General features: G+C 44.0%; 1 protein-coding gene and 1 pseudogene across 1 annotated transcript; one reads left to right on the top strand and one right to left on the bottom strand.

Moving 5' to 3' along the window:
- Nucleotides 1–7,267: 7,267 nt before the first annotated feature.
- On the bottom strand, nucleotides 7,268–77,183 carry LOC132576005 (tRNA-dihydrouridine(16/17) synthase [NAD(P)(+)]-like; annotated as a pseudogene).
- Nucleotides 77,184–77,511: 328 nt separating this feature from the next.
- Nucleotides 77,512–100,888, top strand: CBLL1 (Cbl proto-oncogene like 1). The gene is made up of 6 exons (XM_060244737.1): nucleotides 77,512–77,580; nucleotides 91,415–91,579; nucleotides 92,301–92,401; nucleotides 92,780–92,863; nucleotides 96,776–96,849; nucleotides 98,902–100,888. Exons 1-6 carry the CDS (start codon nucleotides 77,568–77,570, stop codon nucleotides 99,944–99,946), a joined length of 1,482 nt encoding a protein of 493 aa, XP_060100720.1. The 5' UTR covers nucleotides 77,512–77,567; the 3' UTR covers nucleotides 99,947–100,888.
- The last annotated feature ends 43,291 nt before the right edge of the window (nucleotides 100,889–144,179 follow it).

Raw genomic sequence — 144,179 nt, forward strand, 5'->3', positions numbered from 1 at the left:
AATCTTTCATTGAAATCTGCCTCCGTTCCTGAGGACTGGAAGGTAGCAAATGTCACCCCCATCTTTAAAAAGGGTTCCAGAGGAGATCCGGGAAACTACAGGCCAGACAGTCTGACTTCAATTGGTAGAAACTATTGGTTGGTAGAAACTATTATCAAGGACAGAATGAGTAGGCACATTGATGAACGCGAGCTACTGAGGAAGACTCAGCATGGCTTCTGTAAAGGAATATCTTGCCTCACTAACCTGTTACATTTCTTTGAGGGGGTGAACAAACTCGTGGACAAAGGAGACCCGATAGATATTGTATACCTTGACTTCCAGAAAGCTTTTGATAAAGTTCCCCATCAAAGGCTCCTTAGTAAGCTCGAGAGTCATGGAGTAAAAGGACAGGTCCTCTTGTGGATCAAAAACTGGCTAATTAATAGGAAGCAGAGAGTGAGTATAAATGGGCAGTCTTCGCAGTGGAGGACGGTAAGCAGTGGAGTGCTGCAGGGCTCAGTACTGGGTCCCATGCTCTTTAACTTGTTCATAAATGATTTGGAGTTGAGAGTAAGCAGTGAAGTGGCCAAGTTTGCAGATGACACTAAATTGCTCAGGGTGGTGAGAACCAGAGACGATTGTGAGGAACTCCAAAGGGATCTGTTGAGGCTGGGTGAGTGGGCGTCAACGTGGCAGATGAGGTTCAATGTGGCCAAATGCAAAGTAATGCACATTGGGGCCAACAATCCCAGCTACAAATACAAGTTGATGGGGAGTGAACTGGCAGAGACTGACCAAGAGAGAGATCTTGGGGTCGTGGTAGGTAACTCACTGAAAATGTCAAGACAGTGTGTGATTGCAATAAAAAAGGCCAACACCATGCTGGGAATTATTAGGAAGGGAATTGAAAACAAATCAGCCAGTATCATAATGCCCCTATATAAATCAATGGTGCGGTCTCATTTGGAATACTGTGTGCAATTCTGGTCACCGCACCTCAAAAAGGATAATATAGCATTGGAAAAAGTGCAGAAAAGGACAACTAGAATGATTAAAGGTTTGGAACACTTTCCCTATGAAGAAAGGTTAAAACGCTTGGGGAGAAACGCTTTAGCTTGGAGAAACCTTGACTGCAGGGTGACATGATAGAGGTTTACAAGATTATGCATGGGATGGAGAAGGTAGAGAAAGAAGTACTTTTCTCCCTTTCTCACAATACAAGAACTCGTGGGCATTCAATGAAACTGCTGAGCAGTCGGGTTAGAATGGATAAAAGGAGGTAGTTCTTCACCCAAAGGGTGATTAACATGTGGAATTCACTGCCATAGGAGGTGGCGGCGGCTACAAGCATAGCCAGCTTCAAGAGGGGGTTAGATAAAAATATGGAGCAGAGGTCCATCAGTGGCTATTAGCCACAGTGTGTGTGTGTATCTCTCTATCTCTCTCTCTATCTATCTATCTATCTATCTATCTATCTATCTATCTATCTATCTATCTATCTATCTATCTATCTATCTCTCTCTCTCTCTCTCTCTCTCTCTCTCTCTCTATCTATCTATCTATCTATCTATCTATCTATCTATCTATCTATCTATCTATCTATAAAAATTATTGGCCACTGTGTGATACAGAGTGTTGGACTGGATGGGCTGTTGGCCTGATCCAACATGGCTTCTCTTATGTTCTTATGTTCCATCAGTGCTTTTTTTGTAGGAAAAAAACCCAACAGGAGCTCATTTGCATATTAGGCCACACCACCTGGGGACATGTGGCTGCCACATGGTGGGTCAGGCCAGCTGGAGTCCTGGCCTGCCCAGGTGGAGCTCCACTCCTGTAAGCTTCAGCAGAAAAAAAGCTCTGGTTCTTGTGGCCCCTTCTTACACACCCAGGGAAATGCTGATCACCTAGGGTTGCCAAGTCCAAGTCAAGAAATATCTGGGGACTTTGGGGGTGGAGCCAGGAGACGTTAGGGGTGGAGCCAAGATCAAGGGTGTGACAAGCATAATTGAACTCCAAAGGGAGTTCTGGCCATCACATTGAAAGGGACCGCACACCTTTTCAATTCCTTCCTTCCATAGGAAATAATGAAGGATAGGGGCACCTTTTGGGGCTCATAGAATTGGACCCCCTGGTCCAATCTTTTCGAAATGTGGGGGGTAATTTGGGGAGAGGCACTAGATGCTATACTGAAAATTTGGTGCCTCTACCCCAAAAAACAGCCCCCCCAGAGCCCCAGATACCCGTGGATCAATTCTCCATGATTTTCTATGGGAATACATCTCCATAGGGAATAACAGAGTTCCCAGGAGACATTTCCCTCCCCTCCCCCCACTTTCTGACGACCCTGAAGCGGGGGGAGGGTCTCCAAACCGGGGGATCCCCTGCCCCCACCTGGGGATTGGCAACCCTACGATCACCACTTTCGGGTCAGGAAGCCATTTTCTCCAGGCCAGTTTGGCCAGGAATCCTTTAGGATTTTTTGGGGGGCCATTTTCTGGGTATGGAGCATGGGTCATTGGGTGTGTGTGTAGGGTGGGGGGGAGATAGTTATAAATTTTCTGTAGGATCAATTGTCAATCCTGCGCCTCTTTGCTTTGAAAGAACATAAGAGAAGCCCTGTTGGATCAGGCCAATGGCCCATCCAGTCCAACACTCTGTGTCACATAAGAACATAAGAGAAGCCATGTTGGATCAGGCCAATGGCCCATCCAGTCCAACACCCTGTGTCACATAAGAACATAAGAGAAGCCATGTTGGATCAGGCCAATGGCCCATCCAGTCCAACACTCTGTGTCACATAAGAACATAAGAGAAGCCATGTTGGATCAGGCCAATGGCCCATCCTTTCCAACACTCTGAGTCACATAACAACATAAGAGAAGCCCTGTTGGATCAGGCCAATGGCCCATCCAGTCCAACACTCTGTGTCATACAGTGGCCAAAAAATTTATATATATATATATACACACACACACACACACACACACACACAAACTGTGGCAGTCTGTTTGGAATAATTTCTTATCTATTAGTGAAATTAATGGATTTTTGATATACTCCAACAAGGACACTTGATTCATTATTGTTTGGAAACAACTTGGAATGAATATTGTTATTTTACTACTTCAATTATATGTCTGTAATTTGTACACAAAAAGAAGGGAGGAAGCTGCAACAAAATCCTACAAAAGCATAAAAACTCACAGCCAAAATTACTAACAATTTTTGTAATAAAGATTATTTAAAATGAAATGGAAATCAACATGTGTTCTTCTCTAGAATTACAATTCATACACAATTTACATAACAGGCATACAACGCTTGTACAGCTCAAAAAAGTTCATATCCAAATTTCTTGACTCAAAGCATAAAGCTCCATTAAACTGGGGAAATATATACACGTGGAGTTCCGATAATACTAAATGATTCAACGTTTGATTCTCTTTAAAGATTCCACAACGAGGGTAATTTTTTATGTTGCATCCTGTGGATGCAAAAGTTGTCTCTGGTGTTCCCAACCAATTCTGACAATGGGGCCACTCTGGGGCCGTTTCAGAGAAAGCTTCTTCAGGCTCTGGAAGAAGAACCCATGGCAATGACACCATCTATGTGTAATAAAAATTCGATGATGTACCTCTAACCATTAAAGGAACTCAATCATATATTATCTTCCATAAAAAGAACTTACCAATTCAATGCAACTCTCACATACATCGAGTCAAAGACAATATGCTGGCTTCTCTTGGACACACAGAAAGAATGCCAGGAGATCTCACAGTCTAAATTCACTGAATTGTCCACAGCTGTGACGCGCACACTCTTGCTTAAAGATGCAGACACTTTCCATACTGCTGACATTATAAAAAGCAAGAATAATTCAAATTTATATTGACACCTAGAGGCCACGGAGTCCAATTTAAACGTCCAGAATGCTTCTTCTTAAAGTGAAGTCTGATGACTATTTGCTCCCTGACCTTGGTCTCCCTCAGACTTGTACAAAATGAAGAACTTAAAATCCTCAGCTCCATGCCCCATTTCTGCAAAATGGTTGACTAAAGGAGCATCTGGAACTGAATGACAAGTCCTGGACCTATGTTCCAAAAAAAATCCCCAAAACATTCAGACCCCATGACTGCCAGCATGGAAAGCAACCAACAGCCAACAAAGGGTGCGTTGGCCCCAGACTGAGTCACTCATGTTCCCTGTTTGGAGGGGCATCTCATTTTCCCCTCCCCACTATTTCATCTTTCCCTTTCTAGAGAGCCCCAATGGCCCTTCCTCTTTTCTTGCATCCATCTCACTTTCCCATTCACCAGCGAGCCTACTTTTATCTCCTCCCTTGTCTTCAGCTTTCTCTTTCCTTTCCCCTGACAGCTTTTCCCTGAGAAAACTCTGGCTAGTTGTGTGGTGCTAGTTGCTTGGCCAAGCTCAGCTGTTCAGTTCTAGCCGAGATAGGTGAGCCCAGTTACATAGCTCCAGCTGGGTCAGGTGGGGTCCAGCTACACAGTGAGAATCTGCAAGAATTTGTGTGGGCACCTCACTTTCCCCTATACACCCCTCTCTACACCATTTCCTCTTTCTCTCCTCCTGGCAGCCCCCACATCCCCAAGTTTCATTGCTTCCTTCTCTGCTTCCCTAACAAACCTACCTTTTATCTGCCCCATCTTTATTATTTATTTACTTCATTTATACCGACTTCCTCTACAATGGGATCCAAAAGAGCTTGACACCATTCTCTCTTCTCCATTTGATCATCACAACAACCCTGTGAGGTAAGACTGGCAACAAGGCCTGGGTGCGTCATGCAAGTCCTGTGATATCAAGCTGCTTGGTGGTTGTGGCCAGGCCACAATATTTCCTCCTTCAAAGTCTAAGATGGTCCTGGAATGGGCCTTTCCCCTTCCTCCTTCCTTTTACTGACAAGACTTAAAGGCTGACAATGCTATTATGGTTGCCTGGCAACAGTCACTGAGGGCATGTCCCTCAGGTTGTTGAATGATCCATCTTGTCTGTCCATGATCCCCCTAGTACCAGATTTAAGTATCCACAGTTGGGGTCATGTTGAGAATTAGATATGTTGGTGATGTATGAATCGGCCACAAATGCTATACATGCAGGCTTTGGTTTCTCCTTTTCTACAGTTCCTGTTAGCTTGGTCATTGTAGTTTTGTGAAGTGCTAATACAAGTCAGAGTTGTACATACAATAGATGCACATATTTAGTAGAAACCAGAGATGAAGAATGAGAAGAAACCCATCTTTTTGACAGGAGCAGCTGAATGCAAAAATACTATACAGTACATTATTCCACAGGATGCAATAACAAGCAATTTCTCCTAAACCTTTCCCATTTTAGCTAATAGGAATGGCTTACTAACAAATAAGTTTGCCATGGATTCTGTTTCCTAGCAGATTATGCTTATTTCATATACAAGTGGCTGAAAAAGGCAAGTTGTGCTGAGGGGCTACATTATCTGTCTAGAACAAGCCACCTCCTTTTGCCGTCTTTAGAAAACGTGCTGACCTTATGCCATACCCAACCATTGGTGCATTTTAGTCTGTACTGACCACTCTGACTGGCAGAAGCTCTCACGGATCCCAGGCAGACAATGGTCTTTTCCAACTTGTTACTCAAGATTCTGCAACTGGAGATACTGGGATTGAGCCTGAAATTCTGCCAGCAAACCAGGCGGAGTCAGATTATGCACCTTTCTGGTTTTTTCTTGGCTTTACTGACTGTTGCTGGCACCTGATGTCTATGTTCCCAAAACAGGGCTTTTTCAGGGGAAAAGCAGGGGTGGCACAATTAAAATAAGGAAGGTTCCCAGAAAATGCAAGTTAAAAATTTATGCAGTCACTAGGATTTCTTTTCTTTACCTGAGGACTTCTTCCTGCATCTCGAGCTTATCACTAAACTATATTACAAGCACTATATAACGCCTAGCAATAAATTAATCCCGATGAAAAAAAAATCAGTGGAGCTTGTAAATAAATGTTTCTGGAATCAAGGGTAGGCAGCAGAGTATAGATAGGATCTGTTTCCTCATAAATATTATTAATTAGGAGCAGAGCTGGAGTTCCATTTTAATAAGCAAATACAAGTAATCTCTTCAGCAATTACTCTGACATGTTCTTGATGCAGCCCTTGATTTACTTATTTTATCCTATGGAATTATTGTGTTATGGCTGCTGAATAGTGTAGGTCAGGCAGAACATTTGTGTGGACTCTTGGAAAACTTATACTTCCAGTACCAATGGCTTAAACTCAAGTTGGCAGAGAGTTATGTGACTCTTTTTAGAGCGATAGCAGGGCATTCTACCAGCTTTAATTCATATTTATTTTTCATTATGACAATATTGCTTGAAATCCAGACCTATCCTCAAATCTTATCTTTAGACCATCGTGAGCTGGCTTCAGGAACATGTGCAGGAGAGGCTTTCTGAAATAAATGCTTAGGTAGGGCAATCAGAAATGAGGTTTCCTGGAGGGTAATGAAAGGGTGGTAATGGCTTTCTGTATCTCTACAGTCTGCCTCATGACTTCACTTTACTTCAGCCTGTAGGGGATCACTCCTACCAAGACTTTCAGGCTATCCCTCTCCATCTGTCCAGTAAGTTATTGAGAACAAAGCAACATAATAATTATTACAGGTCCTTAGTCTACCGCAAAAATATAAAATTTAAAAACTCAAAAGCTATATTGGATTGACATCTTATATTGGATTGGCACCCAAGAGTAAAAAACCGTTATTGGGATACATAACAACTGGGATATGTTTTCATCAGAAGGAACACAATAGGAATACTGTCCCATCACCCTTCATGGTGACACCATATAATTTAGTATGTTCATTTTTCAGGGCTGTGGGCTGGATCCAACTAGCTTTTCTGCTGGTGAAAAAGCAAGGATAGAGTCATCTTTGATCATCAAAAATGCTATACTGGTGCTTATGGATTCTGTATGGACAAAAGCCATGGGAGACAGGTAAAGGGGGGGGGGAACTGGATGAGACTGAGTGAACAAGCTAGCTAGATCCAACCTTGTAAATTTACTATTATCACAGTACAATCCTAAACAAAGCTATGCTCTTCTAAACCCACTGAAAGCCATTGGTTTAGAAGGGTGTAATTCTTATGTCCATTGAAATCCATTGGCTTAGAAGGGTATATATGATTAGTTTCTAAATATTGTCAAACAACTGAGACATAAAATACATCCCTCCCTCCCCCCCCCCCCCCCCAATTGCTAGTTTCTTTACTGGACATGACAAAAATGAACAGTGCAGTTGTGAGAAGGTTAGGTCCATGTAGGATCAGTTTATTTGTTACACGACGCTGGAAAAAAAATTAAACATTTGGTTGCAGGGTTTCAAGTGAATTAACAGTTTTAGTTGCATCCAATTCTTCATTATTTTTAGAAAAGAACAAAACAAAAAGATGAAACCTGAAAACTGGTGGCACAATGTGCGTCTTTAAAAAAAAAATTCAGATAAATATGAACATAAAGATACTCAAGGCACTTTTGGCATTTGTATTCAGTAGCTGTTCAAAATCCATTGTAAAAATGAATTTTTATAAAAAGTATCAGATCCTTTTCATACAATTTCCTAGAGGTTAGCAAACTGTCTTTAGCTTTTTATACAAATAGTTTTTGTAACGTTTTGGATGTAATTATTTTTATTCTACATGAACATCATTTGAATGGAAACCTCTGGCCAAAGTAGATACTGTTGGTTTTGTTGATCATTAATCCCAGCTTTATATAAACTAGATGTATCAGTTGCACATTTAGAAGGACAAAGCAGGCAATCCTTTTATTAACAATTCAACAGTTCATAAAAACTGGAACCAAAACACACATACAAAGTTAACCTTTCAACTGGAAGCAATGAAGATTTGTGAAGGACACCTAGTATGAGGTACTATGCAATCGACTTCCACAAAATAGGACTTTTGTAAGTTAAACATTTTTCAAAAGTACAATCCACAAAAGAAAATATGATGGTACACAATGTATACAAGTTCTTGTGTATATATATGAACTACATAACATATTGCCAATCGAAAGAAACATTACAGAGTGGAAGAGAAAAATACAAACCACGCAGTGATATGACTTTTAAAGCATCCTGATCTATGTAATGAAATGCAAAGCATGTTTAAGTCTATTTTGATGCTTCTTACCGATTGCCTCACACAGATAAAATCCATGTGCTTGTTTTCCTAGTAACCAATTTAATGGCATTTTAATGGCACGGTGGACTAATTTAAGAGATTTTCTTGCATATTACAAGCAACAGATGATAAACGTGTGATCTCTGACTTTTGCGTCAGCGAAAAATACAAAAAGAAACTGCCTCTTCAAATGGAAATTTCCATTATATTTTCCAGACAAGATTACAAAAATACACTTATACAGGGTGTTTCTGATAGACAGCTTACTATTTACATTGCACTAGAAGATATATTTGGCAACTAGGCTATAGAGCTCATCTGTAAAAGCAGTGCATTTCTCGCTTTAAAAAAAAATAAGCCTTGTTTTATATTGCAGTAGCATGTAAGGAAAGAACAAGAGAAGAATTATGCTTATACTAAAATATGTATGCCCCTCATGTCCTCCTTCTGTAGTTTACAGGGTTTTCTTATCATGTTTTTCATCAGCATGTTCCTGAGTAAAGATAGAGACAGACATGTGAAAAGAAAATCAGCAAGCTAGTTTAAACACACTAACGCACTTCAACTCTGACCATAGTTTCAATGTCTGCAAAAAAATGCCAGGAGAACCATAATGGATGCACATCCGGAAGAAACTGTTAAGAAACAGTTATCCATCTAATATCTCCTTTAAATGCTATAAGGTCAGAGCCTTGGTCTTTAAATTGTGTGATGGAGCTATATTATAGGACCTTCGGACTGAATAAGAATATCATCATCTCTAGTTCTGAACTGGGCTGCAGAGTGTGGAAATCCCAAGCTTGCAGAGAAATAGGAAGTATAAAAACAAAAACACACAAAACATTGGACGTTAGAAAAACTCAAAAATCATAAGAGCAATGTCTGCTTCTTTAAGAAAAGTATGCCACTAAGATCTTGCAAGAGTACACTGTGGGATGTCAATGACCATTTTGGGGGGTTGCTAGGCAGTCAAACCTCCAGGCAACAAGAAGAAGAAGAAGATGAAGATATTGGATTTATATCCCGCCCTCCACTCCGAAGAGTCTCAGAGCGGCTCACAATCTCCTTTACCTTCCTCCCCCACAACAGACACCCTGTGAGGTGGGTGGGGCTGGAGAGGGCTCTCACAGCAGCTGCCCTTTCAAGGACAACCTCTGCCAGAGCTATGGCTGACCCAAGGCCATTTCAGCAGGTGCAAGTGGAGGAGTGGGGAATCAAACCCGGTTCTCCCAGATAAGAGTCCGCACACTTAACCACTACACCAAACTGGCTCTCCAAAAGAAAGCAAAAAGTTCCAGTTGGGCCAATACAGGAAGGCTGTGGTTTTAGCCTCATACAGGAAGGCTGAGGGAAGATTTCTTTCCTTCACAGTTCCTATGTTTACACAAGAAACTGACTTCACAAGCTGAAACAAGCACATCTTACACTTCAGCCTTTAAGTGTATCTGACTCTTGCTTTTTTGGGGAAGGGAGCTCAAGAACTTGCTCAGCTATCAAATCATCAAAGAGAAGCTTTACCTACCTACGTGCCAAAGAGACCTGGCTCCTACACTGTCCTGCAGGAGCGGGAATTTCAGCAAATGCAGTTTTCTCATGACAAACTGCACCTGCCAAAACCCCTTCCTGTACCCAAGCCACTGGCTAGTGGTAAAGTTAATGTGTCTCCTCTACATTTTCCCTTACATTTCTAAAGACAACTTCAAAATGCAAGGTGAAAACAGACACAAAGTACTATGTAGCAAATGCCTAAAGCACGAAATGAAATACAAGTACAGTATTACTAATTCCTGTTACTGGCCATGAGGTTGCCAGCACAAACAACTTCAGTAGTTATAGCTCTGTGTATAGATACTTTAATCTATGAGGATAGGTTGTAAAAAGTGTACCCAAGTCTTCCAAGGAATGCTGCTGCTTCCCTTAATATTCTTTGAACTCATTGTACGATGAAAACGAGCAGCAATCTGTTTGAAACAACACTCTGAGCAATTCATTTCTTGTAACATTCATGCATGATCTATGCTTAATATAAAATCACTCCTATGGTTTCACCAAAGAATCTTTGTTTAAAAAGATTTCAAAGCCCATTTTGCTGGCAGTTACTAGAAATAGTCAATGTATTTAGACTAGTATCTTTGAAGTCTGCAGTGCTTCTTCATTATTAGAGAGCCAGTTTGGTGTAGTGGTTAAGTGTGCGGACTCTTATCTGGGAGAACCGGGTTTGATTCCCCACTCCTCCCCTTGCACCTGCTAGCATGGCCTTGGGTCAGCCATAGCTCTGGTAGAGGTTGTCCTTGAAAGGGCAGCTGCTGTGAGAGCCCTCTCCAGCCCCACCCACCTCACAGGGTGTCTGTTGTGGGGGAGGAAGGGAAAGGAGATTGTGAGCCGCTCTGAGACTCTTCGGAGTGGAGGGCGGGATATAAATCCAATATCTTCTTCAATCCCATAACCATAAAGTGAAAATGAATTTGAAAAAAAGCTAAGCTTCACACACAATAGTCCAAAAAGGTAATGTATTTATCAGCTGAATGATCTTGTCAGAATTAACTATGAAATGAAAGCCTGACCATGAATTCTGAACTCTTCTCTCACCTGACAGAACACCACTCAACCAAATTGAACTAGCTATGTTTCCAAATACTTTTGGAAAAGAAAGCACAGCATAAAGACAAAGGTCAGTGACCGAACCAGCCATACTGTGAGACGGAGTGAGGCACCCATCTCAGAAACAAAATTAGGAGTATTACAAGTGGTACCCAAGATGCTTGTGGTGATGGTGGGGAATCCCTCTTCCCTAGCACCTCTCCCAACCACCACCACCCCATGATTGCCACTCTCTCATTGCCAGGTCAGCAGGGCGGTGGTGAGGACTGCCACAGTTCCCCTGACTCAGCAGAGCAAGGATTCCCCTGCCTGATTCCTTTGTTGCTGGCTCCGCAGGAAGGCGGTGAACACTTTTTTGCCCCTCCCCCAACTCCCTGGCTCCTGCTTTAGTGAATAGGATTACTGGCTCTGACTCCAGCACCCGTGACTCCTTCATTACTGGCTTGGGGGTGAGTGGCAACCTCCACCTAACTCCCTAATTGCTAGTTCAGCAGGTGAGCAGATGGGCTTGCAGCTGAACCCCCACTCCCTAGTTAAGGGGAGGGCGGCAAGACTTTCTTCCCCCCTCTTCACCATCGGCAAACTCTACTGAGGCTCCCCACTCCTAGCCCTGAGCCTGATACCGGAGGAAGACACAGGTGTCTTGCGCAGGCGACACCATTTTATTTTGGGGGGAGTTTTAAACCCCCCAATATATATCTATATTTTTAAAGATTTCAGATTTTTCTGCAAACCGGGGAAGGGGGGTGTCCCCCAAATTTGTAGGAAAATTTGTTTAGTATCAGTGTGGTCCCAATGCATGGATTTAGATATCCGCAGATGGAAGCCACACTTCACTATACAGATTTAAAGGAAATAATCAATGGTTATTATTACATTTTTTATCATCATGGCTTGAGGCCCTATGTGGATTTTCTGTCACATCCTTTTTAAAAAAATACATTTTATTTTATTAAATCTAATCTAATACCAAGGGAGCATAGAGAAAATAAATAATAAAAATAAAAATCTAACATACAAGGTTCCAATTTAGACCACTGGATGCATATCACAAACAATTTACAAAAACAGTACATAATATGCTGGATATTAAGAATTGAGAAAGAGTCTATAATTCATTCTATAAGGCAAAAAAGAAAATTTCCCAAAGAATTCCAAAACCAGGTCCCAAAGCAAATTGTAATCTATAGCCAAATCAGAATCATTATTGAAGAAAGGGTTATCAATTGTCTTTCCCATTACATCCTGGTCCCATAACTTATCGTAACATATTTCAATTGTGGAGATATGTGGGGGGGTTTCTAATTTTTAGCAATCGTCATATGAGCTATCACAAACACTGTAAAGATTAAAGATTTCTGATCTTTACTCGCCAACTTCTCAAGCCAAATGTCAAATAAAAGAAGTTTTAAATCTACTGGAATGGTTAGATAGAATATAAGTTTTATTTGCTCTACCACTTTCTTCCAAAAATTTGCCACTGTTGGACATTCCCACCACATATGCTACGGGGAGCCTTTAGTTTTACAATTCCTCCAACACTCTGGACTTGTGATCCTAGAGATTTTACTCACCGTGACAGGGTTTAAATACCAAAGTGAATACATTTTTAAAAATTGGGGTTGGACACCAATGCTTTTAGCCTTAATGGAAAGGGAGTTCCAGATAATTTCCCAATCGCTTTCATCTAGCCTCTGCGGTAGCATCAAATTCCAATGTTTAATATAAGAGGGTGGATTTGAGTGAAGAGAGTCAATTAAATAATGATATATTTTAGAAAGCAGACCTTTCTTGCCTTTGCCCTCTTCTTTAAGAAGGACCTCAAATGGCATCACTTCATATCTAAAAGTTTCCTCCCTCTGAAGAGAGTGGACCATATTCTGAGCTTGCAGGTCTCACATCCTGAAATTTCTTACGCCATCTCTGGGCATTAAGTTCAAAAGCAAATCAATACTGGCATTAGAAGAGGAAGGTTTTCTAGTACTGTTACACAGCCCAAGCTGCGAATATGATTCTTCTGAAACTCCAAACTGGAGTGGTCTGTCATCTCCCACACAAAGTTGTATATTGTTTTACAATGCATTAAAACAAAAAATCTCTCTAAAAGTTTTAGGAGAACATGCACTCAAAATAGATGTAAACTAGACATCCCTGCTAGTCTTCTCAAGTTCAGGAAGTTCTACTCAAGCAAATCAGCTGCCTCTGTCACCTACCTTCAGTTTTTTATGTTCTTGTACAAGATGGTGATATTCTTTTTTAAGACTTTCAGCCTGATTCTTAACTGCAGTCACTTCATCTGCCTTCTTGCCAAGAACTGTAAAACACAGAAATAGTATTATTCAACACATGGCTGACTGCATTTGGACCAAGCCCATAGGATGGTTTTTAAGAGTATGCATGCAACCTGAACCTCTACTTTCAAGCCAATTCTCTTACACTTAGTCAAACAGAGCAGGCCTGTAAATAATGAGAGTTTAATAAAGTTTAGATAATTGTCTGCCGCCTGACACATACCTTTGAGTCCCTGCCATTGGGCCAACTGCTCTGATGTCACAGAATGCTCAAACATTGTAACTTCTCAGAAGCAAGGTATTAACAAAAGAATACTGACAGACAAGCTTATGTGAAAATAGTAAAATGTCTGATGAGACAGCGGAGAGAAAGAGAAAATATTTGTTGACTATTGGATAGAAGTAGGCGTGCAAGAAAGTTACAGAGGTGAAGGGGACTGTGGAGAAGAAAGCACTTGGGACAGTAAATATATATCTGTTTACGATAAAATATAAATTGTATAAAATTGGAGGTAGAAAAGTATGATAACGTGATTTAATGCTCTGAAGCCAGCTTAGTTTGGAATACATTTTAATGTAGGGAATTTTTCCTACTTTCCTGCTATATCAAAGTGTGTCTTATGAATAATCTAACAATAACTAATTTAAGGAACAGTTAAAGAGATCCAGTATGCCATACTGGATTACAGTCTGGGAAGCCCAGGTTCAGATTCTCATGCTGGTTTGTATCCCGTCTAAATTCCTTCCCCCTCAACAGCCCTAAATTTCCCCTAAAATGCTTCTCCAAGGAAAGAGGGATTCCCAGAAGTCATGTCAGGAGGCAGGTGAAAGGCTTTCTCAGGAGAAGGGAACTGCCCCCCCCCGAAAACCTTTTTGAGGGGATCCAGCTCTCCACTATGAAGTCCCTGGATGACCTTGAGCCAATCTTTCCCTCTCTCTCAACTCATTATACCTCACTGAGTGGTTGTAAGGATAAAATATAGAGGAGGGGACCTTGTACACCAACTTGAGTTCCTTGGAGGAGGTCAGGATAACAATGTAATAAATAAAGTATTCTACAGGATTTTGTTAAGCTAAAGAAGGTGCCCATATATGAGTCTGCAATATTCTTTTTTTTTTGGTAACTTGATCCAACAGTAACTTCCTACTGTCTATTTTATGGAGGCTGGCAAATACCTCGGTTGCAACTAAAAACAATCCTATCTTCAAACATAACGAAGGTAGCTAAAGATAGTTGTAGGTGACCAAAGAAAAAACATGCACTGCGCTGTAACTATGTTTTGGCCAAAATACTCTTTTACCAGAAGGCCTCACCCTTATTTAGAAGAATGTCAAGGTCCTGCATATGAGAAATCTTACTGAGCTTTGGCTTGGAGCTAGAAAATGGGGCCAAAGGATCTGAAGAAATGTGTGAGAATTGGATTCATATCCACATACATCAGGCATACAGAACCTTTCCAAGGCTGCCAAAAATAAGACCAAACAGTGCCTCTTTCTGCACTGAGACATAGCTTAGCTTCACAGTGTCCTAACATTCTAACAAAGCACAGCAATAAATACATACAGAGTTGATGTACAGACACTAACTTGGATCCAGCAGCAATTTTCACAGATGGAAGGGCAACCTGTTAGCACAGTGCAAGTTTCTCCTGCTACAGCCCCAAACGTCAGTGTCCCTAACTGTGAAATCCAGGTTTTTAGATCACTGTTCTCTGTGAGATCCAGTTTATGCAACGTGTTATACTGTTGCTATTTCATTGTTCTTTAATTTGTGGGATTCAGTTTAATACATGTATCATGCTGTATTTTGCATTGTCTTCAATCTGCCTTGAGTCTCGATAAGAAAGACAGATGGATAAATGAAGTAAATAATAAACAAAGTAAATAAACAAACGATCATTTCTGCCTCAAAAAGTCCTACAATCGGAACATTTTAAAATGACTTTTCAGGGAGAGGGGTGTCAAGCGATATTGTTGAATGTTGGGGGACGTATTAGTTTGCTGTAGTTGAATGAGATACGTGAACAGAGTGTTACATATTACTAGACAGATGGTTACGTGTCACAAGGTTTCGGGATAGGACATACTATATTAGACAATGTCCATTTCAGCAGATCATGAACTAAGCTTCGTCGGAAGTGACAGGGCATTGTAGAGAAGGAAATACTTGGCAGGTAGAACAATGTGCGTGTTCCCTGGGGTTTGGAAGGGAAAAGTTATCTGTGCCAGAATGCTTGCCAAAGCAATTCATGATACAATGCACAGAAGTTGTATAATTAGTATCAACACAGAGGTAGCCAAACTTGTTTAATGTAAGTCACATAGAAGAAACGTCATGACATGAACAAATATTACACACGTGTCTTTATTAAGAACTCTAAATACCTTCTTTGCAGAGAAAGATAAAATACATATGTATGCACTTTACAAGATGACCATGCTAGAAGGAGACTTTTTAAAAAGCAAAAGCTAGGAGCAGGGAAAGGTTAGGGAATTATTTTTGGTACCAGTGGGAGAAGGAAACACATGCGTACCATATAAATCACTGGCCACTGTTTGGATCAATATGCATCTCTCTTTGCCTTGACACCAAGGTTAGTAAATACAGCTCCTACAAGAACAATGAAACTAAGGAGGAACCCCACACCACCCTTTTTAATTCCACCCCTCCTTCCGGTGTCTCCCTCAGCTTTTTCCCCACTCTAGGTCTCTTGGTGATCTCTGTGATGGAGCTTGCAAGCCTGCCTATTTCCCCCTCCTTTCCTGCTTCACAAATGGCAGAAATAGTCGCCTACTTATGGGTCAGCATTCAGAGGCTGACTGAGGTGCTGATGCGAGGCCCGCATTAAGTTCCTCCTCGACCTCTGAGAGCTGCACAATGTGTGTGAAAGAGCCACACGTGGCTTCCAAGCTGCAGCTTGGCCACCCCTAGTATTACAAAATCACAAAGAATTTTAAAGGGCTATAACTAGCAAAGGTAAAACAAGCTCCAGCTAGAGCAGACCACTGGTCCAACTAGTTCAACATCCTGTATCACACAATGGCCAAAAAGAAAGGGGGGGGGGGAGTATGAATACCTACTGAAGAATTAATAGCTGAATATATCAAATGAGTTGTTGGCAGAAATACTGGCACAGACCAAGTTGCTAGACCAGATGTATAATATATGCTACAAAGTGATGATTACATACACTGACAAAACCAGAATTTTACATGCAGTGCTAGTTTTCATAAAACACACCTGTGCAAAACTGAAATAACATTTTTCTATAACACAACTAGTTTTAGAGTAACTAGTGAGAAATCTTTGACCAACCATTGACCTGTATTTATCTGTATTTAGGGTTCCTCATTACTATAGTAAAACAACACATGTTGGTGCCATAAAACAGTTTTGCACCTACCTGTAACTGTTATTAATCTAGTTTTCTCTGTGCAGGTACACATGGGTAGTGCGCAACCCTGTGTAGAGTGCATTACAAAAGTCTTACTTGGAACTTAGGTAGGTAGTCCCCTGTGCAAGCACCGAGTTGTTGACGACCCATGGGGGTCACATCATGATGTTTTCTTGGCAGACTTTTTACGGGGTGGTTTGCCATAGCAAAAATTCATTGTTGTTTTTCTATGCAGTCCCATATGGGTACACACTTCTGTCTCTTACCCAAGAAGTAAAGCATTTCCACTTGTGAAAACAGGAAAATCTGGACAATAGTCTTGAACAGTGACCAACACTAATTTTACAGACTCTGAAATGGGCTGTTTACTGGGCTTAGCAGCCAAGCAGTCAGGTGTAGCTTTTTCACCTCTGGGTGCAAAACACCTTGAACACTTGATAAGTCTGGAACCTGAGGTAGATGGGCAAATACACCCCTTGACCTATGTAGTATGGCCTAGAACCAAATATATCTTGGTCAGAATGGTGACCAGCATGCAATGGGAACTGTCCCTTATTAACTTGGCTACAAATCTTTAACAGAGGTACTGGGGGAAATACGTAGAAGAAGATCAGATTACAAATTAGCTGAAAAGCATCCCCTATGGAGAGTAGGTCTTGGCTGTCTCATGAACAGAAAAGGGGGGCCTTGGTGTTGAGCCTTGTGGCAAACAGGTCCAGTGTCTGGGATCCCCATACGGCAAAAAAGGGTGAGATGTACTCCTGTTTTATGGACCACTAATGTGTGGGTTCCCCCATCCTGCTCAGGAGGTCTCCTATATTTTCTGACCCTGCAATGTGAATAGCCTGAAGGGAAGTCAGGTTCATAATTGCCCAGTCCCAAACAGCAGTAGTTTTGTGGCATAAAGGGAGGGAGAATGTGCCCCCTCTGTTGATATAGATAGAATATAACTGTATTGTCTGTTTGAATTTGTATCAGCTTCCCTAACAGCAGATCTGCAGAGGAGGAGAACAAACTGAACAGCTCTCAATTTCAACAGGTTAATATGCAAACCTATTTCAGCTTCTGACCAAGACTCCCTAACAAAGGAAGGTGTCAGCTGCTACAGTAACCTGTGGAGAACAGAACCCAAGCAGAATACCAGGTAGTAGGTTAGTCTAATTGGTCTACCACTATAAGCTCCTTAGCACTACTTTGGGAATAGAAAAACATGGGTTCTGAAGGTGAACTCCATGACTGAAACATCATATGAACCAGTTCTGCAGAGGTCTTATCCTAAACCAGGCGTATGGGACTACAGAAGTGGCGGAAGCCATTAAAGTCCAACAGCCTGTTGAATGTCAATGGCTCTTTAAAATCTATTTGTGATAAAATAGGTAGCTAGAGCCTTGTCTCTTGGTAAGAACGCACAACTTGCAGTCGAGTCTAAGCAGGCACCAATAAAGTATGTTTTCTGGAAGAAAATCAATTTGGATTTTTTTGAATTCACTCTTAAACCTAAGCTATGATACACCTCCAGCACTAGTAACAGCTATATGTTTAGTTCAAACTCTGAGGGGACAGTAAATAACCAGTTGTCCAAATAAGGGAAAACAGAACATCCCTGTGACCTTAAGTGAGCTACTGCTGTTGCCATACATTTTGTGAACACCTGAGGTGCAGTGGCTAGATCATGAGAGAGAATCCGTATGGAACTTCCTGAAATTTGAACTATAGGCATCTTCTGTGCTCCGGGTTATGGAAATATGAAAATTATGCATCTTAAGAGATTTAAGGACTGCAAACCAGTCTCCAGGGCAGGACCGTAGCTAAAATTTTACAAGTTGGGGGGCTTTTTAAAAAGTCAGGGGGCACCCTTTTCCGTCCTCTGCTGGGCTTGCCACTTCTGAGAAGCTTTCTGGGGTAGGGGCAAAAGCTGGAGGCTCGGAATGTGGCCAGATTGAGGCAGCCAACCTTAAACTTTGGAGTGAAGAAGGAACTGCACCTTGCAGAGGAGGTTTCTTCCACTTCCCTCTCTCCCACCCTGGCACTTTGCAGCCAGGAGCTGCATCCGTTCCCCCCTCCCCAGTCCATTCCACACGGCTTCCTCTGCTTCCCTCGTCTCCACCTGTTGCTTTTGCTGCTGCTCAGCTCTCCTGACTCTGGCTTCACTGACTCAGCCATGGCAAAAAGAAAATGAAGAAAAAAGCAGACTGCACGCCGGAGACCCCCGGAAGTTGGGGGCCCTGCCTGGATGTGAGGGTCAGTGCCCCCACAGGCCCCCCTGTGGCTACAGGCCTGCTCCAGGATTGAGTAATTGTGAGGTTGAGGCCAGGAAGACCATCCTGAATTTATGCACCCTTAGGAAGCCGCTGAGAACTCTTAAAGTGATTAAGAAAAACCTGGAATAATAACTCAAAATGGAATAATTGGAGGACACAACTTGAACTGCCCCCTTTTCTAATCTCAGGAACAACATTATCAACAGCTTTGATGAGGATATACTGATATGCTTGTTGCTGATAAGGGCACTGAAAAGCTTGGTAAAATGGTTGGAATCTCTGCTGAAACCTCGGTTTGTAGGATGAGGTCTCTGTGTGAGTAATGCCAAAAGAATGTGCTGTGCTGTCTGACAGTTCTTTTTTATTTGTTGCACAAACTCTTCATTTTTTGTGGAGAAGAGGGATGATCCTTCAAAAGATAAGTCCTCTACTCATGCCTGGATCTCTGATGGGAGAGCTGTAGCTCTAAGCCATACATGTCTCCTATGGAGGAGGCCACAGTGCGAATTGATGCATCGGCTGCATATCTGCTGGCATTCAACTGCTGAGAGCCTCAGTCTGGATCACCTTTGCCAAAGATTTTTTTGCCCTTGGGAAGTTGTTCTAGGTATGGTGTGATCTTCTCCCATAAGAAGAGTTGACAGGCTAGCACAATGGTTTGGTAATTATCAGTTCTCAAGTTTAAAGATGATGAAGAATAAGCCTTGCAACTCAAGATGTCTATCTTTCCACCCTCTTTGTCTGCTATGGTTGAATGCGCATCTAGATTTTGTTTGGCTTGCATCTCTTCTCTTATAAGAGATGATGGTCTAGGATGTTTGCACAGAAAAGGGTATCTCTCCTGTTGCACCCTGTACATGTTTTCTGTCTTGCAAGAAGAGGAGGGAATGGATTATGGCTTATCTCAAACAGATCCTGCAGTTTCTAAGAGCCTTTCTAGAAGAGCAAAGGTCATGGTTCTTGGTGTTTCAAGGTAGAATCTTCCTAGTATTTTGTCTTTGGGTTTAGCATCTATTGCTGTGACTTAAATGTCTAAGGACTACACTATTCTCATCATCTGTTCAGATTAGAGATGTAAGTCTTTACTGGGTGACATAAGATCTTGGTCCCCTACAGTATCATCTGGGGATAGTTCTGAAGCCAGGCCAAAACTCACAACAGATCCACAGTCCTCTTCCATGGGATCATATGTTGCTGGAATCAAGCGAGGATTCCAATATGTAGGTGTTTGTGGTCTTTCTATCAACCACATATTACAATTTCTCGGTTCCATCTGGAGTTCTGGATGCTCTGGCCATTCACTATAGCATTGTAGAGGGCAGAAACATGAGTGATGATGTTCTGGACTTGGAGGCATCCATGAAGATGGAACGGGGGATCTAGTGACATATTCTGACAGAGTGTTGTCCTGAGTTACCAGGTCACATACAAATGCTGATATTGCTGGAGAAGGAGTATGCGGGTCATCTGTTTGCGGCCCTCCATAGTAGCTCTGTGAACCATTTGTTTAGGTTCCTTGGGTGGTGCTGTCTTCAACGCCAAGGGAGTCAGATCTGTAGATATGGAACGTTGGCTCTTGGGCTTCTATTTAGCTTTCTGCTTTTTTGGAGGTGGTTCTGAAGAAGACCAAGATGGAGCCCATTCGAGAGAGACTGAACATCTTTGGTTCAGATCTGCCCTTGGAACCAATGAAACTGAAGCTACAGAAGGAGGGCAGGAGACTCGGTTGGCTACTTGTTTTGAGGCCAAAAATTCCGATTGCTCAACCGGAGCAGATGATTTTGCTCCTGATTTTGAGGCTGATGATTTTGAGGCTGATGAATCCTTCTCCCAGAAGGCTGCCTTGAGCCAGGAGGCGCAGTCTGCGTGGGTCTTCAGGGTGAATTGTTGACAGATCTTGCATGCTATAACACTGTGACCTTCCTCCAAGCAGAGAAGGAAGACAGAATGTCTGCCTGAGTCATCTCTGTTGAACTCATCAACCATTTTTTGAACAAAGACATTTTTTATGAAGAGAGGCACAGCTAACAAAGAAGGTTGTTCTCAATGTGGCGGCAAACAACGAACTGAGGGAGAGAGAGAAGCCCCTTTCCTGAGCATGTGACAATTAGGTGAGAAAATGGCTTCAACAGCTCCAATTGGGAGGGCCCCCTCCAGCTCTGTTGCCAAGCTAACTAGAAATCTTCCAGTGGCTGGCCTGTGCATGTGTGCAGTACCCATATGGGACTCCACAGAACTATGATGATGAATTTGTGCTTTGGCAAGTTCCAAATAAGACTTTTGTAATGCACTCCACACAGGGTTGCCCTTGGAAAAAAATCAGAAACTACAGCCACTGTCTATCTGTTAACAGGTAAAGGTTGATGAAAGAAGCACATACACTTTTGGAATCTCAGTTGCTGGGTTTGATCTTGGAAGCTCTGTAATATCTGATCTCAAGAAATGTTCTCCCTCATATGAGGCCTCCCTTCTTCTCAATCTTGGCTTTAAACTCTATTAGTGAGTCTCTCTTTGCAGGGCCAGCTTGCCCACTAGACAAACTAGGCAGTTGCCTAGGGCGCCGGGAGGCAGGGGTTGGCAAATTGGGCTCCCCCCCCGGTGCCCCAAGCAAGTGCTTAGTTTGCCTTCCTCTCCCCCCCATAGCCGCGGCTGCCCCCGCCGCTAGCCCCTCTGGCCCGCCGCCCCCCCCTCCGGCCCACCGCTGCCAAGCTCTGCTCGCTCTCCCCCCCTTGCCCCACTCACCGTGAGTAAAACTAAGGCCTGCCAGCTCCTCGCAGCCTGTGCCTGCGCGTGAATCTCTTAACAAAACACACAGGTGCGGGCTGTGAGGAGCCAGCAGACCTTAGTTTTACTCACAGCGAGCGGGGAGGGAGGGACAGCGAGTGAGCAGCATCAGTGGGGGTGTGGGGGCGTCAGCAGGCCGGAGGCGTTAGTGGCGAGCCGGAGGGGGCGGGGGCAGGCCAGAGGGGGCTAGCGGCGGCTGGGGTAGTGGCGGGGGGAGGAGGGAGGCAAATGGGAAAGGAAGGGGAGGGAAGGGAGGAGGTGGGGGTCACCTTGGTGGGGCACCGGGGTGGTGGTGGAGGAGGCGCCTGCCTAGGGCGCCAGGCACCCATGGGCTGGTGCTGTCTCTCTGAGCATTTTAGGGAAATAAGGCTATCCTATTCATTATTTATACAGGCCATGAGTGCATTTTACAGAGTACAAGATGACAGCTCCCAATCCCCAGGTGGTCACAACCTGTAATTTAAACACAAGGCAAGTACAGATGCTATTTTGTTCTGCTGAAGACCTATGTTAGAGACCTTAAAGTTTTGTACAATCAGCTTCCTTCCTTCCTTTTCTACACGATATATTTTCTGCTCTAAAATTCAGCTGTGCCAGCCACTTATCTCAGCGTTACCCTAGATCCATATCAGCCACGGTCTTGTCTTGTTACAGTTCTAGTGGGAGCATTTTACAAACAAGCAGCACAGCAGTGGTGAACCATTGTGCGACTCAGGGAAGACCACCACATTAAAAGAGTGTCCATTACTTACAGAAGACCACTGTCATACAGAAAGCCAGTTATTATTATTAATTCAGTTAAAGGGGACTAGCTTTAACCCTACCGCTCTGCTCATCTAAGGGCAGACCCTCCCTTCATCCCAAGGAGCCTTCCTCCAGCAGCAGAGTCTCTAGAGGAAGCCCCTATACATAGCTGAGCAGAGTGAATATTAACGCATTGGCCTGTATCCAACAAAATCCATTCATGGTTCGGACCTTGCAGAGTAAGACATTGTCCCTTTCTTCGCTTGCTGCAGCCCAATGTCATCGCTCTCATTTTGTTCCATGCGTCAGAGGCCATCAGGAAAAATAAGGTGCAATGTATGGGTCCGCAGCAAGATGAGGAATCTGTGGAAATCACTTCCCTTTCTTCTGAAGTTAGAGGTGCCCTTAAGTCTTTGGAATCACATGGCAAGATACACATTAACTACCCATAGCTAGTTCTGTTAATCCCCAGTGGTCACCCATGGGGAGGGACGGTGGCTCAGTGGTAGAGCATCTGCTTGGGAAGCAGAAGGTCCCAGGTTCAATCCTTGGCATCTCCAACTAAAAAGGGTCCAGGCAAAGAGGTGTGAAAAACCTCAGCTTGAGACCCTGGAGAGCCATGAATGGGGCTGTGGCTGAATGGTAGAGCATCTGCTTGGGAAGCAGAAGGTCCCAGGTTCAATCCCCGGCATCTCCAACTAAAAAGGGTCCAGGCAAAGAGGTGTGCAAAACCTCAGCTTGAGACCCTGGAGAGCCGCTGCCAGTCTGAGAAGACAATACTGACTTTGATGGACCGAGGGTCTGATTCAGTAGAAGGCAGCTTCATATGTTCATGTTCAACCTATAATTTTAACACAAGGCAAGTAGACATGGATTGTACAGGCTAAACAGGAAATCTATCAGGAGCAGAGCCTTTTCTGTGTTGTTACTGGAGCTGCAAAATGTTGTTACACTTCCCTCTCCCACTTCCTGGTTTCTTAGGGAGCACTTTCATGCCACCTGACCTTTATCAGTTTAGTTGCACAGTTTTTTTTAAAATTTGTAAGGATTGTTTTTGTTTTTAAATTGTAAATTGCCTCATGAACGTTGCTCCATTGAAAGGTGGACTATAATAGGGTAAAATGATTCCCAACTCTTGCAGAGTTTTAACATTTGCAAAGTTTTATGCCATATCAAATAAGTATTAATTTTTTATTTACTTAATCGTTGTGGAATTAGGGCTGGATTTAGTTTCAGTCGTCTGCCATTGCGAACCCAAGTGCTGTTTCAATTTCTATATTAATTAGACTGTAGTTGAAATTTTAGTTCTGTTTTCCAGGAAGCTTTAGAATGCTTCACATCACATTGAGTGATGTGACCTTCTTGGTTCTGATAACAGCTGTCTTTTAGCCTCACATGACTGTTGCAGTTTGGAATGCTTATGTACTATCAAATTCCAAGAGTATCAGAGCCTAGCTTCCGGACACTGTCTTAGTCAACCTTGACTTAACACAGCTTTCCCAGATTCACATGACCCTGAAAGATAAAGAGAAAAGGCTGAGCTCTGATGTGTATGTCACTATATCGCAGATACTCATCAGAGAGTTGGTTGGCAGTTACGTTGGTTCCTATGGATGGGAAAAGGTACTTAATATATGAATGTATTCTTGTTCTTGGCTGTTCTTGCCAACAATCAATTTATTTGGCTCTCGTTGAGAGCGTCCAGCGATGTCCTTTATAAAATGACTGTGCACAATGTTTAAGTATTGAAGTTGGATTAATGTATATTCTTATATGCTTTAATGAATTGACATTTGGGATTGAAGTGGAATAAATAAAGAGGCTCTGCAGTTGGCTCTGACCCAGAAGGAGAACAACAAGAGATGAAGTTACCAGCTGATCAGGAGTTAAAGCCTACAGCTAAAACCGAGCCAATGCCTCATAGCTCTGAAGCAGTAAGCAAGTCTCCAGAAGCCACTCCCAGCCAACCTAGCTCAACCACACCCTTGCAGCACTGATGCTGTCAGAGACGTTTAGAATTGCAAGACAGGAAGAGAAGTGCTATGGCCATGGCCCATCATCGGCTGTCAGTTGAAGAGATGAATGAATAGTTTCAAGACGACTGTGAAGGAATTGGCTGGGAGTTCAGCTCGTTAATACTTGGCTGTAAATTCAGTTGGAAGAAGCAGCAACGTGTGGATGTAACAAGTATACTTTGCTGCTGAGCCACCAACTTTGCTGTCGCTGGACCTCTGCAACCTTGAATTGGACCTGACAACTGGCTTTTCTAGAACCCCTGACCTTGGACGGGACTTGAACTTGCTGCCTGGAACTCCTTGACTTGAGACTGGACTTTGATATACCTGGTTTCTGGAGCCCTTGTCTTTTGGACTGGACTTTGGTGACTCTCTGCAACCTTGCCTGTGACCTGCCCTTGCCTCCTGGGGAAGCTGCACCAGTACACTTAAACTGTTTTATGCGGCCTTCCTACCCTATTTGGGGTGTCAAGGCAGTGAGCCAGTCAAACGTTAAAAACTAATATTTTAAAAAGTACATAAAACAACGAAAAACATGACCAGGAAAGTGGGCCCAATAAGAAAACAGCAAAAGTAACGAGAAGCTCTTCAACCGCTGACTGAAGAGAACAAATAGGGACAGATGAGTCTCCCTAGGAAGGCCATTCCACAACCAAGAAGGACCTTTCTCGGGTTGCCATCTGTCTTGCCTCAGACTGACTTCAATCTTTTATTAAAATATTGACTGCAAACTGACCGTACTTAGGAACAGCTTTAAAATAAATGTCTTCAGTTTCTTTTCAGATTTTCTAAAACTACTACTGGAAAAATTCTGAACGTAGAACAAGTTTATTATTAGAGGTCAAATTATTGCATACTACTCCAACCATGATAAAAAAAAGTCTTCCTAAAGTAAAGAGCAGACCTAAGAAAACAATGTTGTTGTTACATTTATTATGTATACAAACCATGCCTGTTTATAAGAGCCTATGATCATTGATTGCTTTTTATTATTCACCCTTCATCCCCAAATATCATCAGCTTTCCGGAAACACCTTGTGCATACAGCAATATACTATCAAAACTTGGGTGTGTTGTTTTATTGTTAAAAGTGCATGCCGTACTGTATAAAATAAACATGAAAATGAACCTACAGAAGATTAACTGAGGCATTAAAATTACTAATAACCACTTATATAATGTATTCCAAGTGACTAAATATATACATAATCTCGCTTATCTTTTTTTCAAATCTCACTGTTACAAGCCGGTGTTATCTTCACACTGTATATGGGAAACTGAGCTTCAGAGGATACTGCCTTCCCTTAAGGTCACCAAGTAAGCAAGATTTTGACTCCAGTACTTTCATATCTTACAATCAAGCCACTTCACAAAATTTACAATAGCTTGCCTCCTAACTTACATCTGACTGTACTAACTGCTAGGACCCAACAGCATTTGTCCTGTTTTCCTCATCTGGGGATGTCTTTCCATAAACCCATTAAGAGACAAGTTGATGCAGTATCAGATGCAGGCGAAAGCATGGCGCAACAGAAGCATGCTGCTGTAAAGGGGAAGGGATATGGGCTGTTTAGATCTATCTTTATATGAGGTTCATGTTGACTGGTTTGTCTCATTTTGTGTTGCATAAATAAAGCTGCAGGATTTATTGGACATGTGTAGAATGGACATGAGACACTTTGAGGTAAAAGGACCAGGCAGTAAAACAGCTGATCTGTTTTCAATAAGTATGGTACCATAGTCGGTTAATAAAAGACTGAAGTGCTGCTTGCCCTCCACATGGGTGGAAGGAGCACTAATCATAAGGCAACCTGCAGGGAGGCCAAAGTGAAATAAGCAATGTTCAGCTTCTGAGATGACCCCAGCACCTGAGTACCTACACATACGCCTTTGCTACTGAGGAATGCCGGAGAAGGGATTCAGGGTTTACTTATTTATTTTGTTTGATTTTAGCTCCCCCTCCCCCGCACAGCAAGAGTTGTCCTTATGTGCCTTCTTCATACCACTGCAGTCTGGGCATATGTGTGTCTGCAGAGCAGTGGGTAGCTTGCTTTAAATACCCTACTTTTCCCCTAATGCTGGTGGGAGACCTTTGGCTATCTCTCCCATGGTGTGCTTTTAGTGTCAATATTTGGGTCTCTGAAATTTCATAGCAGATAAGATTTGTCTTGGGTATCTCCTGACTGCATAGTTTTCTGAACAGCCGAAGAACGACATTTTAGTCATCTGGGCCCAACAAGGTCATAAGCAGCCTTATTATTTACAAAAGTTACCTCAGCCAGATAGAAATTTGGAAACATCGCTTGTAAGATCTAGAACAAACTTGTAAGATCTAGAACAAACACACACGATCCAGGAAGAAGTTCTTATCTCAGTGTTATTAATTAAGAGATCTCAAGTAGTCAGAAACCATCAACAGTACATATCTTGTTACAGTGAAGAAAAACTTCCATCTTATTTTTAAGCAGAACTGCCCATTTGCAATCTAGCTTCAATCAAAGAAACATAAGCCACATTTACAATGGAGTGCCTGAAGCGAAGGGCAGGATGAGATGTACTTACTGTAACACAGAAAGCAACATTATTTCCCCTAGGCTCAAAGAAAAAAAAAAGTTTCCTTAAAGTGCTAAAAGCCACTGGGGGCAAAGAACAACATACCTATTGAACTTTTCTTTATTTCTGCTTTCAGTTTCTCAGCTTCCTGCTTTAATTTTTTATTTGTTACTTCGATCAACTCGTCGTTGACACAATTTCTTCTTTCCATTAGGGACTAACAACAAAAAAAGAAAAAAAAATGCATCTTAACAGTTTATCACCATATCAAGTAAGACCAATTTAAAACTGCGAATTATAGGCAGAACCAAAATTGTGCTTTATGTTTTTATTTACTTATTTTATAGCCTGCCCCTCCTGTAAACAGGCTCAGGGTGGGTTACATCATAGAAAAAGACAACCAACAGTTAAAACCAAGTTAAAATATATAAAATCTAAAACTGCAGACTAAACACTGGAAGCTAAAAATGACAAATTCTGCCTCACAGGTCCAGCAGGTCCTACAGCACTGAGGTGGAATGGTTGTGGTTAATGTGGATGAAACTAGAATGTACTCATTGGCTCAGAATATATACGTCTCCCTCTCTTGGGCCATAAGTTAACGATAATTCAATCCATAACTCAGTTTCTAGAGTTATACATACATTAGGAGCATAGAAGGCAGAGTCAGAAAAAACAGGTTGCTTACCTGTAACTGATGATCTTCGAGTGGTCATCTGTGCAGTCACACACATGGGTCTTGCCGCAGGTACGGATCCGTTGCCTGCGGCAAGACCCATGTGTGGGACTGCACAGAGACCACGAAGAAAATCACTGAGTTAGGGATTCAATAGTAATTTTACAGTTGAAAATAGCAGAGGTCAGTTCTACATATTGTCTTGCATTCGGCATAGCTGCAAATATCCCCATTCATCCCTAGTTACCCGTGTCTTTCCCATCCTTTTATTTTCTCTCTACTGTCAAGCTTCAAATTATAAACTCCTTCAGGCAGGCAATTAATTACTCTGTAAAATACCATTATACACTGTATAATAAATAACTGCATGGTGTACACCTCTTACTGATGTGCTCCTCCTGAACTGGGTCCTGCGCAGAAAAGAATCCTGCATAGATATTTATCTGTATTCTGCATAACAGCATGCATGGCTTTGATTGATGATTTGGGACTTTGGACACAGTGCTGATCCAGCTGTGTGTTGGGAATCCAGGAGCTCTTTTCCCCCTGCCTCACTAAACAAATGATTACCACTCCCTGAACTAGCATAATCTGTTTCATGCAAGCACAGATCCTCATGCACAGCCTTCTGAGGGCGCATATAAAGTTCTACAACAACACCCTGGGCGTTTTCGCACTGACCTTTTACTGGCGCAACCACCCTCCTCACGCCGGTGGATCTGCAGGGATTTCGCACCAGAAGCGCCGGCGCAGCCAAAGGAGCCGGCTACTTCCGTCGCGAAGCCAGCTCAAACGTTTTCCTGCTTCTTGGCGGTTTCCGTTTGAGCTGCCTTCGGGACGGAAGTTGCCGGCTCTTTTGGCTGCGCCGGCGCTTCTGGTGCGAAATCCCTGCAGATCCGCCGGCGTGAGGAGGGTGGTCGCGCCAGTAAAAGGTCAGTGCGAAATCAGCCTCTGAGATTAGAAAAGGTTAGTATTTGTCTTGTAACCAGTATTGAGATTAGTATTCGTCTTGTAACTTTTATGTGTTGGCAGGGCTTTTTTTTTTTTAAGCAGGAACGCACAGGAACTCAGTTCCAGCTGGCTCGCTGTCAGGGGATGTGGCCTAATATGCAAATATCCTGTTGGGCTTTTTCTACAAAAAGGCCCTGTGCAAAACAATGGTGACATCAGGGGGTGTGGCCTAATATGCAAATGAATTCCTGCTGGGCTTTCTCTACAAAAAAAGTCCTGTGTGTGGGTAAACATTCTCTAGCCCTTCAGGGATGGGGACCAAGCTTATTTGACCACAAAGCAACTGTAGGTGCTGCTTGAGAAAATATACCTGTGGAACACAAGGAAGAACATTTCAGAGTGAGTTGAATTGTAATTGAAATTGTAACAGTAATTGAAACCATTCATCTCTCCTTAGCTATGGCAGCCTTAAAAATAAGACGTAGGAGGACCAAACTATCTTTTTTTGCTGTCAAGTCAAACTGCAACCAATTTATGCCGATCCCTCATTTGGTTTTCAATGCAGGACACAAACAGAGGTAGATCTGTCATTGCCTGTCTCTGCATAGCAACCCTGGACTTCCTTCGTGGCTTCCCATCCAAGCACTAACTAGGACTTACCCTGCTAAGCTTTCCAAGATCTGATGAGATCAGGGTAACCTGGGCCGAGTTAGGGCACACTAGGTCACATTATATTACAAAAATACTGAGCTCTTAAAAGAATGGTCATAGTTTTCCTTCAAAAAAACAAATCCCCACAATCCAAAGGTTGTGAGTCCAAATGCTTCTATCGAAAAGTAAAAGCAGATTATGTTGCCATGAAAAATCACATGCAATAGTGCATCTGCAATGTTTACACAGTGGCTTTATATACAATATGAAAAAGTTGTGCCTTTTTATCGATCATGGTAATAAGTTTGCTTTCTAAGTTTTTGATTCCTTGGTGCTGCTCTTATTTGTTTTTAAGAAGTGTGGCCTGCTCACGTGTCTGCTATTAAAAAATACAACTAGCTTCTTATTTGCTTAAAAGCAGGTATTGATATTGAACATACAAAGTTAACAGGACTAATATTGATTTATTTATTGAGATGGTACAGGTTCTTATATATATATATCATTCTACATAAATTGTGCACAATAATTACTTGCATCATGCACGCAAACCATTATCTGTCAGCCATTCAAGGTTTAAAGGGTTCCTCTCAGCTTTCTAGTATGGAATCTAAAAGGCTTTCTTTCTTTCTTTCTTTCTTTCTTTCTTTCTTTCTTTCTTTCTTTCTTTCTTTCTTTCTTCTCTCTCTCTCTTTCTCTCTCTCTCTCTTTCGTTAAGCTTATATTCCGCCCTCTCCGCAAGCGGACTCAGGGCGGCTCACAACATCACATTAATTTCATTAAAAACCAATAAAACATAAAACATAATTACATATTTAAATTATTTAAAACATTTCATCGTGCTGTATTAATACAGTACAGTATAGTGGTTCTGAAAATTCGATGGTGACCATCGGTACTCTGCATGGAGCTCTATATAATGTCCAGTGGCAGCTCTCTCTCGGTTAAATGTTGAAGGCCTGTCGGAACAATTCGGTCTTACAGGCCCTGCGGAATGTAGACAAATCCCACAGGGCCCTTATGGGAGAGCATTCCAGAGTTCTGGCGCTGCCACTGAGAAGGCCCTGGCTCGTGTTGTACGCAACCTGGCTTCTTTTGGTCCAGGGATGGACAATAGATTTTTTGTCCCTGAACGCAGTGCTCTCTGGGGAATATGCGGAGAAAGGCGGTCCCCCAGATAGACAGGTCCCTTCACAACTAGCCCTGTGCATTCAAAGAATTTGGAGTTTATGTTTCTTGAACATCAGCCGCCTTCACCCCCCAATAGCATATTACACAGTAAACTACTTTTGAAATCAAGGGGGAAGATCTCTGTTATAACGAAAAAAACTAAAAAATCCCACCAGGTTTGTCTAAACCCCTGCATTTCGGCAATTACATAAATAATACCACCATCAGTGATAGTAACAGCAGTGCAACAGACCTGCTGTAACTTTTCATTCTCTTCCAGATATTTCCTGGCAGCATCACTGGTGTTTGCGACCTGAATTTCCAGAGCTACCTGAGCTCCCATCTCTTTTGCCAGCAGAGTGATGAGGGAAACGGTACGCCTTAGTACACTGTGGGAGGCAGAAAAGCTGTGAGCTAACAGAACAAAGTATTATATCAATAAACACCAGTTATTTAATTTATTTAGAAAATCTATCTTTCACCTCTCCAAATACACAGTAAGCAGCCTAAAATGATGTAGATGAAATGATCCCCAGGCCAGATTCAGACCATTAAACCTTTGAAAGATAAAGTAAAGGTAAAGGTAGTCCCCTGTGTAAGCACCAGTCATTTCTGACTCTGGGGTGACGTTGCATCATGACATTTTCACGGCAGACTTTTTAAGGGGTGGTTTGCCATTGCCTTCCCCAGTCATCTACACTTTACCCCCAGCAAGCTGGGTATTCATTTTATAAAATGCCCTGAGTTTAGGAAAACATGAAATGGCTGGGCTTTGCAAGCCCAGTCATGTCAACCTGTATGCTGTAAATGGAGGAGGGGGGATGATGCTCTGTTGCTTTGTAGTGCAGATCTGGTGCTTTGCTGCCACATAGCTTATCTAGTTGTAATGGAAATGGGGATCTGCTGCCTGGGAGTAAAGTCTTCCTCCCTCAACCAAGGGATGTGAACAGCCTTGAAAGGCCTTGAAGGTGCAAAGGGAAAGGAATGTGGTACCGTTTGGTGATATACAACATGTTGTGTGAAAAGGTGGAAGGCAGGATGGAGCCTCAGTTGCCTGCATGATTTGACAATTTTATCTCTATCTGTAACAGATACCTTTATTCCTAGCAAGCAAGCCTCTGCACTAGGAGGACTAGCTCCTGTATTGTAATTACCGTATTTTTCGGACGATTAGACGTACCGGAGGATAAGACGCACCTTCCTCCTGGGGGGCAATCCGATGCTTTTTCCTCCAATCCGGCGCTTCCCCGGCGCCTGCTTGCCTGGCTCCATCTTCTTCAGGCAAGTGTGGGATCGCTCCACGTGGCCCCAGCGCTTTGCAAGCGCCAGCCGCGGAGGGGGCAGCGTGCTTCCTACTTCCCTGTGTTCCTGCCTTCAGCTGTGATGTTTAAAGCAAGCGCTGGGGTCGGAGGGGGGAGGGAGCGACCTCAGCGCTTGCTTTAAACATCACAGCTGAAGGCAGGAACACAGGGAAGTAGGAAGCACGCTGCCCTCTCCATGGCCGGCGCTCGCAAAGCGCTGCGTTTGCGGAGGAGGCGGGTGCTTCCTACTTCCCTGTGTTCCTGCCTTCAGCTGTGATGTTTAAAGCAAGCGCTGAGGTCGGAGGGAGCAACCTCAGCGCTTGCTTTAAACATCACAGCTGAAGGCAGGAACACAGGCAAGTAGGAAGCACCCGCCCCCTCCGCGGCCGGTGCTTGCAAAGCGCTGGCGCCACGTGGAGTGATCCCACGCTTGCCTGAAGAAGATGGAGCCAGGCAAGCAGGCACCGGGGACGTGCCGGATCGGAGGAAGAGGCAGCGGATCGCCCCCTCGCCCCCCGAAGGTACGTACCTTCGGACTATAAGACGCACACACTTCCCCCCCCCCCACTTTTTTGGGGGGGGAAAGTGCGTCTTATGGTCCGAAAAATACGGTAATAAGCTCTACCTATGCTTTCATAAAAGAGAGTCTATTTCGTTGATACCTGGCTGATTCTCACATTGTGGCACCAAAACTATGGAATTCCTTCTCCAAGGAGATTCATCTATCCACCTCAATCACTGCCTTCCACCAGTAAGTGAAGGTTTTGACCAGGGATGGCCAAACTTGCTAAATGTAAGAGCCACGTAGAATAAACATCAGATGTTTGAGAGCGGCAAGACTTGAACATAAGATGTTTGAGAGCCGCAAGGAAGGAAGGGGAAATAGATGGTGGGAGGGAGGTGGAAAGAAAGCAACTTTAAATGCATTCTCCAAGTTGTAGCTGGCTTGGCTTGGAGAAATGATTTAAAGAGACAAATGCCTTCTCCAAGCCAGCCAATGGGGCGGCGGGGGCTTCAAGAGTCACACAATATGTGTGAAAGAGCCATGTGAACATATGAAGCTGCCTTATACTGAATCAGACCTTTGGTCCATCAAAGTCAGTATTGTCTACTCAGACTGGCAGGGTCTCAAGCTGAGGTTTTTCATGCCTACTTGCCTGAACCCTTTTTAGTTGGAGATGTCGGGGATCGAACCTGGGACCTTCTGCTTACCAAGCAGATGCTCTACCACTGAGCCACCGTCCCTCCCCTGCTCTCCAGAGTCTCAAGCTGAGGTTTTTCACACCTATTTGCCTGGACCCTTTTTTGGAGATGCTGGGGATTGAACCTGGGACCTTCTGCTTCCCAAGCAGATGCTCTACCACTGAGCCACCGTCCCTCCCCAATGTGGCTCCCGAACCACAGTTTGGCCACCCCTGTCTTGACCCTCCTTCCTGCTTATTTTTAATACATGCACATGTTGTTCTTAATGCCTTTTATATTGCTGTTTGCTGCCTTAAGGGCCCCAATTGGGCAAAAAAGCGTGATACAAATTCTGAACTTTATACTTACAGCCAAAGAAACAGGGAGAATCCTGAGATGTAAAGATTTCGTTGTGACCTGAAGAGTTTCATCTGAATGTGATCATACGCACTGGCAGTCGCCTGGGTACTTTTTTCAGCTATATGAACATGTGAATATTTTCTCACTTCTCTTATTGCATCTATAAGCATCGAAAAAGTTATAGTTATTTTTCAGTGCTCCCCTTTTCTATTAGTTCAGTATTACATGCAAAGCTTCCACACAGAAAAAGTAGGGTGTAAACGGCAACAAGTGAATTGTGTTGTAGTAGAAGGATAAAGAGGAAAGAATATGGGGGTACGACGAAACCAGGACTGTGAAAATTAGCTGGTGAATAAAAACAAGGGAATAAGATACACAATAGGATGCATATAATGTTCGAAAAGCAAAAACAGCAACACAACACCTCAGTTTTGAAACAACTGTTGAAAATGGAAAGTAAAAAAATAAATGGTTGCTTTTTTGATCGTTAGACCTCAGAAACCAACAGTGCAATTCTATCCACAGTTACTCTCATCAAAATGCACTGAATTCAGTCAGCTTAGGCAGGGGTAGCTCTGGAAAGCATTGCATTCAAAATTTATGGCTCTCAAGGAGAAAGGCAGTCTATAAATCAGGGGTGGCCAAACTGCGGCTTGGGAGCCACACGTGGCTCTTTCACACATTTGGTGTGGTTCTCGAAGCCAGTCAGAAGCTTGGAGAATGCATTTAAAGTTTGTTGCTTTCTTGCCACCTCTCTATCCCTCCTCCATCTTCCTATCTGCCTTCCTTCCTTCCATTAAATAGTGAGTTCGATGTAGCGGAATTCAACACAGAACATGCTTTATTGCTACTACATACTCAAAGACATCGCGGTAGGGCCGAGACCTCGCTTATATTCATGCAACAGAAACACCACCACCACCACCCCGATTCCCATACTAAATCATGGCAGTCAAGTTTTGCACCAAGACCGCTCTTGGTTGCTGTCCTGAGTTCAAATCTGTCAGCATCTACAGCATTTCCTGCAGTTGCCAGGATGCCCGCGAAGCTACCATGAAGCAGTAAATTCCGTACATGACCCTTCCTTCCTCCCGGCTCTCAAACATCCGTTGTTCATGTCTTGCGGCTCTCAAGCACCAAACATTTATTCTATGTGGCTCTTACGTTAAGCAAGTTTGGCAACCCCTGCTATAAATAGATTTGTTGTGTCACACAAGCACTCTGACAAGAAGTAATCCTGCAAAAAGCTTTCACATGATATAGACTTGCCAATCTCATATTTAGTAGACAAGTTACAAGCGCCTGAGCAGCACATCTTTTTACAACAGAAATGAAATCAATATGACCCAACACTGTAATACAAAAAAGAACACATTCTGCTTAATATTTAGCAGTAGTCTAAAGATGTCATGATAGTGCCACTTCCACTCCCAAACCCCACCCCATAAAGAAGAAACTGCTTCAGTGCAGTTCTCTAAAGAAACTTATTGCCACAAACCCCAGGACACATTTTCCTTGTATTAGCTCAGCTGAGAGACATAGTGCCATCTGCTGATTCTTCTAAAAACTTCTTGCTGCTTCAGAGTTTACCCCATTTTAAATCTTAAAGCTCTTCTATGATCTAATGAGATATTAGTCAAGCATCGGCCTTGAATTAAATGTACTCTATAATATATTTTACTTTTGCCACAGAATATACGTGTTAACCTCATAATAATTTGCATTTAATAAACAAGTCTTGTTTCGTCACAGTCACATATCCAATGCATTTTAAATACACACAAAACGTATCTCTTACTTACCAAGAAATAAAACGATTAACAGAACTATAATGGCAAGAAACGCCTTGTTCCAGTAATTCGCAATCTTACCCCATAAAGAAAACAGAAAAATCTTCTGCCACCTGTAAAACAGAAACGCAACACTTCAAGGAGATTTCGTGAAAAGATAATAACATATTTTAAATTTCCATAGTAAATTGATCAAATTTTTTTGAAAGAAGCTCTTTTGTATGCAGTACGACATGATACTAAAATGCAACTTGCTTGTACCTTTAAGCATACATAAACACTCTAAAACATGGTTCAGACAGGGCTGCTTGACTCAGGGTTGTGGAGTAAGCCGCTACATCTGTGAGAATTGGGCATAAGGGAGAATTTCACCACATACTGCTTTTCCTGTCACGTTACTGCAGCAGTCGTTGAAGTCCATGGGGTAAGCATTGTTCTGAGCTGGGGTTTGCCTATCCTGCTTCTATCTAATGAGATCAGCAGGTTGCCTTTAGCATCCATCTTTAACAAGACTCACTGCTTTTAGATCCTCTTTATCCTGAAGACAAAAAAATCTATTAATGTGTTATTTAAACAACACCTTCAATGCTCTTGTTAGCGAAACTGTGTCTGTAAGGCTGCTTCTTCAGAGATTAATCCAGGCACTCCAATAGCTTTCAGGTATCTGTTTGCTGAGTGCTTCTGAAACTGCCATTCTGTCACTGAGAAACACAAGTAAAGGCTCTATAGTCCTGGGCAGATCTTCCCCTCACATACATATATTCATTTTCGCTTTGAAAGGTTTTGCATGATTATATTTATCCAAAGCTATCAAAAGTTGCTTGTAACTTATCGCCAGCAAATCAAGAAAATGGCTGTTGAACTAGGCCATGGACAGTTATTTATTTATAATTTAGACGTATACCCCTCTGCTCTGAGTTCACAGAGCTCAGAGCAGTTAACAAGATATAGAGTTTAAAACCAAAAGTTAAAATAGTTAAAATAATATCAATATGGTACCAGATATACAATATGTATATCTAATTTTATATGTATATGTACACACTTTTATATGTGTATCTGAGTTCTGATTTTTTTTCCCAGGAGGACTTAAGGATGGATGGAAAGAAAATTTGCTCCTAACAGGATGACCAGGTGCAACAAATGGCAGGGTTTCTACTCCTTTTACAGCTATGCAGAAAAAGGGGAATATTGCTACGTGCTGCTTTTCTCATCTCTCACTGTCACATGACGAGCTGTAACTGTCACATTCTCTCAAGGGACACTAGCCCCACCCTCAGTTATATCTGATCATTCTAAGTGAATCCAAGTATTCTGCTTTTCCATCTGCTTCATTTTTATCCATTTGATGGTGGGAGGAGAGAAGAGGCACGAATAATTTTCAGTGGCAGTACGTAGCAGACGCCCAACAAACTCTTTAAAAGCGGTTTCCATTTTAGCAACTGATTCAGGTACCCAGTAGAAAATCCTGCCAGTATTTTGTTTCTTCACAACTTCTTAACTTCCTTATTTTAAAAAGAGCCAGTAAGAATTTAGCAAAACTGATTTTTAGCACCTTTTCCAAAATATTTTTTTTTTTAAAAATAGACTGATCTAGGATGGACCTAATTTCATCACAGATGGACCTAATTTCATCACAAACATACATCATATGTTTGCCCCATCTGTGCATTTGCTGTTTTGACAGACCACCCACGGACCGCACCTTGGTTTTTTTAGGTGGCTTCTTGGAGCGGTCAGTGGGCCGGACATGCTAGCACTCCCAGAATCCTTTGAAGCGCGGTCTGTGAGCTCAAGAGGCATTTAAATGCCTTCTGAGCCCACTTCCAGATCTCCACAGACCTCATGAGCTGGTTCATGAACTGAGAAAGTCTGTGGAAGTTCATGGTTTATGAAATTAATGAACCACAGACCTCCACTTCTGGTCTGTGCCCTCTCCTAGTCTGATCTTGTCAGATCTTAGAAGCTAATCAGGGTAAACACAGTTACTATTTGATTGGCCTTTCACTTAGAAAATTTCTCAAGATGACTGTGGCAGGTGATAACACATATATAGTGAGCAGGGACACTCATCATTATACCGGGTATTGCAGGAAGAAGCCTGGAAAAAAACAAGGTCTTGCTTTTAACAGGTTTCAGGTTCCAATTCCACTGTGGGACAGAAGCTGCTTCAACATGAAAAAAGTACCTTGTTGTACTCTTATTGTCACTGCAAATGCAGACATCAGCACTGGCGGCCAGTTTTCACACAGGAGGATTCTTCCCACTACACCCCCTTGCATCTGCCACCTCTAAAGTGTTTTCTGGTGGCTTAAAAAACAGTAGTTGTCACTTCACTATAATGCAATGATGCTATAACAGTGCATCTCAGACCAATTGTTAAAAACCCATCAAATAGCCTGCCAATATGGGGTTTTACAGTAAATAGTGCTGGATGTAGGCAGGAAGTCCGTATGGATCCCAAACCAACTCTGAGTATGCATTTTCTGGAAAGGTCATACCAAAGCGGTTTTGTGCAAACATGTACTGAACCAAGGGAAAATCCAGAACGCATGCATTTCTCTGGCAGAGTAGGACAGCCATAGTTTTTAAGAAATGAAAAAAATAAAATAAATAAGATTGGTCAGAAAAAATGGAGGGGAAATCTTGCTTCTGAGGGAGGGAAGCGGGCAAGGTCATCATAGCAGATTACTATACAACAATGGCACATGGAAGCCCCTGAAAACGCACTGCAATTTTGAAGGGGAAGGGGGAGAACCTGGATCAAAAACCTCTGTATGGAAGCAACCAAACCACAGTTGTAAGGCACAGCCCACTAAATCATTCAATTTCAGAAACAGCCCCTTTCTCTTTTCTTGGAATACTTTTTCTTCCTACCATTCCAATCTCTCTCTTCTTCACTCACAACAAAACAGACTTTTTATTTCTTCAACTTATGAACCTCATTTTCCTGCCACATGACATAGATCAGGGAATTCTGCTGCTGACCTAAAAAGATCATGCTTACCTACAAAAGAATGTTAAATGGGAAACTGCCGAATTAACTTTGATTTTAAAAGGTTTAACACTCTTTCTCTCAGCCAAGGACTTGTACAAAGCAGGAGTCAAGTTGCACCTTTAAGACCAACCAATTTTTATTTAGAACGTAAGCTTTCGTGTGCTCTTAAGCACATTTCATCAGATGAGGAATCCAGCACAACGAGCAAAGAAACTTGCAGTTTCTAATGAACTCTACATCGTAGCATCTGAAACCAAGTAGGTATCTATGCTAAAATGTACACACACTGATCTCAGTACAGCTGATTATGATGTCGGATGCTTGCCTGAGTTACTCCCAGGTACCAGATGAAGCTTTATAGAAACCTGCAAAACTGGTTTAGCAAGATATCATGGTAGGGAAGAAAAAAATGGTACCCATGATCAACAACTGTTCTAAATACCCACATCTAACATTCTGCCAAGCTCAGAAACAGACCGAATTCTAGCAACTTAAATTATTTCTTCAGCCATCAGTATTTATTTTGTATTCTACCAATCTACCAATTTGGAAAAAGGCTCAAATAAATAGCATACCCTACCTTTCTCTGAATAAAGAAATCCTCCTGGCATTTTGAATGTACCTCTGGCTATTCTTTTCCCAGTCATTTTATCTGGAGGAAAAAAATCTTTCCCATACAGAGAACCAAGGCAGGTCCAGCTTTATCATTGCAGCAGTCAAACAAGGCAACCCAGGCTCCAATATGCCTCTGATAAGGCTAATTCAAAGTGTCTAAAATTTATTCAAAACAGTCAAAGTCACCTCTTCAAACAACCTGATAAGGAATTAAGAAATCTCAGTCTTTCAGCCTACACATTCAACAGAATATGGTGGCAGAGCGTTGAGGTGGAAGAATGGACAGCATCACTTCAAAGTACAGGAAGGGAAAGACTGCATTTTTTTTTTTAAAAAATGCTTCCCTATGTTAAAAAGGAACATTTGGCACTTACTGTGAAGGCGCCTTCTGCTCTGAGGAAGGGAGGACGTCTTGGCATGGGTGATTCCCACCTGTCCATCAAAGGGGCATGACTAAAATTCTTTCAGGCTTCCTGACTCCTGGGTGGAGCCACTCACTTTCCTCAGTTTGGTAACTCCTGAAGCAGTATCAATACTGAAATACTAACAGTGCAATAAGAGCCCCGTGGCGCAGAGTGGTAAAGCTGCAATACTGCAGTTTAAACTCTCTGCTCACAACCTGAGTTCGATCCCGGCAGAAGCTGGGTTCAGGTAGCCAGCTCAAGGTTGACTCAGCCTTCCATCCTTCCGAGGTCGGAAAAATGAGGACCCAGCTTGCTGGGGGTATAGTGTAGATGACTGGGGAAGGCAATGGCAAACCACGCCGTAAAAAGTCTACCATGAAAACATTGCGATGCTACGTCACCCCAGAGTCAGAAAAGACTGGTCCTTGCACAAGGGACTACCTTTACCTTTTTAACTGTGCAATCTTAAAAGATAGATTCAGGTGGGCAGCCATGTTGATCTGAAGCAGCAAAATGAAGTTTGAGTCTAGTGGCGCCTTTGAGACCAACTAAATTTTATTCAAGGTATAAGCTTTCGTGTGCATACACAAGTGTGTATGTGCAAACAAAAACTTATACCTTGAATAAAACTTGGTTGGTTTTAAAGGTGCCACTGGACGCAAACTTCAATGTGCAATCCTAATTCAACATTTTAGGAAATGGGAAACACAGGTCAGAAAACAAGAAGAAGAAGATGAAGAAGATATTGGATTTATATCCCGCCCTCCACTCCGAAGAGTCTCAGAGCGGCTCACAATCTCCTTTACCTTCCTCCCCCACAACAGACACCCTGTGAGGTAGATGAAGATATTGGATGTATATCCCGCCCTCCACTCTGAAGAGTCTCAGAGCGGCTCACAATCTCTTTTACCTTCCTCCCCCACAACAGACACCCTGTGAGGTAGATGAAGATATTGGATGTATATCCCGCCCTCCACTCCGAAGAGTCTCAGAGCGGCTCACAATCTCTTTTACCTTCCTCCCTCACAATCTCTTTTACCTCCCTCCCTCCCCACCTGTGAGGTGGGTGGGGCTGGAGAGGGCTCTCACAGCAGCTGCCCTTTCAAGGACAACCTCTGCCAGAGCTATGGCTGACCCAAGGCCATGCTAGCAGGTGCAGGTGGAGGAGTGGGGAATCAAACCCGGTTCTCCCAGATAAGAGTCCGCACACTTAATCACTACACCAAACTGGCTCTCAAGAAGCATTAACATGGAGAAAATGGCTTGTTAACCACCTCCCATTCAAATCAGGGTGGGACAAGATTTCCTCCTTCCCTGAGAGCAGAAGGAATCATCTGGTGTCATTGTTCCTTTCTCATTCTTCAGTGGAAAGAGGAAATTTTAGAAGGGCATTTGCTCTAGCTAGATGTTCTGCCCTTCCATCTGCAGTTATGCAAGGCAGGTACAATAACATCCCCTATTCTGAAAGGCTATGCTCATGTCCTCTAAGCAAGGTTGAATCTGTAGAGCATAAGTTTTTCAGTTGCCCATATTATAGGGAGGCTCGTTTTAGAATTATTACTCCATTAGTTGGTAGGACACCTGGTTATATTAATACAAACAAAGCAAGATTTCATTGGTTCCTATCAGATAAGAATTCAGAGATTACACATTCAGTTGCTGAGTTTTATGCATTAATTCCTAGATTGCAGGAATTACATTTTAAAAGTTTTTATTTTTGTATACTGTGTCTGTTTTTACTTTTCCATATTATGTTTACACTGTATCCTTGTCTTGAGACTGTAATAAACTATGATGATGACTCTGAGGGAGAGGGTATCTTGACATGGGACATCCAAAAGCAGTTGTATCCAGTGTTCCCTTTAAGCTGAGTTAGTGTGAGCTAGCTCACAGTTTTTTAGCCTCCGGCTCACACAGTTTTGTCTCAGGAAAAATGGCCCCAGAGCAAACTAATTTCTGCAGTAGCTCACAACTCTAATGCCAGTACCTTACAAATTAGAATTTTTGCCCACAAGACTCCAAGCTTAGAGGGAGTATTGGTTGTATCCCACGTTGGGTGGGGAAATCAGTCCACCTGCACCACTTACTACAATACCCTCCTGAAGGCTCTGTCAGCTGAGCAAGGACCTGATGGAGGTCGAAGATCATCTTGTAGGACTTCCCGGGTCCCGGCTTTATTTACCAAGAAAGGTCTCTGTGTTTTTCACAAGGACAAGTAATTCTAAGAATGGATCCAGCATTCAGTCCAAAGGTCAATACTTGCTTCCACTCTGCCCAGGAAACATCATTGCTCTGAAGATCATTTTGTAGGACCTGATGGAGGTCGATAGAGATGATCATGTGGTCATCTTGAGATTTCCTCAATAGAACCTTCTGCATCCAGTGCTGTGTTAGCTGTAGCATGATGAATGGTTCCAGGTGGTACCTGGAGCTTGCTAGCTTGGTAAGGATGTCTCAGATGTATTACTGGTCTAGATATTTTTTGTCTCTTGTTAGATGAATTTATTTTAGGCTATGGATCCATTCTGGATCTTCAAGCTGGGCAAATTCAAGATAAGTGACATTGAGTTCTCTACTGAAGTAAGTTTCCCCTTTTTATACTACTTTCTGAATGGGTAATGTTGTGAAGCAGGAAAATGGAGAATCAGGAGCAGATTCCAAGTGAGGCAAAAGACTTAGAAGGGGGAGGGGGGAACTCTCCCTCATTCTCCTTCAAGGCTTGTAAAAGTTTCTGCCTAACCTGATCATTGAAGATACCTGCATGAGAGTACACCAATTTATATCTTTATAAGAGACTTGATGCTTGAACATATCTGATCTATTTCAAACCCTTTTGGGGGAGAAAAATTCTTTGTATTTAGGGAAAGATGCTTGCTGTCAATTGCACAGGGATGTGAAATTTTAAAAACTAGTGGGAACCTGATATTGATTTATAAGGCACTATAGGATCTGTGGCTCTAAGACGATTATCTTGACAAAGTTCCAAAGTGGATTTTTATCTACTCCTGTGGATGATATGGATATATCTTTTTAAGCTGGCTTTTATTTTTTTTTTCTTTCTTCCTGCCTTTTGTTCATCTATGGTTGGATTATTTTTTTGACAAGATTTGACATGGTTTAAATATCTTTGGGTTTGGATTTTTTTTACGCACCTTTTATTTTTTATTTGTTTGTATATCACCAAACAGGGGAATTTTCCCCATTTTTTATTATTTTTTTGTTCTTACTTTTGGGTTTGCTGGATTGCTCTACCTTTTGTTCGGATTACTGGTTTATGGCTTAATTTTGGGTCTCATTTTTGGGAGTACATATAGGGCATTCAGCCCTGGATTACGAATTCATACTTTGCAGCTGCTGAACTTTGGAAATGTTTGTAAGTCGTGGTGGTGAGCTGAACTGCATCTGAATCAGCGTTGCTGGAAGACACTGGACAGTGGATTGCTGTGTTTGTAGTGAACTGGATTGTTTTGTCTATTGGTCATCTAGTGTGATGAACTGAAAAGTTGTGTTTACTATTATTTTTAGCATTGCTTTTGGCTACCACAAATTGTTGATAGAAGCTAGAAGGTCGTTTTCTTTTTAGAACTATCTGATAATAAGGGCAGTGTCTGGAGGAGACTAGCCTATCTGTTGCAAACAGGAACACAGAGTTTTAAAACAAACGTTGGAGAGGCCTTATTGAACTCGTGGCTGTGAGTGTGCTTAATTTAATAAGAATGGAAACTAAAGATGGGACTGTGACCAAAGAAACTGTCAAAAAAAAAAAAGAAACCAAAGAAGGCAAGCCACCATTTCTTTCACCCAACGCTCCACCCGGCCCAGGGAAATTTACAACCATGCAAGGAGACACGAAAGGACTGCAAACTATTTTAATGACTGCTATAACACGGCTGACAAGTAAAGTAGACAGGAAAACTAGCTCTCAGTTCAGTCCAGAAGATGCATTGTCTTGAGCTTCATTATCAACTGCAATTCAGCAATCTCTCTTTCCAATCTCCCTTTGAAATTCCTTTGCAAGAGCACTGCTGCTCTCAGATCAGTGACTGGATGTTGTGGTTTCTAATGTCAGATTTATGATCATTGATTCTTTGCATCCTCTTGGATGGAATCCTCCTGGATAGAATTGAGACCTAGGTTTCCTGTCTCATTACCATTGCTGGTATCTCCACACTTACTACCCCTCTGCATATCCCATCAAATCCAATCAACTCTGCTATTGTAATTCACCTGCTATTGCCGTGCCACATCTGAAATCACTTGTATAAAGCTTATATCTTTGGTACCTCGTGTTACATTTTATGGCATGCATGACGCGGCCCAATAAACTGACATTTATGTCAGATCTGGCCTTCATAACAAATGAGTTTGACATATCTGCTCTATGTGTAGCTGAACTGAGTGAATATAACCCACTGGCTTGTATCCAACAAAATCCATTCATGGTTTGGACCTCGTAGAGCAAGACATTCTCCCTTTCTTCTCCTGCTGCCCAATGACACTCCTCCCATTTTGTTCTCTGGGTCTGCAGCAATATGAGGAATCAATGGAAGTCATTGCCCCTTCTTCTGAATACTAAAGTGCCTTTAAGTCTTTGGAATCACATTGCAAGATCCATCAATCACCCATAACTAATCCTGTTAATCCCAGTGGAATAACAACTGTGGTGATCTTGCTATTGTATGACAGATGGACTTCCCTGATTATTCTCTGGAAGCCTTACAGTTTTGTGTTTCTAGAAAACCCACTAGTTTCCATTATCATCAGTGGTATTTTTCAGTACACTATACACAGACTTCAATGGATTTAGAAGGCTATAACTCAGTTAGTCCTATTTGAGAAGATTTCATTTACTTATTTATAAAATACATATGCCACCTCTTCAGGGATTTACTGGAAGTGGCTATATTATTTCTCCTCCACTTTTCTCCCCAGTGGTAATTCAACACAGTTTTCCTGTCCTCCATTTTATTCTCATGACTGCCCTATAAAGTAGGTTAGGCTGACAACCCACAGCAGGGATTCAAATCCAGGTCTCCCAGATCCTAACCGGATGACTACAGCACACTGGTTTTGGGGAAAGTTTGGTACAAATGTTGCATCTCTCATCCAAGCATCAAAGACAGGCAACTTGTGGCATACAAATAATCTGAAGAGAAAACAATACAGGCACCAGGATAACAGCTTCCAAGAGTCCTGGACAAAAGCAAAGAAACCAAAATGCCTAGCTTTCTACCACTGATCAGTTTTTAACAGGTCTCCACAAAATCCAACCGATGTCCAGCAGTACTCAAGACTGTTGTCCTGCTTCAGCGGGAAGGGCAGGATATAAATTAAAAATTATTATTATTATTGTTGTTGTTGTTGTGTGACTAGATTTTCTACAATGACATTTCCATCTCAAAAAGATAATCATTTGATACATGGCATATTCTTACCTCAGTGGAGAAATATAGGGTAAACAGAGCAGCAACAGTATTGCTATTTCAGCATATAGAAAGACTGCGACCGCTGTCCACTGAAAAGTCATTTTTACTTTTCAAAGATCTGCAGAGGGAAAAGCACTGTTAGCTCATCCGGGTTTCAAACAGATAAATTTAAGAGGAAGGGGCCATGTTAAGCAAATGGGCCTCTTAGGGAAAACAAACTATCCTGTTAGAAGGCTGACAGGGAAGCCTGACAGCGTTTAAAATGGTTCGGGGAAGAATATGTCAGAATGCTTGAAACAAAAGGCATTCGAACGCACATTAGACAAGAGAACAAACAATAGAGCCACCACCAGGACAATGTTTTCAGTAGTCCTAGACCAACCGGTGTAGGTAAATGATATCAAAGTGTGTTTTAGCCAAAAACGCTGGAGGGGGAGAGGGGCAACCGTGCCTGCTCTCCTCAGAGTTAGTACTCAACCTTGGGTCGCCCACAAGAGTGCGGGGTAGGGTTGCCAATCCCCAGGTGGGGGCAGGGGATCCCCCAGTTTGGAGACCCTCCCCCTGCTTCAGGGTCATCAGAAAGCGGGGGGAGGGGAGGGGAATGTCTGCTGGGAACTCTTTTATTCCCCATAGAGAAATAATAGATAATTCCCATAGGAAATAATAGATAATTTATTCCCATAGGAAATAATAGATAATTGATTTGCGGGTATCTGGGGCTCTGGGGGGAGGCCTGTTTTTTGAGGTAGAGGCGCTGAATTTTCAGTATAGCATCCAGCGCCTCTCCCCAAAATAACTCCCAAGTTTCAAAGGGATTGGACCAAGGAGTCCAATTCTGTGAGCCCCAAAAGGAGGTGCCCCTATCCTTCATTATTTCCTATGGAAGGAAGGCATTGAAAAGGTGTGAAAATGGGATGGCCAGAACTCCCTTTGGAGTTCAATGATGCTGGTCACAGCCTTGATCTTGGCCCACCCCTGATGTCTCCCGGCCCCACCCCCAAAGTCTCCCGGCCCCACCCCCAAAGTCCCCAGACATTCCTTGAATTGGGCTTGGCCACCCTCGTGCGGGGAGAGAAGCGTTTAGGAAGCCTGATGTTCTTCTCTCATGCCAAAAGAGGCGCGCTTACCACAGCGCCATTGGCTGGGGCGGGCCGCTCTTCCTCCACCCCCCCCCCCGCCAAGCCTCGCTTCCCCGGCTCAGCCCCTCCTCCCCCCGCACAGGGCGGGCTGCCTGAGGGGAGCGTTTGCGGCAGCTTCCGGGCAGCCGCGGGGCCTGACGGGAACTTCCCCTCCCTCCCCGGATGCTTTGGGGAGCGCTCAGGGCCTTCCCTCCATGCCATACCCGGCCCCGCGGCTGCACCGACCTGGCGAGAGGCCTGCCTCCTTCGAGGGGGGAAGTCCGCCTGGATGACGGCGACGGCTGCAGGGGGCGGATATAGGAACGGCAAATGAGAGGCTCCGGAACCTCCTCCCGGGAGGGACTGTTAAGGCGCTGCACGGCTCTCTTTACGCCTTCTCAGAAGTAAGTTCCGGTTTTTTCATAGGGTTGCCAAGCGCAATTCAAGAAATAGCTGGGGACTTTGGGGGTGGAGCCAGGAGACGTTGGGGGTGGAGCCAGGAGACATTAGGGGTGGAGCCAAGATCTGCCAAGTGCAATTCAAGAAATAGCTGGGGACTTTGGGGGTGGAGCCAGGAGACGTTGGGGGTGGAGCCAGGAGACATTAGGGGTGGAGCCAAGATTCTGCCAAGTGCAATTCAAGAAATAGCTGGGGACTTTGGGGGTGGAGCCAGGGGACTTTGGGGGTGGAGCCAAGATCTGCCAAGTGCAATTCAAGAAATAGCTGGGGACTTTGGGGGTGGAGCCAGGAGACGTTGGGGGTGGAGCCAGGAGATGTTGGGGGTGGAGCCAAGATTCTGCCAAGTGCAATTCAAGAAATAGCTGGGGACTTTGGGGGTGGAGCCAGGAGACGTTGGGGGGTGGAGCCAGGAGACATTAGGGGTGGAGCCAAGATTCTGCCAAGTGCAATTCAAGAAATAGCTGGGGACTTTGAGGGTGGAGCCAGGGGACTTTGGGGGTGGAGCCAAGATCTGCCAAGTGCAATTCAAGAAATAGCTGGGGACTTTGAGGGTGGAGCCAGGGGACTTTGGGGGTGGAGCCAAGATCTGCCAAGTGCAATTCAAGAAATAGCTGGGGACTTTGGGGGTGGAGCCAGGAGACGTTGGGGGTGGAGCCAGGAGACATTAGGGGTGGAGCCAAGATTCTGCCAAGTGCAATTCAAGAAATAGCTGGGGACTTTGGGGGTGGAGCCAGGGGACTTTGGGGGTGGAGCCAAGATCTGCCAAGTGCAATTCAAGAAATAGCTGGGGACTTTGGGGGTGGAGCCAGGAGACGTTGGGGGTGGAGCCAGGAGATGTTGGGGGTGGAGCCAAGATTCTGCCAAGTGCAATTCAAGAAATAGCTGGGGACTTTGGGGGTGGAGCCAGGAGACGTTGGGGGGTGGAGCCAGGAGACATTAGGGGTGGAGCCAAGATTCTGCCAAGTGCAATTCAAGAAATAGCTGGGGACTTTGAGGGTGGAGCCAGGGGACTTTGGGGGTGGAGCCAAGATCTGCCAAGTGCAATTCAAGAAATAGCTGGGGACTTTGAGGGTGGAGCCAGGGGACTTTGGGGGTGGAGCCAAGATCTGCCAAGTGCAATTCAAGAAATAGCTGGGGACTTTGGGGGTGGAGCCAGGGGACTTTGGGGGTGGAGCCAAGATCTGCCAAGTGCAATTCAAGAAATAGCTGGGGACTTTGAGGGTGGAGCCAGGGGACTTTGGGGGTGGAGCCAAGATCTGCCAAGTGCAATTCAAGAAATAGCTGGGGACTTTGAGGGTGGAGCCAGGGGACTTTGGGGGTGGAGCCAAGATCTGCCAAGTGCAATTCAAGAAATAGCTGGGGACTTTGGGGGTGGAGCCAGGGGACTTTGGGGGTGGAGCCAAGATCTGCCAAGTGCAATTCAAGAAATAGCTGGGGACTTTGAGGGTGGAGCCAGGGGACTTTGGGGGTGGAGCCAAGATCTGCCAAGTGCAATTCAAGAAATAGCTGGGGACTTTGAGGGTGGAGCCAGGGGACTTTGGGGGTGGAGCCAAGATCTGCCAAGTGCAATTCAAGAAATAGCTGGGGACTTTGGGGGTGGAGCCAGGGGACTTTGGGGGTGGAGCCAAGATCTGCCAAGTGCAGTTCAAGAAATAGCTGGGGACTTTGGGGGTGGAGCCAGGGGACTTTGGGGGTGGAGCCAAGATCTGCCAAGTGCAATTCAAGAAATAGCTGGGGACTTTGGGGGTGGAGCCAGGGGACTTTGGGGGTGGAGCCAAGATCTGCCAAGTGCAATTCAAGAAATAGCTGGGGACTTTGGGGGTGGAGCCAGGGGACTTTGGGGGTGGAGCCAAGATCTGCCAAGTGCAATTCAAGAAATAGCTGGGGACTTTGAGGGTGGAGCCAGGAGACATTGGGGGTGGAGCCAGGAGACATTAGGGGTGGAGCCAAGATCTGCCAAGTGCAATTCAAGAAATAGCTGGGGACTTTGAGGGTGGAGCCAGGGGACTTTGGGGGTGGAGCCAAGATCTGCCAAGTGCAATTCAAGAAATAGCTGGGGACTTTGAGGGTGGAGCCAGGGGACTTTGGGGGTGGAGCCAAGATCTGCCAAGTGCAATTCAAGAAATAGCTGGGGACTTTGAGGGTGGAGCCAGGGGACTTTGGGGGTGGAGCCAAGATCTGCCAAGTGCAATTCAAGAAATAGCTGGGGACTTTGAGGGTGGAGCCAGGGGACTTTGGGGGTGGAGCCAAGATCTGCCAAGTGCAGTTCAAGAAATAGCTGGGGACTTTGGGGGTGGAGCCAGGGGACTTTGGGGGTGGAGCCAAGATCTGCCAAGTGCAGTTCAAGAAATAGCTGGGGACTTTGGGGGTGGAGCCAGGGGACTTTGGGGGTGGAGCCAAGATCTGCCAAGTGCAGTTCAAGAAATAGCTGGGGACTTTGGGGGTGGAGCCAGGGGACTTTGGGGGTGGAGCCAAGATCTGCCAAGTGCAATTCAAGAAATAGCTGGGGACTTTGGGGGTGGAGCCAGGGGACTTTGGGGGTGGAGCCAAGATCTGCCAAGTGCAATTCAAGAAATAGCTGGGGACTTTGAGGGTGGAGCCAGGAGACATTGGGGGTGGAGCCAGGAGACATTAGGGGTGGAGCCAAGATCTGCCAAGTGCAATTCAAGAAATAGCTGGGGACTTTGAGGGTGGAGCCAGGGGACTTTGGGGGTGGAGCCAAGATCTGCCAAGTGCAATTCAAGAAATAGCTGGGGACTTTGAGGGTGGAGCCAGGGGACTTTGGGGGTGGAGCCAAGATCTGCCAAGTGCAATTCAAGAAATAGCTGGGGACTTTGAGGGTGGAGCCAGGGGACTTTGGGGGTGGAGCCAAGATCTGCCAAGTGCAATTCAAGAAATAGCTGGGGACTTTGAGGGTGGAGCCAGGGGACTTTGGGGGTGGAGCCAAGATCTGCCAAGTGCAATTCAAGAAATAGCTGGGGACTTTGGGGGTGGAGCCAGGGGACTTTGGGGGTGGAGCCAAGATCTGCCAAGTGCAGTTCAAGAAATAGCTGGGGACTTTGGGGGTGGAGCCAGGGGACTTTGGGGGTGGAGCCAAGATCTGCCAAGTGCAATTCAAGAAATAGCTGGGGACTTTGAGGGTGGAGCCAGGGGACTTTGGGGGTGGAGCCAAGATCTGCCAAGTGCAATTCAAGAAATAGCTGGGGACTTTGGGGGTGGAGCCAGGGGACTTTGGGGGTGGAGCCAAGATCTGCCAAGTGCAATTCAAGAAATAGCTGGGGACTTTGAGGGTGGAGCCAGGAGACATTGGGGGTGGAGCCAGGAGACATTAGGGGTGGAGCCAAGATCTGCCAAGTGCAATTCAAGAAATAGCTGGGGACTTTGGGGGTGGAGCCAGGGGACTTTGGGGGTGGAGCCAAGATCTGCCAAGTGCAATTTAAGAAATAGCTGGGGACTTTGAGGGTGGAGCCAGGAGACATTGGGGGTGGAGCCAGGAGACATTAGGGGTGGAGCCAAGATCTGCCAAGTGCAATTCAAGAAATAGCTGGGGACTTTGGGGGTGGAGCCAAGATCTGCCAAGTGCAATTCAAGAAATAGCTGGGGACTTTGAGGGTGGAGCCAGGGGACTTTGGGGGTGGAGCCAAGATCTGCCAAGTGCAATTCAAGAAATAGCTGGGGACTTTGAGGGTGGAGCCAGGGGACTTTGGGGGTGGAGCCAAGATCTGCCAAGTGCAATTCAAGAAATAGCTGGGGACTTTGAGGGTGGAGCCAGGGGACTTTGGGGGTGGAGCCAAGATCTGCCAAGTGCAATTCAAGAAATAGCTGGGGACTTTGAGGGTGGAGCCAGGGGACTTTGGGGGTGGAGCCAAGATCTGCCAAGTGCAATTCAAGAAATAGCTGGGGACTTTGGGGGTGGAGCCAGGGGACTTTGGGGGTGGAGCCAAGATCTGCCAAGTGCAGTTCAAGAAATAGCTGGGGACTTTGGGGGTGGAGCCAGGGGACTTTGGGGGTGGAGCCAAGATCTGCCAAGTGCAATTCAAGAAATAGCTGGGGACTTTGGGGGTGGAGCCAGGGGACTTTGGGGGTGGAGCCAAGATCTGCCAAGTGCAGTTCAAGAAATAGCTGGGGACTTTGGGGGTGGAGCCAGGGGACTTTGGGGGTGGAGCCAAGATCTGCCAAGTGCAATTCAAGAAATAGCTGGGGACTTTGAGGGTGGAGCCAGGAGACATTGGGGGTGGAGTCAAGATCACGGCTGCGACAAGCATAATTGAACTCCAAAGGGAGTTCTGGCCATCACATTTAAAGGGACGGCACACCTTTTCAGTGCCTTCCTTCCATAGGAAGTAATGAAGGATAGGGGCACCTTCTTTGGGGGCTCGTAGAATGGGACCCCCTGGTCCAATCTTTTTGAAACTCGGGGGGAATTTTGGGGAGAGACACTAGATGCTATACTGAAAATTTGGTGCCTCTACCCCAAAAAGCCCTCCCAGAGTCTCAGATACCCATGGATCAATTCTCCATGATTTTCTATGGGAATAAATCTCCATAGGGAATAACAGAGTCCCCAGCAGACATTTCCCTCCCCTCCCCCCACTTTCTGACGACCCTGAAGCGGGGGGAGGGCCTCCAAACCGGGGGATCCCCTGCCCCCACCTGGGGATTGGCAACTCTATTCAGCAGGTAAAAATGCATGCAGAGGATTATGCATCCCTTATAAAGGAGAGTGGCTGCGTTCCCTTGAAGGGGTCTTGGGAGAGGTCTGCAGCTCTATTGCGTAGCTCCCTCTAAATGCCTGGCTCTCGTTTGAGACAGAGATGCGGTGCCGCAGGAATGCTGAATGGCTGCCCTGGTGTCAGCTTTTGACAAGAATACCCTCTTTCCTCCCAACAATTGTATTTTTGTTTTTGTTTTCTGGGTGTAATTTAATCTTTAAAGGACAAGTAAATTAGTATTTAAAAGGTTGTAGCTTTTTCTTTGGGGGAGGGGGTATAGGATTCCTTGGGCATAACTTTCTCCTGTTATGTTTTTTTCCTTTCCTGGTGTTGAAGAGATAGGAGCTCTATTAGTGTGAAGTTGCGACATTCCAGTGTTCTGGGAATATACGAATCAAGACTGACTCATCATGTTTTTAAGTCTTTTCTGCAGTGAACTAGGTATGTGTTCTCTGCCCTGCACCCAGATCACTGTTCAACATACGGTGTCGTGAAGAGGCACTGCTAAATGTGGTAGACAGTAACACTTCACTGTGTTCTTTTGGGTTTTCCATGCACTTAGGGACAATTTTGGAAGCAACCCTGAGTTCAAACATCAGGTGTTAATACAACTAATGACTGAAAATCTATTTTAAGTTCTTGAACAGGCAACATGAAATCTATGCACAGTCAGTATTACAGTGGACAGACATTAAAAGGGATTTGAAACAACATCCCATTCTAATGTTGATTTGTGTTTAATTTAAAAATGACAGCGTCAGAAGTATTAACAGATAATATATGAACATATGAAGCTGCTTAATCCCAAACCTGTCAGTATTGCCTATTCAGATTAGCAGCTGTTCCCTAGGGTCTCAGGCAGAGGTCTTTCTTACCACTTATGTTCTGGTCCATAACTAGTGATGTTGGGGTTTGAGGGATTCAACACATTGTTACAAATTGTATTTGCCTTGTACTGGTATTTCCAGTCATTTGGTGAAATGAGTAGTAAATGTAAGGCTCCTATATTTCCAAGTCACCTCATCGTGCATTCTTTTTTTAAAAAAAAATTGGAATCAGTCTTTTGTCTCTCAGTGGGAAAGGTGGATTATAATGAAGTACATAATTATTTTAAGATGATCCAAATGCCAACAGTTATTCAACCAGAGACCTCAAGAATTTAACCTCAATGTAATTAATACAGAAAAAACATTGGATTCACATTGTCTTGAGAAGCATACTGTTCTACCTTTACCACACTGTCAGTGTTGCACAACTAGCAAGTAAAGAACAAATTGTATGTTTTTGGGCTTGCACTGTGTTTTTCAGTTGCTCAAAATGTTTTATAAATTATCCCAATAATCTGTTGAACAGTAACTCAGTGTGGTGTAGTGGCCTAGGATCTGGACAGTACAAATTTGAAGCCTCATTCATGCCATGAAAATGTACCTTGGTTCAGTCACATACTCAGCCTAATCTACCTCACACAGTTGTTGTGATGAAAAATCGAACAATGTGAGCTGCTTTGGGTCTCCATTGGGGAGAAAGGTGGGATGTAAAGGTTGTAAAGGAAATAAAATTTTAAAAACAAGTTACCACTGAGAAAATTTTAAATGACACATTAGCATTCATGTTACATTCAAAATTCATCTTCTTAGCATCTCCAGCTTTCCCCTTTAGGTGCATCTTCAAAAATCTTTTAATTGTCTCTTGCTGTCTCTTATATCTGGTACTCCTGGCCCAAAGACAGTTTTCCCCCAGGCTTACCTGAAATGGGACTGAAACCGTCTTGTTCCCTCACTTGATGAGGATTCAGCTACAGTCCTTATGCTGAAATAAATCCTTGGCAAACCTTTTTGAGGACTAGACTATTATGGGCTTGTTGAAGATGGATTTTGGAATTGAAATGTGGTTCAGGGCGGATATGTCTTTAAAAAGAGAGCTATGAAAGGAGGTCAGTCTGCCAGCCCTCCCACTCATGTTTCTGTTGACACAATATGTGTACCCTTCTTAATCATACCTCTAGAAGCACAAGACTGCCTTCCTTTAATTACCCTGTGGTTGATTTCACTCCACCCATAAGAAAGGTTTGAGAAAATCTGCCATTCTATCTCTTGAGCTATGCTTTCAGTTGCAAGTACAATTGGGTGGTTAAAGTGTATTTAAGCAGGTAATCTGAATTACCTTCTAGCCCAATAGGGACTCAGAGTGACTTAAATCATTTCCCTCTCCTCTGTTTTATCCCTTCTCCAATCCTGTGAAGTAGGTTGAGTGTGTGTGACTGGTCACCCAGCAAGCATCCATGGTAGAGTGGAATCTGAACCTGGGTTTTCTAGACCCTAGGATGCCATTCTATCTACTACATCATACTTGCTCTCTCAAGTTATGTATCTTTAATTTAGTTTCTCAGTTCTCTATCCAAATTAATGATTGCTCTCCTTTTCTAGTACTTTTGGTCAAGTGCCACTAGAAAACCTCAGGGGTCAAAGAGTGCTCTTCCTAAAACTGCATTTACCGTAAATGCAGTTTTTATGATTGCATTGGAGGCATTTCACAGGGTCCATTTCCTGTAGGTGGACAGCAGAAGCAGAGCTAATCTTGCCTCAGAGGTACTAGGACAGTAGGGCCATTATGGCAGGAAATAATTGGGAAGCAACTGTGCAGAAAGAGCACAAAGTGTCCATTTCAATACAGATGTGAATTGTAACCTCTTCTGGAGTTTGACTAGCCAAGTACTTCTTTACAACAATGTGCATTTTGCATTAAAATATAAAAATTACTGGCAGAAGAGGTGAGGATATTTCTAAATAATTTTAACAGTTTCTCACAGGAGTGACTTTTTTCTTAGGCGTATTTTTTTCTTCACATGACTTCTTTGGCATAATCAATCCCTAAGCGGTGATGAGTTCATGTAACATAGAGCACTTCTGGATAGGAAAACTACACCCTTGGGTGCTGAGTATGTGAGAGGTTATTATTTCTAAGTCTACTAAAAGTCCATTTTCATGCTGAAAAAAATAATGGCACATATTCAGAATTTACTGTATGTACACTACTTATTCGAGTACATTTTAGCTACCTACATTTTTTTGTTAACAGTTGTTTACTGATACAGTCAAAGTTCTCCCAAGAAGCATCAGCATGGCCCTTTTAAGTACAGAATGATTTCAGATCCACCTGTATGACTGATGAGTGCAAGCATGGGCCCATACAGTCCATATGCTAGATACAAGTGTAGGTGTATGCAAAGACATTTCTTGCAGTGTTGGTTGGGTGTCACCAAACCGAGAGGCATCCAAAGTGACTCACTCAGAACTGCAGTAGTAATGACTCTGGAATCAGTCCAGAACAATTGTTTACATATCTTTATAAAATCAGGCAGCTTTCCTTCCTCTGACATTTGCAGGTTCAGGACCTGTAAGAATCTGCCCGATTTGATTTCCCTCTTAATTCCCACCAAGTATTTCTGTAGTCTACTTTTGCTTGGAAAATGTGGTGAGGATAAACAGACTGGTAATATCTGGAAGCTGTAAAAGATTCAAACACAGCGGAGCAATAGTGTATATACAGACACAGTCAACACAAATACTTTCAAATCTAGTAAAATCCCTATCAGACAGATAGTATATTGTGCTCCTTCCCAAACTCAATGAAGAAGAAGAAGAAGATATTGGATTTATATCCCGCCCTCCACTCCGAAGAGTCTCAGAGCGGCTCACCATCTCCTTTACCTTCCTCCCCCACAACAGACACCCTGTGAGGTAGATGAAGATATTGGATTTATATCCCGCCCTCCACTCTGAAGAGTCTCAGAGCGGCTCACAATCTCCTTTACCTTCCTCCCCCACAACAGACACCCTGTGAGGTGGGTGGGGCTGGAGAGGGCTCTCACAGCAGCTGCCCTTTCAAGGACAACCTCTGCCAGAGCTATGGCTGACCCAAGGCCATTCCAGCAGGTGCAAGTGGAGGAGTGGGGAATCAAACCCGGTTCTCCCAGATAAGAGTCCGCACACTTAACCACTACACCAAACTGGCTCTCCAGTTTGACCCAAAGGCATATAGGACTACACAGGGCCAACCCTAGACTATCTGGTGCCCTAGGGAAGGCTCATTTCTGGTGCTCCCCCTCCCACTGATAATTAATTTTCAAAAACAGATGAATTGTGGGGAAAATGAAAAGCACAAAACTTGAAATTGCTCCCTGAGCTGGATAGCCCAGGGAAGCCTGATCTTGTCGGATCTCGGAAGCTGAGAAGGGCCGACCCTGGCAAGTACTTGGATGGTAGACCCCCCCTTGAAATAACCTCCAAGGAATACCAGGGTTGTGATGCAGCGGTGGGCAATGGCAAACCACCTCTTAAGGTCTTTTGCCTCGAAACCCCCTAAGGGTCACCATAAATCAGCTGGGACTTAAAGGTAAAGAGGAGGAGAGACAAGCACATTACTGATATTAACTTAGTGAGTTGCCTTTTAAAAAAATTGCTGGTTTTAATTCCATCCTTCCTCCAAACAATTCAGGACAATATACTCGATCCCCATTTTTACCCTTACAAAATCCCTGTGAGGTTTGCTCATTTATTGACTATAGTCCGCCATTCTGCTTCAGCAGCCCTCAAGGTTAGGTTGAGAGTTGGTGACGGCCTTATAGGCATCCAGTACATTTCATTACAAGAGTGGGGATCCACTGCACTATATGGTGTGCAGTATTTTCCTGGATGTCATAACTACCCCGGGTCCAAACAGCAGATGGAAGGCATATATACAGGCAACACTTTCCCACCACCCCAGCAGCACAAACAACATGAACAATGCTGCACCCACTAACTTCTCAAAACAAAACTCCAGTGGCACTACTAACTTCTGTCTACCATGTCCAGAAACTAAAAGTGCAAAACCACTCTTAGGCAAAAGTGTGTGTGTGTGTTTGTTGGATGCAGCTAATAAATATCCAGAAGGGAAGATGGTGGAGAGCTGACAGAAAACGATGACATTGGATTTATATCCTGCCCTCCACTCTGAATTGGCTCATAATCTCCTTTACCTTCCTCCCCCACAACAGACACCCTGTGAGGTGGGTGGGGCTGAGAGGGTCCTCACAGCAGCTGCCCTTTCAAGGACAACCTCTGCCAGAGCTACGGCTGACCCAAGGCCATTCCAGCAGGTGCAAGTGGAGGAGAGGGAATCAAACCCTGTTTTCCCAGATAAGAGTCCATGCGCTTAACCACTACAGCAAACAGGCAATGAGGGGACCTTTACCTGGGCACCAGTTTGAGGGAGGAGGGGGAAGAAGAACGGAACTACCTGCGGAGTTTAGGCTTCTTGCCAAGTCCCCACTTTCCTCAGCATGGGAGGCGACCTGTGTCTTGCGTCTGTGCTGCTGCCTGGGGTAAGGGATGCTCCAGCTTCACACCCTGCCAAGTGCTCTGCGCCGACTCAAAATGGTGGATGTGTGTAGACGGAGAGGAGAGGCCGGTGATGCTAGCCCCCCAACTGAACAGAAGTGCTGCCAGCAGAAGCCCGTGAGGGTAAGACTGCTCGACAGTCATCAGGGATGGCAGCTCTTCGCTCTTCTACTTGCCAAGTCCGTATCTGAGGGTGGGTTCTGCAAAGACACCCCCCCCCCCGATCAGCCCCGATTAAAGAGTGCGCACCTTGGCCAAGGGGCTCCAGCCAAAAAACCCTGCGTGAGGAGAGGAGGGACCCTCCCTCCCTCCAGAGAGGCTCCTGCCTGCTGCAGCCACCACGAGGGAGAGCACACATGCACACACACACCCCGTTGCCAGGCTGCTGGACCTGTAGCAAGCCAGCAGGGGCTTCCCGGGAAGTGCAGCGGGGTCAGGGAGGGGGTGTATGAGAAGTGCTGGCTGGCCAGGCCAAGCAGACTCAGAAGTGGGCAGGCTGGCTGTGGCTCCTCGCCAGCTGAGCCCCCCCACTGGAGCCCAGTGAGGCGCATGCTCAGGCTAGGAAGGTGGCAGCCAACATGAATGTGCCCCGCTCTGTTCCTAGCACAAACAGGTGGCCAGTGGGCACAGTCAGAGGCTCAAATCAGAGTGCCCTGGAATTCACCTTGGCCGCTGTGGTCCGTCTGGACTAGGAGCAACTCGAACGAGATGATGCCAGGAGGCTCCTGGGGCACCTAGACAGACTCAAGTCAGTGGGGTGATAAGTGGCGCCCTCTCTGGCAGCAGGGGGGAAGGGACCACATCTAGCCTCCTTGTCCCAGAAATCGCCACAGCATTCTGTTTTCAGTCACATGGATGGCAGCCAATTCAGTGCCCCTGGGAGCCCAGTGCCCTAGGCAACTGCCCCGGGACTACACGGAATGAAATCTCTCCTAGCGCTTCTTAAAACAGAAAAGTATGTTAAACATGGGGAGGAAGGAGTTAGAACAAAAAGTGTTCAAAGCAATGCTGCCCATTACAATATTTGGTACAAAAGTCAATTAGTAGAGTATATGCTTCATTTTAAACAATTTTAAAATATTATTTACCTACAAATAAAACATTCCCATTTAAAACATTCAATATTTTTAATTTAGTGATAATGGAACATTTAGGAAGCAACATAAATAATTTGTACTCAAGTGGTTTCACTGAAATTAATGACCCTATATCTGTGAAGGCTTTCTTTTTTTTTTTTTGCATTCTTTGATACACATTTTGATATTAACATGAAGGTTATTTTGATTAAAGACTTTAAAAATACCTTACAGAATAAACAGTCCATTCTTTGTTTAAAAGTTCATGCTGTGTAGGGTTGACCGGTCCTTCTTAGCAACTGGCAGAGGATGGAGAAGGACTTACTTGGAGAAAAAGAAAGGCCTAGGCCTCATTGCTGGTATCACACAGGAAATAATGTTATACCAGTGATGTCCAGGCACTGCTCTGGTATTTGGGCAAAAACCATGGTAAACCCAGCTTCTACCATAGTCTTTGCCCAAACACCAGTGTCACCCAGATGTCACTGGCGTGATGATGTCACTTCCTGTGCAACAGCAGTTACAAGGCCTAAGCTTTCTCCTGGTAAGTATCCTCAGCCAGTCAGCTGATTGGCAGCTGTAGGTAGGGCCGGATGTGGGGGACCCCCACCTCCACCTAATTAAGAATGTTGGTATACTTTAAAAACTTTTAAATTATTCAATAAAGCACTTACTGGTCTTTTAAATTATTTTTATCAATACATACAAAAAACTTAAAGACTAATTTTTTATATTAATAGGCACCTTTCACCAAGGAACATGCCAATTTTACTACAAACATGAATTTGTTCAGTTTCCAGTTTTTAATTTGTCATATGTTCATAATGAGAACCCTTATTCAAATATGACCTCTGAACACTTTTAAAGAAAAATCTTAAGTTTTTAAAAATTGCTGGGAGCTCTGGACAGAATTCCTACTACACATCACATTTGGCAGACCAAAAGGAAAGCATTTTAACTACACTGGTACACGAAGCATGGTGGTTTTTTTAAAAAATGCATTTGAAGTCTCTCTTTCAGAGGATCCCATGGACGCTACCTGTGTTCAGTATGAATGTCTACAAAGAAAAGATTCTGATCAGTTAATAGGTACCAACCAGTCTATCTTATCTATGCCCCGTGAAATCTGTCTCCGTTCCTGAGGACTGGAAGGTAGCAAATGTCACCCCCATCTTTAAAAAGGGTTCCAGAGGAGATCCGGGAAATTACAGGCCAGTCAGTCTGACTTCAATACCGGGAAAGTTGGTAGAAACCATTATTAAGGACAAAATGAGTAGGCACATTGATGAACACGGGTTATTGAGGAAGACTCAGCATGGGTTCTGCAAGGAAAGATCTTGCCTCACTAACCTGTTACATTTCTTTGAGGGGGTGAACAAACATGTGGACAAAGGAGACCCGATAGATGTTGTTTACCTTGACTTCCAGAAAGCTTTTGATGACGTTCCTCATCAAAGGCTCCTTAGAAAGCTTGAGAGTCATGGAGTAAAAGGACAGGTCCTCTTGTGGATCAAAAACTGGCTGAGTAATAGGAAGCAGAGAGTGAGTATAAATGGGCAGTCTTTGCAGTGGAGGACGGTAAGCAGTGGGGTGCCGCAGGGCCTCGGTACTGGGTCCCATGCTCTTTAACTTGTTCATAAATGATTTAGAGTTGGGAGTGAGCAGTGAAGTGGCCAAGTTTGCGGATGACACTAAATTGTTCAGGGTGGTGAGAACCAGAGCGGATTGTGAGGAACTCCAAAGGGATCTGTTGAGGCTGGGTGAGTGGGCGTCAACGTGGCAGATGCGGTTCAATGTGGCCAAGTGCAAAGTAATGCACATTGGGGCCAAGAATCCCAACTACAAATACAAGTTGATGGGGTGTGAACTGGCAGAGACTGACCAAGAGAGAGATCTTGGGGTCATGGTAGATAACTCACTGAAAATGTCAAGACAGTGTGCGTTTGCAATAAAAAAGGCCAACGCCATGCTGGGAATTATTAGGAAGGGAACTGAAAACAAATCAGCCAGTATCATAATGCCCCTGTATGGTGCGGTCTCATTTGGAGTACTGTGTGCAGTTCTGGTCGCCGCACCTCAAAAAGGATATTATAGCATTGGAGAAAGTCCAGAAAAGGGCAACTAGAATGATTAAAGGGCTGGAGCACTTTCCCTATGAAGAAAGGTTGAAACGCTTGGGACTCTTTAACTTGGAGAAATGTCGACTGCGGGGTGACAGGATAGAGGTTTACAAGATAATGCATGGGATGGAGAAAGTAGAGAAAGAAGTACTTTTCTCCATTTCTCACAATACAAGAACTCGTGGACATTTGATGAAATTGCTGAGCAGACAGGTTAAAACGGATAAAAGGAAGTACTTCTTCATCCAAAGGATGATTAACATGTGGAATTCACTGCCACAGGAGGTGGTGGCAGCCACAAGCATGGCCAGCTTCAAGAGGGGTTTAGATAAAAATATGGAACACAGGTCCATCAGTGGCTATTAGCCACAGTGTGTGTGTATATATAAAATTTTTTGCCAGTGTGTGACACAGAGGGTTGGACTTGATGGGCCTTTGGCCTGATCCAACATGGCTTCTCTTATGTTCTTATGAATGCAAACTATGCAAGAGAAATACTTGGTGACCCACATCCTATACTTGTAGGGATTTTAGAGCAGTCTTAGACATGTCCAACAATGCTAATGTATGTTTTATTCTGCTGACCCATTGTCAAGTCTGCTTTAACTCTGGTCAAGCCTGCACTCAATCTTTGGTTCAGGAAAGAAGCATCCTGGGTAAAGCCATACTGTATGCCAATGCTGCTAGCTTGAATTCTCCTCACCCCCCTCCTTTCCTTTGTTATGTAGTTGTGCTTTGAAATGGGAATATGTGAAAGAGATTATAGTGCCTTCTCAGGCCGGGCATCGGGGGAGGTTGGAGCCGAGGACACACTCAAGGCCAAAGCAGGCCTGAGAACGAAATTGTAACATCAATGTGTGAATGGGCTCTGCGTAGTGCCCCTCCCTCAAGAATCCCTTTAAAGTGTACCTTATATGATTGCATTCTATTGTATGATCTTTAGTCTTTCAATCTCCTTGTAGTCGAGAACCATGATATCAATAAACTAGTTACTTTGTTATCAGCAAAGACTCGTTATTGAATCCACCGACTTGACACCCATGACCATAATATAATAAATTATTCACTGACATGCCCAACACTGAATCTTGTTACAGCATCACAATTAGGAATGTGTTAAACTTTGTGAATAGACATCTAGAGAAAAGAATTTTGAAATTTCATTTCATATATATATTATATAAAAAACTCTTACAAAGCCATTTTAGAATAAAAGTACAATGACCGCACAACTAAAAAAACTGTTACTGCAGCCCATAATTTTCTCTAAGGTAGTCTACAACAGCAGATGTGCTTGATAAAACATTAAAAATTTTCTTTTCTTGCTTTGAAGTAATTCTCTCCATCATGTACATCAAATGGTGATGAAAACAGGCAAAAGGAGTCCCATGTTCAAGAGCGATATTAATCCAGTCCTGGATGCACTTTAGAGGTGTTTCTTCGTATCCTGCAAACATGGCTGGATTTGCTAAGAGCCCCCGAGCAACCATCACACCTATACAATGCAAACATTTTTTAAAAAATTAAGAACAGATTGCTGATTTCCTTTATACTAAAGTTTTGTGTTGTACCCTTTTATTTATTTATTATTTGCCTTTCTCACTGAAACTCATGACAGATTACAGAATCTTAAACTCAATGTAATAAAGACAACTGTAATACAGACAATAAAGACAACTGTAATACAATAAACAAAACAACAACACTGGATGACACAATGGGAAAAAATCAATACATTGGATTTAGAGAACAATGAAATATATTTCATAATGCATCGAACTCATGCACTTTCAAATCTCATTTATCGAGAGCAACTATTTGCATTTCTCATTACAGAGGGGATAAATGGGAAAATTCAACCTAAGGCTTGTACTTACCATCTGTTCCTGTTATTTGATTAATGTTCTCCACATCTTTTAAAGATTTTATGTCGCCATTAGCCACAACTGGTACAGACACACTTTGCTTGATTATTTTAATTGCATCATAGTGAACTGGCTGGTGCCTTTCTTCTGCATTTCTTCCATGGACCGTAATCCAGGATACTCCAGCTGCTTCAGCTTTTTGACAGAGATCCACGGTTCTTTGGAGGTCGTCGTGAATCCTAACGTTGCAAGCCACAGAAACATGATTCAGTTCATAATCTGAACTGCATGCAAATTAAGGGTGGAGTTAAGAACTGCAGCAGAAGTACGAAAAAATGGTAGAACGTATTCCAGATTTTCTTCAAACGTTAAACTTTTCATTTATTACTCTCATCGACCAAATATTGCCTGTAAGAATTCGGGATGGTACGCATTGTCCGCAAACCCGCACAAAGTTGGTTGTGCCCAGGGCCCTCACGCATTTCAGTGATAATGTCAGTTTGTGTGGCAGCATACTTTTCTGCACAATAAATCCTAAAACTGATTGAAAAGCAGATGAAATACCGGCTTCACTACAAACTGCATTTAGGCCAAGAAACTAGCTATACGAACAAGAACCAGCCACAGTGACATGTTCCTTTCTCCCACTCCCAACCCCCCCAGCGAAGCAAATTCCTCCTTCCATGCAAATGTGGCAACATATAAAGTTCCATATAAAAGCACCGCTAATGAAGGTCAGCGCCAATGTTGCATTTAGCCACAGGGTGCCAGATGACTTTTGCCCTCTAATGCTAGACTAATACTTCACCGGCTATATCGCGGATAAGAATTTTATTAGAAATTGATCTACATTTGTTCCTGCTGCACACAGGGCTTTGCTTCTGAGCAAGGGTTTTCATACAAATATTGACAATCCGACCCGCAGTCAGCATGATATAGAGCCAGCATGGTGCAGTTGTTAGTCTTGGACTAGGAACTGGGAGTGCCAGGTTGAAATCTCACTTGTGCCATGGAAACTTGCTGGGTGACCTTGCGCCAGTCATATACTCTCAGCTTAACCAGCCTCACCAGGTTGTTGTGAGGATAACATGGGGGAGGGGAGAACTATGTAAGCCATTTTGAGTCCCCATTGGGAGAAAGGTGGGATGTAAAGTAAATAAATATAACTTGGGAGTACTGAAAATGTACAAATCCTTATAAACTATTTTAATGGAGAAACGTCGACTGCGGGGTGACATGATAGAGGTTTACAAGATAATGCATGGAATGGAGAAAGTAGAGAAAGAAGTCCTTTTCTCCTTTTCTCACAATACAAGAACTCGTGGGCATTCGATGAAATTGCTGAGCAGACAGGTTAAAACGGATAAAAGGAAGTACTTCTTCACCCAAAGGGTGATTAACATGTGGAATTCACTGCCACAGGAGGTGGTGGCGGCCACAAGTATAGTCACCTTCAAGAGGGGTTTAGATAAAAATATGGAGCAGAGGTCCATCAGTGGCTATTAGCCACAGTGTATGTGTGTATATAACATTTTTTGCCACTGTGTGACACAGAGTGTTGGACTTGATGGGCCGTTGGCCTGATCCAACATGGCTTCTCTTATGTTCTTAATGTCTGTTTGTTTTTTTGTTGTTGTCAGCTGCTGTTATAGGGCAAGCGGCATGTAAATTTTCTGAATAAACTCCTGCTTTCACTCCCCTCCCTCCCCCCAATGAGATAGCAGCACCACCAGGATTCAGAAGTCATCTTTTCTGAGAACTGTAATGTTTTATGGTTTTATTTGTTCTGGGTTTATTTGTTTGTAAATTATAATTTTGTTGTTAGCCACTCTGAGCCTTACTATCAGGAAGACGAAAATATCAAAAATATTGTGCAAAACACACTCTTGAATAGTTTGTACAGAATTAAGTATATTATATTATGTCATATAATGAACAGCATACCAAAGTGAGCATACATTCAGAAATTAAAGCCAACACAAGAGTCTTTAACAAGAGTCTTTTGGCTTTAATTTCTGAATGTATGAATGTATGCTCACTTTGGTATGCTGTTCATTATCTCTCTCTCTCGGCTTGGCTTCGCGAACGAAGATTTAAGAAGGGTGCAATAGTCCACGTTTGCTGCAGGCTCGCTGGTGGCTGACAAGACCAATGTGGGACAGGCAGGTCCGGCCACAGCGGCTGCAGGGAAAAGTCTGATTTAGGGTTGGTCCTGTAGCAGTGCGATTCTTCCTCAATCTCCTTTTGTCCTCAAGACCAGCTATGCGTGTGTTCTCAAAGGAAGAGACAGCCTGGTGGATGGTGTGCCTCCATGCTTTGCGATCTGAGGCTAGGTCAGACCACTGGTGATGGTTGATGCGACAGGTGCTAAGGGATTTCTTCAAGGAGTCCTTGTACCTCTTCTTTGGTGCCCCTCTATTTCGATGGCCGGTGGAGAGTTCGCCATACAGGGCAATCTTGGGAAGGCGGTGGTTTTCCATCCTAGAAATATGCCCTGCCCAGCGCAGCTGCGTCTTCAACAGCAGTGCCTCGATGCTGGTAACCTCCGCCCTCTTGAGGACTTCAGTGTTGGTCACAAAGTCACTCCAGTGGATGTTGAGGATGGTGCGAAGGCAGCGCTGATGAAAGCGCTCGAGGAGTCGCAGGTGATGACGGTATAAAACCCACGATTCGGAGCCGTAGATGAGGGTTGTCATCACAACCGCTTTGTAAACATTGATCTTTGTGCCTTTTTTCAGATGCTTGTTGCAACAAGCATCTGAAAAAAGGCTGTTCATTATATGACATAATATAATATACTTAATTTTGTACAAACTATTCAAGAGTGTGTTTTGCACAATATTTTTGATATTTTTGTATTCCATATATTGTGCTGCCATTGTTCTTTTGCATTACTATCGGGAAGGGCGGTCAGATTCAATAAAATAAATAAGCTTCTACTACAGAGATGTCAAACTCATTTGTTATGAGGGCTGGATCCGACGTAAATATCACTTTGTCATGCCGGGCCACGTGGGCCGTAAAATGGAACACGAGGTACCAGAGATATAAACTTTATAAAGATTATTCCAAATGCAAAACGGCAATAGCAGGCTTGATTGGCTTAGACGCGATACGCAGAGGGGTAGTAAGCGTGGCGATATCAGCACTGATGCTGACTCAGGAAACCTAGGTTTCAATTTGGTCCAGGAGGATGCAACGAATAAATGGGGGAAAATATCTAAGGAAGTGAGCAGTGACACACAAAAGCTTATACCTTACCACACATTTTGTTAGTCTTGAAGGTGCTACTGGACTTACTCTTTCTACTATTATCAGAAACCACAACATTCAAAAAACTACGAGGGAACATTGTAATCTTCCAGGACGTTCAGTTGCTGGCCTAAGAATAGCTGTTCTCTTACGAAGGAATTTCAACGGGAGATTAGAAAGAGAAATGGCTGAATGGTAACTGATAATCAAGCTCAAGACAATGCATCCTCTTGGACTGAATCGAGACCTAGGTTTCTTCTCTCATTACCAATGCCTGCTATTGTCATTTGGTGTCTGAAATCACTTCACTCGCCAAGATATAAAGACATTTGGGCTCATGTTTTAGCTGTATCTGAAGAAGTGAGCAGTGACTCATGAAAGCTCCTGCCCTGCCACAAATTTTGTTATTTGTTAAGGTGCTACTGGACTCTTGTTTCCCTCCACTAATAAAGATCACAAGTGGTGCTGTTAAGTTTCATCCCCCCCCCCCATCTGTTAGAACTGGAAAGGGGGATCTCTCTCTTGTGCTCTTTTTGGCTCTCCCTTCCTCCAAAAAAAGCGTATACCTGGAATAAAACTTCGTTGGGCTTAAAGCTGCCATGGGACTCCATCTCTTTCTGTTTCCCTCTGGCTCTTTCCTTTCCTCTCACTTCCTCCCCCTCCAAAGGAGGGAGATGAGCACTCAACCTATCGAGAGGAGGGAGGCTTGGCTTTCTTTCTCTCCTCTGCAAAAGTGAGCTGCGGTGAAGGAAGCAGACAAGAACCAGCTGCTTGAGGGTAAGATACCTGCAGGGGCTGGTTCCAGCCGATGGGTCATATACCTAACATCCCTGTTCTAATATATGGTGCCACGAGTCATGTGGCTCACATTGGGGTGGACTAGGAGATGCGGAAAATGTCCTGGAAAAGGAACCTCTTTCCAAGGAGCAGGGAGAAAGCTTGGTTGCTGTTGCCTTTAGCTTGGCTGGTGTCTCCCTTGGTGGGCTTGTTATGGGGAAAGGGCTGCCCTCACTTGGGGCTGGGGTGGCAGGTCTCCAGACCATCAGCCCACCAAGACTTTTCTTAGGGGACATAATGGTCAATTAATTCATCCTTGGATCATACATACAATTGAACCAACCAGTAATTTTGATAAATATAACAGCTAATGTCCTCACCCTAAAATGTGTGCATTCCCATCCGAAACACTGTTGCATAGTTCTTGCAATCCCTGAAAACGTTGGAGTGCTGATGCAGCACAACTTAAAACTTTACTCAGATGAGACACAAAATCTTTAAAACAAAGCTTACTCTTTTTAAAATGACCCTCAGCACTGCAGCTGTAACAAGAAGTCTCTTGGGAAAATGATGTACAAACCGTCTTCAGAAGTTTATACTATTTGCTCTCCAGCTTCCTTAGGTCTTTATGCTTTTTGTGGCAAAATGCCCAATTATCTATCAGACCTAACCACTCCAAGTCATCGCAGGGCATTTATGTTGGCTAGACTAAACGCGTTTCCCTCCAAAGTTTTACAAGGGAGATATCAGCGAGTCCCTTTAGCCGACAGACTTTGCTCCTGTGGAGCAAATACCCCTGACTCAATCCAGCATATATTGCTTGATTGTTCTTTATAGCATAACCTCCGTAAAGATTTATTTGGCAAGCTTTCTTTTTCTCCAGATTTGTCCATTCTGCCACCCTGTTATTATTTATTGAGTGATACTGAGGGGGTGGTTAGTGAGGCTGTGGCAAAATTTCTGGCTGACATCCTTAAATTTAATTCTGACCATGTTTGAATGCATCTGTAAGCTCGGTTTTATTTTGATTTTACCTCCAATGTTTAAATTTTTATATTCTGTGTATTTTTATCTGAATCTATTATGCCATTAAAGGTTTGGTATGGCTATACAAAAGGACTTTCATTTCAAGTTTCTACTATACAAAAGGACTTTCATTTTATCTCAGCTTTTAATTAGTCACATTTTAGGTAGGTAATGTCAGAACTTACCTGATCTTTACAGATACTGAAAACATAGGATTTTCCACCCGATTCCTTACTTGTTTCACCATCTCTTGCACCACCTCTGGTCTGTTTATTAAGCAAGCACCATAACCCTCTGCCATAGCCCATCTTGAACGAAGGAAAACAAGATAGTTTTAATTTCTCCTTTTAACCTTATAAATGAATTAGTTTTCCCAGGGAAGTAAAGTGTCAACTGATTATGCAAGATTTCCTGGAAATTTAAAGTAATTGTCTATCCTGTTGAAGTTAATTCTTAATAAGCCAGTTCAGGTCACCCCATGACTAAAAGGATATGACGGGACTCAAGATCAAGGAACCTGGAAGCCCCTTCACTGTGAGGAAAGGCTGATTGTTTGAGACCCTTTAGTTCAGCAGAAAGAAGGTAAGGAGGGCATGAAAGAGGTTTATAAAATTATGCATGATGCAGAAAAAGTAGCTAGAGAGGTTTTTGTTCTCCCTCTTCTGTAACATTAATCCCTGATGTAAATAAATCCCCAACTTCTTTGCAAATCAGGCATTCAGTCCCCAAAACAACAAAAAGTATGAGGTAAACCTCCTACAGAGGACCATACTAACCTACCAGAGGTTCCAAGTCTTTGTGAGACTAAAGTGAATTACCATTCAACTACATCAGGAGCCCCCAACCCCTGGGCCGTGGACCAATACCAATCCGTGACCTGTTAGCAACCGGGCCGCAGAGTGAGGCAGAGACACTACACCATCTCTTTTGTCCGCCCGTATCCCAGGCAGATGAAAGAGGCAGTGCAACTGCACTCCAAAGCACCGCCTCTTTCATTTGCCCAGCTCCTGGGTGGGCAGAAGGGGTAGTGTGGCAATGACCTTTGCCTAGCCCTCATTTGAAGACCCCCATGGGGGGGCAGGGATGGGCAGCAAAAACCACAGCATCCCCACCCCCACTGGTCCGTGGAGAAACTGTCTTCCACAAAACCAGTCCCTGGTGTCAAATAGGTTGGGGGCCACTGAACTACATGAATGGGATTTCTACTACTGTCCATTGCTGGATATTAAAGAACTGGTAGGATATGCACAATGTCCTGAATATTTTCACTCAATGTCCAAAATTCTATCAAACATTACCTCTGTGGACAGCCACAGTTTATGTCTATGCCATCTGCAAAAGGACCGACGATACGGGCAGCATCCGCTAGCACTTGTGCTTCTTTTGCAGCAAACTGAACAATCAGAGGGTGGTCCCCTGACAAAAGAGAAGACGTTTGTGTAATTAATGAAAACAAACAAGACTCCCCAATGTATTACGTCTCAGTTATTTCCTCAAAATTGGATCCCAGGTTTTAAAAATTTTATTTAGAAGGGAAATAAATGATTTATTACATTACTAGCTCTTTGTTATACTTTGTACCGCGAACAAGAGTTTTGTTTCCTTTTCAGAACAGAAATAAATATCAATACTTAGTATTTGATATGGCAGTCTGAACACTCCAAAAGTGCTTCCTATACACAGATTGGCAGTTCTTACCCTCTCCCCCATATTGCAGGGGCGTGAGACTCAGAAACAGTGACTTCCCTAGGGACACCTAGGAAGCACACACTAATGGGGAGATCTGAGCCAGGGACATTCTCATTCACTGCTCAGTCTCTTAACCACTGTGCCATACTAAAATAAAGACTGGGGAAGGATGACTCCTGGGGGCATATGATGCATGAGCATTCCCATTTCACATCTTTTTGAAAGCTGCCGAGACCCAGAAATTTGCAGATGTATATAGTGTATAGAGATGTAAAATTTCCAGAAATTTTGAAACCATGGGGGAAAATGCCCCGTCAAGAAGTTTGGTTCACTCAAAATGGTTTCTGTTTCAAAATGCTTTGGTCAGGCTGTTTCTGCAGACTTTCAGTTTTTCTCTAGAAACTCAACTCGCAATGCTGGGAGAGCACACAGTGACCATACAGAGAGTGATAACACCAGCTGTGCCTTACCTTCTCTTTGCTGCTCTCTGCCCTGTACATTCCATCCAATTAGCCACCTGTGGAAGAGTGAAGTTGTTTGCTTGCAGGTGGACTCTTCTACCCTCTCACATGGGCAAAGACTATTAGGTCATGTGGTCAATTGTGAAAAGAACCACTGACTATGACCACTAAGTACCACTCATGTACCATAAGAACATAAGATGACAATTTATTCTATACAGAAATCTAATCCCCGTCTTCTATGGTTTGTGGTCAGGACCAAAAAAGTATTAAAGCAATCCAATATATGAAAGCACAATAAGGTACAGCCCCAACTTCCAATAGTCTCACTTCAATGATTTCTAATGTGCTACGGTCCAACTTGATGTGCAGTTCTGAGAAAAGTCGACTATGTAGAGCAGGGGTCCTCAAACTACGGCCCGCGGGCCAGATGCGGCCCGCTGAGGATGTTTATGCGGCCCGCCGGGTTATGGCAAAATCAGACCGGAAGTGACGTTCGACCTAAACTCGTGTTAGCAATGCACACTTCCGGCACTGGGCTGAGGCGGCGGAGACAGAGTGTGAGGTGATACCGAGGTGAGGTGAGTTCCCAGGCCGGGGTGTGTGGTGTGGGGAAGGGAGAGAGATGCAGAAGACGGAGAACTGACGGCCCGCGGCCTTGTGCAGTAACGGCAGTCCGGCCCTCCAGCAGTCTGAGGGACAGTGAACTGGCCCCCTATTTAAAAAGTTTGAGGACCCCTGATGTAGAGTCTTGAAAACGATGTGTTCTCCGGATGAGAAATGTCACATTTTGAGGGGCTCTTTTTCAAACCTGATAGGCTGAGGATGGGACCCGATCTCAGCAGTTTATTCTATGTAGGAACCAATTCATGCAATCATGAGGGATCATGGACCTGGCAGTTCTTTTCACTTTTCATGCCTGTGCCACCATGCTGGCTTCCCCCTTCTTCTTGCCGGCTTGCACATTTGACCATAAGAAATGGCTTAGAGCCCTGATTGGTGCAAAGGCCTAGCAACACTCTGGACTCTTAGCGATAAAACTTCCAGAAAGCTTTTGATAAATTTCCTCATCAAAGGCTCCTTAGTAAGCTCGAGAGTCATGGAGTAAAAGGACAGGTCCTCTTGTGGATCAAAAACTGGCTAATTAATAGGAAGCAGAGAGTGAGTATAAATGGGCAGTCTTTGCAGTGGAGGACGGTAAGCAGTGGGGTGCCGCAGGGCTCAGTACTGGGTCCCGTGCTCTTTAACTTGTTCATTAATGATTTGGAGTTGGAAGTAAGCAGTGAAGTGGCCAAGTTTGCAGATGACACTAAATTGTTCAGAGTGGTAAGAACTAGAGAGGATTGTGAGGCACTCCAAAGGGATCTGTTGAGGCTGGGTGAATGGGCGTCAACGTGGCAGATGATGTTCAATGTGGCCAAGTGCAAAGTAATGCACATTGGGGCCAAAAATCCCAGCTACAAATAAAAGTTGAAGGGTTGTGAACTGGCAGAGACTGACCAAGAGAGAGATCTTGGGGTCGTGGCAGATAACTCACTGAAAATGTCAAGACAGTGTGTGATTGCAATAAAAAAGGCCAACGCCACGGTGGGAATTATTAGGAAAGGAACTGAAAACAAATCAGCCAGTATCATAATATCCCTGTATAAATCGATGGTGCGGTCTCATTTGGAATACTGTGTGCAGTTCTGGTCACCGCACCTCAAAAAGGATATAGCATTGGAAAAAGTCCAGAAAAGTCCAACTAGAATGATTAAAGGTTTGGAACACTTTCCCTATGAAGAAAGTAAAAAACACTTGGGGCTCTTTAGCATGGAGAAACGTTGACTGCGGGGTGATATGATAGAAGTTTACAAGATTATGCATGGGATGGAGAAGTTAGAGAAAGAAGTACTTTTCTCCCTTTCTCACTCGTGGGCATTCGATGAAATTGCTGAGCAGTCAGGTTAAAACAGATAAAAGGAAGTACTTCTTCACCCAAAGGGAATTCACTACCACAGGGGGTGGTGGTGGCTACAAGCATAGCCAATTTCAAGAGGGGACTGGATAAAAATATGGAGCAGAGGTCCATCAGTGGCTATTAGCCACAGTGTGTGTGTGTGTGTGTGTGTGTGTATATATATATTTTGGCCACTGTGTAATACAGAGTGTTGGACTGGATGAGCCATTGGCCTGATTCAACATGGCTTCTCTTATGTTCTTATGTGAATGTTGTCCACATCTTCAAGAAGGAAAAAAAAGAGGATCCGGGTAACTACTGACCCGTCAGCTTGACGTCTATACCTGGAAAAGTTTTAGAACAAATCATCAAACAGTTGGTCCTGGAACATTTGAAACAATGGATGTGATTACTAAGAGCCAGCATGGTTTTCTCAAGAACAAGTCATGTCAGACTAACCTGATCTCTTTTTTTTAGAAAGTGACTATCTTGCTGGATCAGGGGAATGCTGTAGACATCGTTTATCTTGATTTCAGTAAGGCTTTTGATAAGGTTCCACATACTATCCTTGTTGACAGGATGGTAAAATGCGGTTTGCATCCTGTTACCGTTAGGTGGATCTGTAACTGGTTGACAGATTGCACCCAAAGAGTGCTTGTGAATGGTTCCTTATCCTCTGGGAGAGGACTGATGAGTGCCTCAAGGATCTGTCCTGGGACCTGTTTTGTTCAACATCTTTATCAATGATTTGGATGAAGGAATAGAGGGAATGCTTATTAAATTTGCTGATAATATCAAATTGGGAGGGGTTGCAAATACAATAGAAGACAGAAACAGGATACAGAATGACCTTGACAGGCTGGAAAACTGGGCTAAAACCAATAAAATAAATTTTAACAGGTATAAATGTAAAGTTCTGCATTTAGGTAGGAAAAATCCAATGAATGGTTATAGAATGGGGGAGACTTGTCTTAGCAGTAGTATGTGCGAAAAGGATCTAGGGGTCTTAGTGTATCATACACTGAACATGAGTCAACAATGTGATGCGGTGGATAAAAAGGCAAATGCAATTTTGGGCTGTATCAACCGAAGTATAGTGTCCAGATCACGTGATGTGATGGTATCGATTTACTCTGCTCTGGTAAGATCTGGAGTATTGTGTTAAGTTTTGAGCACCACATTTTAAGAAGGATATAGACTAGCTGGAACAGGTCCAAAGGATGGCGACGAAGATGATGAGGGGTCTGGAGACCGAGTCCTATGAGGAAAGGTTGAAGGAGCTGGGGATGTTTAGCCTGGAGAGGAGGTAGCTGAGAGGTGATATGATCACCATCTTCAAGTACTTGAAGGGCTGTCATCTAGAGGATAGTGTGGAATTGTTTTTTGTGGCCCTGGAAGGTAGGACTAGAACCAATGGGTTGAAACTAAATCAAGAGTTTCCGGCTCAACATTAGGAAGAACTTCCTGACCGTTAGAGCGATTCCTCAGTGGAACAGGCTTCCTCGGGAGGTGGTGGTCTCTCCTTCCTTGGAGGTTTTTAAACAGAGGCTAGATGACCATCTGACAGCAATGAAGATCCTGTGAATTTAGGGGGAGGTGTTTGTGAGTTTCCTGCATAGTGCAGGGGGTTGGACTAGATCCCTTCCAACTCTATGATTCATTGGAAGGGAGGGAATCAGACAAGTTGCCAGTCTCCAGGTGGCTTTTTTATTGCTCTACAAGCTAGCAGCTGCAGATCCCCTGCCTCGGGATGGAGTGCAAATACAGAGAACGTAACCACAAAGAGCGATGCTCCAGGCATGAAGGACTGAGGCAATTCAACATATATAGAATGAAAGCAAATGATCCAAATCAAAGGCATACACAACTATGGAAAACTATGGAGTAAAAACAGAATGCAGAAAGGGTCTTTGTGTTCTACAAGCAAAATTGCAAACATGCCCAAATACTTGAGAGAAAACCGCACTCTATGCTACCTTAGCATGCGTACTTTAAATGTTGTTATCTGGTTAGGGAGAGCTCAGTTCTCAACAAGACTTTCAGAGTTTTCCACTGAGGCTTTAGTGCAACCTCAGTTCCTTATGATCTTTTCTTTCCCTCCAGCAAAAAATGAACTATAAATAGGTGTTTCCAGCTCCCTGCTGAAGGTGCAGAGTGTCCTTCCTCCAGGCTGTACCCCTAGCTGCCGGTTAGCTGTCTGGTGGAGGAACTTACCAGGAGCAGGAAAGAGGTCAGGGCTACACTGCTGACAATGTGGTGATGTCACTCCCAGTGTTTACTGAAGTTGCCGTGCCAGCAACACTGTTTTTTCAGCACAAACTCTCCAGTAGAAGCCAATTTTACCACAGAGTTTTAGCTCAAGTACCAGAGTGTCACTGTGATGGCACAAAATAATGGCTTCTTCCTGTGGCCCTGATTCAGCTAATCTTGAGAAACAAACATCAGCCCGCACAGTTGGAATGTCATATTGAATTTTTTAAAAAATTTGTTTAGCTTGTCTTATTGCATTTATTTTGTAAATTGTTTTGAGCCCTAGAGAGGAAGAAAAAGAGAATATAATTCCTAGATGAACAGTAGGTTGATTCCCAATTTTGGGAGAAATGTTTGGGGCCTAAGAACAGGGGCACGTTCTTGGCAATTATATGCAGAAATTGCTGCCAGCTTACCCTCTTAGGGATGCCTTACCCCCAGCAAACTGTGGCTGTCATGCAGACAAACAGTGCGGCTGGCATGGGCCTATAAGGAATATGCTTCTTTTACACTTGCTATGGGATAAAATAACACAGGAAGGAGCTAGCATCTCTGCATTGCATTTTATAAACTTAAAAATCCAACAGAATGCAAAGAAACTTACCCTGATTTGTTGTGAATTCGCTGTGCCTCGCTTTCACAGATCTGACAAAATCAGCCGCTATGATCATTGGAGTGTAGCACAGGTCGCAGTTATATTTCCTGACTAAAGTTCTGAAGGCCAGTCTGAAAAAAAGTTGAGATTTTTTTTAAAAAAATCAAAAGCACTGTTTTTGTACCTTCGTCCCAAATGTTAAATTTAACAGGATGACTTTATATATTTAACAAAATCCATTAATTGCTTACAAAATTGCTTTCAAGTGCTCTTTTAGCTGCCACAAAGAAAATATTAACCATTCTGGATTTGTAATTCTTTTGTTAAAGGACGTCACCATGAAACTAGATTCTGTGGAAAACTCCCTTATTTATCCAAACCATTCACTACTAGCCAGTGTGCATGAAGAAAGTATGTTTTAGTTTGCCATTCCTAGGCGTTTTTCTGCAATAAGCCCCACTGAGCACACCTCACTGTAAGTAGGGTGCAGCCCAGTGTGGTGGAAGTCAACACAAGGGGCGGGAGAAGCCAGGCATCCATCATACCTTGATGTGATTCCCAAGACCTCCTACCATGCCTCCTAAAAAGCAACTGGAAGCTACAAGACATGTATCCATCCGTTATTCCTGTGACCAAATTCCACACTAATTAAAATGAAAATCTTCACCAAACTGTTAAGTGTTATAAATACTCTGTAGGCATACAAAACACATTTACTAAGACCCACTTCACGCAGAACTTGTGAGTCATTCAACCTTCGTGCGTACAAGTCCCAAGGGGGAAAAAAGGCTCTCTGCCGGTTTTTGTAAATCAAACTAAATGCAATCCACCAATTTCAGATTTACTTTGGTTGAAGTCACTCTGGAAAAGTGAATGCAGGTGGGGTGATGAATAATAATAATAATAATAAATTTTATTTATATCCCGCCCTCCCCGCTGAGGCAGGCTCAGGGCGGCTAACAGGACATGGTATATACCACGATATTGTATAAAATAATTGTAAAATACAGTTAATAAATACATTAAAAACAGTTACATAAAATTTAAAACTACAATAGGTTAAGGTGCTACATTCAGTAAGTATATTCCGATGGCTAGATATCGCTTTCAGGGTTCCTTATAAGCTTGCAGAAAGAGGGTGGTTTTGCAAGCCCTGCGGAACTGATTAAAGTCCCGCAGGGCTCGCACTTCCTCCGGTAGTTGATTCCACCAGTGGGGGGCCATTATAGAGAAGGCCTGCTCCCTCGTTACTTTCAGTTTGGCCTCCTTTGGTCCAGGGATCCTTAAAAGACTTTGGGAGCTAGATCTTAGTGCTCTCTGGGGAACATGTGGAGAGAGGCGGTCCCTAAGGTAGGCAGGTCCTCGGCCATATAGGGCTTTAAAGGTGATAACCAGCTCCTTGTAGCGAACTCGGAATATAATTGGAAGCCAGTGCAGTTCCTTCAGCCCAGGCCGCACGTGTTCCCACCGAGGTAGTCCCAGTAGCAGCCCAGCCGCCGCATTCTGCACTAGCTGCAACTTCCGAGTTCGGCACAGGGGCAGCCCCATGTAGAGGGCGTTACAGTAGTCTAATCTCGAGGTGACCGAATAGGATGTAATTAATAAATGAAACTTACTTTGAGTATCTTACCATAGGAGCACATATTTTCACAATGTTCCCAGGCTGAAACAAGTTGGTTGGACTTTCAGGCTGATACTGTGGAGCATGTCCAGACCTACCAGCCATACATATGTTATCTGGCCACATCTGCAAAACAGCACCGTCATCAAGTTAATTTAAATTGAGAGGGGGGAAAAACCCCTGTCTTTTTTCAGCTGCAATTGCATCCTTGTTATGTAGGAAGTCTGAAAAAATAAACAGGAAGGTCAAGGGACCCTTAAGTGCACTTAAAGTATATGCTGAAATGTAATTACATAAAACTCAAATCAGGAAAATTACAAAGGCCAGTCACCAGCTAAATTAAGTTAGGTAATGTCTGCAAAGGGTGGGAAATCCCAGGTTTTGCCCCCACTTCTGGACTTGAGATTTCTTACTTAATATAGGTGGTGTCACTCCCATCCATTATAGTCATTCTCTGTGTTTTTGTTAATTAAATATGAATGTTACATTTCATTGTGTACTTTCACAGCCCTGATGTTTATTTTTTTCCATATTTCTACACAAATATAGACACGGTGAGGATCCAATGAGTGTACATAAAGAGATGAAATCTAGTCCACAAAGTTTTTTGCTTTAAAGTGGTACAAGATTTCTACTGTATATTTAGAATGTTTAAAAGCAGCTTAGAATATCACCTTATTAATTGTAAACCAACAGCTCCTTCCCCTTCATTATCCGCTTCTAAAGCTGTTCCAAACTTATTTTAAAATCCATATGCATCCGTCCCATACCATTGGGCACTATATGGGGGAGGATTAAAAAGGTGGCAGTCAGTCTCCAGTCGGATTAAAAACAAATTATAAAAGTGACACCCATCCCCCTACAACCAAGGGTTCAATTTCAAAGAACGTTAGTGAGCAGCAGAGCAGTTCACTGCTGAAACTTGGCTAGCCAAAGTTATTTTCAACTGGGTATGAAGGGATGTACTGTGCCTTGTTACTCAGCAAGCTCGATAACTGTTAATCTGGGTCTCCTAGACTCAATTTCCACGCTAAAACCACTGCATGAAACTGCCCTGTTCCTCAGCAGCCGAAAAACACAAGAAGCAGAGTAATGAGAATCATAGACTTGGAAGGGACCTCCAGGGCCATCTAGTCCAACCCCCTGCACTATGCAGGAAACTCACAAACACCTCTCCCTAAATTCACAGGATATTCATTGCTGTCAGATGAGCATCTAGCCTCTGTTTAAAAACCTCCAAGGAAGGAGAGCCCACCACCGCCCGAGGAAGCCTGTTCCACTGAGGAATCGCTCTAACGGTCAGGAAGTTCTTCCTAATGTTGAGCTGGAAACTCTTCTGATTTAATTTCAACCCATTGGTTCTGGTCCTACCTTCTGGGGCCACAGAAAACAATTCCATACCATCCTCTAGATGACAGCCCTTCAAGTACTTGAAGATGGTGATCATATCACCTCTCAGCTGCCTCCTCTCCAGGCTAAACACCCCCAGCTCCTTCAACCTTTCCTCATAGGACTTTGTCTCCAGAACCCTCACCATCTTCGTCGCCCTCCTCTGGGCTCGTTCCAGCTAGTCTATATCCTTCTTAAAATGTGGTGCCCAAAACTGAACACAATACTCTAGGTGAGGTCTTACCAGAGCAGAGTAAATTGATACCATCACATTACGTGATCTGGACACTATACTTCTGTTGATACAGCCCAAAATTGCATTTGCCTTTTTAGCCTGTTGGCTCATGTTCAGCGTATGATCCACTAAGATCCCTAGATCCTTTTCGCACATACTACTGCCAAGACAAGTCTCCCCCATCCTATTACCATGCATTGGATTTTTCCTACCTAAATGCAGAACTTTACATTGTTAAAATTCATTTTGATTTTAGCCCAGTTTTCCAGCCTGTCAAGGTCATCCTGTATCCTGTCTTCTTCTGTGTTTGCAACCCCTCATCAGCAAATTTAATAAGCATTCCCTCTATTCCTTCATCCAAATCATAGATAAAGATGTTGGACAAAACAGGTCCCAGGACAGATCCTCGAGGCACTCCACTTGTCTCTCCTCTCCAAGCCATTCACAAGCACTTTTTGGGTATGGTCTTTCAGCCAGTTACAGATCCACCTAACGGCAACAGGATCCAAACCACATTTTGCCAGCTTGTCAACAAGGACAGTAGGTGGAACCTTATCAGAAGCCTTGCTGAAACCAAGAGAAACGACGTCACCGGCATCCCCCAGCATAGAGAGCCTGTGAGACCCTCGCCGTGGATAGAAACTCACGAGATCACGTGGCTCCATCATCCATGCCGGGGACGTCACGTCGTCTTCCTGGACCTTCGATCCTCCCACAGCCCAGAAACGTCATCCCCAGGAGGTAAAGGAGAGTCGCAAGAGAGAATTGTGGTAGAGCGCTCTAGGGCCCGATCAAAACGAAAAGTTCCATTGCGCCTCTCTAGCCCCCAGCCTCTCTATCCCCTTCCGCATTAAGGGTCCATGATTCGGCGAAGCGCCCCTTGGCCACAAGGGCGCGTGCGTATTGCGTCAGTAGACGTTGCTAGGCTTTGCCGCTTCCTATAGGAAGGAACGGTGGAAGCGTGATGACGTGAAACGGTTGGAGCGTGATGACGTTGGGGGCCCTGAGGTATTTGCGTAAAGAGCCGTAAGGCATGCTGGGAAATGTGGGGGTTTCCCCCCCCTCTACACTCTTGAGCCGTTGGGAATGACGAAAAATGTAGTCCGATAGTGGGCGCGTGCACGCGCGTCTCCCATACAGCCTCTTCTTCGAAGTAATTCTTCAACGCCGACCCCACGCGCGGGCACGACGCCTCTCCCTCACGCCCCGCCCCCTCTCCGTCCTCCGCCCGTCCCTCAGCGCCGTGACTTCCTGTCCCAGAATGCCCCGCGCCGAATCATGGACCACAATGGTGAGCGGGGGGCGGCTGGGGAGCTGCCCTGAGAGCTTCGCGCCCGCGCCGTCGCACCCCGCCCTCCCTCCTGCCGCCGCGGAGCCGGGCTCCCAGACGGGCGCGGGCATGGGGACGCCTCGGCCTTCTGCGGGCGGGCGAGCGGGGAGGGCCTGGGGGAAGTTGCGGCCTAGCGCGCCAGTGGGCCAGGGCGGAGGGGACGGGAGACCGAGCGGGCTCTGGGGTTGGCTGTCACCTGGGGTTGCCAACTCCGATCCAAGACATATCTGGGGACTTTGGGGGTGGAGCCAGGAGACTTTGGGGGAGGAGCCAGGAGACATTGGGGTGGAGCCAAGATCAAGGCTGTGACAAGCATCAGTGAACTCCAAAGGGAGTTCTGGCCATCACATTGAAAGGGACTGCGCACCTTTTCAATTCCTTCCATGGGAAATAATGAAGGATAGGGGCACCTTCTTGGGGGGCTCATAGAATTGGACCCCCTGCTCCAATCGTTTTGAAACTTGGGGGGCATTTTGGGGAGAGGCGCTAGATGCTATACTGAAAATTTGGTGCCTCTACCCCAAAAAACAGCCCCCCCAGATCCCCGCGGATCAGTTCTCCATGATTTTCTATGGGAATAAATCTCCATAGAGTTCCCAGCAGACATTCCCCCCCCCCCTGCTTTCTGATGACCATGAAACAGGGGGACGGTCTCCAAACCGGGGGATCCCCTGCCCCCACCTGGGGATTGGCAACCCTACTGTCACCTTCGCTCTTTTCTTCACAGCTGCGTGATGTTGTGGGTAGAGTATCAGCCTAGGAATTCTGTTTAGATCCCCACGCAAGACATGATGCTCGTTGCATGATCTCGTTCTCTCCGCGTTGTCTACCTCATAGGGTTGAGTCCAGTAAAGCCTTTAAGACTAACAGATTTTATTGTAGCGTAAACTTTTGAGAAACTCAGCTCTGCTCGTCAGAGAGATTCGTGGAAGTTGTAAGGAGAAAACGGAGAGAGGCCCTGAACTCCTTGCGGGAAGCAGTGGGGTTAAAAGGTGATAGAAACTTGGATGGCTTCAGTGGTGCCACGAGCCCAAATCTGAGGACAGGTTTCAGTCGCTATTCTTTTCCTGTTAGGAGTTTCGGCGCTGTGGATAATGGAGCATTTGGAGCCACTCAGTGCTTTGCCTGGGCTGCCCCATTGGGCTCTCCGCTCTCTTTCTGTGTCATATTGTGGGATCAGTGGTGAAGACTTGGTGATTGTAATGGGGAATACAGAGACAGAGATTTTCCACTTAGATGTCACATCCCTTGAGTGCACTTTGATCAGGCAAACATGCAGTGCAGAAGATACTTTTTAATAGCATTTCTGAGAGACATGAAATAACTGCTATTTGGATTTTGTGTGTGTGTGTTTGACTGGGATTCTAGAGCAGTGGCAGACAATCCTTTACCATACTGAACAGCTTGCCCCCAAGCTGTTTAGCTTGGCATACACAACTAGTTCTCCCTCTAGGAGCACGAGGTGAGCCTCTGAAACATTTGCAGAACCACCAGGGCTTAAGTTATGTCCCACTGAATCTGGTCAACAATATCCTCATCTTCTCCCCCCCCCCCCCTTTCATTTGCCAGCAACAAACATGTCACAGGTAGAATTTGTGTGGGCAGGAGGTTGGCAGTTCAAAAATGTTGCATGCTGTTCTAGTGTTAACTGTAGAGTCTGCAGAAGAATGAGCCCCCCCCCCTCAGTTTTGTGGTTATGCATTTGTGTAAAATTCGTTTGAAGAATCAAACATGACAGTTAGTATTTCTTCACAGATTGGTTAAGAGAAGAGCAGTAGTCAAAAGCTGTATTGCATAGCACAAGTCTGTAAGCCTGTGGGCAGGGCTTGTCTGTGTGTGTGTGTGTACATTTCCTTGTGGTGGGTGCTTTATAAAGAATAAATTATTACCAGAGGTAATGTAGCCATAGTGTGAAACAACATTCCATGTACATTGTATAGCATAAGCATTGAACTTATTTTTTAAAGAGCAGCTGGTGTTAGCCCTGACAGTGCTTGATTTATCATGCTGTTCATCCATCACTAAAACCTTCAGTAGTCTGCCTTGTCAGCTGTCTTGGTGTTTGCTGAAAAGAATAAAGGCTTTTACTCTTGCCTGTGAATTCCGCTTCAGTGACTTGCAAACATCTGACTGATCAATTTGTGTTCCTTATTCCTTCACAAGCTTCCATATTAAAGCATCTGATATTACTAGCTTCTTTTTTTTTTTTTTTTTGAGTTTCAATAATTTTATTCATCCATTGCAATACATAAAAAACCAAAACAATGATACCACAAACAAATTTACATTACACATACGACAAAATAATAAAGTACATACCTCCTTAGATATCCTCAAATCATAAATTACTTATTCAACCCCTGTAACAGAATTTATAGGATAAACATTATCCTATAACACCCTTCCTTTATCCAAGTTAAGGTATGACTGTGGCATAAAATTCCCAATATTCAACTTGTTATAACTTTAATTTAAACAATATATTATTATGTTATATTATAACTTTAATTTAAACAGTACTACCGTTATCCAATATACAGAATATAAAATATTATAATCTTTTATCCTAACCTATTTTTAATTTTTCTCTAACCATATATATACCTTTTCCCATTTTTTTATTGCGTCCTCCTTCAATTTTCCATGTATTGTGTTAACCAATATGTCTGTTTCCATTAACTGCATAATTTTGTAAATTAATTCTTCCCTTTTTGGGGATGTTTTAGATTTCCAATTTTGAGCCAATAACATTCTAGCCGCCGTTACAATGTAAACTACAATGAATTCATCCTCTCTGGGAACCATCCCACGTACTAAGGACAATAACATAAACTCCGGTTTAAGCGGAAAATTAATCTTCAAAATTTCAGTCAAAATTCTATGAATACCTTTCCAGTATTTTTTGGACACCTTACATGTCCACCATAGATGATAGTAGGTTCCAATCTTCACTCCGCATTTCCAACAATTAGGTGGGAAGTCGTGATTAATTTTGTTTATTAAAACCGGTGTAATATGCCACCTGTGAAAGAGTTTGAAAAAATTCTCCAGGTAATTAACCGGTTTTATGATCTTAAAATTATTCCGCCATAACATTGCCCATTGTTCCAACGTTATATTGTATTTTAAATTCGATGACCATTTCACCATTACGTTTTTAACCGATTCGTCCTCCAATTTAATTTGTAGTAAATAATTATAAACCTTCTTTATCGTTTTCCCAGTCTTATCTGTTATTAACTTGTCAAAGTCAAAATTTGTTCTCGTGAACCCAACAATTTTATCACAATTATATTTAGCCATAATTTGGGTCATTACCCACCAATCCAGAGTAATTCCACTTTGTTCTAAGTCATCCTTCCTCCTCATTTTATTCTTCTCATCTAATAAATCCGAATATCTTAGAGATTTTTCGGGAGACCACAGTTGTGGACGAATAGATGCCTCCATTGGGGATATCCACCTAGGCGTTTTGTCATAGATTTTCCTTTTTATTTTTGTCCAAGTTAGCAATAAAGACTGACGAATTAAATGATTTTTAAAGTAATTTTGTGGTTTCTTAATATACCACATATTAGCGTGCCAACCGGCTTGTAAATCGGCCCCTTCTATTGCTAACACACGGGTGTTTTCTAACATTACCCAGTCTTTCAACCAACAAATTGAACAAGCAGTATGATAAATCTCAAAATCAGGTAGCCCTAAACCTCCGTTCTCTTTTTTGTCAGCTAGTATTTTCCAGCCTATTCGAGGTTTCTTTCCTTGCCAAACATAATTTCTAGCCAATTGATTTAATTTCTTAAGAAAAGGAGCCCTCATAGCAAAATTCACCGATTGAAACAAAAATAAAACTTTGGGAAGAATATTCATTTTCAGTAATGACACTCTGCCCATAAATGAAAGTTTCAAATTAACCCAACATTTGAATAAAGACTCTATTTCTTTTAATAAAGGAACATAATTATTTTCATAAGTGGCACTGCATTTATCCGAAACAACTATACCTAAATATCTGATTTTTTTCTCTCTTTTAAATCCTGATTTTCTTTCCAAATCCGCAATTGCCTGTGCCGTCATATTTTTGGTTAGCCACTTCGACTTACTTTTATTTATTTTTAAGCCGGCAACCTTCCCATATTCTTCCAAATGATTCAAAACCGTCTCTATTGAGTCCAAAGGATTTTGCAACACAAGAACCATATCATCTGCGTAAGCTAATATTTTATAGTTTTCTCCTTTAACCTTTATCCCCTCAACTTTGTCATCCAACCTAATTGAGTCAATTAAAACTTCAAGAGAAAAAATAAACAGTAAGGGAGAAAGGGGACAACCTTGTCTCGTACCCTTGGTAAGATGGACTTCTTCTGTTAAGTCACCATTAACGATTATCCTAGCAAACTGTTTGTCATATATAGCCCGTATATTTTCAACAAATTTTGCCCCACAATTAGATTTTTCCAAGAGTTCTAACATAAAATTCCATTCTAAATTATCAAAGGCCTTCTCCGCGTCGAGAAATAAAAAGGCTAACTGTTTATCCCTATTAAACTCCGAGTATTCCAAAAAATTAAATAACAGCCTAACATTTGTGTGCATTTGTCTTTTTGGTAAAAATCCAGATTGATCAGTATGTATAGTTTCCCTCAGTACCTGTTTTAATCTACTTGCCAGAATTGACGTAAATATTTTATAATCTGTATTTAATAAAGATATAGGGCGATAGTTTCCAATATTATCAGGGTCTTTCCCAGGCTTGGGGATAAGAGCTACATTACTGTACCTCCACGACTCTGGGATTTTGGCCGAACACCAAACCTCGTCTAATAGATTTTTAAAAGGATCTATTATATTCTCCTTAAAGGTTATGTAATATTCCGGAGGAATACCATCAGGTCCAGGCGCCTTATTACTTTTAATTTTTGTCCAAGCTTCTACTATTTCACACATCGTAATTGGAGCCGTTAAAATTTCTTTCTGTTCATTAGATAATAAAGTCCGGACCCTGTTCTTCAAATAATCTTGTTGTTCAGACTCATGGTTTCCCTGTTTTCTATATAAATTCTTATAGAACTCCTGCACTATTACTTTCATTTCTTCTAAAACCGAGGTATTTTGCCCGTTCTTATCCTTTAACGATTTTATCACTTTTTTCCCTCTTTCCTTCCTGACTTTGTATGCCAGCCACTTACCCGGTTTATTGGCGTTCTCAAAAAAAAAGGCTTTGGAGTAGGCTATCTTTCTTTCTACCTGATCTGAAAAAATTAAATGAACTTTATGTTGGAAATTCCTAATCTCTGTCCTTAACTCCTTTAATGTGGGATTGGTTTTCAGCTGCGATTCTTTAATTTTAATTAATTCCGACCATTTCACCAAATTACTGCTGTCTTCCTTCCACTTTCTAGCACTATAACTGATGACCAGTCCCCTAAAATAGGCCTTGCTGGTTTCCCAAATAGTAGTATAAGAAACGCCACTCTGGATATTTGTGTGAAAAAAATTTTTCATTTCTTCCTCAATGTATCGGATAAATCTTTTATCCCTCATGAGACTTAGATTCATTCTCCATCCTGACTTCTTTTTAGAGGTACTTAAAGATAACATAATGGGTGAATGGTCGGCGATTGTGGAGGGGAGAATTTCAACTTCTTGCACCGCTTTCATTAATCCCAAAGAAATCCAGGTCGAGTCTATCCTGGACCATGAAGCATGTCTATTTGAGAAGTAGGTATAATCTCTAGTATTAGGATTAAGAGTACGCCAAGCGTCCACTAAGGCGAATTCCTCCACTGTTCTCAGAAAGATTTCAGGAAGAGTATTACCACTTTTGACTTTAGATTTCCTTTTATCTCTTATTGAACTTCTATCTAACTCAGGATTTTCAACCGCATTTAAATCCCCGATTATACATATATTATCGTAGTCAGCTTTGGAGACCCTAGAATACAAGTCCTTATAAAATAATCTTTGATTTTGGTTAGGTGCATAAACATTAATCAGAAGAAATTTTTTTCCATCCTTTATTATTTCGATTCCCTGCATTCTTGCCTCTTTACCTTCAAAAATCATTTCAGCCTGTATACCCTCTTTGACATATGTCACCACTCCTCTCTTTCTTTTATCCGCCTCTGAAGTGATGAACTCTTTACCCAGTCTATTATAGTGTAAAAGCTTTCCGTCTTTCTGCCTCATGTGAGTTTCCTGTAAGCATGTGATATCTGCATCATATTTCTTTAACTGTAAAAAAATTCTCCTCCTTTTTTGGGGGGAGTTAAGACCATTAACATTAACCGAAATAATTTTTAATCTATTTGCCATTTTAACTTCTCCCCTAATCTATTGCAGTCTCTTTTTTTTTTGTAATCTAGTCTCCCTTTTTCTTTCCTCGGATTGATAAACCTCTCCTTCTTCGCGCTCTTCTGAATCTGATAATTGAAGTTCTTTAGATGGATCTACTTGGTCTGATTGCCTCTCTAAACCGTTGGAATTTGGCGTCTTATTTTTCCCTTTTTGCCAGTCACCTATATACGTTTTAAAGAACTCCTCCAGTTTAGCCATTGAATCTATCTTGTATCTGTTATTCCCGTATGTGAACAGCAACCCCTCAGGGATCAGCCATCTGTACATAATCCCTTTTCCTTGCAAGGCAAGGGCCAACTGCCAGTAATCTTTCCTCCTCCTTCTGACCGACCAGGGTATTTCCTTCATTATTTTTATTTTAACCCCTTTAATAGTCAGCTGCTGGTCTCTTCCTTCCTTCCAAACTCTCTCCTTAATCAGCTTGCGTGTAAATCTTAAGTGAACCTCTCGGCTGAGCCCGTTTTTTCTAGCATAAATGGTATTAACTCTATATACTGAATCAAATTCCTTTTCTACATCTGACTTTTCCATCATCAACGGTTCTGCTAAGGCTTCACTCATTACTTTAACCAGATTTTCGTTCTTCTCCTCCGGAATGTTTAAAAACCTGAGTACATACTCAGCTTGGTCCATTTCCATCTGGACCACTTTCACCTCAGATCTCTCTTGCTTAACTTCTATTTCCTCCATTTTCCCTTCCATTATTCTAAGTTTGCCTTCTATTAATTTAGTTATTTTAACTACTTCAGATATATCCTTCTTTGTGTCGCTGAATTTATTATCCAGACTTTCCATTCTATTGACAACCGCCTCCATCTGCTTGGTTAAGTCTGCCTTCAATTGATTTAAAGCATCTAAATAGCTGGCTTGCATATCTTTCACCACATCTTGTGATAAGGCAGCACCTACAGCCTTTGGCTGCCCAGGCGAGAATTTTGTTTTCACTGGTTGGGACATTATATTCATCTACCACCCAAAGCAACCCAAAGCAACAATTTCACAATATCATAACACCATGAAAAAAACAAACAAAGACGTAAGTCAAGAAAACACAGCTGACCCACCAGCTGCCCAAATCTCAGAGCTTGAAGGTAATCACTGTCAATTATCACTTCATCAATTGTCAATGCAAAGAATATCTCCGCCCACTGATATTAGAAACCTGAGTCAAGGGCTGCAAATTAAGCCAGCGATGTGAGTCTTAATGTGCATTAAACATTAATGGTTTGCTTAAGAATCCAATCTTAGTCCAGTTAGTTTTCACAGTCCGTTCTTGTCTGATGGCACAGCAGAAAACCATATAAAATACAACCACGTTGATTTGAAACAAAAACTTGTCTTGCCTACTTTCCAGTTGTGATGTCTCACTTCCTGTTCTTTAAACAGCAGCCCTCCGCTTTTGTGCGCCGCTTTGAAAAACTTCTCTGGACGGCCCGCCCAGTATCTGCTTCTCCCCCTGCTCTCCGCAGCAGCGTCGACACTCCCGGCCACGTCTCTACCCAGTCACGCCCACACTTCTCTTCCTTCACCAATACTTCCAGTTAACCTTTTCTTGACCGGGTATTTTCCCAGAAAAAGCTACGTGGAGAGCCTCTTACTCCCCTCCAATTGATAATCCAGAATGGAAAAGGAAAGAAAACCCTTCGTATTGTTGACTTGCCTCTCCAGAAGGAGAGGAAAAAAAAAAAAAAAGGCAAATATCAAATAAACACTTGAACTTTTCTTTCTAGCCGTCCTGCTGCCGCGTTGCAATGCGAACTCGTTTACTCTCTCCCCCAACCGGGGAGGAGCCAGGGAAGAAAAAACGCTGAGCGGTTAGGAGGATAGCAAATAAACAACAACAAAAAAAGCTTCTTTTCGCCTCTGTAATCCACCACCGCCAACCACAGCCCACCTCAAGAATCCGGTGGCTGGAACTTTTTCGTCCATAGACGCCTTCAGCCGCGGTGCTCAAGACTAAGGGTGAACACTTGGAGATTGCCCTGACCGGCTCCCCACTATTCCCCTTGCTCTCTAGCGCACTTTACCTCCCTCGACTGGAGGTTGTGCGGACCCGAAGGCCCCCCAACAGGCTGAATTCGCAGTTCGTCGCGAGGAGCTCACTCGAGACGCAACTGCACCGTCCCGCCGGAAACCGGAAACCCCTGATATTACTAGCTTCTGTTAGCTAACAGCTCCTGACCAGTCTTGTATCTATTAAAAGGGTTAGTGGCAGTTTATGCATTTGGGAATTGTACAGAATCAAAAGTGCAGTGTAGATGTTTAATGGTTAAAATGGAGGATAGGAGATTGATGTAAGCAACTTTGAGTCCCTATTGGGCAAAAAAGGCAGATATAAATGAAGTAAAAATAATTATACCTAAAATTCTTAATTTGGGGCCACTGGATATAAAGTGGGTGCTGTTTTTACTGTAGTTGGTTACCCTTGAGTGCTGAAATTATTATGTGTGAAATAAGTATACAAAATGTAATGTCAGAAATCGGAGAGACAGCTTACACACATTTTTATATGCAATCCTGAACATGCACTGTTATAATTGCCACTGAGCTTAAGGGGGTTTATTTTTGAGTAAACATGTTTGATTACACAGAATATGATGTACCAAAACGCTTGTCACATAAGTGAGAAACCTAAATAGGGGTTTTCAGATCATTTTAATCAGAATATTAGAAAGAATCCTTTCTCACATATAGCATTAAGCATGTTGGACTAGTAATGCCACATAAGTGATCCTCCACCAGTGTTTATGCAGAAAATATGGGAATTACATTCATATTATAGACATATACAAATGATCTCCAACTTTGAAGCAGCTCCATCCCTCCGAAGAGTTCAGGCAGAAATCCTGCTGACCTCTGGGATTGCATCCTTATGCCTGTTTGCAATATACTGATGTTCTAATTGATCAGCTACAGCATTTTAGTCTTGACTGCCATGTAGTTGCACCATAGATTAGCTCCAGTTTCAAATGTATATAAGTTTTTCTAACTGCTCTATAAATTTCAGTTGTCACATTTCTCCTGTTCAGTTTTCTGCAGTTCAAAAACAGCTGCTCATTATACAGATAAATGTGCAATTAAAAATATGAATTTCTCCTTTTCAAGAGCCAGCATGAGATAGTGGTTGGAATGTTGGACTAGCATCTGGGAGAACCAGGTTCATGTCCCCACTCTGCTATGGAAGCTTGCTGGATAACCTTGGGTCAGTCACAATCTCAGCTTAATATACAGGGTTTGGGGAGGGACGGTGGCTCAGTGGTAGAGCATCTGCTTGGGAAGCAGAAGGTCCCAGGTTCAATCCCTGGCATCTCCAAAAAAGGGTCCAGGCAAATAGGTGTGAAAAACCTCAGCTTGAGACCCTGGAGAGCCGCTGCCAGTCTGAGAAGACAATACTGACTTTGATGGACCAAAGGTCTGATTCAGTAAAAGGCAGCTTCATATGTTTATATGGTTATTGTGAGGATAAAATGGAGGAGAGGAGAACCATATATGCCCCTTTGAGTTCCTACTATGGAGAAAGGCAGGGTATAAATGAAGTAAATACACCCACATTCATGCAAGAAATTACAGCGCTATAGTAGTTTCTGTCACTGGTCTTCAGAGGAGGGTAATTTCTACATCAGTTCATGCTAAATACTTCAGTTGGTAAGGTTTCCATTAATTTCTTTAAAATGTTATTCTGGGATTTTTTTTTAACGCCACTTGATTTTTCTCTAAGATCAGCGTTGTTCGTCTTTATTTCCAGCTGCAAATGTGAATGTTATACACAGACGAGAACAATATTGTTGGATGTTGAATTTCCACAGCCAGTCAGTCATGCTTTATGGGTTACAGATATTGTTGTGAAGGACTGGAAAGAGCAAAGATGGGATGTCAAATTTAGGGCCCGTGGGACAGAACCAGCCCACCCACCCATGGCTTTAATTTGGCCCACAGCCCTTTTCTTTTCCCCCTCTCCACCTGCCCTCACCCTTTGAAGCTTGAGGCTGCCGAAGTTCCCAGCTCCCTCCACCTTGTCTTTGCCTGCTTCAGCAGGAAGCTTTTCTGGGTTTGCAAAGGAAATGCAGAATGGGTTTTCCATTAAGGTTGCTGTGCCCAGATTGACTACTCTGGGACTATTTCTAGCAATAGAATCTGTGTTCTGGGACTAGAATAACAGGATGCAGAGTGGATTGGCAGCCCCTAGGAGTAGCAGTAGCAGCATTCTGGTAATGAAATTCCACTCTTGGGGCCCTCGTTCCATTCCTAGATGCTTCTCCTACTCCCAGAGCTCAAGTAGTTTCAGTTTCCAGTGTTTGTATGCTGGTTGATGTTTTGAGCCAGTTTGTCTCTGCTGAATGGATCTGAGAATGGGTACCTGAGTGAATGCTCTAACCTGAAAACCCACAGCCAAAGCGGGACATTACATGGAGAGCTACTAATGCTCTGGGTAGACCTGGGGGAGCGGGGGAGAAGCTTGCAATGCAAAGCGATTTCATGTTTTCCTAGGCTCAAAGCATTTTATATTTTTAGTTTCTGCTGTGATCCTTGTGCGTTTTCTTGATGTTTTATTGTAAAAATTGGATTGCCAAATCCCAGTATTCCCCCACCTTTCCATTTTAGGCGGGCATCTTTTAAGAGTGGGGAGGGGAGTTTTGGGAGGTGTTAGTTATCAAAGACTGTTAAATAAGCAGAATATTGCAAGAGTTTTAAGCATGTTTGCATTTTAATTTTTTTAAATCTTTGTGTTCTTTATAATGTTTATATCTCCACTCCTTGGCATTACATTTTATGGCATGCTTGGCCCAGCCCAACAAAGTCCTGTTTATATTCGATCCGGCCCACATAACAAACGAGTTCGACACCCCTGAACCTAAGAGGTTCACCTGTGTTCCGGGAGCATCAGTTTGGACTTTTCTGTATTCTTCACTTTACCTAATTCAGTTTTCTGAAGGAACTAATACAAATCTAGTTGTGATGGCTGCAACTGAGAATGAGTTCCTTCAGCACCTCTAAATGTATCTCTTGGGCTGGAACCAGGCTAAAAAAATTTATGGAATGGTATTTGGAATGGAACTTTCCTTCTTAGTGCACAGCAGTGATCTCCTGGGGCAGGGGTGGCCAAACTGCGGCTTGGGAGCCACATTTGGCTCTTTCACACATATTGTGTGGTTTTCAAAGTCTCCACCACCCCATTTGCCAGCTTGAAGAAGCCATTTGTCTCTTTAAATCACTTCGCCAAGCCAGCTGATGACTTGGAGAATGCATTTAAAATTACTTTTTTTCCATCTCCCCTCCCTACCCCATCTTCCTTCCTTCCTTCCTTCCTTCCTTCCTTCCTTCCTTCCTTCCTTCCTTCCTTCCTTCCTTCCTTCCTTCCTTCCTTCCTTCCTTCCTTCCTTCCTTCCTTCCTTCCTTCCTTCCTCCCCTCCCCCCTCTGCAGAATGAGTTTCTGTGAAGTAATTACCAATAGGTGGACGTTTTAAGTCTAAGGAACTGAATTTAGATTGCAACTTCTGAAGTACAGAAGAATCAGATATAATGAAAAAATATTTTATTGGAAAGTACAAGGACTGTATTGCAAAGGAAATTAGCAGTAAGAAAGAAAAGAAGCTACCATTCAAGGTTCTAACTACACAGTTAAATCCTAAGGCATAGTTACCAGGTTATGCTTCCTGAGTGAACTCAGGCAATCACTCCGTCTCTGTGTGGTGCCAGGCCCATGTCCAGCCCATGCCAGGGTTAGCCCATTGCCTCCAGGAGAGCTGAAGCCAGCTTGCTCTAACTAACACAGAAAATGCTAGTTCCTTAAAGTCTAGATTCAAGGGCAGCTTCTATCCAAGTGCCGTGGTTAAGCTAAATGCAGGGTTATGAATGGTTATGTGTTTTTAGATGCATTTAAATGGTCTATGTATATGTCCTTTTGTGGGTGTTGATGTGTTGAACATATGAAGCTGCCTTCTACTGAATCAGACCCTTGGTCCATCAAAGTCAGTATTGTCTTCTCAGACTGGCAACGGCTCTCCAGGGTCTCAAGCTGAGGTTTTTCACACCTATTTGCCTGGATCCTTTTTTGGAGATGCCGGGGATTGAACCTGGGACCTTCTGCTTCCCAAGCAGATGCTCTACCACTGAGCCACCGTCCCTCCCCTTGGAAGGAAGTTGGTATGTTTGTGGAAGAGCACCTCATTTCGTTGCTCTCATTTTCTTTTTTGAGAACAATGACAATAAATCTATCTATCTATCTATCTATCTATCTATCTATCTATCTATCTATCTATCTATCTATCTATCTATCTATCATCTATCTATCTATCTATCTATCTATCTATCTATCTATCTATCTATCTATCTATCTATCTATCTATCTATCCTCTCTCTCTCTCATCCATCTTGCTCATCCATCCATCCATCTATCTATCCTGAATCAGCTGGAGGCCCTCCAGCCACCCCAGAGTCAGGCCTTTGTAACATGCAGCTGTGACAGCAAATGGAGCTGTGTATGACAGAGTGCTGCTCTGTGGCATAAATTCAGAATGTGGATGAGCAGGTGTGTTTTTGGCACCACTCGTCCTGGTGATCGAAGGCACCAAATCAGACCTGTGATGTTTCTCATGAAAAAACAACAGGCATTTTCCTTTCAATCTCTTCCCTCCATGTTTAGGGCCTAAATTTTTATATGAAGCTTTAACTAAAGTTTAATTCTAGTGAAAGAACAAGAAATTGACTGGAGATCTATTTTCTTGATAGTTGTATTCCCAGCTCCAACACATTCTTTGTCTACTGGAGCTGTAGAACAGCTTCAGATTGGCTGCGAAGAGATGCTTTTGGAAAATCTAGGACCAGTGTCCAAAAAGAAAGTTTATATCTTTCTGGGGTGGGGAAGGGAATTTTAGGTGTTTCTTGAGGTTGCTTCTAGCCAGCTTTCCCCCTTAATCTTGCCCAGTTCTCCACACTTCATCCCGCATTTTGCATTACTTTTATCTATGCAGGTCTCATGATTTCCAGTATAACTTTCTCAGATTGTTAAAAGGTTCCTTCCCCGGTTTTTCTCCAGTGAAAAAGCTGGTTGCAGTCAGCTCTTAACTACTACAGCACAATGAACATATGAAGCTACCTTATACTGAATCAGACCCTGGGTCCATCAAAGTCAGTATTGTCTTCTCAGACTGGCAGCGGCTCTCCAGGGTCTCAAGCTGAGGTTTTCCACACCTATTTGCCTGGACCCTTTTTTGGAGATGCCAGGGATTGGCTCCCAGTTTGTCCTGGTTACTTTCTGCTGGCATGGCTTGTGTGTATGGGGGCATTCAAACATTCAGTCTTCACGCTTGTAGTTGGATATGGTATGGGCAGGTGTTTTTAGTAATTTTGGCCAGAATTTCCAAGGAAGTCAAATGCGAACTTGTGTTTGGACAACGGAAAATGAACAGGTATTGTTTATATATTTATTTATTTACAGACAATGATTTGCAAGGCACCAATAGTTCCGGCTCCTTGGGTGGTCTTGATGTTCGCAGACGCATTCCTATAAAGCTCATCTCCAAACAAACCACCAAAGCTAAACCAGCACCCGCTCGTCCTGCCAGGAACATGAACAGAGGTCCATCAAAGGCCGGTGAAGAAGGTAAACTAAGATTTGATTAAGAGGGTTTTTTTTTTAAATTAAGACTTATGTTGTAATTCTAGAGAAACTGAGCAATTTTTGTTGTCAGTTTTGGAATTAACAGAGTCATGGACATGAGAAGACAACTGTTTAAAATGCTAGGAAAGACCTTTTTTATTCTTTGTTTTAAAATAATGGCATCCAGTTTTGGTGCTGCTGGCTGGCCCAGTTCTCTCCCACTGTTGCTGTGTGGTGGCATCAGATCATAGGCTACAATGGGACTGTGCTGGACTGATCTGTTTTCACTTTTGTCTTAACCAATTCTGCCCATTACCCTGTAAGACATGAGAACAGAGCTGAAGAACTCCCGTTCTCCCAGTCTCCATCAAGATGGACTTAAGCTGTTCCTGGCACAAGATGTGGAGGAGAAAGTGTTTTAAAGGATGGAAACTCTGCCCTGCTTGTTAGAGTCAGAACAGACCTTGTTAATACAAGTAGCAAAGCAGGTGTGCAAATTGTTTGAACGTTTTGACCGACTTGCTACAATAGTATAGAAGGAAGTACCCAATGTCATGTTTTCTGTTTATGATGATTGAAGGGTATTTTATCATTCTCATACCTATTTTTCTGAGTTAATTCTAATTTTCTTGTATGTGAATGATAGCATTTTAATTATCTCACGAATGCAAACCTGCCTCTATGTTTTGAAAGCTAATTCTCCAAAGTTTTTGTTTCCCTACAGAAGAGTTTGATTATAATGAAGAACAACAGTATGAATGCAAAAGTAGTGACGTGTTTGGTAGTCAAAGAAGATTTCCTGGACATCTCTTCTGGGACTTCAAGGTGGGACTGTAGGCCTGATGGTTGTATGAAAAAAAAATACAAATATAGGGGAGGGCAGGATATAAATATGATTTTTAAAAAAAGCATAAAGAAAAATCAAAATGGTAGTGTTTTTAATAGGAAACTTGAATTGCATCTTGCTTTGGAGAATACAGATTGCCATTTCTGGATAGTGCCTAGTGCTCCGTTGTTACTGAATAAATGCTGAGTACTAGTAGGACTGTTTGGAAAAATACCAATAAGACAAAAGAGAATGATTTGTCTTACGTTTTCAGAAAAATGTGGGCACTTTACCCAGGCTTTGTAGATCACCATGTGCTTAGTGTGCCAGTGTGTGATGACAGACTGATAAAATAATGAAAATTGCCATTCTGACAGATAAATTTACTTGGAGAAAAAGATGATACCCCTGTCCATTTCTGTGACAAGTGCGGACTGCCCATCAGGATGTATGGACGCATGGTAAGTAGTACCATACTGGTGAAAACCAAGCAATTGTGCTACTACATGATATGATAAATTGTGAATCTGTGATATAGAAGCAAGAAAGAGGAGTCCAGTTGCATTAAACGGGATGTTGTGTGGCTGCCAGTCAGTTTCCTAGTTTTCTGGGAAGCACTTCTTTAATCAACAAGTAAACAAATTGCAGAATTTATTGCCAGTGTACATAGTGATGGCTACAAGCACAGAAAGTTTTAAAAGGGGGTTAGACAGAAGAGAGGAGAGGTCCATCAGTGGCTGTTAGCAATAGTGGATTACGGGAAGATCTACATTCAGAGACAGCAAGTCTTTGAAACCCTGTACTAGGAAGCAACCTCAAGGGAAGGCCTTGGCCTCTGTGCCCTATTGGGCATGGCAACTGGTTTGCCCCCTGCGTGAGAAAGGATGCAAGACAAGATGGACCGCTGGTCTGATTCAGCAGGACTGTTATGAATCAGCCAAGCACAGCCAACCTTGAAGAGGCTGAGGCCTTTTAGGAGAGGAATAGACAGGCGAAGGATGGACAGGGAGTGAGCAGTGAAGTGGCCAAGTTTGCGGATGACACTAAATTGTTCAGGGTGGTGAGAACCAGAGAGGATTGTGAGGCACTCCAAAGGGATCTGTTGAGGCTGGGTGAGTGGGCGTCAACGTGGCAGATGCAGTTCAATGTGGCCAAGTGCAAAGTAATGCACATTGGGGCCAAAAATCCCAGCTACAAATACAAGTTGATGGGGTGTGAACTGGCAGAGACTGACCAAGAGAGAGATCTTGGGGTCGTGGTAGATAACTCACTGAAAATGTCAAGACAGTGTGCAATTGCAATAAAAAAGGCCAATGCCATGCTGGGAATTATTAGGAAGGGAATCATAATGCCCCTGTATAAATCGATGGTGCGGTCTCATTTGGAGTACTGTGTGCAGTTCTGGTCACCGCACCTCAAAAAGGATATTATAGCATTGGAGAAAGTCCAGAGAAGGGCAACTAGAATGATTAAAGGGCTGGAGCACTTTCCCTATGAAGAAAGGTTGAAACGCTTGGGACTCTTTAGCTTGGAGAAACGTCGACTGCGGGGTGACATGATAGAGGTTTACAAGATAATGCATGGGATGGAGAAAGTAGAGAAAGAAGTACTTTTCTCCCTTTCTCACAATACAAGAACTCATGGGCATTCGATGAAATTGCTGAGCAGACAGGTTAAAACGGATAAAAGGAAGTACTTCTTCACCCAAAGGGTGATTAATATGTGGAATTCACTGCCACAGGAGGTGGTGGCGGCCACAAGTATAGCCACCTTCAAGAGGGGTTTAAATAAAAATATTTAGTAGCGGTCCATCAGTGGCTATTAGCCACAGTGTGTGTATATATAAAATTTTTTGCCACTGTGTGACACAGAGTGTTGGACTGGATGGGCCGTTGGCCTGATCCAACATGGCTTCTCTTATGTTCTTATGTCCTAGCTCACAGTCAGTTGCAGCCAACTTGCTACAGAAAGCTACTGCAACCCTGACAAATAGCAATCCATAATCTGACAGTAGCTTCCCAGCTGTTCAGGCCCATGGCTCAGAACCAGATAGTGTCCTACCATCAACCTTACCTCTTTCGTCTCCAGAACCGTTGGAATGTAGACAAAGTAGGTTTGTCATGAGATAATGGAGAAAAGGCAGAGAGTGCGAGTAGCAGCTCAGAGTCACCTGGGTCTAGATGGTCAGGAGGAGAGTGCATGCATCTGCATGATGCGACCCAGTTGCAAAACGAGCACCTCTGCTAGAAGGCGTGGAGAAAGGGCAAACAGGCTGTGGAAGCAAAGCGTCCAATTTCTTCTGACCTCGCCACCATTGACCCTGCCTCTCTCTCTTGACTTGGAGTCTTTGAACTGTATCTGGACCTTGACTTTTGGATTTGCCCCAAACCTCCTTCTGTTGCTGATCCTGTGTATGACCTAGGAACTGATCTCTGACTATGCCATGCTGGATTGTACCTACACTGAGCTTAGCTTAGCTTCGCTACCCTGCTCTGTGCCTAGTGTGTGGACAAGGACTCTTCCTCTTTTTTTGCGCAGAAGCTTGTTATTAAAGTAAATGAGAGTGGAAAGAATAGGCTTTTGCTGTACTTCTGAAAAATGCTCAGTGAAACACTGACTAATCCAAGTTTGGATTGGTTTTGTCATTAAAACCTCTTCCGGTTTTACAGGTTTTGGATGCTTTTTTAGACAGAATTAAAAGACTAAGTTTGTCTTCTAATAGACGCTTTCATGAACCACCTCATCAGATACAGAGGAGAATGCAGCTTTGTAGTTTGCTTTCTCAGGTTGTAGTGTTGTTCATATAAAGGCAAATATTAGAACCAACTAGGATGGGCACAAACTGGGGATAATTGTGGTTCATTTCATTTTGTGATTTGTTTGATTTCTGACCCAGTTTGTGGTTCGTTGGTTCATTTGATTTGGGAGGTGTAAAACCCACAGGGAGTCTTCAGCAGGCTCTTCTGTACCCGCCCTCCAAATTTGGTGAAGATTGGATTTGGAATGTCCAAGTTATACCCCCCCCCCCCAAAAGCAGGTGCCACCATGAAAGCTCAGCATCTTCTCCCTTCATGATTGGCTTCCAGAGCTGCCAATCAAGCAATGGACAACTGCTATGGGTACTTCTAGGGCTCCCAGAAACCCACCCCCAGCGTTGCCTAGGAATTGATTGAATCATCGCCAGACGTTCTGGGAAAACAAGCTGCAAAAACAAAACAAAACAAAGCACCAAGGTCAGAACCAGTTCAGAACAAACCATGAATCATCCCGATTCATGCACAAATCACGATTTATGGTTTGGTTCATGCCCATATCTAGTACCAAACCAAATTAATGGAAGTTTGCCTTTGTTTTTCAGTGGTGGTAGGATTTCCCTTATGGCTAAATGCCAGTACTGGATATTTGACTGTGACCCATCCAGACATGGAACCAGCCAAGATGTTGTTATTGTATGTCTTACAGGTGGCAGACAGCCTTAGCTTAGAGCAGGGGTGTGGCCTGTGGGCCGGATCAGGACCTCCGTAGGACTCCTATCAGGCTTGCAGTCAACTCACTGTTGTCTGTGTTCTTCTCTTGCTTCCTTCTTCATCACAGCTTGCTTTGCCGGGCTTGCTCAATTAAGCTACAGAGCAAAGCTTCTATATTCTCCATTGACTGACCAGCGCGTGAAGCAGCTTATGTACAAAAGCTCACAATACCCAGCCATTTCATTTTTTTCCCTATCAGTCTTAGGCTCAAAGCATTGACCATGAGATTTTTGTAATGAATGTCAATAAATCCAAAGTAGGTTTGCAACTTGCAGATACGCACCTGAACAGCATATTCAAGAATGCTGCAGCACAGACGCTGGCTCCAGATTTTGATGCCATAATTCAGAGCAGGTGTCAGTTATCAGAGGCTGTTAAATAAAATATTGAAGCGTGCTAATCTTTCAAGTATGTTTTAAGTTTTTTTTAAAAAAAACTTTAATTGTGCTTGTCTGTGTCCTTTATAAAGTTTATATCTCTGTTACCTGGTGTTACATTTTACGACATGCAGGGCCTGGCCTGACAAGATCTCATTCATGTCAGATCTGGCCCTCCTAACAAATGAGTTTGGCACCTTTGGCTTACGGCCTCTGCAGCAGGAGAGGAAAGCTATGCAATAGATCAGGGAATGTGTAAAATAAAACGCCAGATATTCATTTGAGACCCAGAAGCTTCACAGACAATTGAAATGTAAGACTGTTCTATTTAGCAAAACCATGTGGATTTTTACTACCGACTGCAAAGCCTTGGTGTGCTGGATAAGAGTACATTTCGTAGCCGTCTACCTGAAAATAGGTTCATTTGTGTCTGCTGTTTCCTTGAACATGGCAATTGGTGTTTTTTTAGATACCTTGCAAGCATGTGTTCTGCTACGACTGCGCTCTTTTGCATGAGAAGAAGGGTGACAAGATGTGCCCGGGGTAAGTTCATTAATGTGTGTTTATTAAAGAGAACAAGGTAATGCAGAATCTGCTCCCTGACAAATCAGTACATGTGAATGAATTCTGTGGGTGGGATCCACAGATCTGCTAGCAGAGGCTTTCACTAGTGGTAAGAGCTCCCATTGATATATATGAACATATGAAGCTGCCTTCTACTGAATCAGACCCTGGGTCCATCAAAGTCAGTATTGTCTACTCAGACTGGCAGCGGCTCTCCAGGGTCTCAAGCGGAGGTTTTCATGCCTACTTGCCTGGACCCTTTTTAAATGCAAGAGCTTAGCTGGAAAAGACTCACACATCAGGGCAAAGGCTCTCTCTGCTGGAGGTAAGCACCTCCATTAGCAAAATGGATCTACAGTAAGTGATTAACCTGTGGATCCACTTTTGCTTTGCCAGGGATGAAGGGAAAACGCTTGTGAGTAGGACAGTTTCTTTTTTTGCCAGCCTGATTCTGAGGAAGCAGAATTGGCTGAAAAATATGTTTTCAAAGCAGCTGTTCATTAATGAAGGGGTTCTTATTCTGCAATGATATCAGGTACCGAACTTGAACAAACAGCTGCATACAGTAATCAGGTTAGGTGATACTAGGTCATCTCAGTGAATGTTATGAATTGGTTGTCAACTATACATAATCTTCCCCTTTAAAATACAGCTTTGTCAGTTATCAGAGTACTCTTTCAATATTTCTGCTCAATGTAGTATAATCGGAGCAGCTAGCAAAACATAAATCAACTGTACTTCAAAAATATTTGTTTCACTCAAAAGTGCTTAATGGGAAGTTGAGACACTGAGAATAATTTTCTATTAAAGCCTAAGGAATTTTTTATAAAGGTTCTTTGTTGATATTTACATGATGAATAATATACACTTTCCATAAGTAACCAAATGTTTTGTACTTTGTCATTAAAACTCTGGAACAGTGGCACCTTAGTCTCTTAGAATAAATTTCCACAGTCAGTTTGGTCGGGGAAATGGATCCCTATGCTGATGTTTGCCTGTTGTTCTCCCATGATTAAAGTTTCTGCTCTCTATTTCATATGGCCGCAGTCTGATTACAACACTCTTCCTAAATCGCACTGTGAAGCCTCCAGAGCCAGGGGGTTGCTTCTCCGCTCAGGCATTTGATCAGTGTGCAGGCTCTCCAATAACAGGCTGACATTGGAGGGAAAGGTTGGGTTGAAGTTTATTGTTGTTTTCCCCAGTATCAGTATTCCAAGCTCAAAAGCCTGATTACATCCTGAAGGCCTCCTGTCCCTTTATCTTCTTCACCTGTCTCCCTCAAGACTCTGCTCTGAGTCTGGGTTTCTGCTCAGAATCCTGTGACTCGGGCTTCTAGCCATTGCACCCTTACCGCACAGTTAGGATTTAAGGTGACCAGGCCTCCAGAGAATAAATTGCTGCTCTCCTGTCTGCAAATGCCATGTCCCTGACCCTTCTTGATTTTCCTGCCCTTTTCATCCAGCTGTCTCCTCCTCCTCTCCTTTCCTCCTGCTCTGGCCTTTTATTACCTTTCCTCCTGCCACAGCCATTTCCTGGCTCTCTTGGCCTACACCTGACTAGGCATATACTACCCACAAGGTCCTTAGTCCCGAGGCAGCCTTTTCCCCGAGGAGGCTTATGCTGGCAATTTTTGCCCTTCCTGCTCTTTATGTGCCCTCAGGGCCAGTGCTGCCTTGGCCTTCACTCTTGGAGCTATTCTCAGGCTCCCCCACTTTACACCTTGCCAAGGGACCCCACAGGGTGTGACCCACATTCACCATGGGCAAGTGTGAGGGATGCATCAATACAGTGCAAGAATGTCACCTTTCTGTTTGGAATGTTTGTCTTGTGGTGTTTTCTGATTTAGAATGTGACAATGATTAAAGATCAACAGCGAGCAATTTAAGATTCTTCAGACTTTAACACAACAGAATTATTCTCAGTGTCGTTATATCTCCCATCAGTTTTGAGCTACTAGACTAAATCACTTTGTTTTGCGAAGTTGGAGCGGAGTTTGTAAATGACGTTCTTTCTTTTCCCCTCTTAATTTAGCTGTAGCGAGTCTGTACAGCGAATTGAGCAGTGCATACGAGGGTCTCTCTTCATGTGTAGCATTGTTCAAGGGTGCAAGCGAACATATTTATCCCAGAGAGACTTGCAGGCTCACATCAACCACCGTCACATGAGAGCAGGCAAACCGGTCGCGCGTCCTCCGCTGGAGCCTGTTCATACTCCCGTCGCTCCACCTCCTGCTGAAATCCCCGAGCGGTTCATAATGCCTTCGGAGAAGCACCATCTGAGCCACATTCCACCCAAGCAGCACATCATGATGCCACCTCCGCCACTGCAGCATGTGCCGCTCGAGCATTATAACCAGCCGCACGAAGACATCCGGGCATCCCCAGCAGAGATGTCTATGGCTCCTCCTCCCCCTCGCTCAGTCAGTCAAGACACTTTTCGCATTTCAACAAGAAAACACAGTAATCTCATCACTGTGCCCATTCAGGATGATTCAAACTCTGGTACTCGAGAACCGCCGCCGCCTGCCCCGGCACCTGCTCACCATCATCCCGAATACCAGGGTCAACCCGTGGTGTCCCACCCGCATCACATTATGCCGCCACAGCAACATTATGCGCCACCCCCTCCCCCGCCCCCACCCATAAGCCATCCAATGCAACATCCCCCCCAGGCTGCAGGTACTCCTCATCTGGTTTACAGCCAAGCTCCTCCCCCTCCAATGACCTCTGCCCCTCCGCCAATAACTCCTCCCCCTGGACATATTATTGCCCAGATGCCACCGTATATGAATCATCCTCCCCCGGGACCCCCGCCGCCTCAGCATGGTGGCCCACCTGTCAATGTCAACGCACCCCCTCCCCATCGCTACAACCCTAATGCTTTGCCACAGTTCAGTGAAGATCAAGGAACTCTCAGTCCACCTTTCACGCAGCCAGGGGGGATGAGTCCGAGCATTTGGCCCGCTCCGAGAGGGCCGCCTCCACCGCCACCAAGAATGCAAGGCCCGCCCTCTCAGGCACCGCTTCCTGGACCACATCACCCCGATCAGGCCAGATACAGGCCATACTATCAATGATATTAAGAGTAACTTGAACTTATATATGATATAGGAAGAATAACATTCTAAATAGGGGCTTTAAATGAACCTGACTGTTGGGGAGTTCTTATTTGTCCCCCCCCCCCACTTCATTTATATGAAAAAATAACAACCCATGACTGTAAAACTATCTGGGGACTTTAATCTTAAGGTAAAAATTTTAAACCCTTTGACTGTAGGACTTTGATGCCTGATATATTGTAGTGTTAAGATAAAGTGGCTCTGTAGTTAACAACTACATTTTAACAGACATTGTGCTGTAGTCTGGTTGATTTACCCCAGAGATGAATGTTTGTGATATTTCTCAAACAACCAAACATTTGTTGTACCACACTTAAAGTCTTGTTAAAAGCTGATGTTTAGTTTCGTTTATGATACTTTTCCTTTTTGTTATTTTTGTCAACCTGTGTATAATTAAATTTAAGATACGGTTCAAAAACGCTTGCTTCCCCCACCCCCACCTCACATTAATAGAATGTATTTCTAATTCTTGTTTAGGGGCAGAATGGAGTGTAAAGAAAAGAGAGAAATCATTGTTTTGTATTTGTATTTTTCCAGCCAGTCTCACAACACTTCGTATAGTTGGTATCGAGATGTTCAGAGAATGAGTAAAAAGAATAGATCGAGCAATCTTGATGAATATTGTGGTCAAGGAAATGCTTCCTTGTGAATTTCACAGAAGACATGGGCGTATGAAGTCAGAGACTTATTCAGCTAGGCATGCCAAAGTTTTTTTTTTTTCCTTTAGCATTTTTTTTTAGGGAAGTCGTCAAAAGTTTATCCTAGAACAATAACATAATAGCAGAAGCTCTTATTCCAAACTTAAGGCACATCCCCATCCATGAAACAAAATGTGTTTCGCTGTTTACTGATGATTCCATGTTGAGGTGATTTTGGAAATAAATTGTGATAATGTTGAAATACAAGCTCAGTTTCTGTAGGTTGGATCCAGAAGTCATTTTTCATTGACAGAAGGCACTTCTGCCAGTGGATTAGAATCCCCCTTCCCAGCCTCTTAGTTCTCCAAAGGATGCCCCTGGGGAATAAGGGACCTTCAGGAACAGCTTGAAAGTTGACTTGGTGGCCTTCAGTGGAGGAAATCAATGAAAATGTCTCCTCCCTCTTCTGATAGCAGAAAATGACCTTTGGATCCAAAACCCTCCCCCTTCACTAGTTGTTAAAAAACAAACAAACTCTAAGGTGATTCTGTCTGAATTTCCTGTGTGGAACATTACTTATGAATGCAACTGGATGGTTTGAGAATGAAAGACCACTTCATACATTAAGCTTTTTACAAGTACATGTGAAATGTTACATGTACCTAAAAATGTAAAAATATTTACATAGCAATCAGTGTTTACTACCAGTTTTTTCATACAGGCATATGCATCATCAGGAAACTGGGACTGATGTGTGGCGATCAGTGCGTTTGCTGCTGGGTAACATAAACTGGCCCAAAGACTCCCTCACACGGTAAACACCAATGATGAAGAATTTGGGTACAGTTCTGCTGACCTGAAGAATATCACACTGAGACAGTGAAATACTTTTCCTCACACATATCTCTTTCAGGACTCTGGCTACCTGTGACCTTCCATACTTCTCTCAAATGTGTGCTTAGATGTAACTGCATTTAAGAGTGCAGGAACAGATAACAGGATGTACACTGTCTCATCCCCTGTGACCCAGACTTCCCACATTTAACACCACAAACATTTCCACAGACTATGTCTGACTTAGCCAGGTTGCCTGTTCAGCCAATGGGTTGGATCCAATGCACTGTCAGCTTAGTGAAGATTGACAGGACAGGGCTTCCCCATCTCCCCCTTTCTGCTACAGCTCACTAAGCCTCTGAAATTCTCCTGGATGTCAAAGGATCCTCAAGAACAATGTAGGGGTGGAGTTGAGGTCTGTTGGGTTGGAAGGAAGTCAGTAAAAAAAAAAATCACCCTCCTGCCTGCAAAATTTCTGTAAGCCCAACAGAATGGCTTCTTTGGAGCCAGCTCAGAATAGCCAGAGTTTATGCTGGTGACCGAGTAAATCTCAGCTGTGAATATAGGGTGTGGTGGGTGAAGAACTGCATCAAAGAAAGATGGTAATCTCTTAATATTAAGATAGTGGGTTGGATTCTGGGGAAAAAAATCCGCATATGGGAATTCCATTTTGCGGATTCCTTTCCTCCTCGGTAGCTCTCAGACTGCCATACACTCAGACCCCATACACTACTCTTGAGGGTCCCCTCATTCCCTGGCCGCAGTTTGAGGGGCATTTGGGGTTGATGTGGGAGGGCAGAGAATGGGGAAGTGACACTTCTATGCATGGAAATTTTAGATATGATCCACCCCATAGCTCTTTATGTCTGTTGGCCTCTAATGCCTGATGAATTGTTGGTTTACAAAAGAAAAGACATATGTACCTTTTTCAGTAGTTTGTCGGTTGCGTTAATTTCATGTATTGAGAGCGGGACCGGAACTTTTTCTTTCGGTGAAGAAGTTCCACTTTTGTTTTAGATTTTTAAAATATTTTCTGCTATGAAAGTTTTCCCATTAGCAATTCCATTAGTGATTACTGATAACTATAATGACTTCTTATATGACATGGGGGAGGGGAGTAGCCCATGCTTTAATCGCTTCTTTGGTTTTGCTAAACCAGTCGCCTTGATTCAGCTCTAATGCAGCATAGTGTTACCATGAACGCACGGACTGGAATATGCAGCCTGATCAGCATCAAAGAGATGCAGCCAGCAAGTTCTTCGTGACGGAGAATCCACATCTGGATGCATCTGTAATGGTTATGTATGAAGCTTCCAACTCATGCTCCTCACGTGGCTTTCCGGTGCTCACTCAGGAAGACTGAAGTCGGTGTTAGACATTTGCATCTGTACCCCTTTAAACCTAAAAAGAATTTAATTATTCAGTTTGCAAGCGTAATCTCATAATCACTTGTGAATGTTATTAAATAGGATTCTCAATGGGTTTTTTTAAAATCCTGGCATGCAATTAAACAATGCAAATATAACATGAGACTTGCGAAATGCAGCCCACTGCTAGATTTTAAGAATGAGGGTGTTGTATTCTTACAGATTGAAAAAAAGATGCTCAGTAATTTGAAATGTTTAAGCAAATAATATGCTGCTCTCTCTTGAACTCGTTGCACTATCTTTCATTTGGAAAATCATGCCATCTTAAATATCCTTCTAAGTCCCTTGGCTTTTGTGTATTCAGAAGGTGTAATTCTACTTAGGATGTTGCCATTGGGCATCTAGATTTCCATGGTGGTGGCATCACCACTTGCAAATGGAAGATCAGGGCTCTGATCTATTATAATAAAGTCTTCAAAGATAAAGCAGTGTGTGTGTGTGTACACATACACTACATGGGTTAGATTCTAAAGAACTATCTTATATTGGGTCCAGAGGACTTTGGACTTGTTTCTTGAACAGCAACCCACAAACTATTTTTGAAACGGGTGACTCAAAAGGGAGGAGCCATGGCTCAGTGGTAGAGCATATGATTTGTCCCTCATTCAGTCCCCGGTATCTCCACTTGAATGGATCGGGTAGTAGGTGATACAAAAGACTTCGGTTTGAGGTCCTGGAGAGTGGCTGCCAATCTGAGGAGACAATACTGATCTCGATGGACCAAGGGTCTGATTCAGTATAAGGCAGCTTCATGTCTCGTTTGTAGCACCACACCATGGTCTGTTATTGTGTGTTTATGTTAACTGCTGCCAAATTGCTTCCCTCCAACCTGTTGCAATCCTATGTATTAACATTGTCCAAACCTCTGTTGTTAACAGACTTGGTCATGTTTGCAAACTGAGGGCCATAGCTTCTTTGAATCCATCCATCTCATTTGGGCTCTTCTGCTGCCTTCAACTTTTCCTAACATTATTGTCCTCTCCAGTGATTCTTGTTTCCTTGTCACGTGCCCAAAGTACAATAGCCTCAGTTTAGTCATTTTTGCTTCAGAGGAGAGTTTAGGCCTAATTTTATCTAGAACCCATTGATATCTATTTGGCAGTCCACAGCATCCAGAAAACTCTCTTCCAACGCCACATTTCAAATGAATCAGCTTTCTTCCTGTCATTCGTCTTCATTGTCCAACTCTCAAACGCATACAGAGCAATGGGGAATATTATAGCATGACAACTTGATCTTGGTTACCATTGACACATCCCTACACTTAAGAATCTTCTAGCTCCTTCATGGCTGCCCATCTTAGTCTTCTGATTTCTTGTTGAGGTCACCCTTTTGGTTGATAATGGAGCCAAGGAATAGAAAATCTTGAACAATTTCCATTTCTTCATTGTCAATCTTGATCTTGTTTTCATGATGTTCAACTATAATCAGCGGCGTCACTGGGGCGGGGCCAAGGGGGCCATCGGCCCTCCCCCAGAGCATTCTCATTGGCCCCAGGCACTGACCCATGCCCCCCCCCAACAGGAAGAGGCTGGCCCTGGGACTAGAACGCTGCTGCTGTGTGTGGGCTGGCCTGATTCAACAGGGCTTCTCTTATGTTCTTGTGCCACTTGACTCCTGCTTTCTTCAATTGCTTCAGACCAACACGGCTGCCCGCTTGGATCTATTCGTTATGTAGCTCTTTTGCAGGACTGGCTGAAGAAGAGGCCGGGCGTCCCCGGAGAAGGAGGCGGCACTTCGGACTGCTGCCGTGCCAGCCTGCTCCCCCCCCGCGCCCTCCCTTTGCGGCCGAGCCCCTTCGAGGAGCCGCCAGGCGCAGCTGGAAGCTTCCAGTCGCACGGCGAAGTCTCCGGCGCGTCTGCAGAGGGCGCACCGTCTGGGCTCCTCCTCCCAGCGCCGGAGAAGGCGGAGAGGATGCGGGGGAAGCTTCGCGAAGGGTGTGGAGCGGCTGAGCCGACGAGCATAAAAGCAGCCGCCGGCGGCGCTGTGGCGCAGCGAGCCGTGTAGAAGCAGCGGGCGAGACCTGGAGTCTCCAACTTGGAGAGGCACCTTGGAGAGGCTGCGAAGCGCCCCGAGCGCGCCATGGAGAGGTCTTCTTCCAAAAGGTCTTCTCCTGGGCTTTTCGAGGGAGATGCTGCTGCTGGTGCCAAGAAACGGACCTGGTCTGGCAGTCGTCTGTGTTCCCGTGCTTTGGTCTTCTTCCAAACGCGGGTGGGTCGCCCTGGCGGCGGTGCGGAGGGGGTGACGCAGCCCTCCAAAAGGGGTGATGCCCAATTGGGGGGGGGGTGATTTGAATCAGTTACACCCCAGGGGGAAACCCACCCTAGTGACGCCTCTGCCTCCTGCTGCTTGCCATTTCTTTCTTGCCTGAGAGGGAAAATGGCTGAAATATCTGGAGCCTCTCCGTGGAACATCTTCAGGCGGCTGAAGAGTTGGAAAGCCAAGCGAAGAGGTCGTGTGCATCCTCATTCTGGTCAGAGCTCCATTGTGGCAACGAAGCCTGGAGGCAACCAAACTCACAGTGGAGACCCTGCAGGCCCACAGCTTCATTTGGTGGCCTCTCTTTTGACTTCAGGCACCGCGTGCACCAGAAAGGCCAACACCAGAACCACTCTCCCAGGAAACAAGCAGCAGACGGAGATCAGCCAACAATATCGGCTGATCCGCCAAGTAACATCAGGTGTCCCTCCAGCTGCTGGCCATTCCTTTATTGCCTGTGGGGGAATGGTTGGGAGATCTGGAGCCTCTCTGGGGAACATCTGCAGGGAGCTGAGGAGGTGGGCAGCCCAGCAACGAGGTCAGGTGCATCCTCATTCTGGTCTGGGCTCCATTGTGGCAACAGAGCCAGGAGGCAGCTGAACTCACGTTGGAGACCCTGTGGGTCTACGGCTTCATTTGGTGGCCTCTCTTTTGACTTCAGGCACAGCCTGCATCGGAGAGGCCATCGCAAGTCCCACCCTCCCAGGAAACCAGCAGCAGGGGGGATCAGTCAACAGCATCAGCTGAGTTGGCCAATACCATCGGGCATCCCTTCTGCTGCTGCTGGCCATTTCTTTCTTGCCTGGGAAGGAAAATGGCGAGAAGATCTGGAGCCTCTCCGGGGAACATCTGCAGGCAGCTGAGGAGTTGGGCAGCCAAGCGAAGAGGTCATGTGCATCATCATTCTGGTCAGGGTTCCATCGTGGCAACAGAGCCAGGAGGCAAGTGAACTCACGGTGGAGACCCTGCGGGCTCATGGCTTCATTTGGTGACCTCTCTTTTTACTTCAGGCACAGCTTGCACCAGAGAGGCCAACGCAAGCACCACCCTCCCAGGAAACCAGCAGCAGGGGGGAAGGGATCAGCCAACAACATCAGCTGAGTCGCCCAGTACAATCGGGCATCCCTCCTGCTACCGGCCATTTCTTTCTTGCCTGGGGAGGGGGAAATGTCCAAATGATCTGAAGGCTCTCTGGGGAGCATCTGCAGGCGGCTGAGGAGTTCAGCAGCCAAGCGAAAAGGTCGTGTGCATCCTCATTCTGGTTAGGTCTCTATTGTGGCAAGAGAACCTGGAGGCAACCGATCTCATGGTGGAGACCCTGCAGTCCCATGGCTTCATAGTCAACCTGACCAAGAGCCACCTGGTCCCATCACAACGGTTGGTTCACCTGGGGGTGCTAATAAACACCCAACAGGACAAAGTGTTCCTGTCTGCCGACAGACTGGGGACATTTCAAGCTCTCCTGGATGAAGTTCTTTCGTTGCCAAGGTTTCAGGTGATGACATTGGCCCAACTTCTAGGCATGATGGTATCTTGCCAGGATTGTCAGCGCAGGGTGCATTGAGTTTCAACAATGAGAGTACTCTTTTCTTTTGAAAATAAGTTTCATTTATTGATTACAACAATGTTACTCATGCAGAAGGTCTTTGAGAGTGATAACATACAAAGGACAAGCACTAGTCTTTATTGGGATACATCAAAGCCTAGGGGATTTAAATCATTCTCATAATAAAGTTACTTTCTGCCTTTCAGAGGTGTTTGATTCACACGCTTGTTATCTTCCAAGCTAGGCCCTGTCCACTCCCCCTGCTAGCGGATGTCCTTGCTGGCGCCTGGAAAGCGGCCGTGTATCTCCGCATTTCAAAGCCCGTTTATGGCTCCTCGGCGCCCAGCTCCCTCCTCCCTTTTCACTCCCCCCTCAGGCATGCCTAGAATTCTACCAAAGATCAGTGAGGTTAGTTGCAAGTAAATAAACACTACAGGTAGCATGGTTAGTATCAATGCCGCAAGCTGACAAGGATGTGCTTCACTGGGCATGTTTTCACACTCGACCATTACAACACTTTCTTATCCCCTTTCAACGGATTATCACCTTCAAACTGCCCAAGTGGGTGAAGCTGCAAACAGAACTTCAGCTTCAGCTTCAATGGTGAAGAGCTCCCTCCCACATCGATCGGGGTTTACCAATCCGGGGACCACCTAGAATCACCATGACGATGGATGCCAGTCTTTCAGGGGAGCACACTGCCGGGGGAGCACACTGCCAGGGCCTGATGACACAGTGACAGTGGAACTTGGAGGAAGCCAAGAGGAGCATAAATTTCCTAGAGCTATGGGCGATTCGTATAGGCCTTCTGCATTTCCAAGACTTGCTCAGAGTTCAACACGTACTAGTGAAAACCGACAGTGTGATGGCAGAATCCTATGCGAATGGACAAGGAGGAACCAGGATCACGTCCCTCTTCCAGGAAGCTCATACACTGACGGCTTGGGCAGAGGACACTCTTCTTTCGATCAAAGCTGTCCATATAGCCAGGAAGGACGATGTCTTGGCAGACTGGCTGAGCAGATAAACGATAGAGCAGACGGAGTGGGTGCTGGACATTTTGGATCCTGTGCCACTGGTATGGTGATATGGATCTGTTTGCCATGGGCAAAGGATCTCCAAAGGATGGGAGGACAACGCAGAAGGCCTTCAGATGCCCTCAGCAGTGGTAAGACCAGTAGGGTGAAAGTCCTTGGTGAGAAGGTTTACTGAATAGATGTTAAAGAGTAAACTACGGCTGTATGGGGAAAGAAAGGATATGCATACAAAACTTTCTCCATAACTAATGCTGAATGCGTTTAGCATTGCCTGATGAAGAGAAATTCCAAAAATGTAGTAGTTAAAGTTATTATAAATTGTTAAAGTTTAACAAATGCTTTGAACTATATTAAGAGTTATCCCCCAAGCCCTCCCCCTCCCTTCCCCCAGAACAAGTAAATGTATTCCTATGTAATAAAATACTAAAAACTACAAAAAACTATACCATATTACTAAAACTATGAATTAATGTTTAGCACTTCACCAAAAGGCGTCCACCAACATCTCCTGCAAGAAAGAGAAAGAAGGAAAAACATCATAAGCTGAGTGAAGACAGATAATCATACTTAGATTCATACTTAGATAATCATACATCATAAGCTGAGTGAAGACAGATAATCATACGGAGAGCCGGTTTGGTGTAGTGGTTAAGTGTGCGGACTCTTATCTGGGAGAACCGGGTTTGATTCCCCACTCCTCCACTTGCACCTGCTAGCATGGCCTTGGGTCAGCCATAGCTCTGGCAGAGGTTGTCCTTGAAAGGGCAGCTGCTGTGAGAGCCCTCTCCAGCCCCACCCACCTCACAGGGTGACTGTTGTGGGGGAGGAAGGTAAAGGAGATTGTGAGCCGCTCTGAGACTCTTCGGAGTGGAGGGCGGGATATAAATCCAATATCTTCTTCTAAATCCAATATCTTCTAGATAAGAAGAAACCAAGGAGCCTGCCTCATGGCTTAGTGGTTCTTACACTGGTACCTTCCACCTGCCTCCAGATCCAACTTCCTCTACGTTGGTACCTCTCAACTCTTGTAAACACCAGCACGTTCGGTAAACTCCCTGGAACTGTGACATTCGGGTGATACTACCCGCACTGCGGCACTGGATACTGACAATATCGACCTTACCCAGCAAAGCAGGGAAGATTCTGAATTGGTGGCTGCCAGTGAGGGTGGTGCTCTGAACCATGTACTGATCAAAGCAGACCACCTGACGAACCCGTGCCATCATGTCAGGATCCACACTGACCCTATCCAATGCAAACATGTCAACCCCCGGGCACCAGAGTAAACATGGCCACCCCCACAACCAGTGTTCCCTCTATGCTGAGTTAGCATGAAGCAGCTCACAGATTTTTAGCCTCCAGCTCACACCTTTTTGTCTTAGGTCAGGAAAAATGGCCCCAGAGCACAATAATTTATGCAGTAGCTCACAACTTTAATGCTAGTAGCTCACACAGTAGAATTTTTGCTCACAAGAGTCCACAACTTAGAGGGAGCATAGGCCACCACTTTCCCCATCAGAATCGGGGTGCTCAGAACTGGAAGAGGTGCCAGGTTCCTCAGATGTCGGTTCCGAAGGGGTTGCGTTGACTTCCAACATTAAATTTTCTTCCTAAGATTGTATAGCACCTTCCTACTCAATCGGAACTAGTTCTCCCTAACTTCTTTCCAATCGCACGTCCGAGGAACACAGATGGCATTCCCTGGACATCAAACGGGCCCTTCTCTTCTATCTCCATAGAAGCTGTGGTTTCCAGACGACTTCTCACTGATTTGTAACCTGTGCAGACCATCACAGAGGTTCTAAGCTGTCATCTCAGGGAATCTCCCGATGGATAGTGGAGACTATTAAATTGTGCTACCTGCTGAGAAGCCTCTCCCAGGAGCCCTGAAGGCTCATTCCACCAGGGCAGTAGCTACTTCCACGGCCTTTCTCAAAGGCATTTCCCTCTCAGAGATCTGCAGAGCGGCCACGTGGGCCACTCCTAATACCTTTATTAGACACTACAATCTGGATGTCTGGGCGCAATGGAGACCTGTGTTTGGAGTTCTGTACTTCATTTGGTTTGCAACTGATGTCTGCCAGCACCCACCTCCAGGTTGGACTCATCTTTTTATTCTCCCAAGGAGTGAAGCAGGGAGACCACGATGAAGATTAGCAGGTTGCTTACCTGTAACTGATGATCTTGAAGCGGTCATCTGTGCAGTCACACCACCCACCCATCCTTCCTCTCTGTTGTCTGTCTAGTTGCTCTCTTAGTGGATAGTTAAGGGGTCAGAAGGAAACTGGCAGGATCCTGGCAACCTCCCCTGGGCGTGCGTGGTGGAGTTCCGGAGCATGCCCAGTGGGAGTTCTCAGAATCTTTTACTCTGGAGCTTTCTATCACCGTTGGAGTTGGCTCAGGCGCTGGTTTCCCCAAGCGTGTGAATGCACAGGTGACGACTCAAAGATAATCAGTTTCAGGTAAGCAACCTCTTTTTCTTGCAGCACCTTGCGCTTTCAAGTAATCTTGTGTTCCTTTTGGAAATCTGTTTTCTCCATTCAGTTCACCGACATTTTTTGAAACTCCACAGAACCATAGGTTGTTCCTTCTGAGTTTCGTTTCCGAGACGTCACTTTGTTCTGCTTGCGTTAAAGAGCTTGCTTGCAACTGTTGGCACTGATTCATTTTTTCTTGTTTCCTTTAAAGTTCTTCTTGCTTTGTCTTGGTTTCCTGAATACCTTGTTTACTTTCTTACGTTTTTGGACTTGTTTCTTGCAGCCCAGATGAGATCTCAGACCATCTCTTTAGTATATCCTCCTCTAATGTCCTCAGGTAATAATCCTGGTCCTGAGGCTTTCTATCACTGTGTTGCAATGGAATTAGGATGTTTGTATTTTCTTGTTTTAGCTCTGTCATGAAAGAGATGACCCTAACTTATCTGCTGATATTTCTATATTGTCTCCACAGCTGAGATCCTTCTTGGCTGTCCTCCTACCAGAAGCCCCTTTCCTCCGCTTTCCTACCTTCCTTCTATGCCTGAATGTTCTATACAGTATGCAGTCATAAAACCATGTAATCTTAAACAGTCTTAAAACAATATAACTGTACCAGTTAAAAGTTTATAAAAAGATATAATTGTTAATATTTGCTATAACTGTTAAAGTTTGCTATTAAAACAACTATTGTTCATTTCATTACTGAACATCTCCACAAACATTAACATATTAACGTGCGTTAAATGTAAATCAAATCCATACATTTCCAAACAGAAGAAACAATCAAAGGACTTCAGACAATACCTCAGATCTTATTGAGGGTGCACACGACCTCTTCGCCGGGCTGCCCAACGCCTCAGCCGCCTACAGATGTTTCCCGGAGAGGCGCTAGATCTTCTGGCCATCCACCCCCCCAGGCAAGATAGAAATGACCAGCAGGAGGGGCGCCTGGTGGTATTTGGCGGATCAGCCGATGGTGTGGGCTGATCCCCCTCACTGCTGGTTTCCTGGGGAGGTGGTGCTGGCATGGGCCTCTCCGGTGCAGGCTGGGTCTGAAATCAAAAGAGAGGCCACCAAATGAGCCTGTGCTAAGAAGGCTTCTGAGCGGGGAATTCTGGGAACTGGATTTATCTGAAGGAAATGGGGCACAGTTCTGGAAGACGCATGCAATACTCTTGCCAGGCAGGTCAGAGGGAGGGAGATGGCTTGGAGGTCATTGTAAGGGCCAGCCAAGCAAGACTCCATGGAGCCAAGGGGGCAGGGCCTTAGGATTGTCCCTCAGGCCAGCCAATCAGCATTCTCACAGCCAGCTGGGAAAGCGGGGAGGATTCCCTCATGGACCGAACAATCTGTTCCTCGCACCAGAAGCTTCTTCTGGAAAGGAGGAGAAGCTGTCGCTGCAGGGTTCAGATCTCTTTGGATCTTGTGTCTGTCTCCAAAGCAGGAGGATCCACAGGGGATCCCTGGGAAGCTGCCTACTCAAAGCAGACAGTTGGGCTAACTGCTTCCCATGCATTTTCACTCCACTTTCTCCTCAACTGAAAAGCCGTAAACGTTTTAGCCTTCTCCTGTAGGGAAGCAGTTCCAGCATTTGGCTTCTTATGCCTGGTCCTTTCTGAACTTCTCACTGCTATGCTCTGCGGGTCCTTTTGTAAGTGGAGAGCCCAGAATTATGCACAGGGTACCAAAGGGAGCACACCAGCTATGCCTGTATCCAAACATATTCATCCGCATAGTCATGAAGTGACCCATGGATGAGAGGGACTTGTGGAAGATTGGGCTCTCTGGAGGGCTCAGGAGAGCTTCTGCACACAGAAGGAGTAAAAGAAGGTGGGGGGAAACCATCAAGGAGGGCAGGTTCCCAACCCTCTTGGCCTCCTTGCAGTCACTGACAGGATGAGGAGTTGGGACTGGGCCTGGCCTACCTCCAGCAGGATGGTATCATGGACTCCATCAGATCCCTGGATGGAGTCACTGCTGGAGACCACAGGGCTGGTCGTTGAGCAGCTTGGTATGGAGGTCTGGAAGGTGAGGAAACAAAGGAAAGCTTCAGACTTTTTGCAAGAGCAGATATTCTGAGACTGTGAACAGCATGAACCCCTCTGTCATTTCCATGCAAGTGTTGCTACCTGCAAGGAGGTGTCACAGACCTCTTCTGGTCTTGGCTATTAACTTCTTAGGTGGCTCTGGAGAAGACATTCAGCCCCCACCCCGCATCCAGTCATGCTGTGGACCACTAAAGTCTGCTTAGAACATGGAGGGCTGCACCTCGGCACCAGAGCATGTATGGAAGGTCCCCTATTCAGTGCCTGGCATCTTTGAAGGATCTCAAAGTTCTCTCTTCCAGAGGCCCAGGAGAGCTAGTGGGGAACGATGATCTGTCTCTGCCTAAGGCAACCCCAGAGGCTGATCTGGTTTCACAGCGGATGGTTGGTTGGTAGGAGGGCTCAATGGGTAGAGCCCCTATTCGGCATGCAGGAGGCCCCCTGTTCATTTTCCACTCAAGGAGATCTCAGGCATCAGGTACGGGGGAAGAGGTGAGCTACAGCCAGTCAAAGTTAAGCCAAACGAAAGGTAAGCATCAAACCAAGTGTCTCAGTCTACTAAAGGCAGCTTGATATGTTTGTGGAAGTTCCCCTAGTACACTGATGGGTCACAGCATTAGCACAAAGAACGTTCAGTTGAGGTGTTCATCCAAAAAGGATCTCTGGTGTTCTTCTTTATTATCAAAGAATGTATATTTCCGCTGTGTTCCCAGGCATTCTTCTTCATCGACAGCTGCCACAAGACGACTTCTGTTGTGCCTTTCCCCCCTCCCTGACTCATTTCCAGGCCCCAGCAGGTTCTCCCTGCCTGCCTGCGGGTCTGTATTCCTCTCTCGGTCCCTTACCTCACTGGAGACCTCCTCCAGATCCTCGACGAAGAGGTCGTTTTCAACGATGTAACGCCATAGTCCTTTAACATTGCGACTGGAGTCTGCAGTCTAAATAATACAAACATAAGAGAAACCATGTTGGATCAGGCCAGTGGCCGATCCAGTTCAACACTCTGGCCGTTTTCCCACTTACGTTACCCCAGAGCGATGTCCCTCTTCACCACGCTGCGTCTGTGTGGATTTTGCACAAACTGCTGCGCAGACCAGGAAGAGCCGCGTAGTCCCGGGGCTTTTGCGTCGCAGATGTAAACCGCCAAAAAGCAGGTTTACATTTGTGACGCAAAAGCCCCGGGACTACGCGGCTCTTCCTGTTGCTGCGCAGCAGTTTGTGCGAAATCCGCGCAGACACAGCGCGGTGAAGAGGGACGTCGCTCCGGGGTAAGGTAAGTGGGGAAACGGCCTCTGTGACACACAGTGGCAAAAAAAAAAAAGAAACCCCAATTGCTATCAGGAAGTTCACAAGTGGGAGTAGAAGCCCTTCCACTTTGTCACCCCCGCACAGCACCAAGAATACAGAGCATCACTGCCCCAGACAGTTCCAACACTATGCTGTGGCTAATAGCCACTGATGGACCTCTGCTCCATATGTTTATCTAATCCCCTGTTGAAGCTGGCTATGCTTGTAGCCGCCACCACCACCTCCTGTGGCAGTGTATTCCACATGTTAATCACCCTTTGGGGGAAGAAGTACTTTCTTTTATCTGTTATAACCCGACTGCTCAGCAATTTCATTGAATGCCCATGAATGCTTGTATTGTGAGAAAGGGAGAAAAGTACTTCTTTCTCTACTTTCTCCATCCCATGCATTATCTTGTAAACCTCTGTCATATCACCCCGCAGTCGACGTTTCTTCAAGCCAAAGAGCCCCAAGCGTTTCAACCTTTCTTCATAGGGAAAGTCTTCCAACCCTTCAATCGTTCTAGTTGCCTTTTTCTAGACTTTCTCCAATGCTATAATATCCTTTTTGAGGTGCGGTGACCAGAACTGCACACGGTACTCCAAATGAGACCACACCATCGATATATAAAGGGGCATTATGATAGTGGCTGATTTGTTATCAATTCCCTTCCTAATAATTCCCAGTGTGGCGTTGGCCTTTTTTATTGCAATCGCACACTGTCTTGACATTTTCAGTGACTTATCTACCATGACCCCAAGATCTCTTTCTTGGTCAGTCTCTGCCAGTTCACACCCCATCAACTTGTATTTGTACTGGGGTTCTTGGTCCCAATGTGCATTACTTTGCACTTGGCCATATTGAACCTCATCTGCCACGTTGACGCCCACTTACCCAGCCTCAACCCAGCTCTGTGGAGTGCCTCACAATCCCCTCTGGTTCTTACCACCCTGAACAATTTAGTGTCATCTGCAAACTTTGCCACTTCACTGCTCACTCCCAACTCCAAATCATTTATGAACAAGTTAAAGAGCATGGGACCCAGTACTGAGCCCTGCGGCACCCCACTACTTACCATCCTCCACTGAGAAGACTGCCCATTTATACTCACTCTCTGCTTCCTATTAATCTGCTTGTTTTTGATCCACAAGAGGACCTGTCCTTTTACTCCATTACTCTCGAGCTTTGGTGATTTGTTTTTCTCTTTCCCCCCATGGAAATCATCCACAAGATGGCAGCCATTGATCCAAGGGCCATAAATCAGAACGAGTGGTTCAGAAATAGTCTGCCTTTAAGTACCAGGAGTTGGAGGAGAAGAGCCAGGCGAGGGGCACCTTGTCTTTCTTCTAAAACCAGCAGTCCAGTTTCTTTTCCAGAGAGCCAGCCATGGAAAAGGGGCCTTCTCCTCTCCTCCTCTACAAGGCAACTGAGACCAATCTCCAGGGTGTGTGTGTGTGTAAATCTCCTGGAATTACAAGTGGTTTCTAGACTATAGAAATCAGTTTCCCTGTAGGAAATTGCGCCTTAGGAAGGTGGAGGACTCCCCTTCCACTTTATGGGCTCTATCCCCCAAATCTTCACGTCTTTCCCTACGCAGTTGTTGGGCACCTGCCTTCTATCCTGCCTGTGATGGCACCTGCAGTCTTGCTCTGAGTTTGAAACGCTAGAGAGAAGGAAGAGAGGTGGATCTCCTTTCTCTGCCCTGCCTGCCGGCTTCTTAAGTGACATCTGGCCGGTCTCTCTCAGAAACAGGAGGCTGAGCTCGATGGGCCTTCTTGATCTGACCCAGCAGGGCTCTCCTTGGGATGGTTTCTCCCATCATTAGAACTCATTTCCCCAAAACTTCTCTCCCCTTTTATCTCTGCAGTGGATTTCATGTGCACCCTTGAGTCTCCCCTAAGATAGATAGATAGATAGATAGATAGATAGATAGATAGATAGATAGAGAGAGAGAGAGAGAGAGAGAGAGAGAGAGAGAGAGAGAGAGAGAGAGAGATTGTTATTCTTACAGGTTTCACATCCATTTTGAATTTGCTTTGAAGCCAGCTAGAGTAGAAAATTCTGTTGTCTACTCGACAGAGCCCTGGCATCAAATGGCAGTTGGCCGTGGGCGAGGCTCCCATCTGCCCAGCCCGGCCAGGTTCCGAGGCAGCATCACAATGGGTTCTGGAGTTTTCCACCTGTGGAGAATCCACCCCGTCCGTTGCTGCTCCAGAAGCATAAAACGGAAGGAAGGGGCTTTTCAGTCACTGAATCTTGGTCAGAAGATTGATTCATGCTGACCAGGAATCCTTTCCCCATCAGTGTCGCTAGTGAAATAATGCACACCCCAGTCCTTTGGGCCTGGACTCAGCCCAGGATGCGATAGCTCTCCTGCTCCTATTTCCCCACAACCCCTGACGGGGACAGTGAAACTTTGGCTGCCATCACACATGCTAAATAGTGCCATTTCAATCCACTTTCAGTGCAGTCTCATACTGGGTCTTGCCAGTTCACTTGGCAAAATCCAGTTGGAAAGTGCAATAAAAGTGGATTGAAGCTGCAGTATTTAGCGTGTGTGATAAGAACCCAAAAGAGGCATGCCCTGGGAGCTGCTCTGTATTCCCTCCCCTGGATTAGGGTTGTTTTTTATCCTCTGCAGCACGATGCTAAGCGGGGAGGGTGTGTGTGTGTTTCTCTGTGTGGGGGTGTGTCTCATTCCATAAGATTAAGAGAGTTATTCTAGAGATTTTTGTCACCCTTTACAAGGATGTTTACTTTGACTTGGGTAGCCCACGGTAGCCTGATCTCATCAGATCGCAGAAGCGAAGCCAGCTAGTATTTGGATGGGAGACCTCCAAGGCATACCAGGGTTTTGATGTGGGGGCAGGCAGCGGCAAACCACCCCTCAGTGTTTCTTGAGCTGAGAACCCCACGGGGCGTCTTAAGTCAGCTTTGCCGCATAGCCCAGGCTGGCCCCACCTTACCAGATCTCAGACGTTAAGCCAGATCAGCTAGGATTAGTATTTGCATGGAGACCACCAAGGGATTCCACGGTCTCCATACAGAGGCAGCCGCTTCTAAGTCTCTCTGGCCTTGAAAATTCTACGGGGGTTGCTGTAAGTGGCTGCAGCTTGATGGCAGAACCAAAAGATGTTTAGCAGTTTTGAGGCTTAATGATTAAAGGCTGAAAATCTCTGGGCAGTTCATATGTTGTAATGTTGAATAGCCAGTCTCAAAGCCCCCACAACCCCATTGGCGAGCTTGGAGAAGGCATTTGTCTCTTTAAATCACTTCTACAAGCGAAGCCAGCCACTGACTTGGAGAATGCATTTAAAGTTAAAATTGCTTTCTTTCCACCTCACCCTTGCCATCTGTTTTCCTTCCTTCCTTCCTTCCTTCCTTCCTTTCTTCCTTCCTTCCTTCCTTCCTTCCTTCCTTCCTTCCTTCCTTCCTTCCTTCCTTCCTTCCTTCCTTCCTTCCTTCCTTCCTTCCTTCCTTCCTCCCTCCCTCCCTCCCTCCCTCCCTCCCTCCCTGCCTCCCTGCCTCCCTGCCTCCAGCTCTCAAACATCTGATGGTTCTTCTATGTGTCTGCTATGTTAAGCAAGTTTGACCATCCTTGGCTTATAGGTACAGAAGAGTCCCAGAAGCATTCTTCAGCCCTGTAAGGGCAGAGAAGGCAAGATTTTGGGGCAATGTTCTGGGTTCTTCTACAGAGCAAGGTAGCTGCTTACAGGAATCTCAGAAACATAGACGAGGGGTGGCCAAGGGTAGCTCTCTAGATGCTTTTTGCCTCCAACTCTCGTCAGCCCCAGCCAGCATGGCCAACGGCTGGGGCTGATGGGAGTTGTAGGCTAAAAACATCTGGAGAGCTACCGTTGGCCACCCCTGACATAGACCACTTCCAGAACAATTAGACCTTCATCCCTGCAAAGGCAGAGGAGGGGAGATGTTGGGGTAATGTCCTGGTTTCTTCTACAGTTGCAAGGAGGTTGCCTATCCATTGTGCTGGCAGCTGATTTGGTGGTGGTGGTGGGGGAGCAGAGACTACACCTTTGAGTAGAGGAGTGAAATGTACTTCCAGAGCAGGAACAGGCAACCCAATTCCAAAGAGAAGCACACCAGACCATTCCTCTCCGCAAGCAGAGCTCGTTCTCTTCTTGGGCAATCCAGCTGAGCACCACTGAGGACAGTGGCCTGGGAGAAGGTGACAGATGCAGCTTATGGTCATCACTGGCTTTTGGGCACACACAGAAGCAGCTGTGTTGAGCATGAGCTGGGGGTTGGCTTGCCCCCATTGTCTTTGGCCAAGCACAGCTGTCATTTCTTTCCATTATTTCCTAGACCACCAAAATGGTAATGTAGCCATGGTACTTATGTGTGTGTGTTTGGGGGGGGGGGGGCGCATAGATTGCCTATCCTTGGACTATAGAGGTGTGCTAATGGTTTCCGTTTCCCTGCCCTTATCCCTGGGAAGAGAGAAACCAAATGAGATTGGCAGGAGATAATGCTGTGGGTTACTTTCTGCAGTGAATTTATGTAGCAAGTGAATGTTTTTGAAAACCTCCCCCCCCCCGGCAATCTCTTTAATTTTATTGCCTTCTCTTTCTGCTTCTGGAACTGAAGATCTTCACGCAGTTCTCCGATGCAGCCTGCACCCACCTTCTGAAACGCTTTCATGATCTGCTTCTTCTTCAGAGGCAGAAATATTTCAAAGGCCTGACATGGTTCATCGTCATAAATACTGTTTGCTGAAAGCCCCCTTCCCCCTCCCCAAATTTATATTACATCACTTAATTAGCTCATGGGGTTTCCTACTCCAAGACGAGGTGATGGCCAATGGCGGAGATGGTTTTATCTGACAGATGCACGGAGAAAAGATGTATCTGGTGGTATTAGTTATCATAACTGAAACTCTCATGGATGGAAACAATATTCTGCTGAACCCTCATTGCTAAGGGTAGAGAACAAGGAAGGGTCTTTGTGGCCATGAAGACATCTTGCTTTGATGTTGTTGTAAAGAGAATGCTTGACTACATCAGGGGTGGCCATATTGTGGCTCAGGAACTACATGTGGTTCTTTCACACATATCATGTGGATCTCACAGTCCCCACCTCCAATGGCTTGGAGAATGCATTTAAAGCTGTGGCTGAACCCAAGGCCATTCCAAGAGCTGCAAATGGGGGAGTGGAGAATCAAACCCGGTTCTCCCGGATTAGAGTCCGTGCACTTAACCACTGCAGCAAACTGGATAGAGCTTTTGCTTGAAATGTTGCAGTGTTACTATTATAGTTAGACATAACTGCACTATTGTCTGTTATTTTGTGACGGGCTTCGACTCCTGCAACAGCCATGTTGTGGTTGTTCCTGCTGCCCTGTGCTGGGATTCCCGAAGTGGCTGCAGGCTCAGAAAGGCTGGCGAATCCGGAGTTAGCAGAACACAATTCAAGCCCATTCAGCTGCCTCAAAAAGGATCAAAACTTTTCAGGGCATAAACTTTTATGAATCCAAATTTTAAGAAGAGCTATACTCTGGATAGGTAGTGGATGAAGTGAGCTTTGACTCACAACGTTTTTGTTGATCTAGAAGACGTTCCTGGGCTCGGATTTTGTTCTGGGGATCATAGAATCGCCGAGTTGGAAGGGACCAAACAGGCCAAATATTCCAACTCCCTGCTCATTAAGGATTGGCCTAGAGCATCCCCGACAAGTGTTTGTGCAGCTGCTGCTCGAAGACAGCCAGTGAGGGGGAGCTCACGACCTCTCTAGGTAGCTGATTCCACTGTTGAACAGCTCTTACTATAAAAAGTAAGCGCCAGAGGCATTTCTGATTCTGCCCATATTGTTCTGAAAGGGGAAAAAATCTGACCTTGCAAAGACTCCTTTGCAGGGAAATCTCCCGGGAGCAGGGATTGCAACCCAAAGGACTCAGTCTATATATATGTTTGTGCGTGTCTATACAAGGCTCAGTATTAAGTCCCACCTGATTGTCCGGATTTATCCTGCCGGATGTTAAGGAAGATCCCTTCCTGTGTGAGTGACATCCTGTATTCTGTGATGAGCAGCTGTATTTGTAGAAGAATGTCATGCCAAAAGGTTTCTATAACTTTGCAACCCACCGGCAATGTGCCATAGGAGCCTAACTACCCACACAAGGAAGAATGAGGGGGTGGTGAGATTAAGAACAGTTTCTTGGACGTAAAGGACCAACGAGGGAGGATTTTGTAATACTGCTGTTTCATCATAATAATGATTGGAGAGTCTAACATTTTAGAAGACCAAATTTGATTCCATTGGTCACTGGTAATCATAGCTTTATAATCTGTCTGCCATTGTCATGAAACAACGTAAGGCTTTGTCAGCATCTTGTTGAACTCAAATGTTGTAACTATTGGAAGTCAAACCTTTGGAGTTGTGTCTCATATTGTCTTTGAGTGTTTCAGAAATGGGGGGCACTAAATTTTTTCAAAGTTTGAATGCGAGCCTTCACATTATTTAATCGAAGGTAGAAATACCATGGAATTGGGTGATTCAGTTTTTGTTCCGGCATCACTTTTAACTATGGTACAGTTCTTGTAGCTGTGCCATTAGATGTGCCAGACTGGCTATATTGGCTTGACTCTAGATTTTGGCAATTACAGGACTGATGCCAGGGAGGAACCAGCTTTGAAAGCAGAGGGGTGTAAATGCCCATGTTCTTTAAACTTCAGCAGGCAAATGCAAGTTTGTGAAGAGAAAACAGGTTTTATTTACTTCACAAAGTCAATGTAACCCAAAGTTTACAAGGTCAAAACTAGCTCGACGTTTACAACACAAATACGCTTCTCATGAGTGAGCTTGTCCCTTTTTCTGGGGAAGTTCCTCTTGTTCTCCCTCTCAGCAACCGTCCGTTCCTCGAGCATCTGTCAGTCGTCAGGCAGCGGTTCCCTCAGCTACTGCCCAGAACACAAAAGCTCCCCAAAACCTCGCTCACTTAGGATGCATTGATGCTTCCTGGAATAATCAGCTTCAGCTGGGACTGGTTTATCTGTGAGGTTCCACAGCATCACCAGCTGAAGAAACATAAGACTAGATAAGGGCAGTTAACCCTTTGCAGCTTGGTGCTGTCATTTGGAGATACAGGGGTCAGAATGAGTGAGTCACCACTCCTATCTCCTCGATGTACAGAGGTCTTCCGCATTTCCCACTACCTTCCACCCCTTGGTGATCGCCCATTCTTTCCTGTGTTCTGCTACAATGAACAACAAAAATAGTCATATGGACAAAGAAAACATATTGACACATTGAATTGAGGTGCTCTGCCATCTGAAAAAGTTACATAGAAATGTGTTATTCTTCCTTGCTACTTCTAAGCCAAAAGAAGTTGTCCGGTTATGGCCACCCAATAAGTAGATCGTGGTCCTTTACTCGATATCCAGGAGGCATACCTTCTGTCCTGGGATCAACTGGGCGTCGCTCCGTTTCAACTGGAGCCCAGTAGCATGCAAGCAATTGGGGTTCAAAGGGGAAATAGTTTTCTGCAGTGTGTCACAGCCTCTGTGACCAAAAGCCTAATGGCACACGCTTTTCTCCCTGTCCCTTCTGCCATGAACTCCGTACAGCCACCTCTTGATTAGGAGATACTTGTAGCTCAAATGGCAGTCCTTTCATTAAAGGACCTAAGGGCAGCAGACTTCACATCTGCTAGGGCTGCCTGCTGATGCTCCCCCCATTTAAGCTGAGCTTTCTCTCTTGCTACCTGGTAAGTTGGGTGTCTCCAGAAGCCCCTCAAGCCAATGATAGGTTGTGCCTCACTCTTGGAGGGAGGGGCTGTAAGGCAGCTATCACACTCAGCACTTTCTCAGGTATATGTCTGACCGGTCCAACCCCTACCACCCCTGCTGAGCAGGACCCTGTGTTTTCTTTGGATTCGTCTCCCATCCTTGGGATTGTGTATGTTCCCCTGCAGTGGTTCAACCTTGTTGCACCTCTGCTCTGTAGGGCCTGAAATCATAATATCAATATGATGAGCAATAAACAAGACAGGAGTCAAAGTGACTTGACTTAGGGGCATGTGTGGGTGAGGGTCTCCGGGAACAGCCGTCTTCAGTAGCCTTCTCACCGGAGCCTTGCCACACCCCTAGTCTAAGGATATAGGGATTTCCCATCCCTCTGGTCAAGTTGGATATAAGGACCTCCTTTCCTCTGGAGGAGCTGTTGGAGAGACTCCTCTCACCCGAGTAGTTCTCCGGTAGTTCTTAGAAGTGGGAAAGTTGCTCACTGATGGGATTAGGCTCTTCCTCCTACATAGGATTGGTTTTCCAAGCGATCTGGGGTGGGGGAATGGCCTATCCCCTGGACTCTTCCCAGTCTCACCAGCCCTGGGATCCAAGCAGGACATGCTTTTTCAGCCCAGCGATCTGAAAGCATTTACCATTGCTTTTTTTCGCCCATAGAGAGTGGCGGACAGTTACTTTTGCTGAGGCGACGACATAATGTTCGGCCCTGACAAGGTCAGCTGGCAGACGGACTTCTATGGAGAGCCCTACATGGAGTAGCGTCTCCCCCCACACCCCACTTCAGAGTTTGAGTGGGAAGCAGGGAGCCTGTCGCGCGGTTCTATGCAGCGGTACTCCGCATTTGACGAGGACGCCAGCAGCCTCAGCGATAAGTCCTCAGATGTTATGAAGCTGTAAGAGGCATCGGCGGCTGGTGGGAAGGGAGGAGGGGACGGGCATCTCCAGAGCGGAAAAGCCATCCCCCCATAGTCTGGGTGGGTGTGGCTGTAGTAAAATGCAGCTGGAAGGAAAGAGGCTGTGTCTGAGTGGAGGAGCCTCTGCTTGGCCTGCAGAAGGCCCCGGGTTCGAAGCTGTAGAGTGAATGCAGGGGGAGGCAAGGGAACGAGTAACCCCCCTCCCTTGGGAGGGATGAAGGAAGAAATAAGTCTGGGGCAGCCCTTCTCTGGCTTAGTCTCACTAATACCAGCACTGCTGCTTTTACTTTGGTTTTTGCAGCCTCCCTCTATCAAGATGGCTGAAGGGCTAGAACATTCTTACAATGACCCAGGCATGCCTAGACGATTGGTGGCTCCTTCAGGACAGAGAGCAAGTGAATCTGATCCAGACCTGATAGGGGATGCCAAAGCCAATCTCCTGCAGTGGCTAAAAGGAGACCTTATCAAGGGATTTAGTTCTTCCAAAGTTTCAGCCTCCCCCCTCCTTCCCCAGCCTAGGAAGAGAATTAAGGCAGTTTCAGCTCCAGTGGAACCCGAGAGGAGCAAGCTTGTCTTAGCCATTGAGTCTCCCAGAGACAGTTCCCAGGACGAGGATGATTCCGGTGACTCTAGCCAGTCCTCCGGCAGGGAGGAAGGGGAACTATCAGAGGAGGAGGAGGTGACCACTGTAGTAAAGTCTAGGCTGTTCTTGGCAAAGGTTTCTTCTGAATTCCTGCCCAAGGTGCTCTGGGAGCTGGACTATTCAACCACGCGCAAGGAGGATGAGGGTTTAGACCCCAGCCTCTCTTCGGGATCGGAGAGAATGAAGCCTGAAATGGGTATTAATCAAACAGGGGCACAGTCTGCACCGGAGACGCCAATGCTGGCACCACCCTCCCAGGAAACCACTAGTTGGGAGGGGTGGGGATCAGCCAACCACACCAGCTGAGTCGCCCAATACCATTGGGCATACCTCCTGCCAGCGGCGTCACTGGGGCAGGGCCAAGGGGGCCATCGGCCCTCCCGCAGAGCATTCTCATTGGCCCCAGGCACTGACCCATGGCCCCCCCCAACAGGAAGGGGCTGACCCTGGGACTAGAACGCTGCTGCTGTGTGTGGGCTGGCCTGATCCAACAGGGCTTCTCTTATGTTCTTGTGCCACTTGACTCCTGCTTTCTTCAACTGCTTCAGACCAACATGGCTGCCCGCTTGGATCTATTCCTTATGTAGCTCTTTTGCAGGACTGGCTGAAGAAGAGTCCAAAAGGCCGGGCGTCCCCGGAGAAGGAGGCGGTGCTTCGGATTGCTGCCGCGCCAGCCTGCTCCCCCCCCCGCGCCCTCCCTTCGCGGCCGAGCCCCTTCGAGGAGCCGCCAGGCGCAGCTGGAAGCTTCCAGTCGCACGGCGAAGTCTCCGGCGCGTCTGCAGAGGGCACGTCGTCCGGGCTCCTCCTTCCAGCGCCGGAGAAGACGGAGAGGAGGCGGGGGAAGCTTCGCGAAGAGTGTGGAGCGGCTGAGCCGACGAGCATAAAAGCAGCCGCCGCCGGCGCTGTGGCGCAGCGAGCCGTGCAGAAGCAGCGGGCGAGACTTGTTGTCTCCAACTTGGAGAGGCACCTTGGAGAGGCTGCGAAGCGCCCCGAGCGCGCCATGGGGAGGTCTTCTTCCAAAAGGTCTTCTCCTGGGCTTTTCAAGGGAGACGCCGCTGCTGGTGTCAAGAAACGGACCTGGTCTGGCAGCCATCTGTGTTCCCGTGCTTTGGTCTTCTTCCAAACGCGGGTGGGTCGCCCCGGCAGCGGTGCGGAGGGGGTGACGCAGCCCTCCAAAAGGGGTGATGCCCAATGGGGGGGGTGACTTGAATCAGTTACACCCCAGGGTGCAACCCACCCTAGTGACGCCTCTGACTATAATCCTGCTTAGGTGCTTTGTGCCTTAACATTCAGCAGTAGTCATTTCAAGGCTTCACTATTTTCTACCAGTAATATGATGTTGTCTGCATATCTCAAATTCTTAATGTTCCTCCCCCGATTTTGACTTCACTTTAAATCTAATCCAATTTTCCTCATGATATGTTCTGCATATAGATTGAAGGGAAATAAAATGTAGGGGAAATAAAATACCTCCTTGTCGGACACCTTTTCCAATTGGAAACCATTCTGTTTCTCCATATTCTGTCCTAGCAGTAACCTTTTGTCTGGCTGATCATCAAAACAATCAGATGCTGTGGCACACCAATTTATTTTAAAATAAACCATAACTTCATAAAATAAACCAATTTATTTTAAAATAAACCATAACTTCATAAAATAAACCAGTTTATTTTAAAATAAACCATAACTTCTTGGCACAGCAGCCAAGAAGGTCAGAGCGCCTGCTCCGGCTGCAACGCCACTGAGGATGTTCTCCGCAGCTGAGAACGAAACGTCTGGAAGGAAAACTTTCTCCAGTAGAAAACGGCACTTGAGCCCGAAAGATTTTACAAACCCTAATAAACCATAACTCTTCATATCCCACACAGTCAAAAGTTTTGTGGTAAATGTATGAAACACGAGCTGATTTTCTTCTGAAATTCTCTCAAATGTTCCAGTAACCAATGTAAATTTGCAGTATGATCTCTAGTACCCCTGCCTTTTTAAAATCCAGCTTGAACACCTGGCACTTCTTGTTCCATATATGGAAACAGTCTTTGTAAGATTTTGAGCATTACTTTACCTGTGTGAGAAATTAATGCTATGGTCTTAAAGCTGCTACATTCTTTAACAACAACTTTTTTTGAAGGGGGATGTAAATTAAGCGTTTCCAGTCTGTGGGCCACTATTTTGTTTTCAATATTTGTTGGCACGATCTTATTAAGATTTTGATGAACTCTGTTTCTGTTGCTTGGAATAGCTCTACTGATAACCATTTGCTCCTGGTAATTTGTTTCTCCTATTTGCTCTCAGTGGTACTTTCACTTCACTTTCTAAACCTTTAGTTTCTTCTTCAGAAGATTCTTCTTGGAAGGAATGTCATCCTTTCATCTCTTTCGTATAGTTCTTCAGTGAATTGTTCCCATCTTTTATTTATTTTTTGTCCCCCCCTTTCTCTGATCCTTCCCCCCTGTGTAAGCAGCTTTCCAACGATCACAGGTGTAATCAGCAGGGCTTCTTATTGGCTAAATGTTGTATTAAGTATGATTTGTTAATCTTAAATGGCTCCTGGCCGGAGGATCACCCTGCTGTCTGCTCCTACTGGAAGGGAATCAAGCCCTCTTTACTAGACTATGTTGCTACCTCCAGAGCTATGCTTACAGAAGTGCTGGATTTTAGGGTTATTAGTAGATCTGAGAGTGACCACCTCCCGCTCAATTGCCTTGCCGTTTAACTGTAGGGTGGCCATAATGTCTGAAGGCCAGCCAGGGACACCTTGGGGGGTGGGGGAAGGTAGGGGTGTGCGCGCGAAGTGCGCGCGCCTCCGGAAACAGGAAGCGACGTCACTTCCAGTGACGTCATGCCACCGCCGGAAACAGGAAGTGACGTCACTTCCTGTGACATCATTTCCCCCGCGCCACCTGCCAGAAACGAGAAGTGACATCACTTCCTGTGACATCATTTCTCCCGCGCCACCTGCTGGAAGCAGGAAGTGACATCACTTCCCCCAAATGACATCATTTCCCCCAAATGCCACTGCCGGAAACAGGAAGTGACTTCACAGCACTTCCTGTGATGTCCCCAAACCCCCCCCAAATATGACCGCCGGAAACAATTTTGTTCTCAAATCCTGTATATACTTCATCAGTATATGGGATAAGGCACTTTCTCAACTGTGCTGCATAATGCAGCCTATTTATTTTGTCCTGTTGGCTCTGTTGGCTCTATCTGCGCCACCTTCATCACTTTCGGGGTGTGGATCCCCCCGTGGGGTGGGCTCCCGACTCCCTCCGCCGGCTGTTTCTGATAGCCCTGCGCCACCTCTTTCATTTGATATGTGTCCCGTGCGGGTGCCACCCTCCCGCCGGGAGATGCCGCAAAATGAGCCCCCTTGAGGCTTATGGCGGCAGGGCTCGGAGGAAGCGAGCTAGACTGCTGTTCTTTTGAGGGGTTATAGAGTGTTTCGAGCCCGTCCCTGTGGCATCGGTCCCATCGTTGTGGGACCCAGGGGGCTGGTGCAGCGGCCCGCCGAAGCAGCCTGTCACTAATAACGCAGGTCGAGATGCAGGACAGGAACCTGGAAGTGACCGACAGGCTGCTTCAGAGCCACCACCGCCGGGCCCCGCGCACGCGCAGGGACGCTCCCTCCCTCACTCGCCGCCTTCCCCGCCGGCGCGCGCGGCCCACCGGCTCTCTGGCTGGCTAAACCGGGACCTCTAATGGTCCCGGTATAGCCAGCCCGGGAGGCGGGAATAGGGGGCCAGAACAGGGACTTTCCCGGGTGCCCGGGACGGTCTGGCCACCCTACGTTTAAGTCTAGAGAGATCCATCACCCTTCTGACCACTTAAGCCCTGTGACTGGCTGTGTAAAATGGTCCAGCAGAGTCAGTACTAAGATCAGGAGTCTCTTGGGGTGTGAACAGGTGATGAGCCTCAGGAAAATGATAATGGAGAAGGAGGGTGACATTGTTTCACATTATAATGATATAACTGCTGCCCTAAAACCTACCCTCTCCTATTACACGCATAATAACACAGTTCTGAAAAGACGATCTTACGAGTGGTACGATTCAGAATGCAGGTCCTTAAAGAGGCAGGTTACAGCTGGCCTGATTCTGGCAAGGGAATCTCAATTGACGGTTCACTATATGCAGTTAAAAGTCCTAAAAAAACAATTCAAGGAACTTACCCAACATAAGAAAGAAACTTTTATTAAGAGAAACTGGGAGGCCCTGATTAATGCAGCAAAATCAAACAATTCATCGCTTTTTTGGCATACAATTAACCCACTATTGAAAGTTTTCCCCTCAGGAGCTTCAAATCATATTACTGCTGCAGAGTGGGTGGAACACTTTCAGAGGATATATGCCTCTGAAGAGCCCTCTTGCCCCACCCTACAAGCGAAGTTGCTAACAGAGGACATTCCATCCTGGGATCCTGTCACCTGCGAGGAAGTGAACTCCCTTTTAGGGAGGGTGAAAAGCGGGAAAGCCCCATGAAGGCCCCTGAGAATGTTCTAAAAAAAATCAAGTGGTCCCCGGCCCTAGAAAGGGAGTTTTCTTCCCTCTTTGGCTCTGAAGCGCTATGCAGATTAAGGGATTCAATCATTAATTCCAATTCAGATGATTCAATCCTTTCAGGATTTTCATTATTAATTGATTATTGTAGTGCCAAAGCTAAACCGGTGATCTTGTCTAGGTCTAGTTTCTCCAGCTGGTTCGATACAGATTGTTTAGCTTGGAAACAAGAACTGAGAGCTCATTTTAAAGAGGCTTGTCACTCCAAAGACCAATCAAAAATTAAGGCCTACATTGCTTACAAGACAGCCTACCTGGAGCTTACTACATCCAAAAAAGAAAGCTTTCTTTCAGAATAAATGGGACCAACTTTACCACTCGATAAAATCTAACGATAATAAGGCCTTCTGGAGAATCATTTCAGGTAATCTAAAAAACAATTCTGTTACTGACCCAAATATCTCTGAGCAAACATGGGTCGATTACTTCTCTAATATTTTTGCTGCCCCATGTGTATCCCCTCCCATCTTAGCAAACCCCTCAGTTACTGATATGCCGGTCTGGCCTCCAGTAACTCTAGAGGAAATCAGTGAGTTATTGAAGGATTTAAAAGCGGGTAAAGCACCTGGCCCTGATGGCCTTCCCGCTGAGGTATTCACAAAGTTTGCCGATTGGTGGCTCTTGCCCCTTGCAAAATTGTTCTCTTTTATCGATCTGCATGGCTCCATCCCTGACTCTTGGCTTGACTCTATAATTATCCCAATATACAAAAGGGGGGGGGGGTTGGAGTTACCAGAAAACTTCCGCCCCATTAGTTTATCATCTATAGTGGGCAAATTGTATGCAAAACATTTAGAACTCCGATTAACTGACTGGATGCGCCTAGGCAACATCATAGGTCCTGAACAGATTGGCTTCTCCAAAGGCAAATCTGCTATGGATCACTGCTGCACTCTGGCCTTCCTTGCTGAAAAATATATGCATACCGGGTCAAAAAAATTATATGCTGCCTTCATCGATTTGAAGGGTGCTTTTGATTCAATAGATAGAGCCCAACTATGGATCAAGCTAGGTTACCTGGGAATGGACCCTCGTTTGCTGTTTCTCTTGAGGAAACTTCATTATAATACCTTTTGCCAAGTGAAATTTTCTTCTAGCGGTGACTTGACTAGTAAAATCCCAGTGTTAAAGGGGGTAAAACAAGGTTGTGTGCTGGCCCCACATCTTTTTAATTTATTTTTAACTGACCTGGCACAATTTTTGACCCCTATCAATGGTCATCCGCCTAAACTTGCAGGCCGAGCGGTCCCCTTATTACTTTATGCCGATGACACTACCATCCTCTCTTGTACAAGAGTGGGCCTGCAAAGGTATTTGAACGCCTTTTATGACTACTGTAATTGTAATTCACTCTCTATCAATTATGCCAAATCTAAAGTAGTTGTCTTTTCAAATTGCTGGGGCCCACAGAGATGGTTTATTGGCAATTCAACAATCGAGCAAACAAAAAATTTTAAATACTTGGGGATCACTTTTAACCACAAGTTAAGCTGGGTTTCACATCGTAACAACACCATCAACTTGGCTAAGTGTTCAGCTGCTCAAATTAAACAGTTTTTCTTTGCAAGGGGCAACCAATTAGTTCCAGCAGCTATTAAAGTATTCAAAGCCAAAACGCTTGCCCAAATCCTCTATGGTATCCCTATATGGATCTCAGCTTTTACCAGGAAAGTGGAGGGCATTCAAGCCTCATTCTTTAGACAAATTCTTGGTTTGCCAAAATGTGTGTCCTACTTTGCTCTCTGCTCTGAAGTGGGTCAGTCTTTGGTGGAGACAAAAGCCTGGATTGCAGTGTTTAAATTCTGGCTCAAAATTCATTTTAGAACAGATCCCAACAGCCTTCTTGATTGTATGAAAAGAGACCCATATATTTCGTCCTGGACAGCACTGCTTCTGTCTAAACTCAATCAATTGGGGTTAGAGGTAGATGATTTTTCTACCTCTGAAGAGTCATATATCTTCAGATGTATTAAACTGAGACTGTGGGAATTGGAGGAAACGAAATTACGGCCAACTCTCCCTTATACTTGCTCTCCAGCTTCCTTAGGTCTTTATGCTTTTTGTGGCAAAATGCCCAATTATCTATCAGACCTAACCACTCCAAGTCATCGCAGGGCATTTATGTTGGCCAGACTAAACGCGTTCCCCTCCAAAGTTTTACAAGGGAGATATCAGCGAGTCCCTTTAGCCGACAGACTTTGCTCCTGTGGAGCGAATACCCCTGACTCAATCCAGCATATATTGCTTGATTGTTCTTTTTACCATAACCTCCGTAAAGATTTATTTGGCAAGCTTTCTTTTTCTCCAGATTTGTCTATTCTGCCACCCTGTTATTATTTATTGAGTGATACTGAGGGGGTGGTTAGTGAGGCTGTGGCAAAATTTCTGGCTGACATCCTTAAATTTAATTCTGACCATGTTTGAATGTATCTGTAAGCTCGGTTTTATTTTGATTTTATCTCCAATGTTTAAATTTTTATATTCTGTGTATTTTTATCTGAATCTATTATGCCATTAAAGGTTTGGTATGGTATGGTATGGGAAAGCCCCTGGGGGGGATTACATTAGGTCTGACCTACTCAAAGAGCATCGGGATTGGTGGGCTCCAACGTTGGCTTCCCTTTTCTCATATATCGATGAGACAGCAAACATGCCGGCCGATTGGGGCTGGGCGATTATTGTGCCCATTTACAAAAGAGGGGGCCATGATCTCCCCTCGAACTATAGGCCAATTAGTTTGCTAAGTGCTATTAGCAAACTGTATGCCTTACATCTGAGGGACAAACTTACGGCCTGGATGGATTCTCAAGGCATTATTGCCGATGTTCAGGTTGCCTTCTGCCCTGGAAGATCCCACCTTGATCAGACTTTGGTGCTGCAATTTCTGGTTGACAAATATTTGGCCACAAAGGGCTCCAGACTCTTTGCAGCCTTTGTCGACTTTAAGGCTGCCTTTGATCTGATACCCATATCCAGGTTATGGGACAAGCTTGCAGCTTCGTCTATTGACAGACGGCTGTTGTTGCTAATGGTTAGCCTTTATAGTAACTCGGGCATCAGGATAAGATGCTCATCTCAAGGCCATTTAACCCATCCAATTTTAGTGAACAAGGGTGTCAGACAGGGTTGTGTGCTCGCCCCCTTGCTTTTCAATTTGTACATAAATTCACTTCTTTTCTTTTTTTCCATTTCAAAGCAAGTTTATTGCAGATAACACATGACAATACAGAGTAATAAAATAACAACATAGCAGTCAACAAACTAACATAAACAAGCAAAAACACCCACCACCATCCCACCTAATAACAATCACACTACAAACTCCTCAATCATACAAGGAGCGTTTGGGGTCTGACAATTTACAAGTCTCTATTACTCCAATTCTAAACCTTTACCTTTTACCCAAAGATAAACTGGATTCCACATCTCGTTACATTTTTGCATATTACCCTCTTGTAATCTTGTGGTCACCGTATCCATCTCTGCGGCTTCCAATAATTTTGCAATAAATTCCTCCCTATTTGGTATTTTGGGTGTCTTCCAATATTTAGCATAAAGAATTCTTGCAATGGTGACAATATGCAATAATACTTTATTGGTGGTCTTAGGAAGATTGTTTCTACAAATACCTAAAAGATACAGTTCTGGTGTATGCGGTAGATTTATTTTGAGAATTTTGTTGATCCATGTGCTAATCAGAGCCCAATATTTTTTGGCATGGTCACATTGCCACCATATGTGATACATGGATCCTTTACTTTTTTTTACACTTCCAATATTTGTTGGCATAATCTGGATAAATTTTTGCTAGTCGTACCGGGGTAAGGTACCAGCGATATACCATTTTATACAAGTTTTCTTTATAGACCGCAGATCTTGTCAATTTAAAATTTTGTTTCCATATTTTATCCCATTCTTCTAGTTCTATGTTATAACCAAAGTCTTTTAGCCAATTTATCCAAGCCTCTTTCACTACTTCACCCTGCATTTTATCTTGAAGCAACCATTTATACACATTAGAAATGAGTTTTTGGTTCATTTGCAGTATTCGGTCCAACTCATTTAATTTTGATTTTTTCAGGAAACCTCTCTTTGTCCCTTTGGTATTTCGACTTTACTTGGCATTGCAACCACCAATCTAATTTACCAATTTCCTCCAATTTCAAATTATTTTGGTTATCCAGTAAGTTTCCATACGCGTTAAGACTTTCCCACCTGAACAAATTCGGATGCGTGGAGGCCTCTATAGGCGATAACCATAAGGGAGAATATACATACTTACTCCTGATTTCAAGCCACACTCTTAATAAGGATTTTCTTATTTCATGCCTAAGAAAAAGACTGCCTTTAAGTGGGTTTTGGTACCAGATATAGTTATGCCAGCCCCTCTGCAATCCTGCCCCTTCGATAACCAACAACCTTTTGTTTTCTAAAGTAAGCCAATCTTTAAGCCATACAATACAACATGCTTTATAATATAAATTCCAGTCTGGAAGTGAGAAACCTCCTCTAGATTTACAATCTTGTAAGACTTTGAGCTTAATTCTGGGCTTCTTGCCCTGCCAAATAAATTCCGAAATCATTTTGTTAAGCTGATTAAAAAATATCTTTGGCAGAATAATTGGGGCCATCTGAAAAAGAAACAAAATTCTGGGTAACACATTCATTTTAATTGTTGCAACCCTGCCCAAGAGCGAAATCTGTAAGTCTGCCCATCTACCTAAATCGGATCGAATTTCTTTTAATGTTTTTTCATAGTTGTCCCGATAAAGATCTTTTAGGTCATTTGTGAATTGGATTCCTAGATATCTTATTTTCTTTTCGTATTTGAAGCCAGATTTTAATTCTAGTTGTATAATTTGTTCTTTATTCAAATTTTTTGTAAGGAATTTCGTTTTTTGCATATTAACTTTAAAACCCAATATTTCACTATATTAATTTAATCTTTCCTTTAGTTGATCTATTGATGACATTGGTTCTTCCAGAATACATATTAGATCGTCCGCAAAAGCTTGTATCTTAAATTCTTCATTCTTGATTTTAGTACCTTTAATCCTGTTGTCATCTCTTATTTTTTTTGCTAAGAATTCTAAAGTTGCGATAAAGAGCAGAGGAGATAAAGGGCATCCTTGCCTGGTACCTTGTTCTATTTCAATTGATTCCGTCCTGGTTCCGTTAAAATTTACTCTTGCATTCTGTTTTGTGTAGATGGCTCTTACTAATTGGCTAAATTTGTCCCCACATTCCATTGCTGCTAGCGATTTTAAGATGAAATTCCAATTGACTCTGTCAAATGCTTTTTCAGCATCGATCATTATCCCAGCAAACTGTTTCTCTGGGTGTTTTTTGTAAAACTCCATTAGGTTTGATAACAATCTCACATTTTGTCTCATTAACCTCCCTGGTACAAACCCAGTTTGATCTTCATGAACCACAGATGTAATTACTTTCTTGAGTCTGTTTGCCAGGATTGTTGCAAAAATTTTGTAGTCATTATTTAGTAATGAGATAGGTCTATAATTTTTGATGTTAATAGGGTCGGTTCCTTCTTTATGAATTAAAGAGATAAGCACTTCTTGCCAGGAGGCCGGGATCTCAGTGGTTTCTTGGATTTCCTCTATTACATTCTTGTAAGGAATTAACAGAATTTCTTCAAAGGTTTTATAAAATTCAATAGGAAGACCATCTGGGCCCGGTGCTTTGTTCTGTTTTTGATATTTTGTTGCTTCTACAATTTCGTGTAACGTAATTGGTTTCTCCAGGGTCTCTCGTTGTTCTTTAGATATTCGATTAATATTAACACTTTCAATATAATCTTCTTGCCTATGATCTGGGATTTCCTGTCTTTTATATAGTCTTTGGTAGAATTCTTGAATGATGATTTTCATCTGGTTATTTTGAGTTACTTCTTTCTTTCCATTTTCCAAGGACCTTATAATCTTTTTCTCTCTCTCTTTCTTCAGTTTATAAGCCAACCATCTACTAATTTTATTTGCATTTTCAAAGTAAGTTTGTTTTGCCCATTTCAAGTTCTTTTCCACCTCTTCTGTAAATAATATATTCAACTGATGTTCGATAGCAAGGATCTTCAATCTTATCTCTTTTGAATTTTTCTTCTTTTGCTGTTTCTCTTGTTCCTTCAATTTCACTACTAGTTCAGTATAGGTTTTCATACGTTCTCTCTTTCTTCTGGCCGAATATTGTATTGCAATTCCCCTAAAAAAAGCTTTAAACGCATCCCAGATTGAATGCATCTTAGTATCTTTATTAAGGTTATGATAAAAAAATTCTTCTATTTCTTTCTTTGCTATTTCTATAAACTTTGGTTCTTTCAGAATTTGTAAGTTAAGAGTCCAGCGAAGATTTTTCTGTATTTTTGCCAAATTGATCTGAATTGGATTATGATCTGCGTAAGTTCTGGGAAGTATATCCACTTGATTGAGGGACAAGATCAAATCTGCTGATAGCCAACACATGTCAATCCTTGACCAACATTTATGTGCTGGGGAGTAGTGCGTATAATCCTTCCTTTGTGGGTTTTTAGTCCTCCATGCATCCACCAAGTTAAGTTTGTCTGCCATTTTCAGAAAAGTTTTAGGGAGGGTACTACGAAGTTTCCTTCTTCTTGTTTTATTCCCCTCAAACTTTTTGTCTTTTTCTAACTCAAATACTGCATTATAGTCGCTTATAATGCAACAATTTTTCAAATCAAATTCCATTAATTTTTCGTGTAGAGTCTTATAGAATCTTTCCCGATTCTCATTTGGGGCATAGATGTTTCCCACTATCATTTTGTCACCATTAAGTTCTAATTGTATAATTATTATTCTTCCCAATTTGTGAGTGTACAAACAGTTCGATTTGATGTGTTTTTGCACATATATAGCGACTCCTTTTTTCTTTTTTTCCGGATCTGATGAATGGTACAATGTACCCAATTTCCCATTTTGAAGGTATTTGACATCATCTTCCTTAATATGGGTTTCTTGTAGACAGATTATTTGCGAGTCTATTTTTTTCAATTGCTGAAAGAACCTTCTCCTTTTTCCTGGTTCATTTAAACCGTTTACATTGATTTAAGTTATTCGTAATCCCGTCCTTGAGCTCATTTTGATGGTTCAATACTATCTAGAGTTTTCCTTGGGTTCTTTTTCGATTGTAGTCTCGTCTTAACGCCTCCTGGAACCTTCTGGAAATCTTCTTTATTTATTTTCTTCAGTACTTCTCCTTCTTCTGGCTCCTCTCCCATTTCTGCTTCTGATTCACCATTACTAGGATCAACAAATTTTTCCCAGAAGTCTTCCAGCTTGTCAATAGAGGTTATATTATACCTTCTTGTCTGGTATAAGAAAAATATCCCAACCATTTGAATTGTATAGAATGCTTCATTAACCAGGTTGTTAACTTGCAATATTTGAATCTTCGTTGTCTTACTCCCCAAGGTATTTCTCTAAGCACCTTGATACTTGCATCCTTCCATTTTAATTCGCATTCTCTTGCTTTCTTCAAAAATTTTTCACATATTGTTATGCGGGTAAATTTAACCTGCACTTCCCTTGGTAAATTAAATTTTCTCGTGTAGTTGGAAGAGACTCTTAACCCACTCAATGTCTCTTTTTCCCTCTTCTAGTAGATCTTCCTCATCTATAATTAATATGTCTAGGATTTTATTCATTATATCCTCCTCTTTTTCTTCCGGAATATTTTGGAAGCGCAGTATATATGCAGCCTTCTCCATTTCCAATTTTATTATTCTTTCTTCTTAGTCTGTCATACAAGCTTTGTTCTCCCGGGCCAAGTTAGTTGTATCCTTCTCCTTTTCTTCTATTTTTTCTACTTTGGCCGATAGGTTGTGTATTTGCTGCGTGTTGACTAACAGTTGTTTTTGAAATTCTTCCACCTGTTTGTTGGTTTTTTCTATTTGTCCCATCAAGTCAACTTTCATGGTTTCCAAAGCTTCCTGATTTTGTTTAAATTCTTCTGTTACAATTTGTTGTAGTTTCTCCAGCGCCTCTTGGTTAACAGATACTGGAGTCATCCCCCCCCCCCCGCCTGGGGGGGGGGGTGCCTTGACCAAACTTCTTCACCTTAGTTTCCATTCCTAATTAGAGTTAGCAGTTCCTTTCTCAATTCCCTGTTCATTTTTTTGTATATACTGCCCTCTTGTGGCCTCAATAATTCTTTTCTTCGAACTCATGTCAAACTATTAAGCCAAGTTTCCAATTATTTGTTCCTAATAACTTATTCAATAATCTAACAATTACTCATTCATTTAGTATCTCAAAAAACATTTCATTTAACCATACCAGACACAATTAATCTGATTAGTATACCTTAATCAATTCCTAATGTACCAATATCAATTCATTAAATTCATTAAATTATCATTTACTAATCTAATCCAATAATTATTACTATTACAGACAAGAAATTCATTTAAACATCATTAATCACTTCTACTTATAAGTCCATCACTTCCCCAAATATTAGTATTTTTTCCTTGTAATTGTATCAATCTTAACTGGACCCTCCTACCAGCAGTGGATATCAATTTGATTATTAAACAATATTATTTAAAGTTCTTACAATTCATACAGGGTATCTAATGTAACCACCTAAGTTGCCTGTTGCCTTAGCCCCACATTAAACACAGTCCAACCTTAATAAACAGAGTCCACATCAGACCAGCCTTCTCTCATCATCTTCTTCTTCTTTCTCCTTCTGTCACCTTCTTTCTTCTTCCTTCTTCCTTCCCACTGTCTCTTTCTTCTGCTTTCACAAGGTCTTCCCACTATTATTATACTGTCTAAAAACCCATCTTCGGCGGGGAAACAGCCACAGTATAGACACCACTAAAAACTGTTTCCTCACCCTTGTAAAGTTTATATCCACACCACTCCGTCCTTCTGTCCTCTGGCTTCTTCACTTGACAACTCAGTCCTCTATTCTCTCTATTTCTCTATTTCTACACGTTTTGATAAATTCATATGGTCTTAGGACAATCTTTGGGCAATTCTATCTTCTCAAGCCCGCAGCGCCATTCCCCCCGTCTTCTTCTATCTTCCTAGTCGCTCAGCCGCCATTAAGCCTTGTCGTTTTCCAGTCTCCAAGCCATCTGCCTCATCTCCCGTCTCTTTCACTTTCAGTTCTCTCTTTTTCCCTTCCTTCCAGTTCTTAATTCCTCTTTCTTTCACCAATTCCACCTTTACAAACTATCTTCCTCTCTCAATCTCTCTGTTTTCACTCTTTTATCTAGCTGCCGTTCGCCCCTTGCACTCACCGAAACTTCATATGAACGCCAACCGTCTCTGTCCGCTGCTGTCCGCTTCTCTCTTCCCGGGCTCCACGGGGTTCGGCTTCAAGCTTAACTTTTAATAGGTTAGGTTTTAAGCTCCGAAATTCTGCTCCTCTCCAGCCTCTCCTCCTCACATTCTCTATCAAGAGCCACCCTCCAAAGCGCGAAGCGTTTGTTTGCCGGTGCCGAGGCTCTATGCCACACAGTTCTTTCCTCAAGCCTCCCTTCAGCTCCGCATCCGCGCCTCCTTCTCTGCCCGCGTCTGTTTCCTCGTTCTATGCAACCATACCTTTTGTGTTTAAATCCAGGTATGTTTTCTGTTGGAATCAATTTTCTATTTTTTGTTTCTTCTTGTTGGAAGTCTCTTACGGAGGTTTTATGCTCACCCCGTCTGCTCCTTACCCGGTGGCCCGGTTAGGCACCGAAGTGTTGGAGGGCATCGGCCAAAGGGACAGAATGGGGCTGAAAGAAGAGCCTCTGCTTCTCTTCCAGTCCCCAAAAAGCTCCCCGGACTATGAGGTATCCCCTGATACCTCTTAGGAGTCACTTCCCATAGGAAAGCTCTCACAATAGCCCACCAAAACAGAACTTTCCCCCAGAGCTCGGGAGATTCGCTCCGCTTCACCACGCCATTACACCAGAAGTCTGTACATAAATTCACTTCTAACCTCCTTTAATGATTTGGCTTTACATCCTCCCAAGCTCGCCGATCGGCATATTCCAGTTCTTGTGTATGCTGACGACATGCTTATACTATCCAGGACGCAGATTGGTATGCGAAGGGCCCTTAGCCTTCTAACCCATACCAGTCTGCAGGAAAAGTTGGTAATTAATCTAGATAAAACCAAGGTTTTAGTTTTTGCCAAACGTTTCAAGGCTCATTGCTGGTTTCTAAATGGTAAACCCATTGAGCAAATAAAAATTATTAAATACCTGGGGGTGATTTTTCATTATCAGGGTAAGCGTTTGGCACATAAGAACTATGTTGCACAATCTGCGCAAAGAACAGCTGATGCCATCTACCGTTTTTACACCTCCAAAGGGGCCAAATTCTTGCCTGCAGCATTAAGGTTGCATACTGCAAAGACCAGGGTCCAGTTGCTCTATGGCGCTGAAATTGCCCCTTATTTAACCACCAAGCTGTTGGAGATAGTACAAACTAAACTCCTGTTTGTTCCCAGTTGTGTGCCAAACACTGCCATCAGGTTGGAATCTGGCGTCCCAAGCATCGAGACGTCTATGTGGTTAAACACCCTTTGTTACTTCTTGAAGGTTCTCTCAAAGCCAGGTGGCCTTCCCCATCTGATTTTTTCCGACTCTTTTGTGGGAACTTGGGAGAAAAGGTGTCTAGATCATTTTAGACTCTGTGATCTCTCCCCTGAGTCCCTAGTAATGATGGAACTGAGGGATGCGAAAGAACTTCTGCGCCTGAGGTTGGTGGAGCTTGAACTGAGATCTGCTAGAGCTAGTCTTTCTGCACACATTTTCTTAGGGAAGCAAGCCGAAGTGCTGTCCCCAGCCAGGTATCTTTTCAACATCACTATCCCAAAATATCGGATAGCTTTCTCAAAAGCACGACTCAATGCACTTTTCTCTTCGGTGCTTTTGGGACGTTACGCTGGGTACCCATATCTGGAAAGATTGTGCCCCTGCAAATGCAATGAGGTTGAAACAACTCTCCACATCATTTTGCATTGCCCAAATTACAATGACTTGAGGGCAAGATTAATCTCTCCGATTTTTGGGTCCTTGGCGGGCAGGCAGGAGGATGAGCAAATTGCCTTCCTCCTGTCTGACGCTCATTCTGATGTTTCATCTAAGATTGCCCGTTTCTGTTATGCTGCTCAGTTGGAAAGGAGGGAAATTGAGAATGTAAATCTTGGTTATGAGTTTTAACAATATGTGCAATAGTAGGAGTCAGGAATTGGTGATGGGTTTGTTTTTATGATTTTGTTTTTGTTTGTATTAAGCTGGTCGGATGACCATGAATAAAGAACTACTACTACTATTTATTTTTGTCCTGTTCAGTTAATGTATTTCTGTGCTGATCTTTCAGCATGCCTAGCCATACTTTAAATTTCCCTTTGATTTCTTGGATCTTGTTCTTCCTTTTTTGTTCTATTTAAACTGGTTATTATAATAGTTCCTTTTGTCTCTATGTGTGAGTCACTGGAATGGTGCATTTAAGCTTCTGATTCTGTTTGTGTCACCTTTTACTCTTGCCTTTTGTCTGTCTTTAGCAGTTTTAAGATTCACCAGTCATCTATCAATGCTTTTTGTTTCTTTTGGCTACAGGAATAGTCTTGTACACTTTTCCTTATAACATATCTGGTTTCAACCCATAGTTGTTCCGGTTCATGTTCACTTGAACTTAGTAATGCAAATCTGTTCTGGTCTTGTTTTGCCAGACAGAATAGAGCAAATGTATTTCGCATATGAGTCCCTCTCCTGTTCCTAGCTCAAATCTTCCAACAATATTTGATTTTATTCCTACTTTTGTGTTCCGGTCACCTATGAAGATCAGTACATCTTTACTTATGAAGATCAGCCCTGACCCCAACCTGGTGGAACTCCCTGCCAAATTCCATCTGGGCCCTGCAGGAATTACTGCTGTTCTACAGGAAAAGGTAAGGCAGAGGTGTTCTGCCAGGTACTTACATAAGAACATAAGAGAAGCCATGTTGGATCACGCCAACGGCCCATCCAGTCCAACATTGTGGCTAATAGCCACGGATGGACCTCTGCTCCATATTTTTATCTACTTGGCTGAGGACAGCTACAGTTTTAATTTGGCACTCCCATTTCCACTTTCACTCCTGCAAGATAGCGGCTCTACTAGAATTTGTTGCCGTCTTGTTTTTTTAGGGAACTGCAATTGTTTTTAATTTGGTTTTATCTTGTTTGGAATTACAACTGATGTGAGCTGCCCTCAGGCCAGCTGTCAAGGATGGTAAAAGAAAATTCAATCGATCAAATAAAATCTTGTTTAGGTGTGTGATCAGTTTCTTCCTGGGCACCTGCATAAAATGTTTTGATGTCTTTCTCATCATCATCTGTAGTTGGGACATAAACTTGAAAGATGGTTATAAATTAGGCTTTCCATGAAGTCCGAATGATATTATTTGGTCAGACGTTGCGTTGGCAACATGGCAAATCCTTGCAAGTGGATGTTGCCATTCTTACACAGTACAAATCCAGCTGCAAAGTGTGTTATTTAGTGTGTGTGAATGCACCCACTGTCTGTTATTGAACAAAGAAAAAAAACCCACTGGATCTAGGGTGTGATTCAACAGTACTCAAATGTACAAAACTGTGGTTCATGTGTGAGAGCTACATTCAGTTTTGTTTCTTCATCAATGAGGGCTTCTATTCAAGACGCTTCTTTCCAGTTTGTGTGAATTCTTGTTTCTACTAGTGACTAAGCAAGCATAATTAATCTCAAGGTAAAATGAAGAGTAGGCAGAACCTGTTTTGGAGCGTGTTTTTTTTTTTTTAACTTTAAAATGGTTGTTGTAGATTTTCCGAGCTGTGTGGCAGTGGTCTTGGCATTGTGAGACCTCACATTTCGCCAGCGACTGTGACTGGCATTCTCAGAGGTGTAACCCAGGAAACGAACTCTCTCTGGGTCTTGCTGGGATTTCTAAATACTAAATATGCTGTAAAATGCCTTGGTATTTTTTGGTTGAAAGACTTAACGATGAGTATAAATAAAAGTGCCTTTATTAGTGTCTAACTATAAGTGAGATGGTTCCATATTTATTTTATTTTGATTATATTATACTTGTATCATGCCCTTCCCTGACGGGCTCATATTTGATCCTTATTTGAACGAAGGTTTTGATAAATGTGTTATAGGAGGGCATACAGTCTGTATAGCGATAGTGTTTTGTTTGGGAATAAATGTTTTTTGTACTTTGTAGAAGAAGAAAAAGAAGATGTTGGATTTATATGCTGCCCTCCACTCTGAAGAGTCTCAGAGCGGCTCACAATCTCCTTTACCTTCCTCCCCCACAACAGACACCCTGTAAGGTGGGTGGGGCTGGAGAGGGCTCACAGCAGCTGCCCTTTCAAGGACAACCTCTGCCAGAGCTATGGCTGACCCAAGGCCATGCCAGCAGGTGCAAGTGGAGGAGTGGGGAATCAAACCCGGTTCTCCCAGATAAGAGTCCGCACACTTGACCACTGCACCAAACTGGCTCTCCTTTGTACTGATCTTTCCTGTTTTGTGTTTTGACCAGCTTGGTCTCTGGATGTTGAAGGGTAGATGTCCTTTCTTCTTGGTCCTGTGTTGGAGTAGATGGTTCGCTTCTAACAGTAAGCCTATCATATTTTCAGCATTTACATGACAAAGTTTAATTATTCATTCAGAAGTTTTCATGGCTATTAAAGAAACAGCAGAGATGCATTCTTTCTTCCTAGCACAGTAATTTGGAGGGATCTGGAGGTATTTACTGCACAGTACTTACTTAAAGCAGATGTCTAAAAGTAGATCAGTTGTATAAGTTGCACTGGTTACCAACTGAGTATCGGATCCGGTTCAAGGTTTTGGTTCTGACCTTCAAAGCCCTGAGCGGCCTGGGATCAGTATGTCTGCAAGACCGCCTCTTCCTGGAGAGCCTTACGCTCCATGGACCAACATTTGCTGGTGATCCCTGGCTCAAAAGAAGTCCACATAGCCTCAACCCGGGCCAGGGCATTTTCTGTCCTGGCCCCTACATGGTTTGAACAAGCTCCCATTGGAGATTAGGGCCCTGCAAGGACGGTTGCAGTTCCGCAGGGCCTGTAAGACAGAGCTCTTTCACCAGGCATTCAACTGAGGCGGTGGACATTTTGTTATTCTGTGGTCTCCCTTCTGCAGGGACCCCAATGAAATAACTGTCTAGCTATTTATCTATACCAGCTGGGTAGGGTTGCCAAGTCCAATTCAAGAAATATCTGCGGACTTAGGGGGTGGAGCCAGGAAACATTGGGGGTGGAGCCAGGAACAAGGGTGTGACAAGCATCATTGAACTCCAAAGGGAGTTCTGGTCATCACATTTAAAGGGACGGCACACCTTTTAAAATACCTTCCTTCCATAGAAAATAATGGATAGGGGTACCTTCCTTTGGGGCTCATAGAATTGGGCCCCCTGGTCCAATCCTTTTGAAACTTGGAGGGTATTTTGGGGAGAGGCACTGGGTGCTATATTGAAAATTTGGTGCCTCTACCTCAAAAACAGCCCTCCCAGAGTCCCAGATACCTGCAGATCAAGTCATTATTTCCTATGGGAATAAGTCTCTATAGGGAATAATAGAGTTCCCAGCAGACATATCCCTCCCCTCCCCCCCGCTTTCTGATGACCCTGAAGCGGAGGGAGGGCCTCCAAACCGGGGGATCCCCTGCCCCCACCTGGGGATTGGCAACCCTAAGCTATTTATCTATACCAGCTGGGAGATATATGGAAGGAGTCGAGGCAACTGATACTACCGACTGCAGAATAAGAGTTTGTTTTTAGACTTATGTTGGTTTTAGATTGTTATATTGTTTTATTATGTGAATTTGATTTTAACCTTGTATTATTGTTGTTACCCGTTCAGAGCCCATTCGGAAAAGGGCGGGCTATAAATCAAATAAATAAATAAAAATAAGTAAAAGCCTATTTTTTTTCATTAAAACAAAAAGGTAAATTTATAGGGGTGCAGGCCTTGGCCAAATGATCAGTCTGCCTATCTATCTGACTGTCCATTCATCCCACCGTTCCTCTGAAGACCTCAGGATGGCGTTCATAGTGCTCTTCCATTATGATATTCTCACCAATCCTGTTGGGGAGTTAGTCTGAGAGAGAGAGACTGGCTCAAGGTCACTGCCACAGGAATTCACTGCCACAGGAGGTGGTGGCGGCCACAAGCATGGCCACCTTCAAGAGGGGTTTAGATAAAAATATGGAGCAGAGGTCCATCAGTGGCTATTAGCCACAGTGTGTGTGTATGTATAAAATTTTTTGCCACTGTGTGACACAGAGTGTTGGACTGGATGGGCCATTGGCCTGATCCAACATGGCTTCTCTTATGTTCTTATGTGACACAGAGTGTTGGACTGGAGGGGCCATTGGCCTGATCCAACATGGCTTCTCTTATGTTCTTATGTGACACAGAGTGTTGGACTGGATGGGCCATTGGCCTGATCCAACATGGCTTCTTTTATGTGTTTTTTCTTTTTGCTTCTCATAAACATTACTTTTTATTAAAACTGTAATGCCATGTCACAGAATGTAAAACTGAGAAACATTCAGAAAGAGAAACTTAACTTTGGAAACAGAAACAACTATTATTCTCTGCCTTTTCCTATTGTTATAAACCTTAATAACAAAGTGCTCCCCCCAAAGTGCCCATCCCAAGCCAAACTCTGCATGAGGATTTCCCCATGCATGGGCAGTATGAAACTTCTGCAGTACTTGGGAGTATCGAGATGACATTGTGCCCAATTTGAGCTCAACTTGACCAGCTCTCATATTCCCTACCCACTTGGTGCTGATGCTGTGGTGGGGGCACATTTTGTACCCCCCCCCCTTGTGGAAATGGCCTAGGGTTCTCAACTATGTAGGGGCTGGTGTGAAAAGATAATAGCAAATGAACTCTTCAATGGGTCACTAGATCTGAGTCATTCTCAGAGACCAAAGGGTCAATTAATTTTTTTACAGCCATATTCACTTTATAAAAATTTGCTTAAATGAGTAGAGCTGTCACAGCAGAGAATAGGGAGAGAAGCAGTCATGCAGATATGAGGGTTTGAGACCATCGGTGTCGTAAGTGATAACCATTACCTTGAATCGAACAGGGAAACTGATTGGTAACCAATGGAGCAGTGGAAGAATAAGCATCTCTAAACGTAGCTTTATAACCTTTTCCTTTGTTTTACAGAAGGCAACTCGGGAGATAGCATTCTAATCAGGAAAAACAGCACGGGGAGCTTTTTCACCATTGGAAAGATGCACCTCTTTTTGTTCCTTTTCATTCTGTATGTCATCTTTGCCATCCATTCTGGTTTGCCTGATTTTATTTGCTTAGTACCATTTTTTATGCAATACACACACACCCCACTGAAAATGTGTATATTATTACTCTGACATTAAGGGCCAGACTAGACATCCTCGTGCTGCCACAAGAACAAGTGTGCTGCAATAGTGGCTTGATCAGGATCAGGCCCTTACAGCGTTTTAAAAAATGGCTTTAAAACGACAGCAGTGTCCTCACAGCAACCCTCTGAGGTAGTTTAGGCTGAGAACGAGTGACTGGCCCAAGGTCATCTAATGAGCTTTCACAGCACAGTGCTGATTAAAAACTGGGTCTGCCGGCTCCTAGTTCAATACTCTAACCACTGCATCATGCTCTTGCAATACTGATGCTACTGCAATAGAACCACTGGGTTATTTTCAGACTAAGCATCCCCACTCCCAATAGCACTGCAAGAAAAAGATAACCTGTACTTCTGACTTT

This window comes from Heteronotia binoei, chromosome 8 (genome assembly GCF_032191835.1).
Source record: "Heteronotia binoei isolate CCM8104 ecotype False Entrance Well chromosome 8, APGP_CSIRO_Hbin_v1, whole genome shotgun sequence".
NCBI lineage: Eukaryota > Metazoa > Chordata > Lepidosauria > Squamata > Gekkonidae > Heteronotia > Heteronotia binoei.

Coding starts and splice junctions, on each gene's coding strand:
- CBLL1 (XM_060244737.1), top strand. Junction 91,580..92,300: donor ATCAAAGGCCGGTGAAGAAG/GTAAACTAAGAT, acceptor GTTTCCCTACAG/AAGAGTTTGATTATAATGAA. Junction 92,402..92,779: donor ATCTCTTCTGGGACTTCAAG/GTGGGACTGTAG, acceptor CCATTCTGACAG/ATAAATTTACTTGGAGAAAA.